Here is a 110937-nt window from a genome sequence, read left to right as displayed (position 1 = left end):
CACAACCTGGTAAATAACACAGAGAAGTTTACAGGGAGAAGAGAGGGGAACAACAACAACAACAACAAAATTACATTTATAGAGCGCCTTTCACGTCGGGAGGATGTCCCAAAGGGCTGAACAGTCAGGTATCGGGGCCCGAGCTTGGGGGAGGGGATATGGTGTAGGGGTGAGGGAAGGCAGAGAGGTGGGAGGGAAACCAAAGGCACAATCGAAGAGAAAGGTCTTGAGACCAGCCTTGAAATAGGCAAGAGAGGAAGCGAGGCGAAGCGACCGTGGGATGGAGTTCCAGAGTTTGGGGGCAGAGAGGCTGAAAGCCCGGCCACCGATGGTAGGGTGGGTCGGGCGGGAGACATGAAGCAGGCCAGAGCCTGATGAACGGAGGGAGCGGGCAGGCTCGTTGGGAGTCAGAGAGGTAGGAGGGGGCAAGGCCATGGATGGCCTTAAAGGTGAGGACGAGGATCTTGAACTCGATCCTCTGGGGGATGGGGAGCCAGTGGAGTCGGGCGAGGTGGGAGTGATGGGGTCATGGAGCCTGGTGTGTGAGAGTACACGAGCTGCAGAGTTTTGGATGATCTGCAGCTTGTGAAGGGAAGTGTTGGGAAGGCCGATGAGGAGGGAGTTCCCGTAATCAAGCCTTGAGGTGACGAATGTGTGGGTGAGGTTTTCAGCAGCCTGAGGGGTGAGGCAGTGGCGGAGTCTGGCAATATTGCGGAGGTGATGTAAGCAGTGCCAGTCATGGCGCGAAGGAGATAATAATAACAAAAATAAGACTGTACTAAAGAGAAAGGTGAAGCTCATGAAGAGGATAATCTGTCTGACCAGGAATAGCGTAGCCCAGTCTCCAAAGAGAAACGATCCAGAGTAATAACAGTTAGCAGTGTACCACATATTTTACTGTTCTACTATTTAGCTTAGACTGACTAAAGACTGACTTATAAAACATAATTATACAGACTTATGTTATGATAATCCTTACATTTAGTACAATGCCATTAATCCCAGGAGGACATCCCAAAGTGGGCAGTGACTGTGTGTTCTGTGGTCAAAAATAATACAGTTCTTCTGTTTGGAATAGGAAAGCTATCTCTTGTTCCAGGAAACAGTACAACCCAAAACTAATGCAGACCAAGGGATTAAGAAGATGGTTTGCTCCCTGTCAGTCTTGATTCTCTACAACATCAGAGATAGGTGACTGGGCTGCCACTGTTCTACAAAGTCAAGCATAGAGCAGCACCAGGAGGATTATGATGTAAGCCAAATCTCCTTGCTTATTTCAGAAAGATAGGGCTCCTCATGAGTGTCCAACATTCTCTTAGATAACGTTAGCTGTCACTTGAATGCAGTAATACCAGACTATTGGTAATGTTCATTTGTATCCCTGTGTATGGCTATTCCTAATTCACGACTATGTTTCCTCAGGAGCTATAGAGTTTAGATTTGTGAAACATGTGTCCTTCCTACAGTTGCATCTGGTTATACTGTTCAACACAAACATGTATTACAAAGTGTTCCAACAGGATATTTAAAGTAATAATGAAAAGAATGCCTATTGTTTTAATGTGAGTATTTATTTTAACATGTTCTTGTTTTTCTCTCTGAAATAAAAACTCCAGTAGCCAAACTATTTACAGCTAAATGTTTACATACATTATATACAGCCAAGAAATGTTGACTTCATGTGATACATTTTTTGCTCAGTACATTACCTTAAAACGCACAGAAAATTGTATATTCAACCGGATTGCGGGATGGGGTTGAATTTAGGATTCAATCCTTCCCAGTGAAGCATTACACAAGAATATCCCATATGGATGCAAAAGTGGTAGATGATACCATTCTTATAACAGAAATAAATACATTTCTTTTATTTTCATAAATGTACATATATTTTATAGACATCTGGTTTTAAAAAACGAAATTCAACAGTTAGAATAGCTTGTGCATATTTGATCACTTCTAAAGCACTTCTGAATTTATTTTATCTTTTCCGTCTCTGACTGGCTCTTGTAGGAGACATTGATTTTGATCCACAAATTAAAGTCTTTTTGGAGTATGCTTACACAGTGCTTTAAAACTAATTTCCGTACACATTGTAAAAAAAAGGTTTTACTATAACTGTTGCTAAACTACTTAAACTTAACTTTGGAAAAAGTGCAGTTCTCTTTTCTAAAGATACAGCTCTCAACAAAATAAATCACATAAATTGTACATAATTTTGGTAAATGTAAGAATCATTACATTGTTTGTGATTTGGGGCCTTTTGGTCGTTCTTTTTTGCATGAAGTTGTGGAACTGGCAAAAAAAATCAAGCAGTGAAGTTACAGAGAAACATGTAAAATCAAATAACACACTGTCACTCAGTAGTTGACTGGTGGGTGTACCATTCAGAACCATATAGATCTGGATGATCCCATGCTTCATCATTTGTGTTGCTAAATTTAACCATTGTGGTGATCAAACAGAATTGACTTGCATGGAGTTGGGACACAGATTGGGATTCCGAGCTAACCTGTTGCTCCTCCTGGATACACATGTGTATGTGGTGTAGCATAGGTCAGGGCCAGTTGTATTGACCCTTAGTCAAATAACCTGCTAGCATTCACTACCACACTCAAACATAAAGAACACCCAACATGGACAAGAGAGTGGAGGAGTGCTGTTGTGAGTCACTTCCTTAAGGAAATAAAATTGGAAAAGAAAATCACATTACACTTTGTCATCCAGAAATGCGGCTCAAATTTATCATAGATATTGACTCATTTAAATCACAAATGTAAAATTCATGTATGCCCACATAAATTGTGAGTAACTCCGGTACATTATCAATTTTCTGTGAAAGTGAACACCCCATAGACATATCCTGAGGATATTCTCGCTGCTACCTGCATTTCACCCAGTGGTACAGGTGATGTATAAACACACACTGAGGGAGGGAGTGGAGGTGCTTTTTGAACACACTCCACACAAGAAACTGTGGGCAAAGAGGCTCTCTCAAACACACAAACATTTAACTGGCATATAAAGTTCTAAGGAGTATGAAGGCAGTCATTCTTCATGTCTCATACATGCAGAGGTGTAAATATGTCAATAAGCTTAGGAAATCATTTCTTGTAACATATCAATAGAATGCCATTGTGGGGGTTTATCATGGAATCCCCTTGATTAAAAAACAAAGTTGCTAATTTTAGCAATTATTGCATGACACACTCTATAAAGACAAAGTCTTGTTGCAAATTAAGTAGTAGATACATGCATCATATCAACTGACGCATTGCAGTTGAATTGTAGCCACAAGGCTTCTAAATGCAATTTATTGAAAGTAGTCCTTATACTTCAAGACCAAATACAAGTATGAGCTCAGAAAGATTGTGCTACTTTTGTATTGAGTTCATGAGCAGTGATGTACCACATGAAGCAGTCCGGGCAGTGCTATCAGACATAATCAGAATAAATTTGCATTTTCTTTGAAATAAGATTAAATGAATTTACTCTATTGAATTGCACAGTTTGGGCTATAATGAACAGTACGTCAGTCCAGTTAAGGTAACTGCCACGAATGAGAAATAAATGTATTACATTTTACTTTGAAGTCTGTAAACACTTTGCGGGCAGTTTATTTAACTGATGATGTTCTGTCTGCCACATCCACTGAGTCTTACATGTTTTGGGCGAGAAGTGGGGCAGGTGTAGATGTGCGTTTGTATTTGAAAAGTAAATCATTTTGTTCGCTTAAAACTGCCTGAAGCAGACCAGTTTTGTTGCTCCTTGACCTTTGCAATTTAATGACAGTGCACAAATGTCACTGATGAATGTTGACAGGTCTCCATCATTTGGTAATTGGACGGCACTGAGATATTGTCCATTGAGCCACAGGATGTGCTAGGAGCAGTGTCGGTGCCTGGATTTGCTACTAGTGCTTGAGTGGAATCGCATGACTGTTTTTCCGCATCTTCTGAATTGAGAGAAGCTAAGCTCCTCGGTTTTGATCTCTTCCACAATTTGGCATGTTTCCTGAGAAGTCCAAGATCATCTTTGAAGTGTGGATTGAAAAGCATGTAGAGCAATGGGTTTAGGCATGCTGGCAATGGCAGAATCACTAGGAGAATCAATTTGATCACCTCAGGACTAATAACCGTGAGGTTGAGCAAGGAAGAAAATGACAAGAAGGCCACTGGGCAGTATAGAATACAATTAGTAAAGAGCAACCAGGCCACATGTTTCACCATAGAACAGTCCCAGAGATGGTCCAAATCTCCCTTTTCTAAAGTACAGAAAAGCTTTGTGTAGGTTATAGTCATTACAAGAAAGCAGAAAGAGTTCAGCAAGACTAAAGCTACCAGAAAGCCCAGGGTGGACGATTCCCCGAAGGGTAATGGAAAACAAAGGGGAGAAATCCCATACTCTCCCACATGAAAGAGTGGAAGCATTGCTATTACGAAGGCCAAAATTGCACAGACAACAGCTGCTATCTTGATGCTGCTCAGTGCTTTTCCTTGCTTTGTAGCACATTTTGTGGAGAGACTGCGTTCAACTGCTGCAATGGTCAGCAAGAAAATGGACATTTCTGAAGCAAACACTGCAAAGAAACCTCCAACTTGACAACCTGTTCCATTCTCCCACCGTGCTCCGTATTTTGCAAAACTGCCCAAAGTCAACATATCCACAACTGCCAAAATACCGCTGTAGCAACCCATCAGAGAGTTCACCATTGACATGAGGCCCACTAAAAGCTTTGGTGGGGATAGAAAGGCTGGAGACCCAAAGACAGTTGTGGTGACCAAGCCATTGCAAATAAGAGAAAGCAATACAATGGTCCACACACCAAGACGAATCATCCAGCTGCCAAACAGGTAATCACAGGGTTTGAAGGGACCTGAAATTGAGAGGAATTGGATTAACTTTTGTTAACATGTTGCCAATTTAATTTCTTACCAAAGAAAAGCCATAGTGAAATTTAGCTTTGAGTATAATTTACGCTCTCAGTAAATGCAAAACATTTTGAACCATCATGAAACATCATAATTAAGAAACATTCAAATTAGTTATTTCTATTACGATAAAAGTCATGTTGCAATTAAATTCTTTTGCTAATAATAATAATCCTTGCATTTGATATAGCGCCTTATCGCTTCTTTGAGAACTCTCAAAGCACTTCACAGAATATACTGTCAAGTGAATTTACTGTATATTTTGCGGACAAAACGCAGCAGTGCCCTACAAACGCTGGATTGAGTGATCAATTTTTTTTAATGAAATTATTATCTGTGGAAAAACGATCCACCAATCGACCAATGACCGGGTTCCTACTCACTGCTAGTTGAACAAATGCTAGTGGAGCAAGAAAACTTGCCCAACATTTTGCCCTGCTGGGAATCGACCCCAGGTCTCTCATTTGCGAGGTGAGTGCTCTAACCACTGAGCTACTGGACTTTTTATGAAAAGTCAAATGTATAGTTATTAAATTTTTGCTTAAAGGAATTGGATTTTAATCAACAACAGTGACTTGAATTTGTATGAAATTTAGAAGCGCCCTTCACTCAGAGTGGTGTGTTTGAGCGCTGAACAATGGCGGAGTCTGGCACTGAGCTGCGAGAAAGGGGAGGTGACATTAGGCACGGTCGAAGAGGAAAGTCTTCAGGTGCAATTTGAAGATGGGTAAAGAGGACGCAGGGAGAATGTAAGCTTTGGAGCAGATTGATTCGTACAATGGAAGCTCTTGCTCTTTTTGGCTGCACAGCCCCCAGTCAAAGCCCTGCTGCTTAACGTTTATTTTAAGTCTAACTAAGCACTTGTACATTTTCAAAACAAAATGATTACTTTTTCACCTGGCATTGGAGTGCACTGGACAGAGAGTTGAACTTTAGGATCTTCTTCAAAATCAACTGAGAAATCATCTAGGTCATGGTCATCTGAAAAGAATAGTACAATACAATTTACATCTATATTGCAGCTTTCATGTCAGGGGAATGTCTCAAAGCACTTGACAATACTGGATGGGAACCTGAGTTAGAAATGGCGAGGAGAAATGTGATGGAAAGTGCATCCAAAGAAGTATGTTTTGAGACATGTCTTGAACAAGGGGACGAAAGGAGTAAGAATGAGGGGAGAAAGTGAACAGTACACGTATTCAATATGCGTTAGTTGGTAGGTTAATCTTTTTAATGTGCCGAATCGTATACACTGAATGATAGATTAAACTACGTTTGGTAAGCATTTAATGTTTTAAAGTGTTTTTATAATGGGATTTCTGGTTATAAGCGCAAATTCTGGTTTTAAGTGCAAATTTCTTACACTTAATGGACAGAGCAACTGTGGCTATGGATAAAATGTAAAGTGGCTAGGTTATACTGGCACTAAATCTTTTTAAGAAATTCCCAATGTACAGATAACTTTAATGACAGTTTTCACCTCCTCCCAAACATGTTTAATCCATAATTCAGCTCCCTTTGCATATTTTAAAATGCTCAAATACCCTATTACAAAGCTGGAGCAATTGTCTTCCTCTTTAATATTAATGGGGACAAATTTTCAGGCTCATGAAGGAATCCTCTTGAGAAATACTGGAAATGAGATGCAATATGTAGTAAAGTTTAAGAGAAATATATAAACATGAAAACTGTCTTCATTTATTATTTAAGAAAAAAATAATAACTTTGTACCTTATATGTTTGATGCAAACTGGTAGGTAATCCAGGAAGAGGTAAAATGGTCTAGAGCTAAAATGTTGAAGTGTTTGTTTAATTGATAAGAACCAAACCCTATTTGCATTTTTGAAATCTTCTACACAGAGAGCTGATAGTACATGAACACCAGACTAGTTGAGCGAGAGTTGTCTATTTTTGTTCTGTAATCAATCTATGAAATTCTACACATCATGGTAGAGGCAAAATCCACAATTGTTTTTAAAAGGGAAATTGGACAAATAAAATAATAAAATCGATTCATGGAAAGGTAAAATGAGTAGGACTAAATGGATAGCCTCTCAAATTGTACAATTCTATGAGACCCAGTGAGACACAGAAATAATAGCACTTCACTCTCACCTTGAGCGCTCAGCATTCCAGTATCCCGTTTGTGAGCTTCTTCAGCACTGCTGTTCTCAGCTCTACCCCACTGCCTGTCACGTTTATAGGAGTTTTTACAAGATCCACATGCACAGCACTGGTAGGCGTACGGCATTTCTAGAGCCCTGCAAATGTAAACAATGAAGCATTTCTACCCAATTTGCTATCAGTGAGTTAAAGGCACTACCCACTGAGTTGCAGGTGAATTCAAGGTAACTTGTCAGAGATCTGGTTGGATTCATGCTGAATTCAAAGGCAAATTCTAATAATACAGTAATTACTCTTGCATTTGTTATAACACCTATAACATCAAAATATCTCAAAGTACTGCACTTTGAGAAATACTGCCAGGTATTGTGACTTTTTTATGTAGGCAAACTCTTAAGTGGGATGCATGTAAACACTTACAAAATGGTGTAGACACAACTAAATTACTGGCTAAGTTTTCACATTTCACTTAAAGTTCCTTTGCATCACTATTGCTCTGAGGTACATTCTACATCGTATTGTGAGCAAAGCAATTTTCATGATCTCATGGTTGAAAACCCTCAGTTTTATATCTCAACAAGGCTGCATGTTGGTTTCCAAAAGATGGAGAAATTGTGGGATCTAAAATGATTCATTAATACAGATTCAGATTGGGAACTCTTTTCACTAACTGTTGTACGTCACACAATTAACACTGACGCAAGGTGTGGATTGTGCTGGAGTAGAGTTTTTGCGAGTCTCCATAACTTCTGATTTTCTTGTTAAGAAATCTTGTTAGAAATAGTCGCATATTATGTCCCACAATAGGTTAATATTCTACTTTTTTATTGAAAAAAATCTGTTTTAAATAAGTTGCTATCACAGCTGGGCAGTGTTAGAGGAATGCACTTGCTTACTGCATGTACATAACACATTGTCAAAAATATACAAGAAGAAATCATGCACAACAGAGTCAGACTTTCACAATCAATCATTGCAGTTTTGCACCACAATTTAAGCATTTGTGGCTTGTTAAGTTGGCAAAACTCCCCAAGATGTGTTTGTATGGAGTACTGTGATCTTACCCCAAAACCCAGTACTTTGGTCATCCCTCCATGATCAGGTCACACCATGCAACTGAGAATGTAATGAAAATAATGCACATAAAGTATGCTTCTGTACCTCAGGTTAGGAAGATTTTCCACTGGTACTAAATCCTGTAGAGCTTGATTGCCTGTTATTTTTAGATGTCTCAATCCATTTAGACCAGCCACAGGAAGAGATGACAGCAGATTGAAGGTGAGATCGCTGCATGAAATGAATACTGGTAAGCAAATCTGCTACAAGTCGTATACTCTACTTCAGGAACGATATTTGTTTTTCTAAACACTTGTTACACAGGATATAACTCAGAACATGTTAAAGAATACAAATGTAAAAAGAATTGATACAACAACAACAACAAGATTCCATTTATAAAGCGCCTTTCATGTCAGGAGGACGTCCCAAGGCGCTGCACAGTTGGGTCATGACCCGAGCAGGGGGGAAATGGTCAGGGTGAGGGGAGGGGAGGGAGCGAGGAGGGGGGAAATGGTCAGGGTGAGGGGAGGGATGGGAGGGAGCGAGAAGGGGGAAGAGAGTCGAGAGGGGAGCTGAAGGCTCGGTCAAAGAGAAAGGTTTTGATAGGCTCAAGATGTGGTGTTTGGTAATAATCCTTGTATTTTATACAGCGCCTTATCACGTCATTGAGACATCTCAAAGCACTTCACAGCATATACTGTAAAGTGTAGTGACTGTGTATTTTGTGGGTGAAATGCCCACAGAATACACAGTTGAATTAGTTAATAATATCCTAGGCATCACTAGGATAGTTTATGATGCCTACAATTGGTCTAAGTTCCCAGTGGTAGGGAGTGGGGAATATCAGCTTGGGTGTCTGGTCCTATTAGGGGCCCTCATCCCTTTTACACCTGTTGGAAGCAGCGTGTGTGTGTGCGCGCAATGGAAGGACGTGATTGGAATTAGCTGTGATGTCCTCTACATGAATAATCTGCCAACGTTCACTAGTGAACCTCACTCATGAATAAAGTGTCAAGTGGGTGAGGCACAGGATGGTGCACGGGACCCGTGGAATCATACTCCAACAGAAGGAAACTAGGATTCAAATGCCTTCAGGAGATAAGAGGAGATAATTGAAGGAGAAAAATGGCAAGGATAAAAAAAAGGTCATGGGAAAAATATAAATGGAAAAATGACAACTCTTTGTTACACGCCTTAATATTGTTCAAAAAATCATTTACAGATAATAGAGCAAATAAAACAAAACAACTTACAGTTTGATTAAGGATGGCAAAGAAGTAAATGAATCTTGATGGATAAATGCAATCTTGTTCCAGCCAAGATCTCTGTAAGTAAACATATAAAAAATATTGATAATAAATAATAATCCTTCCACTCGATAAAATGCTTTTCATGTTGGGAGGATGTCTCAAAGTGCTTCACAGGATTTATGTAAAGTGTAGTGATTGTGTATTTTGTAGGCAAACACGGCAGCCAAATTGTGCACAGCGATGCCTTAGAAACAGCCATGAAGTGAATGATCAGTTTTACTCGTAAGAAATCCCTGCCTAAGTAAGCATTCCTAAACAGTGTGCGGACACAGGGAAACTCTCTTATACAACAGGTGCTGTGAAATATCTGAATTAGATTGGACGCAGATTAGATTAAGATAAAGATGAATGCCCCATTTATACTGTGCTTTTCACATCAATTGGATGCAAAAAAAACACGTCTTAAATCATGTTTACAATCTTCAGACAAGAACGATTATCTGATGAAGCTACCTTGAACGTTCAGTTTCGACTGGACATTGAGCCACATCATTGTAGTAGAAATGAGGGCAGTGATAATCGAATTAGTCTCCACTCAAAATAGTCCCTTCATATTTCTCGAGTTTTCGTCTATTAAAAGCGTTTTTTAAAATACCATTAAAGAACTTATTGCATAACCAGCTCTTTAACAGACCTAAATAATAGTGACCTATATTTGTTGTCGGTTAGCAGAGTTCTGTTGTTTAATTCTTCCGAAGCAGAACCCTCTTCAGCGTTTGGTAAAGCCTATTGTCTAGTGGGAGATATAAATGTTGTTCTCTGAATTGCTTTATAAACTGAGTGCAATTCCATGAAATGGTAGTTGGATGTTGCCAAACTTGGGTTTTAATTCTTAAGGGTGTTTCCAGTTCCATAGATGTGAACCCCAGTCAACCTTAGAGACCATGGGCTGCCTGATTCTGTACATTTCAGCTCAGGTACCGAGACTGATCATTATTATTACCATAATAGAGCTACTCAAACAACAGCAAGGCTCTAGGCCTGTAGTATTAACCCTAACCACTAAATTAAACACACAGTTTTAAATAAGAATAACATCTTAAAAGTTGTTGTCTCACTTTCTTTATATTTTCTCAACTTTCCTATTCTCTCACTTGTTCTTTGAACCACTATTGACAGATTAATCCATGGGGTTACCTGACCCTATGAGGGGGGCAATTGTGGTGCTCTCACTGCTGTCCCAGCTGAGATCAGCTAACTCACTGCTAACTCACTGCAGACCTTGAATCTTTTTGGCTTGTAAGGTTCAGTAACTTTTTCATATTTTCATATTTTCAACATCATATGTTTCTTGGCCCAGCTACACTCTAAGCTCCTTCTCAGGGGAAACATAGCTCTGGCCCTACCTAGTTGTTTTCCTTTTAAGTCTAAAAAGCAGAAAGCAAAGTGGGACATGTGCTCCAGTTACCCACTTAGCCTTGGGGGGAATGTATGTGTCTAACTGTATGTTGCACATGATGTAGTTTGATCTGGATACTCTCAAGCATGGTGATGGGTTTCCGCATGTGTCAGATACCTGGCTGACGCCCCCCAAAAATGTACATCAATGAAGACAAGTGCTAAGAGTCCATCTACTAAATCTTCTGCCCTCAGCTATTCTGCCATTTACATATTCACATTTGATTTGATGTCATATGGTTGGATTTATGTCACGCATGCTTCTCTCTATTGCTGTTAATCCCAACAATACCAGGGATTACAGAATTGTATGGCTTGCACATAAAATCTTGTGGAAACGTATATGGCACACATGTGGAACAATTCTTGTTTAAATACAAAATAACCTCACAATTGCTAACCACTGCCAAATTTACAAATTATGTTATTAAAGCTAAGATAAACATAAATTAAGGTAAAGTTAATAAAAAAAAGCTTGATCCATTATTAGATTAACTTCATGTCTTTATTTTTAAACAAATTTAAACGAATTTCACAAATTGAATTTGTCTTATTTGTCACTGCTACATGGAGTAGAACTGTTTACTTTGTTTGAGGTCTGAAAGAAAGCATCAAGCAGCTACAAGAGCTGATGCCGAGGTACTCACAGTGATCGCAGGGCAGTGAGCTGCTGAAATGTGTCATCTTGAATTTCACAGATTTTGTTGTGATGCAGGTCTCTGAAAATGCAAACAGATGGAAAACTGCAGTTTAAAGAGCAGCCACTCAACTGATGGATGGTGTTTACATTGCTTACGGGAGAAGAATTCTAATGGGAAAAAGTTCAGCTCTTTAAACACGGAGTCGTTTTTTTGACAGGTGTCATCAGTTAACAGATGAACTCTTAGGTCATTTTCACCTCTGAAGAGTACAAAGCAGTTTGCTACCACCGCTGGCTTTTGGCTTACATTTTCTGAAGCTTCTGGCAGCCGAAGAAACTTGGTAATTCCTCAATCAAGTTATAAGACAGATCCCTGTTAACAGTAAAAGGAGGCAATGAATTAAAGTAATTATTAAACAAAAATAGTGATTAAAGGAGTCCAATCTTAACTTTCATTTCATTGCATCACAGCTACCACAGAATTATCCATTTATTTTTCCATCATTGAAAGAAAAGCACTCCAGAAATTGTTGTTTGTTATGAAGTGGGAGATGGTTAAACAAAAGCACTAGTTTTTAAATGACCAACATTCCTCCCTCATGCAAACTCAACAAACAGAAAATGTTTTGCCATTCATCTAGTTGCTCTTCGTGACATGTTGCCGGTGCAGGCTTGCTGCTTTTGTTTGCCATAACAATCGTCACTACACTTTTAGGCGACTAATTGTCTGAAGATGCTTTGAGGCGCTTTGATGTAATAATACACTGTACCAAATGTGTTTTTCTTTATTAAAGGAATGAACATTTCTGGATTCCTTCCACTTGCATTTCCTCACTTAAAAATAAATAAAAACAAATAATAATAAATTAGTCACTTCAATCCATGACCGTTTGTGGGACACTGCTGTGCACAATTGGCTGCTGCGTTTAGCCCACAAAATATACAGTCAAGTCACTTTACAGTATATGCTGTGAAGAGCTTTGAGACGTCTCGAAGAGGTGATAAGGCACAATATCAAATGCAGGATTATTATTATTAATATATGCACAAACATTGTTTACTTGTGAGGCAGATTGCAATAGGTTTTTATACAGATTGACCCCAGTAGAACACACCCCAATTTAGCAAGGAAGTCTTCTGCCAGCTCACTACTGATGCATTTCCTGCACATTGTTTGCATGCGCAGTAATGCACAGGGAGCGCTGCTCATGTCACTAACTGTACATTACTCATATGCATTACTTCGACCCGGAAATCGTCCAATTTTTCACACCTCATTTTAATGCGGAGGTCTGAGCTTATGGATCCAGACCTCTGATTTGTAATGGAGTTTTTCCTGCGTGAATATTATAACAAGATCAAGCAGCAGGATGGTACTTTCCACATGAGCTTAATTCACGTCGTTTTATCAGTTGCAAACCCCTGTGCTAAAATGTTTTAAGATTTTGTGCCAAAAGAAATAATTAGAGTAACACCAAAAGGGTGTATTAATAGCTTCAGATGTGCAATTTAACAGTTTCTGAAAGCAATTGATGGATGCATGTATAAACCTGTGGGAACCTTGCAGAAATTGAGAATACATTTTGAAACTTTAGCTCAGCTTCTATGCAGTAAAGAAACATATTTAAGTGGAAATGAGAATTTGTTTGTTTGTAGCTTGAAATAATGAGAATATTTCATTTTTTAAAAAATTGATCAACTAGTTAAGAAATATCCATTCTGTGATCAATCAGTTTGAACTAATACCTGTAATTGATCTTTGTATCAGAGCAGTTCAAAGCATTCTCTGCAGAGGCTGTTGATTTTGGAGTGGGGGAAGGAGAAATATAATCCTACCCTTCCCTCTCCAGAAGACCTGATTGATGCTGAGGGGGGTGGGGTTGCGGTTCTATATAATACTAGGAGCTCTCTCGGTGACTATTTGAAGTGTGAGATGGTTATTCCCCATTAAACTCACCCAGGTGATATTTTAGTTATCAAGCATCAATATATTGTATTATTCAGTCATGGAAGGAATCAAAAGCCAACCTCAATTCTGTTCTCACTCAATGTCCACACATGTCCATGATTCCAACAGGGATCACTGCACTGTCATCAGAAACATGAACTCTGATTGATTTGTTTCTTCCCCACAAACCCCTCTTTTCCTTAGCCCGAAAGCACTAAGCCTGAATGTAGAATCCTAACGAAGCCCTAGTTTGAGAACAGCTAACTCAGCCCAGACTGGAAATTGAACCCGTGACCTTCTGATCTGTATTGGCTTAATGTGATACCGGTGGTGCTTTACTCACTAAGCCATTGCAAATTTGCAAAGGCTATTTAATGAATTACACTGTGTCACATATTAACTCTTATATAAATCTGATGTCAGATTTGCCCATGCAAACCCAATTCCTTTCTTCTCTAGTCCCCACCCCTCTCTCCCACACAAACAAGCAATTGGGATGACAAATTGAATATATTCTCCATGTTTGTGGGATGAATATCAGATCAGTTCCTGGTTCGGGTTGAGTTAGCTACGATAGGAACAGAAGATTGAATGGCAATGGTTGGAACCAAGCGATTTTATGCCTGCAAATTACAACAATCAAAGGAGTGAAATGTGCCCTGTTGTAGTGACTTTAACCTCGTAATAAAAATAATGCTTGCATCTATTATAGCACTTCATCAAGTTGTCAACACATTTCAAAGCACTTCAAAGGATTTATAGTGTAGTGACTGTGTATTTGTAGATATTCATGTGCTTATAGTGGGACAGTATGATAAAGTGTATTACAAGTGCAATGACTGTGTATTTTGTAGGCAAACCATTTGCATGGTTTCTGCCACTTTTTCAACTTGTGATGTTTTGGCATTGAAGATCTGCATCAGTTTTAGTTACAGGATGTATTAAAAGTGGATTCAGCAGTTGAGTTTTTTTATTACTTACAAGAATTGCAAGTTAGGCAACTGCTTGCAAACAGCTCTTGGAAGCGAAGTTATTTGCGCTCCTGTCAGTGTCCTGTCCAGAACAAAAGACATTTTTAAGCATAAGTATCTTGTGTGATAAAGATTTACAACGTTTCCCATTAATATCTTTCAAAGGCGCAGCTGAAATTGTGCCAGTTGACATAGAGGAAGTAGGGACTTACAGACTTTCTAGACTTGTGGTTCCAGTAAGATCCGGAAATTCAGTTATTTCTGTAGCTCCATTAAGCGAGCTAGAGTCAGAAAAAGAAATGAGCGAAACAGTTAGGATCCTAATATAAGTTTATTGGCTTAATAAATCCTGCAGAAGGTTTCACTTGGATAAGGCTAAAGTTTAAAAATTTACTTACAGAGTACGCAATTCGGGTAGATGTTGAAAAGCAGACTTTCCAACAAACTGAATGGGGTTGTCGTAGAAATGGCTGCAAAGGGAAAATAACACTAAGATTGTCATTTTTTTTCCAATCGTAAGTCCCTCGGGTGCTCGTTAGCTCAAAAGCTTAATGTCACTACCTTTTAAATTCACCTCTGCCTTTCTGCTGCTCAATTTAGATCAGGTGGCAAGATAGGCAACTGGATAAAGATGGCAAGTGCTTGAAGCAACTTTAAAACTTTCAAGAATTCTCAAAGGAACTGTGTAGCCAAATGTATGGCTTAAATCAGGCTCGTTCTTAGCAATAATATTTGAAACTACTCTCATTTGTCTTCTTAGCCCCTGCACTAGCTTCACTTATTTAACAAAACAGCTCACGTACTATGTCAGGTTGGCTCAGTTGAAAGCATTCTTGTCTCTTTGTCAGAAGGTTGTGGGTTCAAGCTGCATGTCGGAATTTGAGCTCATATAGTCCAAGCTAACATTCCAGTGTGTCCTTCAGATGAGACATTAAACCAAGGCCCCATCTGCCTGTTCAGGTGGACATTAAAGTTCCTATGGTATTGTTCTATAAAAGAAGGGAGTTTCTCCCAGTGTCCTTGTTATCAATTCCCCAGATATAATTAGTCATTCATTTCATGGTTGCTTGTGGGACATTGTTGTGTGCAAATTGACTGCTACGCTTGCCTCTTAATACGCAGTCACTGCACTTTATAGGAAATCCTGTAAAATCCTGTAAATCCTTTGAAACTCTCGATGGCTGATTTGATGCTATATCAAATACTAAGATTATTATTATTTTTTAAAAATCATCAATATTCTCCCATTTTCCCGATTCTCTCTGTGCATTTATTTTAATTATATTAGTTGAATTCGCTTTCTATATATTTTCAAATTAAACACCCGTTGTTTATCTCACACCTAATTCTTTCTGCCAACACTCCTCTGTTTGGAAAGAGAGAATAGCTGTTTTTACAAACCATTAAATGAAAACCTAACGATGGAAGATTGGCAGGGCCACATTGCAGTTGTGTCCAGAGCAATTTCGAATAAGATTTGTTTTGCCTCTGAACGAGGAAGAATGCTTTGTGGAGTCCTGTAGCTCAGTGGTTAGAGCACTCGCCTTACAAGCGAGACACCGGGGTTCAATTCCTGGCAGGGCGAAACCTTGGGCAAGTTTCCTTAATCCACACGCCTAATAATAATCCCTCCAAAAAAACCAAAACAATAATAAATTGGTCATTTTCAATGCACGACTGTCTGTGGGACACTGCTGTGCGCAATTGGCTGCCACGTTTCGCCCACAAATATATGGTCAATTCACTTTACAGTATATTCTGTGAAGCGCTTTGAGAGGTCGAGAAGACGTGAAAAAGCGCTATAAATAATAATAATAATAATCCTTGCATTTGATATAGCGCTTTTCACGTCGGGAGGACGTGATCAAATGCAAGGATTATAATGTAACATCCTTGTCAGCTGCTGTCAAGCAAAGGGCGAACCCAACGTAGCAGCACTTGAAGAACTGATGCTGCACTACAATTTCGTAAATCCCAGCCCAATGTGGGCTGGTACCATAATCTTGCCATCCCAATTCACAATAAATGTTGATGTTATTGTACTGTTTGTAACTTTTTACAGTCTAAAGCAGGGATGGCCAATTTCCGACCCGTTGCAGCCTCCTTGACTATGTTATGTATACGTAATGTGGAATGGGCCACAAGTTTGCCATCCCTGGTCTAAAAGATGTGAGGGCTAAAAATCCACCTAGTTTAGTCCTACAAGACTATTTTGTCTTAAAATTCAAGATTGTGGAAACGGGTTTTCTGTGGTTCTTAAAAAGAACCGGCTTCCAAATTTGACCTGAATTTAGGAATTCTCTACAATTCTTGGCAATTGTAAATTTTACTCCAGCAATCCTACAGGCTAAGATTAAATGGAAATTCAGGCCACAGGTTTGACTATATGTCACACAGGAAGGAAATGTGAGACAAGGTAGCAGAAAAACGTTGCCAGTGAAATAATTTTTCCCCTTTTAACATTTGCTCCTTAAGGCAATGACTCAGTTTTGGCTAGTCTATAGTACCTCATACAAGTTGTCATTTTTTATGTGTAAGCCTGGGACTATTCTACCATAAAGGCTGTTACAGCCATGTTCAATTCTGTTCTCACCTGGCCTCTACACCACTTTACGTCCACACTTATGCACTTTCAACAGGAGCGAAAGTATAATAATCAGGAGAAGGAACCTTATCAATTGTAAGTTTCAACCTGGCAATACTGCAGCATATTCCAAAAAACTTTTGGTTATAAGTGTTAAAAGAGACAGTTGCACTCCTGTCTCTTTACTAACATTTTTAGTTCAGTGCTTGTGATTAATGTTTGGAAGCAATGTTTTATCTTCCCCAGTTTTACAAAGTTTTGTTTCAGATGATTCCATTGTTGAGTAAACAGAACGTTTGCCTACAGAACCCCCTTTGGTACGTTAAGGAGGAGTTTGTTGCAGCTGGGGACCCACCCTTACCCCAGCCATGAAACTAAAATAATAGTTGGACAGAGTATACTTTGCGTTATTGCTTTCAATTTTAATAAAAGATTAATGAGATCGTAAGGTTTCTCTTGGAAATGGCACTTTCGATATTTTTCCAAAGTGCATTTATCCCAGCGTACCAGCCTTAAGGAATTAATTATACTTTTACCAACCAAAGGTGCAATTCATTTTATTTGCCACCCTGCTGGAAAACAATTTAACTTGGCTAGTTAAGAAAGGATTTTAAATATAGAATTCACTGAATGGAAGACAGAAACATTGAATTTACAGAAAACTGCATGCCGGTTCATAGTGCATTATACAGAAGCAAAGTATGAAAAAAAACTTACATTGTTAGCAGCGATGGATTACCAACAAATGCTTGCTTAGGAATCAACTGGATGTTGTTGCTGTGAAAGCCCCTAGAATAATTTACATTAAATAAGTAACAAAATTAAATAAGCCAGTCCTACACAATCTTAAATTTGAATCTTTGTTGTTTTCCTTCACAGTAATTCTGAGCCCTGGCAAGCAAACATAGGAAGAAAACCCTTAGTTGAGTTCTTAGCCCTTTAAGGATGCATTGCGTCATCCAGTGCATATCCAGCTCCAACCAGTACCTTATACAGTATCCCAAGGTTAATCACAGCAATTTTCCCCCCACGATTTGTTATGGCAATTCCCACATTACCTACGAGGATGCCAAACCAAGATTCTGGGGACTGATATGCAGCAACTTCTGCTTAATTAAGGAAGCCGTCAATTCACAGCAACCATTCCTCACAATCCACTTTCCAAGCAGCAATCCATGTTATCTACATTCAGTGTGATCTGTGGTGAGTTACTGGAAAGAGTCCCTCTTGAGTTTCTTAATGTATTAATCCCATTAAAATTGCTGCAAATTAGATCCCACTATTTGAGGTTGAAAGCATTGAGGTTCCCTCCATATTCTCTTTAGTTGCCCTGATCTCCCCCAGATCATGTCCAACCTATGCACACAGAACCACAGATGAGTCCCCATCTGCCTTTCTTACTAACCTACCTCAGCATCCATCCCTATGCTGGAGCAATGCCACTGCATCACAAATGAACTCTCAATTCTCAGACCTTTCCTTTTTTCCCTTTCTGTAACAAGCCATCTGATTTGTACAAGTGCTTGCTTAATATTCATGGAAGTGGCAGGAAATCCTTTTCTATTATCCCTGGTGCGAGCGATTACCTGTGGGGCTTTTCCTTTGACTAGGATTCCAAAGTCTGCAAACACACTGTAATCCTTTTGAGGGGAATATCAAAGAAAATTAAGTCTCAAGAAATTAAGGGAACTGATAAAGGGACAAATGGCTGAAACATTGAATTGACCCTAATTCAGGCACTTTCATTACATTGCTGCACTTTCACATGGATAATTATAAATAAATTCAGGGTCAGTCTTCTTGGAGCCTGTGCAATGATCCAAATATTTCAGCGTGCTTGATGTGACAAAACAAAATCAACTATGCCCCTTCCTTTCTTGATCCAATCAGAGTTATTCCATTGATCAAACTGACAAATGTAGGGTCAGGGGTTGAATTCCATGTCAATTGCTGTGCAATTGCATTCCTGCAAACTGATAGTTTCACAGCTAGAATCTACATTATATTATCAATATGCACCAAGTTTGTTGGAGCCAGAATATTCACTTCAGTACGCCTCGTGTCTGCTTTGGGAAAGCAGAGGATTGACAAATTTGAGTCTCTTATTGACGAGGTCAGCGGATGTATTAGATCCTTTGGATGCTATGACATTTAATTGGATTCTTTTACTTTTTTTTACGTTGACCCCATCACCCAAGGTGTATCAGATAACAAGACCCGCGAGGCCAAATATACTCAAGGCTCAATGAATCTTGGCTTTGAAAGGTGCCAACATTGGAATTTCATGCATTAAGGCAAGTTCCCTGGAAATGCCTTTTTCATGTCATTAAACTCCAATATGATTTCTCAAAATACTGTAGAATAAAATTCCTGCAATTAATGCCAGCAGTGAGAGGCCCTGATTCCCAAACAATCTTACTTCAGTTTGTTCCAAGGCCCTCTGGCTTCACACAATTGGATATAGTTGCAGAGTAAGATTTATTTCTCTTTCTCTNCCCCCCACCCCACCCCAATATTCTCACAACCTTCCAGAACCTCAAACAAATAGCTGCATGTATCTAGATTATGAGCAGTTAAGGAGGTTGGGGAATGTCCTTGATAGCTGAATGGGTAAAGGGCTGGCGGAGCACTAAGCTACAGAGACCAGAGGTCACAGGTTCAATTCTTGGTTTGTGCTGAGTTTGCTGATCTCAGCCAGGGCAGCAATATAGCTTCAGCATCCCTTATCTAGGGAGGAAAAACTGAGCTGGGCTTTCTGATCCAGTGACCCTTACTAGAAGGTTTGCTGTGTGCACATCAAAGAGAGATGGAATCAAGCGAAGCTGTGATGACTCCCAAGCAGCAGAACAGCCTACGGCTGATGACACGTGCAACAGCCATGAGGCAAGATACTGTACAATAGGTAATGTCTATGGAACTGCTGCCCAAGACGAGTCAGCATATTTAAGAGATAAAAGAGAAAAAATAGAGATAAAAAAGAGAGAAGAATTATATTGGAATGGATATTGGAATGGTACAGTCTCACTGAGTATGTCAACTGCTCTTAAAAGAACAAGCACCCCTTGAAAAAAATCTTTCTACATTGAGTAGAATAAATAAATGTATTAAATTAGCATACAGAGAACAATTTCTAAGTTTGCTCATATAAAACAAAATTCACTGCACTTCAAAAATAAAACTGTTACACACGATGGGCGTTTGGTACGCTTTGATATGATAAGATGCTATGTTAAATGCATTATTGATTGGTTATTTCTTGCAGGTGTCTGTATTTATTGAATTTTTCAATGAGTCCTCAAACCTTGTGATTTGAGTGGATGTTAAATTATGCGCTTAACGTTTCTTCCTCCTTCATCTGAATTAATTGCAAGGAATTTGGATCCAATTGGCTACTTGTCTCATTGATGTCTGTGGAATATTGCTTGCACAAATTAGCTACTGCAGTTTGCCTAGATGACAACATTTCTAATCATTTTCACTTTGTGAATCGCTTTGGTATATTCTTTTATTTGAAACCTATATAATTTAAGATGCGTATTATTTTATTATAGCTGTATTTCTTACTGATTTGCAATCTTTCATACAGGAACGTACAGGAGCGGAAAATACCATTGTAGCCTATCTGTTTAGTCCTACATTGGTGACATTGGGTACTTACAGCTCTTTGAGGTTTGTCAGTGCCCTTATAGCGATAGGAAACTCATCCAGATTGTTGTAGTTCAAATCTCTAAATAAAAAGGTTAACAAGTATGAAAAATCTAAACACACGACTTGCGTTCGACATCAGAGTAAACCTCTGTTACATTACAAATCCATGTGAACAAGTTCCAAGTGGTTCACCTTCTGAAATGCTACAATTTTAACACAATTAACATTATAGCAAATTTGTTGCCATTTTTAAAAACTTTTTTAATGTTTTAATACACTTTTAAAAACTTTTAAAAATGTATTAAAATTGTTTTTTAAGCTTTGGTGCATTAAACCATTGCCACCTTTAACAGATCACATGATCATTTTATGGAGAGGAGACAAACTGCATTTGCCTACTGTATTTGTAAATAACATGCAAGTCTTCAACTAAAATGAATTAGCAGTGTTTCATTGCACCTACAAACTCACTTTCAGTTTGCCTTTTAAATCCAAACAGATGATATTGGTCAGAAAATGTGCCAGTGAGGATTAATATGGGATTGGCAGTCGATGAAATAGCAAGTAATTTAAAGAAGAATTTTCCTATCTGCCTTTTTATTAAAAAAATTGGCATTAACATTTCAAAAACAAGACAAAAACTAGTCAGTTGGTGTTAAATATTGGTAATAGGTTAACATCCCAGTATTCTTTGTTGAATTACAGCCCATTCACTTTATTGATGTTACCCTCATACAGTAAAGTGGTCCTGATGCCTCTGGAAGTTCTAGAGCCCACCAGTATAGATGGCTTCAGTGACCATCCCTGGACATTAATACCTTCCTTCCAACAAGGAGACCCTCATGTTTTCTGGCTGCTGCTCAGCCTGCTCTTACAAGCCAACAAGTCTGACTTGTACAGACTTCTGTTTATTGAGAGGAGGTATAAGAGACAGAAAGAGTTTTTCTAATGATTTAAAGAGAGATTTGCCAGTTTACAGCCACAGATGTCAATATTTTACAAATCTTTCATATTTCTACTTTAATATTCACGGGCAAAAATCTATCAACTATCACATAAGGCTTTTTTTGTTAGTGGGGAGGATGGGTGGGGAATGCGCGATGAGGTTGTTTGCTTAATGGGTGTTCTCAGAGGTTTCCAGTTGTTTTTAATTATGGTTGTAGAAAGGTCTTTGGAACACATTCTGAACTCAAACTATGAGAAGATGTGCAGTTTTTGGCACATTCAGATATTGCAAAAATAGGCTAAGCCCCTGGTCATAAAATATTCAGCACCAAATTACAACCAGGGGACCTTGAAAGTGATGAGATTTAGGCTTTGAACACTGAATTATTAGCAACTGTTTACCTGTAGTAATCTGCCAGGAGGAACCAACTAAATATCATAAAATGTAATGAATCGTATGGTATACGTATGATATCATTATATATTCATTCTAAATTTATAGATAAATACTTGTTTTACAATTATTTAGATTTTTTTTCTTGTTTTGTCTGCTTCGCCAATCATTTCCCAAATATATATATGTGTGTGTGTGTGTGTGGTTTTTGTGGATTGGATTGTGATAAAGGTTGGAAACCTTGTCTGGATTCCCTCTCTATATTCTGGGGCACTGAGCTAATTGTAGTGCATCAACTATTAGCCCAGCTGAGATAAGCATAACTTGGAGCTCTAAGTTTTAAGAATGTTTGGAAAACAGAATTTTGTTCTTGTAAGAAAAAAAAGCATTTTGAATTGGGATGTGATCCGGCACTTCAAAATTATGTTAGCTATAGAAAATACAGATGCAGCTAGACTATTTAACTTTCACCGTGAGAGCAGAGGAGTGGACATGGAATAGAGTCCAAAAAAAATAGTGTTTTTGTCAATTAAGAACTAGATGGGAAGCTGCTTGAGAACATCAATGGAAGATGTGTGCTTGACAAAGATTCTGTAGGATTTCTTATTGCTATTTCTGTATTTCTGGCACTGGGAAAAGGGGAGATGGGAAATTATGTATGGAAAAGGAGACTCGTCCTCAATAATGGGATGGATGAATATATTGGAATATATGTGTCATTACCTTGGGGTTCATGGAGTATTTATATTATATATTTCCCTTAATAATAATAATAATAATAATAATATATTATTGGTGATAGAGTGGACTGGGTTGTCTAGTACATGGTAGTTGAGATTTGGGTTGTCTAGTACATGGTAGTTGAGATTTGACAATGCATATACAGTCACTATATGTGACAGAGATTATCTGTGATGTGCTTTGGAATGTTTCCAAATTATAGGTCTAATATGAAATACAAATTATGTATTTTTATCATTTGGTATTGAATATGGAAGAAGCTAACTTGATGGATGGTTTTCTGATTCCATACATTCTTAATTCAACATACACTGAGGATCAAACTTGGGGATCAAACCTGCAACCTTCCTGGTCTGTACGGTTCAGCTACTCACTCGATAAAACTGCTGTTAGTATGTTGTGCATTTTGAAATGTAAAACCAAGGTTTTTTTTAGAAAAAGAGTTAGTGCCTTTGTTTCACTATTTGAAAAAAAGATATTTTGATCCTTCTGTGTTCTTTAAGTCTTTTATCTGCATTTCAACTTATTTTTATGCTTTGAAAACATTCAAAAGGGAAACAAATCAGAGGTCAACTTACAAGGTTTCCAGGCTGTGGAGTCCATCAAAGCATTTCTTTCCCAGGGAGTGAATTCTATTGTTATGGAGATGTCTGCGGGGTAACATTAACAGCGCAGTCAGGAAAGCACAATGCACACAGCAGGGTTAAGCAAACGTTTTCATTGGTTGACTCACAAGGACCTTGGGCCTCGGTCATTGGAAATACTCATTTTATACAGGTCACGCAAAGGCTAGGTAAAACAACAATCACAACATAACTGCATCTGTGCATCTTCAAGATTGGCTTTAAAATGGTTGAAAATTATGTTGGGTGATACACCACCTCCCTCAATCTCTCTAGAGACTTCAAATTGTATTTGACTTATGAAGGCTTTCACTCCCAGCAGAAAATGCCAGGAGATCCAATACATATTTTACATTGCTGCCTAGAACAGTAATTCACCATATTTTTAGTTTTGATTTTTTCCCCAATGGTGTTAGATTCTGAGTCGTAAGATTGAACAAATTGCCTAGGAATTTCTGCACCAAGCAGTAGGATCGAGCTGAAACCTTCATTCTGTGATAGCAGTTAAGTGGTAATGCAGAAGATTTGCAATGTTCCAATGTATGCAGGGCATTTGTAACTGCAAAAGTATTTCCAGTTATTGATTTTTCGCAATGTATGACTTTAATTCCTCGCAGGGATGCTTCTGTGACTCAAGGAATGGTACGTATCCAATAAAAGCTATACAATATAGGTCTTGGAACTCCACTAACAGTTTAGCACAAGTGGAGTTATGTAGAATAGTTTTGAATCACTCTCTGATGGGAAGATGGATACACAGAAAACAGAGGCATTGAAAACAGAGTAAAATGGCACTATTTACAAATTAGTATTCTCATGAAACTGCAATTAAACAATTACAGAAAATGTATATGGTGTATTTACTGTATTGGTGAACAGTATGGATATCACTCTGTGTTTCTATTGGTTTCATTTCTTATGCTGTAATATGTTTCTACCTTACTGCTATATAGTTCTGAACCTCAATCTGAAACAGAGTGTTCCATCAATGATCCCAGGGAACAAATGTGTAACCAAATCACAGGAACAATGGGATTGGCAAGAAAACAGCACACAATGTATTGGGAATATGAAATCCTGCTCTCCCACAGGCAGCACTGTGTTTGTCCATCAAAATCTCCCACTAGTATTGGCTGAGTGTTGTGTCTCATCTTTTTCAGATGCCAGAAGAGAATAGAACTGGCATCCACCTCATGTTACATCTCAGGTGATAGATCCTGTTATCAAGTGAGTATATCCTGCCTTTGGGTTTTTGGTTCACTGGAGCAAGGCAAACATACCTTTCACCAAGAAGCCACCTTTCCAAATAGTCGGTATGCAAAAGCATTAATCAAATTATTTATGCGATTATATATTATATTAGAACACTCTACCACACGAGCACCTCCAAAATACAACCCAGTGGCTTTAAAGTCACACAGACCAAAAAAGGTTTGTGACTCAATCCCTGATCGGTGTTACATTAGCTGATCTCAGTCAGAATGGAAGTAGTAGGACATTATAATTAATTCTCAGTACCCGAGGCAAGGGAAGGAACTAATTGATAGGGTTTCTGCTCCTGACTGAGATTCAGTAATTCCTGCAGAAAAATGCATGTGTATGAATATTAGGTCAGGGGATGACTTGCGCTTGGTGTGAAGCCTTCTTCATCAGATATCCTATTGGTACTGGCATTCAATGACCTCCGACTTGCAATATTCCTCAATAAGAATTTGAGTCATATAAATAAGGTAATCTTTTAATAGCTGTAACTATTTGACGCTGACCCATGGCAACTAGTTTCAACTTCCAAAGAGGAGTTGCAAACGTGAATTCTGATGGAATTTGGAATTAAGGAATTCTGGTAAGGAATACCAGAAATTAGTCCATTGTCTGATCAAGTCAATCAGCACAAGTTCTGTCATGGAACCGTATCTCAGCATCAGTAAAAGAAGAGTAAGCGGTGGAGGAAACAAACAGAAATGCAGACCCATATTGTGGAGATGACATAAAATCACTTCTAATTTGGTGTTATGCTGCAAAAGTATAGCCACTTTCCCTTCCAGCTGGTCACATGAAATTGGTCCTTCTCTCCTGCACAACAATTCAGTTCAATGTGTCTTCGATATCTATAATACACCTCTTTGCTTGGTAGTGTTCATGGCCTTTTGGATAATCTTCCAGCACTCACTCTCAAGAACATGGTACAGTGGCCATGCCCTAAAAAATGGTAGTGCTGACTGGCAGCCATAGAAAAGACATTTAATTCTCTATTGGAACAATTGATGCCTCCTTTCTGTGCATCCAAGAAAGCATGTGCACCACATGGCATACAGTACTTGCATTACCACATTGAGACATTCCCAAACTGCGCTAACTGTGTATTTGAAGGAAATGCAGCAGCCAATTTATGTACAACAATCCCCCGCAAAAAACATAGAGTGCATAAACAACATTTTAATTGTCCTGATCCTCTGTAAACAGTGGGTAGAGATCTTTAACATCCATAGAACAGGCTACCAAAGCCTTGGTTTAACCTTTCAACCAAAGGTCGCCATCTCTGACACTGCAGCGCACCCCTTAAAACTGCCCTGGAGTTTCAGCCAAGACTATGATCTTAAAGTCCTGATGTGGGACCCACACCCTTCTGATCCAGAAATAAGAGTCCTATCAACTGAGCCAAGCTAACACCAAATGGTACCTGCAGAAATAGCAGATATTCCTGGCAAAACACCACAGCTTGAAATATTAGTGTTCCACGTTGAGTGCAACATTTGCTGTTTCTACTCAACTCTTGATATGACATGAAGTACTTGTGAACTAATATCAGTAGTACCTGGTGTCCTGTGATTAATTCAGCTATGCCAGTAATTGTTTGTTTTTGTTGAAGAACATCATTACTCATTAAAAAACCCAACAATTGTTTCACACGACTCCATGGTATTGTGACATTATTCCATGAACCAATATAGAGGTATCTCCCCCTCACTGTTTTGATGCTCCAGCTCCATAGAGATTCTGGCTAGTTGATCTCATTCTTCCAGAAATACCAACCCTACAGTGTTTCCAATACAGCATCAAACTAGCTTTTAAATGAAAACAAGTTGTTTCCTGGCTTCAGTTACCTTTCCCAATAACCCACTTGAGCTGTTGATTTCCCTCTGTATAAAGAAATGCTTTCTGACATTAGTCCTCAACTTGCCCTTCACAACCATGAACATGTGATTCCTTTGCCAAGTGGTGTTTCAGGTTTGTTCCATTTGCTATCCTACTTTAAAGATGCTTCTCAAATGACATTGCCAATATGCATACTTTTTAGACCACCAAGATTTATTCCTCAATCTGATCAGCATTTTTCACAAAGACCTTTTTCAGCCACTTGCACCAAACAGGCGTATCTAAAATTATGTTCACTTGGAACAAAGCTGCAATAGAATACATCCCCCNAAAAACACAACACAAAATTACTTACAGAACTACCAAGCTGGAAAGGTTTGCAAATGCGTAGTCAGGGATGTAAGGAATTTTATTCAAGGCCAACGTCATAGCCTGTAGGCAAAGTAAACTACAGAGAGCCTCCACTGGAATTTCTGTCAGGGCATTGTCATCCAGCCAGAGGTGTCGAAGGGAGCCAAGTCCTTTGAAACTGGTTGGTGGCACAACGGAAATATGGTTGGCATCCAGTCGCCTGGAGAAAAAAAAAAATACTCGCATTTAGCATAGCATCTTACCACAACAAAACATCTTAAAGAGCTTCACATGACAAACTCGTAGTGTAGTGGCTGATATGTAGCCAAAAGCAGCAGCTAATCTAGATGCTGGATTCAATCTCTAGTCTATGCTTGGTTAGCAGATACTAATCATCCTTGCATTTGATCTTTGCACCTTTCATGTCAGGAGGACATCTCAAAGGGCTTCAAAGGATTTGCTGTGAAGTGTAGTGAACATTTGACGTTTATCAAAATGCCAATGTTCAGAATTGCACACAGAACTGCATACAGAATGTTCCACAAATAGCTATGAAGTGAATGACAAATTTTACCTTGAGGATTTTTGGTCAGGACACTGGGAGAAACTCCCTTCTCTTTTCGAATAGTGCCATGGGAGCTTTAACATCCGCTTGAACAGGTTGATTTAAACGTGGTGCTTGGGACCACAACATTCTGACACAGAGGCGAGAGTGCTACCACTGCACCAGGCTAGACCTTAGGTATCAGCGAGACAGCAGTAGGAATGCTACAATTGCCTTAAGTGCCTCAGGATAGTGAGGCTAAAACTCCCACTATTGAACACCCCACTAAAACATCACGATCAAGGCCCCCTTGGGCAAGGAAGAGGAGCTAGTGCTTGGGGAACTGAATCCAAGTAGAAGGAAAACTGAATTAAACTACTTCAGCAGGGGATAGGAAAAATTGGTGGAGAAAATTGGCAAAGAGGAAGAGAAGCATAGAACATCTGCAGTTAATCCACTGGAATTAGGATAATCATCCTCAACTCGAGCACATTCTGTTTCAATTGAATTACACTGGATTATGTATGGATTGCTTTTATATTCTTCAAGTATTTATTAGTCTATTTAACGCCTCCACATAAACATAGACAAACTACAGTACATACTGTCCTTCATACAAAGGTTGGTGAAATCAGTTGCTGAATTGTCTAAAATTTCAGGTGTTCAGAACCTGAGCTGTCCTGTAAAGGTCCTCTCACCACACTGAAGGCAGATGAACGTCAAATAGTTGATGAGGAAACTCTGACACTTGAGGCGACAGCTTCTGGAAGGCTTTACCTGAAGTCTGAGTTTGTGAACACACATTTGTACACCCAGCACCAGGAATTCACCTTGATTGGCTTGTAGAGGGGTAAGCAGCTGCTGCTTAAATTCCACCCCTCCAATTGGTGGAACCTCTAGGAGTCCTGTAGCTCTGTGGTTATTGCACTCGCCTCGGAAGCGAGAGACTTGGGTTTGATTCCCGGCAGGGAAGTTTCCTTACTCCACATGCCTCTGTTTACCTCGCAGTAAATGGGAACCTGGTTGTTAGTCGATTGGTGGATCGTTTTCCCGGGGGTAATAATTCCTTCCAAATAAAATAATGATAATAAATTGGTGATTATCCTCCTTGGGGCAGAGGTAAGCAGGTTTCTTTGGACCTGAACTTGCTCCAAGGTGACATATTTGGCAATTGAATGTTGGAATTGAGCCAGTCCTCTGCAGTGGTTTTGGTGGTGCTGATGACAGCAGAGCCAGTCTGGCTCATCAGCAGGACTCGGGAGGGCCAGACCAGTCACTGTTGACTCTTCCCAATCAACTTGTGTTAACCCTGCAGGCCAAAGCCTTAAAGAGTAGGGTGGTCCTAGCTGGATAAACAGACAGTGCGACAAATGGCAAGCTATGCAGTTTTAGCTGGTTAGACTCCAGCAGTACTCCAACACACACTCTGGGGTTCCCAAGCCTTGCCTCTTGCTAACTTGCGCCTAATAATTTCTGGAATTAGATAAGCAGGAGAGAATGCGCATTCCATTCCAACAATCTATAATAATAATAATCCTTGCATTTGATATAGCGCTTTTAACAGTTTCTAGACGTTTCAAAGCGCTTCACAGATTATACTGTAAAATGAATTGACTGTATATTTGTGGGAGAAACGTGGCAGCGAATTGCAGACAGCAGTGTCCCACAAACACTCGTGGATTGAGTGACCAAATTATTATTGTTTTTTTTTGAGGGATTATTATCCCCGGAAAAGACGAACAATTGTGTTCCAACTACTGCTAGGTAAACATAGGCGTTCCATCTCTGTGATTTCCATGTGTAGCTGGGATGCATGGAATTCTGTTTGATTTGGATACTCTTATGCTGGTGATGACATGTCTGACACCCAGCTGACCAAAAAAAAACTCATGCCTTTCAAAGGATTGAAAGTACCATTTTGATATAATTTTTTTAAAAAAATCAAAGCAATGTTTTTGGCAAATTTTGCAGGGCAAATAATCCCTACCTTTTTTAAAAAAGCAAAAGAAACTTAATACACACAGGTTGATCATGCCAGATATACTTCATAGCTGTCAGGAAACTAGGTAGAACAAAACAATCCTGTTAAATGTTTTATATTTGTTTGGTTTCTAACAGACCGCCTCATGGAATCAATTAGACTCCACACGACAAAAGAAACCAGGTAAGGAAAAAAGGTTTGGACCCCACTGGCAAATCTCTAACTTTTATCTTAATGTGTTATTCCAAAAGTCAACAGCAAAGGAATTATATATTAAAGAGAATGAAGTCAAGAAGAAAAAAAAATCAGAATTAAAAGGAACCAACGAGCAAAACACATGGCAATATCATATTTAAAGATTTGTTTATACTGCTGGGAGTTATTATGTTATTATTTCCAGGGAAGGGAATTATTTCGGAGTTAACTGCATGCACAAACTCTGAAGTTATTCGTTAGTTGTTTAATGTATTAAAAGACTGATTGCAATGACCAACTTTTTAATAACATTAGAAAGATGTCCCTTAGAGACATTGAAAAGATATCCCTCTGCACTGCACTGCACTGGATTTGCAACCAGTGGATTTATACAAAGAACCGCATGTGATCCAGGCTTCAGGAATCAGGGCTGCTCAAGCTTGATTTATACTGCACTATGTTCACCATATTTACAGCATCAGTTACTAGGAAAAAGACCAAAGAACCCACTGGAGCAAAAGATGTAACATTAACACAGAGAGAAACCGGAGAGGAGGCAACAATAACACTGATTACAGAGTGCAGTTACAGTCGGTCTGCCATGCAGCACGGCTGCTGTCCAGCACAAGAATGTGTTTACATGCACATCACCATGAGTCAATGTCTTCAAGAGAGGAAGGGAGAGAATTGAAGGGAGGGGAACATTTTTTTTTCTCCCTGAAACCTATACTTTAGACAAAACAATGACATTTTCTTTCAGATCCAATTCATTTTATTACCAACTGCTGTACGTGTCGTGTCATCGAGAAGTTAATACCCGATGTTGGAGTCACTTCTATTATTTTCCCCTAAAAACATCCAATGGCTTAGTTGGTAAAGGCATCGTCCAAATGAAACTGAACCATTCAGATTTGGATGGTCCCAGGAATAATCCCTTGTCTGCAATCAGTTAGCTGATCTGAGTCTGGACAACAGTAGGTCTCTACAATTGGCCTCAGTCTCTCTGGGATAGGGAAGTAAAATAATTTCCTGTGCTCCTGGTCCTGGTTGCTATCTGGCTACATTATGGAGCTTGGTTGGATATCTTACTGTGCTATGCAGACTCACATGTCAATGGTTATTTGGAAACTGAAGAGTAGCTGGAACCATCTTGTATGAATCATTATCTTCTGAAGAAGGTGAGAGGCAGATGGAGGGTGGAGGTAGGGATTTACAAATTATGGTTTACATCTGTGAACAAATTATACCATTGACATGCTTACCAATAATTTTATGAGTTAACATTTTCCTGTTACTGTAGATCACCCTCTATACTGTGTCAGATGTCATCATGACCTGCCCCAAGGATCTCGGTACAAATTGTCTTTATGGCTCAACAAAAAAATAAACTGAGGACTTGTGAGGAAAAAAGCTAAACATAACCAGCTTGCTTACTTCTCCGCTCTAAATCAAAAGAGTATGGGGCACTTCTGGTTTCTATCAGTTTGTTCTATCGACTGCATACATCCTAGCTTTGCTGAGGATATTTGTAATGTGCACTCTGCCATCACTGCAAACTAATTTTCAGATTGTTGTTTAATTCACCATCCAATGGAGCATCATGTGTACTGGCTCACCAAAGTCGGAATTCAGGATGCTCATATTTTATAACCAGAATATCGCGCAGTGCAATTGGAGAAGGTCATTGCAGTCTGGAGAAAATGCCACAGACGAGTGCTGGAGTCTTTTTATTTTTATTCCTGGGTCCATTAACAGTTTACTCAATAATCTTGAAAAATAAGTGCTAAATATTTTCGGAGAACTTAGGACCTCAGACGTCAACATCAAGCATGAATCAGTAACCCTGAGTCATAGAAAAACACATTCGAATACAATGGTTATTTTCTGCTCAATTCCCAGAATTATTGCAAGCTTAATTGTTGAACCTTGAACCAGACTTGCTCAATAGGAAATAATTATAGGGAAAGGACTAGACATTGTTGTTCTTTTTGACCAAATTTAATTTATCTGTCTGTGGTTTTAAAATGAATGTTGCTTTCTACCATCAAAGTTTAGATTTGCCACCAAAGGGAGGTTGAGTTTTTGGGGCGTAATTTTTTAATCATATATGGTTAAGTAATAATTATACTACATAATAATCCTTGCATTTAATTTAGTGCTTTATCCTGTAGTTGAGACACCACAAAGCATTTCATTGGATTTACTGGAAAGTGTCGTGACTGTATTATGCAGGTGAACGTGACAGCCAATTTACGCACAGCAATGTCTTACAAACAACAACAACAAAATTGCATTTGTAAAGTGCCTTTCACATTGGGAGGATGTTCCAACAGTCAGGGATCAGGACCCGAGCATGGGGGACAGGGTTGGGATGAGGAAGGGCAGAGGGAGGCAAGGCAAAGGGATCGTGGGTTGGAGTTCCAAAGAGTGGGGGCAGAGAGGCTGAAAGCCCAGCCGCCAAAGGTAATAATAATAATAATAATAATAATCCTTGCATTTGATATAGCGCTTTTCACGTCGGGAGGATGTCCCAAAGCGCTTCACAGAACACACTGTAAAGTGAATTGACTGTACATTTGTGGGCGAACGCAGCAGCCAATTGCGCACAGAAATGTCCCACAAACAGTCGTAGATTGAAAATGACCAATTTATTATTGTTTTTGGTTTTGGAGGGATTATTACTAGGCGTGTGGAGTAAGGAAACTTGCCCAAGGTTTCGCCCTGCCTGGAATTGAACTCAGGTCTCTCGCTTGCAAAGCGAGTGCTCTAATCACTGAGCTACAGGACTCCACGGTGGGTGGGTTGGGTGGGAGACCTGAAGCAGGCCGGAGCCTGCTGAGTGGAGGGAGTGGACAGGTTGATTGAGGGTCAGCAGGTCAGAGATGTAGGAGGGGGCAAGGCCAAGGAGGGCCTTGAAAGTGAGGACAAGGAGTTTGAATTCTATCCTCTGAGGAATGGGGAGGCAGTGGGTGAGGGCAGGGGTGATGGGGTCATGGAGCCTGGAACTATTAATGCCATTTTATCTGGAGGACCGTTGGGCAGGACAGCGGGAGAAACTCCCTTCTCTTTTCGAATAGTGCCATGGGATCTTTAACATGCATCTGAACAGGCAAACAGGATCTCAGTTTAAGAACACCATCTACCATAATGTTGTACTTCTCAAGCACTGAATTGGAGTGACAGCCTATGTAGTCCCTCTGTGGGGCTTGAATGGGAAATTTGGTGAAGAAACATTCAATGCCCTGTCATTACAAGCTAATGTAAACGCCTCTTACAGAAACGTAGAGATGGTGTACAAATATTGCAAAGCAATGTGAAAAATAATAAAACATTGATGTCCGATCCATACGTACAATATCATATTTAGTATGCACGGTACAGCACTCATGTTGAAACGCAGGCACATCATGTGGCTACAGTGAAAGTACAATGTACTAATTAAGATTGTGTGCTTATCAGTTTTGTTTGCAGTCTCTGTCTGCTTTACTATCAAAACACCCTCCCTCCTTATTGTGAATAAATCTGCAGTTAATGGCCATGTGCCACGGTTTGGTAGGCTCAAGAAACAAGGTCAAACAGAATGGATTTTGAAGCTCATTGTCAAAGAATATGATCAAAGCTTATTTATATTAAGTGGCTTGCCACAATAGGCAAGTGCAAGTTTCATATCAATGCAACTCAAATTTCTGTCAGTGATCTGTTGGGAATAACCACAGTTTGCTGTATAATGTACACGCTCTCGTAACCTACAGGTTCCACTTTCAATTAATATTGGATGTACTGCTGCTCCATACTTTTGCTGTTCACACCACCCTCTCATTTTAAAGAGAGAATGAAAAGCAAAGAGAAGACAGAAAAACAAAACATTAGGCTACACTGATAAATGTACAACCCATTTGATTTAAAGACCAAGAGGAACCCTGGTTCAAATCCCGTGGACCATTTGGTCTCAAATTTACAAATTGGGCTAAATTGTGAAAACCTCTTGAATTCCGTTTTAATTTGGAAGTCAGATTTCTGCCGTTGTTGGCTTCCAAATTATGACTGAATTTAGGAATTTTACACAATTCTATGTGACCTCAAATTTTAAGATGAAGTGGTCATGAAGCCAATGATTTGGTGAAATTTCAGGCTGCTGGCCTGTGCTGAGATAGCCGATCTCTTTCCCAGGGGCAGGAGTTGGGGCACTGCAAATGATCCTTGTGTTCCTGGGCTAGAGAGGTGAAAAATGACCAGGGTTCCTTTCTCATCGCTATCTGGAGCCCCCGTACCAGTGGTGCGGATGTCAAGAGATTACAGGAGAACTCAACTCGATTCCCACGGTCAAATAAACTGACATTCACTGGCTACAGTCAATTGTGAAGAATGGGTACTTGGTTGAGGCCAGGGGAGGGGAGGGAGCATTTGGCACCCACAAAACTGCATTCCAACATGAATCACTGCCTACAGAAAAGGAGTGGGAAGAAACAAAAGACTATAGAGTCAAGATTTGAAAAATTCCTACTTGAAGCTTGCAAAGTCATACAATCCCATAAAACCTTAACACGTCATGAAAGCTTTTTCTGTGAGGTTAGTCAGGTGAAGAATGCAATTGCTGTAAATCTTCAAATAACACACTTCAGCTAAGAAACAGATTTGAAACCTTTCCTTGTTTACTGTATTGTCGAGTTGAGCTGTATCCTGTAGGTCCTGTATGTTCCTTCACACCACTGTGGTATTACATATTCCCTTGAGAGTACAATCATACATCATTTAATTTCAAAAAGGTAAATAGTTTAAGCTGTCCCAGAAGAGAGAGAGAGAGAGAGAGAGAGACTGAGAGAAGATAAATTAGGAACAAAAATATAACTGTTGAAGAATTATTTAATAATTATTTGAACCAAAACGGATGAGGTATGACTGAACTCCCACTGAGCTCCTATTGGACTTAGTGTTCCATGACATTTGCTACCACCGTTTAAAACTTGGAACTGATGTGGCAGGAAATTAAGCTGCACAGACTCAATAATTTTCTTCATACTTAAACTGCACAATTAAAATGTTTTATAAGGACATTCAAAAGATGACTGAATAGGTACACTTTCATCTCATACAGGCCATTATGTAAGGATATATTACAATGAAAAAATTTATAGGCCTCGCTTGGCCAATGCGGTTAATAGTGCATAAATGATGAAGTATATCTACAGAAATCAACTCTCCTCTTTTGCTGCATTACGTATTAAAATAATAAACCTCATAATTATAGTGCAGGGTTAGTTTGCAGCCTTTAAAACCTTGCCTTTGAACTTTTGTAACATTTTGTTCTATTGGAATATCAAGTCTTCTTACCAGAACTGTTGGCAAACAAACAAAATTATTTCTATCCTTCTTCTGCTATTAAATTCAACTGATACAGTGTCCTTCCATGATTTAGAATCACCTGAGCCCAGCAACTAAAATGGCTATAAAAGTATACTGCTTTATGTTTCATGTTTATCTCTATGCCGGTCAAATGTATTTCTGGCAAAATGTCAGTGCTGGAGAATGGAGCACTTTTCTTGCTTTGGCAATGTCCAATGCAATGCATTGTTGGAGAGACATTAAACCGAGTCCAGTCCGCCTGTTCAGGTGGACATTAAAGATCCCATGGCACTATTCAAAAACAGAAGGGAGTTTCTCCGAAGGTTCCACCCAACAATTTCATAAATAACAAAAACTGGCTTCACAGCTGTTTATGGGACATTGCTCGATGGAAATTGGCTGCGGTGTTCACCTACAGATGTTTTATAGAAGAACCCTCTGAGGCACTAACATTTTCAGGGGATAAGGCATGATACCAAATGCAAGAAATATTTTTTCATTTCAGTGACAGTATTAAGCTTTTGTATGTCAGGCATAAGTTTTGTTTTTTCTCTGCATTTACTCCAACTTCAGAACAACAAACAAACATGTGCAGCCTTCTTACTGCTCCTAAATTCACATTAAACTGTTTCCCAACATGATTTCCCATATCAACAATCTTTGAGACTCCTCAGGGAAAAATTACTAGATTACTGCTAGTTACTAACCAATTAGAGAGAGTATTGGGCTATGACTCGTCTCATAGATGAACAATAGCCATTTAGATCAGATAGAGGGTGCACCCCAACAAACACAGTAGCCATTACCTACAGGGGAGTAGAGGAGAAAATGACAAAAACGAATGCAGTAAACTGCAATTATTTGACTCCAAATACTAGTAAGTACAAGATAGGTACATGCCGATATGGTTGATTTGCAAACTTAGGAGTATGATTTATGTGCTGATATGGTTTAAGGGGTTTAAGTGCTTGGCATAAATCTCAGACCGGGTGTGCTGTTTACACTGGTATAAGTAGCACCCCAGAGTTTATGGTAGCAATAAGGAATGCAACACCTATTGAATGCAATATTACTACACAGTGGTAAGCATGAAACTAAATCTTAGCACATCTTTACCTGATCAGAGTACAACCCAATTTCAAGTGAACAAAAGAAGTCTAGTTTCCTTTCTCTAAGGACTTATTTGAGTCAATGGCCTTCTGTCAGCAGATACTACACATACTGTGCTGGTCCATTATCATTCTATCTTGGTCTGCTGCCCAGCTGCTGTAAAGCTCCTATTGACCAATGCGTTTTAACTCTCTGGTCATTGGATATTATTCTCCAGACTTGACAGCTTTATTTGCCTTGGTTCAATAGAGGAGAGACTTCAGGTTACAAAAGAATTATAAGTGAAGCTGTCATGTCATTTAGAACCGAGTTCTGTTTAACACATATCAGAGTCTGAAACTCCAACAACGTGGCTTTTGTTTGACTGGAGCTACCTGAGGACGGAAGATATTTGAATAATTTGACCTTGGTGTGAATTTTTTTCCCCTCACTTAAAAATGAACAACCACAGATATGGAAGATGTCTGCCCTCCTCCGTGCAACCTGATCCATAAATGCAACCTACGTCAGAGAATTCCTACTTGGGAGTTTGTGCTTATTTATTTCAATCTATACTTGTGCAGAACCCAGAAATATTAGGTCACTCTACCTGAAAAATTAAATAGTTGCTTGAGTGTTAACTGTTCCGAATGCTGGAGGTCCTTTTCTTCTACCCTAACACTAATAATAAAGAAGGATTATTTGAATTAGCAGCTCATGTGCACAAAATGTGCAGGGTAGAGGAGTGGGGTGTAAGTAGGTCAGAGAAGTAAGAGGGTGCCAGGGCATGAAGTGATTAGTACATGAGTGTGGGGATCTTGAAATCGATCCATTCTGCAATCAAATGGTTTGACTTTTAGCCTCTTCTCTGGACTCTCCCATTTTGCTCCATCTCATTTTTGCGGTTTGCAACTACAGCCTTTCACATGCTGTGGTTCTGATCTGTTCTGGGCTGTTGCGGTAAGATAAACAAGCAGAAGGAGAGTCACCTTGAGGCAGATCTCAGGCTGAATCGTGATGTTGGCCTGGAAACAGCTCAGTCTCTCAGACACAGATGACATGAAGTACAACAAAACCAATTAAAAGTAGAACAAAAGCACTTTAGTACTGAAATAACAGTAGAGGAATTGAAGAAAAAATCCCAGGATCAGTTGCTTGATAATACGGTACCTCTCCCATCCTCCACTGCTGTTAATTCCCAAGTGGCAATAGCAGTAATACCATGACTTTACAATGGAAAGTCATTTTGCTGTAAGCACCCACCTCCCTTCTGAAGTGCAGGGCAAAGTCCATGAATGTAAAAACAGTGAGAGTGCAAAAAGGGTCACCAGATTTTCATTGCCTTCACTTCTGAGTTCTGTCCTAAAAATAGCTATACTGTCGTATAAAAGTGACATTAGTGGTCAATCTGGTATAACAGTACATATTTGTTCTCTGAACAGCACTTATCCTACTGTATCTTTGCTTATAGGTAGTCATTACTTACAGCGACTGTAGAGCATGCAAGCTCTGCAATGCCTTGTCAGGGACCTGTCTCAGCCGGTTGTTCTGCAACATACTATTGAAATGGAAAAGGAGAAGGGTTAAAACATAAATCAAAATATCTCAAAATTCTGTGCTCTTTCCTAAATAATGCCACAATATTTTTACCATTACTATTTAAATTACAGAATCTATTTATTCCAAAAAAATTAAAAACTTATGTAAAAAAAAATGTTTTTGGAAGACATTGGACTGCTATAAACACCATTAACAAAGTTTTATGAGAACAACAAGTTGCATTTATATAGCGCCCTTCACGCCAGGTAGCGTCCTGGAGTGCTTGACAGTGGCGGAGTCTGACCCTGGACTATAGTTCAATTGTAAACAAATGTATTGTTATCCATAAAGTTTCGGAAGGTGAATGCAGCAGCAAGTTTGACTCTACATTTACTGTTAAGAGGCTGTGGGGTGAAATTTACAGTGTTTGTTAACATACTCCTTGTGATAGTTGACACCTTCTTTGCAAATGTATACAAAATTGATGCAATTTTTTTATGTTCAACCAGGTGTCTGAGATATTTTAGAGTTCCATGCATCCCACCGATGCATCAAAATTCCAGAGATAGTTATATAAATATCTCTGGAATTTCCATGTATAGGTGGGAGGTCATGGAACTCAGAATTTGGTTTGGATACTCTTAAACATGCTAATGGGTTTCGCCTGCCCAAAAAAATGAAAATGATAGGGCCTACATTTTCAAATGAATATTTAATTTTTGTTTAACTCTTCCCTGGCATAAACGATATCCAGCTGCTAAGCTTTCCCTGAGAAACCATCCTCTACTTTGGATCTTTGACATTCACTTGGGAAATATCAAATTGATTTCCCTCATTAATGCTATCTTATGATGGCATCTTTGGTGTCAATGTCAACCTCAGACTCCTGGTACTGTACAAGCACTGACAGCAAAAGGATGGTATAAATTTCCCGGTGGGGGCTGATATTGGAGTAAGTAGTAGGCATCGTCAAGTGCTTTAATTTTTACACTGGACACTTCTTAACTTTTTTTTATTTAAAAAAACATTTTTTCAAACTCTTGATAATCAGGGATCGTTACATGCTTGAGTTGTTCACTGTGAAGCTAAACCAGATTAGCCAAGGTCCCAGAATTGATCTCCAGCTTGTGCTTCCCCATGTTCAATACTTGATCTATTGTCAGATCTTTGTTGGGCTAGAAGTTGTGGTTCTACAATTGTCCCCAGCACCTCAGAGCTAGGGTTCCTGGTCCCACACCTTTCCAATAAGTCCTGCTGAGTAGTTTGCTTGTGCAGATATTGGGTGAGGACGGGATCAGGCTCAGCTACGTGTGCATGGCATGCGAATGTGGAACTCTCAGTTTGGATTGGATTCTCGTAAGCGCAGTGATGGGTTTTCGCGTGTCAGACATCCGGCTGACCAGAAAAAAATATGAAGGGATAAAAGAGCACAGACTGACAAAGAACGAGAGCGCAAAAAAACACGACTAAAAAGTAATAAAATGTAACAAACGGGAACAAAAAGTAACCTAGTCACCAGAACATCGTGGGGCGCCCTTCCGATATGAAAGGTGCTATACAAATGTATTGTAGAGGCAATGAGAAATGAATCTGTTGCAACTAGTATGTTCAGTAAAACATTGTGATTACTGCAGTGTTATATCAAACATATTCTCTAATGCTTCATGTTTTTCATACAAAATTTGAACAGCCCCAAAGTGCATTTGCCGGACAGCACACCCCACCTTACCCTGCTTTTAGACCATCTTCTTCACACCTTTCTGCATTTCCTCTGCAGAAACTGAATACATTTTCTGTCGACAACAATTTACTTGACAAAGGCCTTTTTTGTCTCTCCTGGGAATATCAGTTAAACTTCTCTGTCCCCAGGCAATATGGATAAGCTTTCATTCAGGCGAGACAAATGCTTTCTTAATAGGCAAAACAAAGGTGATTAATGAACATGGCTCAAATGATTGCATTTTCTCTCAGCCTCAAACAGCTTCTATGGGAGGAACTACAGAGCAATACATAGCAATATATATTGAAATTCTGGGGCAATACAGGAAATTGCTGCTTTATCCAAGGTGAATTATCATCTCCAAAAGCCCATAAACATCATTATAAATGAAATTGAAGTTCTACCATATCTGAATGGTCATAATAATAGAAGCAGCTGAGTTTAAAGTTAAAAAATAGACTAAAAAAGTCCCTAATACCATACATTATAGTTTTATTGAATATTTTCAATCCATGGTGGTGCTCATGCTTTTTGGCAGTGAAAATAATAATAATCATAATAATCCTTATGTTTCGGTACTCTATAGTGCTTTTCGCGTCAGGTGAAGTCCCAAAGCACTTTACAGAATATATTGGAAAGTGCAGTGACTGTGTGCTTTGTGGGTGAAATGAATGGAGTTAGTGATTATATAAACCAGGTGGTGCAGTTAGCCAGGATTACAAGGTATAAGTGAATAAAAATAAAGCATGGGCCTTCTAATTCCATCACTTTACTGAACATCAACCGGAAAGCTTCATTCAATAAAATACGATTTTGGTTACTTCCTTGGTATACTTCTACAGTGTCCTGTGTAAAGGTAAAACATTATAGGGTTGGTGGGGGTAGATGACATTTTCGCAAAATACTGTAGTTCACATTTTTTTAGAACCGACTCGAATGTATGGGGAATCAATATTAGATGTATTATTGAATATTTAATATGAAATATTATATCAAATCCTTGGGACTTCCTCTCAAGTTGAAAGGCACTACTGTACATAAATGTAAATTTGTATTGTATTTTGTTTCACTGAACAGTATAATCTAGCTTGGTGTTCAAAAAGTACAAGGATTATTAATACAATAGTTTTATGATTCTTATTACAATTTGTTTTAGAAAACTGGAATAGTTTTCAAAGCTGACTACTTCTTTTTACAAAGTAATTTTACATGTATTTTCTGCAATGCTTGATGTATTTACTAGACGTCCTCCTGATGTGAAAAGCACTATTATAAATGCAATTTGTTGTAGTTGCTGCTCCTATTCAAAAAATACATGTTAAGAATCATACTTCCTAAGTACAAACAAACATAATTCAAATGAAGGAAGAATTTACTTACAGAACTTTTAGGTTGTAAAGACCAGCAAAAGCTCCCATAGGGATGTATGTCAAGTCATTTCCTGCAAGACGCCTGCAGGGTGAAAGAAGAAGTGAACACATTTTTATCATGTGGGATTCATTTGGAGGCTTTAGAAACGGAATGAAATTTATACGAAAACATGAGTTTCCCATAAAAAAAATGACAATAACAGGCAAGGTACATACATACATATACTGGGAAAATATTCACTTTTAGGCTGTTTGGTTGTGTAAACAATTTTTAGTAACTAAAGCCAAATGTATTAAAATAACCATGTTTCATGCATTCACTAAAGCTTAGTCTGATAGCTCTATTGGTCTCATTGAGGCGATTATACTCATAAAGCTTGCAAGTAAAAATATTGTTTTACACTCTGGTGAAAGAATTGGCAACTTTCATTTAATTGTGATTAAATCCATTGGCCACCCAACAGGTTAATTTACCTCTAATGCACAACCCAAACATGTGCAGAACTCACCAAGTACCATACAATGTGACAGGTACACCAATGTATTTTTGCTTACAGTTGTGGACAGAAAGAACCAAGTTCTATTCATCAGGATCCCGAAGATTGACACCATATATATAAGAACTTTAGCTTGCTTTGCAATAAGGTGTGTGGTAGAGCTTGGGGCTTAAATCACCTGGTCATTATACTGTAGCCAAATAAAACACTCAACAATGCATAGGAAAAGTTAAATAGATTAGCTCTTTAGTAGGAAGCAATATACATGCCAACCTGCATCTAATATATTCCGGAATTAGGTGAGGATGATGCATCCCTCCAGGGAGAGAGTGTGCTTTCCATTCCAACAATCTGCCTCAGGAAGTTCCACATGTAGGTGGGATACATGGAATTCTCAGTTTGGTTTGGATACTCGTAAGCACAGTGATGGGTTTCCGCATGTGTCAGACACCGAGCTGACAAAAAAAAATCTCCCTTTTCTAACAGTAAAAGTACTGCATGAAATGAGTTTGAGAGATTCTCAACCACACTCATAGCAGCTTTGGATGCCCAGCTCAAAACTACCATTAGTTTAATTTTTTTTTATTGTCATTTGATAAGAGGCATGCTTCTGAAGCTGGGGTTTAATGTACATTGTTGGAGATAACTGAAAGAGTCTGTGGCTGGCCCATATCGTACCTGAACATGCCTGATGCTTATACTGCGATCCAAATGGCAACATGACCAATTACCTAGCACTGATATCCCTTTATCTTAATGAAAAGGGGAAAAAAATGACCACAAAGTACTCAGGGGAACAAAAGGGAATGGGGTAAAAGCCAAATTGATGGAAATAAGCTTTCAAAACANTTTTTTATTTCTTACAGCATGACAAACACTAGTAATTCAGTCCGCAGTAATAAATAGAACAGATGCCACAGCAATGAGAGCTTGGGTACTACTAAGAAAGTTTGTACTGATGTAGTTCTGTGATATAAATGCAGCATTGTAGCTGTATACAATGACTACCCTATTGGTGTGGTGTCGATACCTTCTCTGCAAGATGGGAAACAGCCATAGAGGCCAACCATAGCAAAACACTTTTTAGTTCTGGATGAAAGTGGGCAGAAACATTTGGCTGCTTAGCTTGCCAGCAGCCCTTTACTTTCTGGCTCCAATCACTAGAAAAATCAGGCTGGTTGGCATTTACAGTGTTGTCAAACCAAGGGTCAAAATGCCCTACAGTGGGGTCGACACTGTCTCCTCTTCAGGAATGTTGCTTTCATTACATTCACAGCCTGCTGCCAAGTTTGGAGTTGGTGCCAACAGCACACAACGAATATTTAATGTGTTATAAAATACTAATGTGCTAAATATACATAAGATTTGTAATGTTCAGCATTAGTCCCTGCAGCTCCAGTGGATTGGCTTCCCACCTTATTGTGATTTTCAAGGCTGTGTGGAAATCCCCACGGCCCAGCATACCTCAGTGAAATGAAAATCTAACTCATGGTTTCTAGCCCTATCCTATCCTTTGTGAAGTTCCTTATGTAAACTGCACGAAGCTTCATTTCAGAACTATTCCCAAGCTTTATTTATGCTTTTGAACTTTGGCTTCTTCCATACCCTGTGATCTTTCGCTCACAAATATACGGTCAATTCACTTTAGAGTCTATTCTGTGAAGCGCTTTAAAACGTCAAGAAGATGTGAAAAGCGCTATATCAAAGGCAAGGATTATTATTATTATTATTATCTGCTGATTGGGGAATATTATCAGGTGATGATCCAGGGGGCAGTAGGTTTAGTGTGCTTTAACAGTAGGTGCTTATTATGGCCTTACCCCATTACCTGAGCACATCGGCAAACTATATTATACTGACTGCCCTGGGACTATCACCTCATGTGTTTCCATTTGAGGATTGCATTCCTGTGGCCTGATGTGAAACTCAACAAATGGCCGTGAGGCGGAGGTGCTGAAAGGTCTGTTGTCGTCTTGACTTTGTGTTGGGGTTTATGGCTTGTTGGTGAACTTGTTAATGTCTAAATTTCCTGTGCGTTTATAGGTTCACACTTTGGAGAGGATTTCACTTGATTTTATTGTATTGCAGCATGGTAATTAATTTTAATCTCCTGTTATATCTTTTTCTGTCGCTTAACTATTTACAGCATTCAGCTGAAAGACCTCTCTGCTGCATTTAGACTGTGGATGGGGGGAGTTGGGAAAGGAGGGGTAAAGCAAGCGCTGGTGCTGGGTTTACCCTGTGCAGTGATGGCAAAAAGAATTGAAAAATAAACGCAGCATTAATGTTTGCTGAGCGGTTCCACTTAAAAAATAATGTGTTAATTGTAGCTGGACAAAATTTTGAATTAAATAATAATGCTTGCGTTTGATATAGCACCTTATCATGTCATTAGGATGTCTAAAAGTGCTTCACTGAATATTTTTAAAAGTGGAATGACTGTATTTGTGCGCAAAATGCGGCAACCAATCGCTCACAGCTGTGTTCCACAAACAATCATGGATTGAGTGACCAAATTGTTTTGTTTTTGGAAGGACTATTACCCTGGAAAGTAATCCACCAATCGATTAACAAACGGATTCCTACTTATTGCTAGGTAAACAGAGGCGTGTGAAGTAAGGAAACTTGCCAAAGGATTCGCCCCGCCCGGGAATCAAACCTGAGTCCTTTCTCTTGTGAGGTGAGCATGCTAACCATTACGCTACGGAACTCCAACTTCTCCAATTTACAAATAGACTTCTCATGAGTTCATATCTGAAGTTAATAACCAGAAAGTAACAATACCAGTACAAACAGACCCAAACAGGAAGACGCCTTGCCACCAGTGCAGAGCATGATCATTGTACCTGAGTCATTCACTCCATGACAGTTGGTGAGGTATTGCTGTGTGCAAATTCACCTCAATATCACCTACAAAATACTGTCACTGCACTTCACATAAAAAAAATCCTGTGAAGTGTTTTGAGATGTCTTGACAACGTGATAAGGCTCTATATCAAACGCAAGGTTACTCTTTTTACGATCAGTTGCCAGATGTTTAATATTTCAGTATCAGATTTCATTCTCAAACACATGCCAAGATATCATTCGAGGCATAACAAAGAAATGTAGCAACCAGTAGAAACCTTAAGTTTAAACTTGATATATTACATTTGAACAAATCACCTTTGGATCATCTTGGAGCCTAAGTCAGTTATAGCCACACATGAGGTTTTCATAAAGAAACCATATTCATTTTCTCTATCAAGGGACTTTATTAAGGTGCAAGTAATTCTAACAAAGGGAATTTGCCACATTTTTTCCATAGTGATGGGAAGAATGCAAATCCACTCCAGTATAGTTCCCCGGAGAGGTACAGAAAAAAGAAAAATGTTACAACAGTTATTAGACTTGGAGGCAAAATATTCTTTAATCGTATCGCAAAAATTTGAATTGAAGCCAGCAGGAGTGATTTGTTTTAGGACAGGATCTGAAATCAGGCATCAATTTAAACTGCATGAGGTCAGTCCTTAAGTGTACAAGTAATGGTGTGCAATATTCTACATGGGAAACTTGATAGGAAACACTCCTTTCTGGCGAGTTTGAAGTAAAACAATAGTGTATTTCACATGAACTGGCGTAATAAATTCATGTGAAATAATTCAACATGCACTCAAGGTAACCAAATATTCAACATTTGTTCCATACCAAATTTGGATTCTTTCTTTATTCTCATGCAGCTACTGAAACAAAATCTGTCCAGAGCCTTTGATGTTCAAAAATACAGTCATTGCACATTCAAGTACAAAATATACAAGTCACTGCACTTTATAGTAAATCTTATGAAGCATTTTGAGACATCTTCCCAACATGAAAGGTGCTATATCAAGTACAATGATTATTAACTTGAACATTGTTAAAATAGGAAGAGAAAGATTATAAGAGAGATTCAAATGAAAATATCCCTTTGGCCCATTAGAACTTTTCCTTCCAGAATACCAACCCTAGAGACCTCCCATTACAGCATCAAGCTTTTTTTAAAAAAAATGAGTCCAGCATTCTGACCTCAACTACCCTTCCTAGTAACCTATTCCAGTTGTTAATTATCTTCTGGGTGAATAAATACTAACAATCCTTCAATTTGATATAGTATCTTTCATTTCAGGAGGATATCTCAAAACGCATCCAATGGTGTCTGTCGTGAAATTCCCTTTGCAGCCCTAAACCTGTGTCCTTTTCTGTTGTCTTGGTGCAAGTGAAATTATTGTTCTGCATTTACTTTCTCAATCCCACTTAACTTCATATATATATATATATTATATATCTTTAAAATCCCCTAAAAATGTCTCCTTTCAAAACTGGAGATCTGATGAAACGAAAACAGAAATTCTTGCATTCAACTTTCCAATTCAAATAGACAAGATTTAGATTTTAGCACAGCATAATAATAAATAAAAAACAGGAAACAACTTCTCTACTGGGTGAGTTGGCTGAGAAAGTGCTCCCTGCTTGGCATGGACCAGCACCTCCAGATATGGTTAAACCCGAGGCTACCTCCAATAATCCAGATAGTTTTATCTGATACCTGAAAGGACGAATGCATTACAACATCTTGTAAACTGCACGGAGGAAGATGGAGGAGGACAACAGTCAGCCAATGTTACACCAGTTTGATTAGTTACCTACAGTAGCTTGAATATTACAATGGAAGAAAGGTTTGGATTCAAAGTTATCATGGCTTAGAATAATCCTGGTTTGGCTACAAAATACAGTTATTAAACTTAACAGCGTGTCCTGTGAAGCGCTGAGATGTCTTCCCAACGTCAAAGGTGCTATATTAAATGTAAGGATTATTATTTATTACACTTCCTGTCCTTTGAAGGCTCAAGATGTGAGAGTCTCCTAAAGCAACTCGCAACAATCCTTGTTGATAATGCGCCTCACCAAGATTCAGATGAAAGCCTAGAGAACCTATTTTTTTTAAGTAAGTCCTGTGGACATTCCTGATATTGGGCCTCTTGAGCATTTAATAGCTGTAATGATTTCCTCCCCATCCTCCTCGTATGTGATGATTGATGGTACTGATGTTGAAAGCCTCTGAAATGGAAGAATTATCTGGGTGGCTGAGAAAGGATGAATGATGAATACATGACTTGAACACAACAGCATTTATAGAATTCTTTTTCTTTAAATCTCTACACTTGCTCAAATATAAGGCACAGTTTGTTTTCATTAAAAACGTACTACGCAAATCAGGGTGTACCTTAGAATTGATGGTATCTTAAAATTTCCAGTAAAGTTCATCCACCCCCTTCCATCGCAATGCGCACTGACTGCTACCTAGATTCAAGTCACTTTAGGTTCAAATAAATATGGTAACTCAGGATTCTGGTAATTAAAGATCTATGGCTCATTTGGATATAAAGATTCTGAGCAGAGCTGTCGGCATCTACGACTTGGTTTCCAAATGAGAACAGGTCATCAATTCCGTGTTGTACCTGCAGAAAGTTGATTGTGCCAAAAGTCCACAATAATTAATTAAATATAGCTACTCAATTCACAAGGCTTTTCTTTCCTCTGCATTCAATTTATTTAGTGTCATGACTTCTGCTCCACATTCAGACTCTATAAATTAGATCAATGTTGTGCTCAGACTTCACTTGAGCAGCCTATTTCCAATTCATGGGAATTCTTTCTGTTATTCCTGATATTCACCATATCTTCATGTGATACACCAATTAACCCATTAGATACTTTACGCCACGGCTCCACCAGGTTTGAACATGTGACTTTGGTGCATTTTTCTTGATAAACATTTATGACCATATCAAGTTAACTTCTTGATGTGTTAATTTTAATACAAAAAATCTAAAGCTATTTGTTGTAAGCTATAAAAAAGGCAGAATTCCACCCTCAATTTATCTGTATCTATATATAGTGAAGTTTACTGTTGTTGCAGTGAAACAAGTAGGCTGCAAACTTGGAAGTTAGTTTTCATGAATTTGGGAATTTAACCAGAAATGTTTACCTGGGGGTTTCATAACACAATGCAGAATGGAAACATTTTCTCACATCGAAAATGGGGTTGCATTTGAATTGATGATAAACTAGATGGAAACTACATAGGTTTGATGGTTTTCAGCATTGTTAACGTCTGCAATGTATAATGTGGCCCTCGAAGCTTGCCTGCTTATTCAGGGCAAAAAAAATCCCTCTCTGCAAAGTAATCAAGATTATTAAGTTTACGAAGGGCTGCTAACATCTCTTCAGAATCCCCATAAGATTAACCGATTTTTATTATTTAATGTATAATGCAGTTGTAAAATCCACCGGAACAGGTAATTTGCTTGCTGGCCACATATTGCAACAGTGCACTGGTTGAACCATGTTGGAGTGAATAGTGATTTTTTTCTTGGCTTATTTAAATACACAGAAAAGGAGACATGTTCTTGTTGAATTAGCTGCATTAAACAGTTTGAAGGAAAATACTCATAAGTTGACTCACAAGCAACATCTCCCCAACATCTCCCTATTGATAACAACAACAACAAATTACACTTGTATAGCACCCTTCATGTTGGAAAGACATCCCAGAGCGCTGGACAATCAGGAGTCTTCAACCCGAGTTGGAGTCAGAAGGGGAGGAGGACAGGGCCGGTGGGGGTGGGAGGGTGGCCAAAGGCACGATTGAAGAGGAAGGTCTTCCAAATGGACTTGAAGGAGGCAAGAGAAGGGGTAAGGTGGAGGGATTGCGGCATAGAGCTCCAGAGTGTGGGGGCAGAGATGCTGAACGCCTAGATAATCACTTAGGCAGAGATTTGTGGGGAGGACTCCATATCAAAGCACTCCACAGTAATGCACCCAATTTTATAATGCACTCGGAATATCTTTTATAATCAGAGTCGAGAACACAAGTAAAGCTTAGGTGGATTGAATTATAACTTTACTGCAAAAAGCATTTTATACAAGTATTTGCAAATGTAAATAGCTTTAGGAATCGGTAGGTGTTTGCAGGTACAGCTTCTTGTTGCAGTCAGATTGCCTTTGAAGGAATGAAAAGCGCTTCACTAGCAGGTCTCCAAAGTTTAAGGAAATCTATGTGAACATTCAGAAGAAATTGTTTTATTCAAAGTAATTCAAGTCTATTGTGCATAGTTCTTTGCTGGCTCAGCGTGTATAAATGTCGCTCTTAATGTACCTGCTCACCATGTCCAATGCGATTTGAGTTTAATTCTAACTCTGTCTACAGTGCATTTTGTAGAACAGGTGTTATTTGAAGCCTGTAAGCAATTCAGTCTGAAATTTTATTGTTCAGCAGAGCAAAACTGTTAACTAATCTGAATGAATGCTTGTTGGTATCTATTTCAATTTCTGAAAACACCTGCCTTTATGCGGTAAACAATAATTGTGGTTAAAACAAAATATACCATTGGATTAGCTTCCACAATACACTAAGACATTCTTTGTTAAAATACCCACTTTCTGTTTTTTGTTTAACGGAAATTGGGCATGGAATATAAAGCAATCCTAAGTCCATCTTTTTTGTTTGGCAAGATTTTCTACTTCAGCTGCCAATCTCTACCGCTGCCAGTCTTCTGCCAATAAAACAGAACTAACAGTTTCAGGCTGTTATTTCAACCAACATTGTTTAAATGGTGTCCTCTGCTCGGGCTTTCTTGTTTGTGATATGTGAGCCATACAGCAGCAAAACAGCCAACTCCCTACTTTTTATATTTTTGTCTTGGTTTCTAATGTTTTTTTTTAGATTGACCCAACAATTTAACAACACTTTTAGAAGCGCATCTGCCTATTAATTTAATGGTGTGTGTGTGTGTGCTAGTTTTGCAATACAGACCATTCTATAGGTAGATGTTCACTAAATTCCATTAAAAATCATAGTGTTCAATGACCAGCTGGCTGGAATGATGAAGTTGGTTAAGTAGCTGATCACTCTCCAGTGACCATTAATAGAGTATGTTTGTGTAGCTATAATGTAAATTGTGATTGTATGTAGCAATCGTTTGGTTGAGTGATTAGCTAACACTTACAGATTAGGTTTACACGTGAGGAATGACCACTTGGATAAAACACTAGAATGCTGCTGGTGCCACAGAACCATATCCACAGCACAGTATTTTAAGGGTAATAAAAGTATTGAAACAAAATGGCATTTTGCAATAAACGCAAGGATTTAGTGTGCAATATTCTCAAAATAGTTAACAGTGATTTGCAAAAGCTGCCAAAGCCCAGCAATACTAATCAAAGGAGAGAAAAGCAGAGAACCATGAGGAGATAATAGGTTGTTCTTCTGGCTTATGTTTTACATTCTGGTGTTTTGTGGAAACTGCAATTAGCCATTTTACAATATCATAAATTAAATCTGAAGCATTTAATTAGGTGTAGATTGGGCCAGGTTCTATCCATTTTGTTTAGAGAATTGGATTTTCATTAATTTTATAAGAGGCAGAATTCTGAAACTTAACACTGTATTCTGCTCTGTCTCGAACACTCTCAATAAGGGAAAAAATGTGGTTATTAAAAGACCAGTCCTTTAAAGAAGCTTCAACATGTTGAGAACAACTTGATCTACTAGTCACAGTTCATTCTGGCATATTTTAGGTCCAAGCAATGCTTCCTCATTTACTTTAACCACAGACATAAATAGTTATTTCCAATCACATTTCACAGCCAGTTTACTGAAGGACACAAATTTCATTCATGTTCTGTGCAGCAATGACACGATAATACTTACAACTCCTCGAGAAAGTGGAGGTTGTAAAGAGCACTCGGAGGCAGCACAGTGATGTTGTTCATGCTGAGATCCCTATGGGAGAGGATGAAATCAAGATAATTTTAAATATATGAATGATACAGCATGCCTTCACAGCCATTTAATCTGAAATTGTTAACTTGCTCTCACGGTAACACTAGGCTTGATCGCAGTCTCGAGATCTCAATATTTCTGATATTAGATTATTAATACAGTTAATAATTGTAACTGTGTTGAATAAAAGTTAAACACTGTTGCACTGACTCTTGCACAATTCCGTATTATTTTGAGAATTTCTGCAAAGAAGCTTTGCTGCATAATTTGGTTATGAAATCTGAATCACACATGGATAATTTGTGATAACACCAATGCATTTGTGTATATTTAATAAACCCAGTTCTTTTTTTAGCCTGCCAATTTGGGAAATGCGGCATATGGTAACATTATGTAATCCATCCAAAAACAAAAAATAATAATAAATTGGTCATTTTCAATCCACGACTGTTTGTGGGACATTGCTGTGCACAATTGGCTGTTGCGTTTCGCCCACAAATATACGGTCAATTCACTTTACAGTCTATTCTGTGAAGCGCTTTGAGACGTCGAGCAGATGTGAAAAGCACTGTATCAAATGCAAGGATTATTATTATTATTATAATGTGATCTTGCTCTGCACTACATACCCTGATAGGCTCAATTCTTGGTACAGGAAACCAACTAATAATAAATTATCCTTGCATTTGATACAGTGTCTTATCATCTTGTCAAAACTTCTCAAAATACTTCATGGGAGACACAAATTCCTGCTAGAATTATTGCTCCACAAAGTTGCGTGTCTTCCAGAACTCTGCCTAAATTTCCACAGTAACAATTTGACTCCTGCTGAAATTACAGCTCCAAAGCTACGGCTTTTCTCCAGTATTTACCCCAACTCCACCTGACTCCTGCTGGGATGGATTTTCTAACAGATACAGGTTTTCCTCTGGTACCTTGCCCAAGTTAACCATGAGTTCAGAAAGTGGAGTGTTGTCTGCCTGCATGGCTGGTTTTACCTCTCCTCAACTTGAGAGTGTTGGACCAGTTACATCACCTTAGACTGAAATCAACTCAGCAACCCAATCAGTCTGTACAGATAATAATAATCCTTGCATTTGATATAGCGCCTTATCACACCATTGAGATGTCTCAAAGTGCTTCACAGAATATACTGTAGAGTGGATTGATTGTATTTTGTGCACGACTAGATTCAGTGAGTTTACAATTTTTAAGAGGGACTTGATACATTACCAAAAACACTTACATTTCTAAAGGGGAACAAAGAATTACTTATAATAATGGATCCTAAAAATATGGTTACTAAAATATATCACATGACTTTCTGAATTCCTTAGCAGTTGGATGTGCTAATGACTTCCAGGGCAGTCTGCAAAAGACAAGCAGCCCAAGCACAATTACTGGCTTATAAACATAGTTCCTTCAATCCCCATTAGGCAGGTGCAAACAACAATCTAAAACATTCCAGTGGTCTAGGATCAATGAAACGAAATACCTTCATGGAGGAGGAAGGCGACAGTAGGAAGCAGACTAATAACAGTTGTCAAAAAAAACACGGAGCTTTATGTAACACAGCAACTTTACATTTTTTTTATCACACAGACTGCAGACATTTTGACTGCAGAATGCAGATCTATGCTAAAGTTGAACTGGTTAAGTAAAATCCTTGACAATATTATCAAAACAAAATAAAGGCAAAACTTCATGCTGAATGGAAAAGGAACTTTATTATTAGCACTGCTGATCACTGGCAATACCCAGTTTCACAAAGCACACTGTGTTCATCTATTAAAGATGCTGGAATTTAAGGATAAAGACTAGACCTTGAAATACAGAATTCTGTGTTGTACACATGCCAATATTATCTGGCGCCAGATATTTTCTTCAACAACATACAAATTGCTATTATCCACCCAAATAAACAGACAAAATATTGCAGTACTGAACAGTGAAAATACATTTTGGTTAAAAAATATGCAACGCTTCAAGCAGTGAACACATCAATTTTGCACATTGATATTACTAGATAGATATCTAAAAAAAACATTTTGATGAGGTATATTTGCTGAAATTTAAATCATTTTAACCACTGTGAGAAAATAATGGGCAATTTCAGTGTAAGTTCAGAAGATGTTAATTCCCAAGATTAATTTCTTATACTCACTCCTGATACCAGCTCCTTTATATTCTGTACACTGCAGAGTTTGCAGGCAGTTTTTGGTTACTTTGGTTCTTTTTTGGCAGCAGCATATTATGAAAGAGCACACGAACAACCAGAAGCAACCAGGAATTTATATAAAAAGACATCCTCACAAAGAGAGTTAGCAATCGTAACACAAAGCTTGATCCATTTCTCACATGCTGAATTATCACTAAATAAAAAATGCATGTGGTGTACTACTAGATAGATATCTAAAAAAAATCAGTAAACCACAGGGATAGTGGAGAAAGAGCAGATAAATGGGACTAAAAGATTTGTTTTTTAAAAAAGCCAATACAGACAATACAATACAAAATCATATTTGTATAGAGCATTTCACGTCGCAAGCACATCCCAAGACACTGAGCAGAGGGAGCGTACAGGTTGGTATGGTGTTAACAGGTCACAGAGGTAGGGGGGGCAAGGCCGTTGAGGGCCTGGAAGGCGAGGATTTTGAACTCTATCCATTGAGGGATGGGGAGCCAGTGGAGGCGAGTGAGGCTGGGGTGATGGAGTCACAGAACCTGGTGCGGGAAAGGACACTAGCTGCAGAGTTCTGGAAGATCTGCAGCTTGTGGAGGGAAGAATTGGGAAGGCTGACAAGCAAGGACTTGGCGTAGACGACCCTAGATATGATGAACGAGAGGGAGTGGGACTTGTTGGTTGTTCTTTCAAAGAGCTAGCACAGGCATGATGGGCCAAATGGCCTCCTTTTGTGATGTAGGTTTCTATGATTCTACAAGAAAGGGGGAAATCAGCCAGGTTCCTGGACCAGGTCGCTCTCCAGCGATCTCTTGCTGAAAGTGTGTACTTTGTGTGAGGACAGGTTTGGGCGGGGACATTATGTGCCCTCCCCAATCTAATTAATGGGCTGCCAGTTATCCGCCAATTTGGCAGAAACATCATAGTGCCTGCGCTCTTGTGAGAATGCAGGCACTGTGATGTTTCTGCCCCTCCCCTCTCCTAAAAACACTTGCCTCAATGGTTGTGTTTACGGGTTTGAGCACTAGACTGTGGCTGACACCCAAATCCAAGATGAGGAAACTAAACATTTACAAGATATCACAGTCCTTGGCAAACCATTGAGAACACTGACATTCTTGTATTTTCAACCTTTTCTCCAATTACTACACTAAATATAATAACAATCCTTGCATTTGAAATAGCGCCTTATCATGTCTTCAAGATGTTTCAAAGCGCTTCACAGAATATACTTTAACGTGAATTGACTGTATATTTAGTGAGCGAACCGCAGAAACCAATTGCACACAACAGTGTCCCACAAACAGTCTTGGATTGAGTGACCAATTTATTGCTATTTTTTTTTGAACGAATATGACCATTTTCACTTTTCCGGTCTAATTTATGGTATTACTTAATTGAATATTAATAATATGGATTCAGAGCCTTGCAAATGGGATTCCTTTCCAGACCATTTCCTTGAAGAACCCCATTAAGAGTTGCCATACATGAGGCTCCATCATTACTTAGTGAATGCAGACTGTCCTGTGTGGTTGAAAGAATCTCGATTGGAGACATTCCGCCAAGAATGAACACTATGGGGTAAAGTTTCCAACATTCCTTACTTACTTAAGGAATACTTTGAGGAATACTGCCTTGTATTTCATAAGTTTGAAAACATGGTAGACGGGCATGCAACCAATTACAGTTTTACAAATTAATATTCACCTTGTTGCAATGGCAGTTTCAGCTGCACTCATAAGTACTACTGCTTGCATTTATATAGCTCCCTTCAGGTGGGGTAGTGTCCCGGAATGCTTGATAAATCTTAGAATGGATGTTACAGTGAGCAATAAGTATAGAGCAAGTTTAGGGTTGGAAGTTCATGCAGTTGGTCCCAGAGATAAATAAACACCTCAAACCATTTTGGCACTGAGTCATGGCTGGCTCCTTTTTTGGACGAATTGTTGACTGTAGAACACAACCAGTTTGATCCAGGTTTTTTTTTGTTGCAGTTAGGAAGCCAACTTTCCATTCCCCTCTCCCATCCTACTGTTGTAAGGTTTAAAATCATTGTTGTGGCTTTCAGCTACTTTGTGCATTCCAAAACCAAGTCCACCAATTTGTAACTCTACATTGCTCAATTGAATGCAGGTTTATGTTGTGTGCGCGTGTCCCGAATAGAGCATTTGACTGACAAATACAGATAGGTCTTTAAACATTTTGTGCCAATGTACTCACAATACACTAACATGAATGAAATGCACCATATCATTGATGCATTTAAAACGCACAAATGCTTGTGGCCATCACATATACTCTGGTCCAAATTGATCCAAATTGAAAGAATAGGATTTATTTATTTCCAATCAGAAGCACAACTTCACAACTTCTCATGTTACTGCAATTGTTAAAGGGTTAGCCAATGAGTTAGTGAATTACACACCCTATGTCTCAAGATAATACTGCAATGTACTTCACAGCTGCACACATCTATTCCAGGTGCATTATGTTTGATGGTCTTAAGTAAATGTTAACCGTGTGAGAAGCATTTCAACAGTTGTCAGCTGTTTCATGTGAATAAAAACTGGAGAACAATTCATCCTTTGTGCGTCTCAATTTGTGTCATCAAATAACACACGACTCCATAAACCTGCTATATATTTATCACTTATTGGACAATAGTTCCTTACTTACCTTGGCACTTAACAAATACAGTGCCACTCAATAGAGTTAAGAAGCCAAAAAATGCTGATCACAATATTAACAGGGTTTGTACATGGTTTCCAATATTACTCATAAAACTCCTTAAAGATGAGGGATGTAGAGCAATCAAAATGGGAGTGAGGTGAGTGAATCTGCAAGCATTGCAGGGTTGGAGGTTTTCAGAAATTTTTTTTTGCATTCAGTGTGGCCAAGGCTCCAGTAGAGGGAGCAGGACAAACTATCTGAAAAGATCAAAGGACCAGATGAAAAACGCAGTGTAGGCACCTTGCCCACAGAGCTGACAAACAAGGGTTCTGCTTGATTGGAGATGGTATTGTGAACAAGGCCAGTGTACAGGAGACAGGAAAAGTGCATTTTTTTTAACCTAAATTACTTTTCTTAGAATCTGAATTCGAACCACTCCACAAATAATCTAGGTAAAGAAATGTGGCACTCACATGGGAGATATTGTCTTCATTGTAAAATTAACACATGAGAACTGTAGCCCAATCTGTAATAATGTACCCACTGTGCTTTACAAAACCATTTCTACAAAATACACAATCACTACACTTTACAGTATATTCTGTGAAGTGCTTTGAGACGTCTCAAAGACTTGATAAGGCGCTGTATCAAATAATAATAATCCTTGCACTTGATATAGCGCCTTATCACGTCTTCGAGACATCTCAAAGCGCTTCACAGGATATACTATAAAGTGAATTGACTATATTTTGTGGGCGAAATGCGGCAGCCAATTGCGCTCATTTGGATTGAAATGACCAATTCATTATTTTTTTGGGGGAAGGAATTATTATCCCCGGAAAAGCGATCCGCCAATTGACTAACAACTGGGTTCCTACTTACTGCTAGGTAAACAGGGGCATTTGGATTAAGGAAACTTTCCTAACATTTCACCCTGCCGGGAATCAAACCTATGTCTCTCGCTTGTGACACGTCACAAGCTCTAACCACTAAGCTACAGAAGTCCAAATGCAAGGATTATTATTCTTATTATTATTATTATACGTAATTGATATTGTTGGAAACTATTCATTAAAAATTAATAATCACAACTATATTAATACTGTATTACATTTCTCTAGTATCTTGGTCAAGGGAAGATATAATGGAAGCTCTAGTAAAGTGCTGAAGCACACATCCTAAGCAAGGTTGATCAGAAAGAAGCGTTCAACATGGCCCTCCCCACGTGAAAGGTGCTACATAAATGTAAATGCGTATTGTATTGTTTTTCACAGGTCCTGAAAAGATGAAACAGCAGACTTTCCTACACCATTTAACTCTCACCCTGTCACGATGTGCACCTAGTCAAAAATATCCTGATCCATCTTCCACTTCCCTTGAATATCACCCTGCCAACTCAAACAATTTGAGTGTGTATAAGAATCAGGTAGTGGATGCTTACATCTGGGACAGCAATAACAATTTATGTAACACAACAACAATTAATACAGGACCACTCTCCCTATGATTTACTAATGAAACACAGTACTCAAAAATAAGATAACTTTGGACTGTACCTGGTTCCCTAGGATCATCTTGAATAGTCAATGCAGATAATACAAATTATCTGTTTATCTGTGAGCTTATCTAAAGGAATGTCTCAAAATGACAAAGTCTTGATTTTAAACTAAACAAGGTTACCTCACTGTAGTGATGAGGAAGGTCCACAGTCATTAAAGCATGGTGCCCAGTAGATGAATGGATTACCAGATGCCAATAGGTCTACTAGGCAAAAGAATAGGAGCGCCAAAAATGAAACAGCTCTCCTGAATAACTACATACAAGTCATCAGGGACAGCATCCTATTCTGTTCAATAAAACCCTCGGAGGCAACAATTTTCCATGAAAACTTGAATCATAGTGTTGTCTACAGTCCACATTATCAAAATTGCTTACCCCGGGCTCCTAACGAGCCATAATTCTTGTTCTACATCCGTAATAAAGATAATATGAACTGAAAAATGTTACATTTTCAATCAAAGGTTGAAAATTATAAAATCAAGGTTGCCCTGAACCTTTTTAAATAGACATAAATGTATGAATAAATGCATGAAATAAGGCTGATTGGTACAGAGGATATTACTTCCCTGAAACTACATTTCCGAAAACATTGAAGTACAACAGAATAATATGTCAGTGAGCTGAGTAGAAGACATGATACACTCATTGCAGTTAAAGAATCAATGAATGAAATATAAAATTTATGAATACTGGCTGATTTCATGTGTTCTACATCAGACTTCAACATAGTATAAAAAGATGACTAGAGGTATTGTAAAATTCCTGTGGAGTAATATAAATATAGTGTATTAGCACAAACTATAAAAGCAAGAACCATCTATCATTGAGGACACCAAAAAGAAAAGTTATTGAATAATCTTTGGAATGAAAGCTAATCAGTTTAAATTAGAAAAAGAGGGCATTCCATATTGGTTCTTAAGACAGATTTTTCTGGGGGACTTTAAACAGTGAAAGCAACATTAAACAAAGCTATTCCCTGTGTCCCATTCTGTCAGACTAAATGAGTCCAGAGTCCTTTAAAGGCCTACCTACAAGTGCAGAGGCAATTCTTTTGGAAACTGTTGTATTTCGTTCTCATGGTTACTAACAAAAGTAGATTGGCACATTCTATTTCATTCAAATGTTTTAAAAGAGGTTCCTACTCTCCCTCCTCTCTTCCCCAGCCACACGCCTCGAGTCCTGTCTGAGCGGAGGCAATGAAAGATGTGAGCAAAAGGAGCTACTACACAGATCTTTCCAATTGCTCCTCTTATTTAGTGGGAGGATTTTCCTTAAATTCCTTTTCAATGGGACATTGAAGACTTTCAAAGAATAAATGGCATTTGTCAACCACCGGTAAATCCTTAAAATAGTTTCAACAAATAGCTCCAACTCAGAGTCCCAGCCATTCCCACTAATCTGTACATAAGGCAACCGAAGACTTTTTCAAAGCAAAGATAATGCCTAGATTAAAAGATCTATTCAGAAGGAAAGGCTTCAGCATTCACCTTGTGTACACAGCCATTTCACAAGCAGTATTCATGGGTTGTTATTTCAGCTCTGCATTAGTGCAGTGAACAAACTGGGATGCCATATAAAAGCTAGGCGGAGGCATTTGTAGGGTGAATTGCTGTAAAACCTGGTCTGAATGTTTGTTATGGTTAATTTTTTCCTCTTCAAATGTATTAAAATGCTTTATATAAAAGAACCAAGAGGTCAGTTGCCAAAACAAACAAGTTTTGCTTTTAGAAACTTTACGCTTCCCCCTTCTGGTCTATGAAAATAATGGTAAAAGTAGAACCAGTTTTACAAGGTCCCAGTAAAAACAGAGTGACATGCAACACGTAATAAAATTCTAATATTGCAATGGTTTTGCCTTGAAATGAAGAATCAGACAAAAACGATTAATGTACTTATAAAAATCTTACTTGAGTTTAAAATATACTTGAGAATTTACAACCGAATATGTAAACAGTTGGAACGTTTTACATTCAAAAAGCTAAAAGTTAGTTTTATTTTTTCAATGTTTAAACTTGGAGAGTAGTGAGGTTGATCCATGGTGTTAGCGGGATAAGGTATGAGGAAAGACTAAAATAAGCTAGGGATCTTCAGCCTTGAAGCGGTATCTTCGTGGATATCTCCTTTTAGAGGCATTCAAGATGTATTACTGGCAAAGAGAGTCAACCCAGAACAATATTTTAGGTTCACCGTGGCAGCCTTGGCACCCTTGAATAGCTTCAGTTTATAAAATTGCCATAATATGGTTAAAGGATATCCTCAATATCATTCTTGGATCTTTTGCAAGATCAACCGGTTATATAATATGCACATGAGCAATTATCAATTATAACACCACACCATCGGAACAAAACCAGTATAAAACAAATATGCCAGGAATTGATTTAAAAGCTGCAAGGTAATCTGATTCTGATCAGCACTGTAATGAGTGATTGAGCTTTGCTCTTGTAGATTAGGATACCATTATCTTAACTATTCAGTTAGATTACAGTCCTACAAATACTTTACGGTATGCACATATAATACATTCTCCACCTCTCACACCCACATAATACATTCTAACACATGGCTAGCCCTAGAACTTGTGAACTTCATAACATGTGTTGAATGAGAAGTTGTTAAAGTTAGTGCCCAGTATGTATTAAGACATTCATGTCCTGCTACCAAATATCAAAAGGTTTGGCTAGGTCGAACTGCATGAATGTATTTGGTCCAAAGTATTCTGATAATCCTAATCTCATGGATTTCCAGCAATATTCTTCTGATTAACAAATAGCCTAATGTTAACAGTAACAATCTAATTTAATAAAAATATTTTAATAACAAATCTCACCTACTGTATAGCTACATTTTTAGAATGTCTGAAACTCTTCTTACTTCAGTGATTCTCTGTGACATTTCTCAATTTATAGTCTATTCGGGTTTTAATATCCCAAGCTTAGTATCATGTAACCATTATTTCTTGAATGTTCTTATGGTTTTCAACCTCCGTGGTATCTACACTAAAGGCCTGGGACATTTCATTCAGGATTTTCAATAAAATATCCCAAAGAAATACCTTAGATATTTGGTATTACTCATTAATTGCCCCAGTGTATGATTACAATAGTAAGAATGGAACTGGACCATTTACACGTTGTCCTCAAATAACTTCCAGCAGTATACCACAATATACTCCTTGCAATTCATATACAATACAAACCTGTGAGGTGTAATGGTCACTGTATCCATGATGACTTGTGACAATCTGTGTAAATATGCCTAGTGCAATAATTATTCCAGGTGAACTGATGAAATAAGCAGAAGCCATGACAAATAAAAGGAGGATAATCACACAATTTGGAGAGAGACTGAATGGTGACAATTAAATAGATTCTAGTTTTGTCCATTTTTTGCTGACCGAGGAGAGCTGACAGGAGAGTTAAGAGATTCTTTTTAAAAATAAAGTCGCTTGCCTCCTATCCTGCCAAGCTTTTAAGAAACTAAATTGAAGATAGGTTTAATACACAAGGCAATAAATTGGATTGACACGGCAGTAAATAACAGAGTATTCCCCTCATGTAAATCGTATTTGCATCACAATTGAGCAAATGGCATGAAACTGAAACTTATTCTAACTGTTAATATAAAACAATCTGAATGCTGATGAACAACAATAGAAATTTCAAGTTTTCACAAACAAATGTAAAATTGTTTATCAAAACATCTCCTTACAGAAATGGTTATTTTTGAATCAAACGTGCACCATGATTTAATAATCTTTACATTTAATATATTGCTTCCAATGTCAAAAGATCTTAAAATGCCTTGTAGTTAATTGCTGTCAATTGTCGTGACTCTATATGTGTAGGCAAATGTGGCAGCCAACTTGTACAGGAACATCTCACGTGCAGCCATGAAGTGAATGATCAATGTATTTGGAATTGTTGGCTAAGGAAATACCACCTGTCTCTTTTAGCCCAGTGCCACAGCACCTTTAATGTCTATTTAAAACTCAATTTAACATCCCAATCCAAAGCACGGTGCCCACAACAACACTCCAGCATTACTCATAAGTATCAGCCTAGACTGTGAGCTCAAAGTCCCAATGTGGAGCTTAAACCCACAATTTTATTGGCTGCATTTGCCTTATGAAGCATCTTAAAATTTCTGTTGATTTCGAAGAAAGTCATCAACAACAACTTGTTTCCATATAGCACCCTTCACGCCGGGCGGTTAACAATGGTGGAGCCTTAGGCCGAGCCGGGGGGGGTGGGAAGGTGACCGTAGGTGCGGTCGAAGTGGAGGCTGAATCCAGTAGAGCGGAGGGAGTGGATACTGCTGTGGTGAGAGAGGAGGTTAGAGAGATAGGGGGTGCCAAGGAATGGAGGGATTTAAAAACTAGAGTGAGGATCTTGACGTTGATCCGCTCTGTGACAGGGAGCCAGTGGAGTTTGGCAGGGAAAATGTATAATATGAAACAGAAAAGCATCCCGGACGACATAAGTTGGTAGTTTGAGTACAAAGCTGTGAACGTGGCATTATTCTATTCTATTAGTTAAGGTACAGAATTTTTTTCCAAATGAAATTAAACTTTACATTATAGATCAGTATTTTCACACAATTATTTTAATTTAAACTATTATTGTCATGTTTGTGAACTGTGGTCTACATAGACACATGACTAGGGTCAAATTTACAGTAAATTTAATAGGATTCCTTAATAAGGAACCTGAGTCACACAAATTTGGATTATTTCCAATAACCAGAAGTATTTCACGCCACTCCACAGCTCCCCAACACAATCCACAGAGCAGTGTTCCCGTGGCTCAATGGGAATTGTAATGTGATTCCTTATTGAGGAATACTGTGGAATAAATTAGACCCTAGCATATGATGGGAAGCAAATTATTAAAATTGAAATCAACTTGTGCTTTGTCAGCCTTATTCATACAGGAAAGTGCCTTCATTCATTCTTCATTGATTCACTCTTTGTAATATGCAACTGAACTCTGTTTCTGTGGACTTCATTTTCACATCCAGCCACAAAATCCAGCAGTTTTATTTCAATGACTAATGCTGCATGAACATTTGACAGCTGGCCTATCAATCCATTCCAGGAGAAGAACCTCACATCTAAAAGGTATATAGAAATCGTAAAGAGATCATAAAATGTACTCCCTATAAAAAAGTCGGATAATATCAATGTTGATCTGGAGTCAATAATAACGCAGCAGTGTCATATTAACATGCGCATGCACAACAACAAAAACCATAACACTGGGAACTCCACTGGAATAGAATTGAATGTTTTAGGTAAGTCTGAAAAACGAAGATCAATCCAGTAAAGTACAGATACAACATGCAACTTGACTTCAACACCCGATTAGTTTCTGTAATGTGTAGGATTTCATTTCGCAACCTTCTATCAAGGCATCTTGAAACCTTTCCTGGGATTTCGCCCAAGTCATCACGTCAGCCTTTGCCTTTATCCCCTTTCTGACAGAAAACCAAGCGGCTTAGGATAGAGCTGAACTCTTCATTTTTTTCCTGAAACAAAACCCTGTGGCTTCACTTTTGTTTGCTCTCTGCTGAGTGTGTTTTGTTTTCTTATTTTTGGGGGGAAAAAAAGAAGCAGGTACATTTTACCAGATTATCTCGAAAAGTGGTTTTGCAAGCCATGCAAATAAATAAAAGCATCTTTTTTTTTCCAGCATAAACGAGGAAGGTCAGAACGTTGCAAGAAACATTATAAAAAAGTTCCTCTGACTGCGTTCTGCAACACGACGTGTAGAAATTCAATGTGGATTGACAAGTGTTTGCACACATGTAATCTAATTATCTCAGTCGGTTATTGATGTAACCGAAAACATTTGACCAAATAGACGTGTATTTCAGCCGCTCTAATATAATCGCTCTTTATTTTGAAAGTCACCAATCAGACAGACAGCACAGAGCACAGCATTCCTGTAGCCTTTGGTTTGGGCTCGGATTTCAAAGCAACAGCTACTGTGGATGAATTCGAGAGAAAGGTTGTGCTCCCACCATTACTATTCCTGCCCTCTCTCTATACTCCATTCAGGCAACATAAAAGCATTACATAGCTAACTACTTTTGTCCAACCTATAGGAAAATTAGTTTATCTTTCAGATCAAAGAAAATTAGGCAGACCATGGCTGATTAGAATGCAACAGTAAAATTACCCCACTTTCTATTCCACCCCTTTTCTGAAAGAAATGAGTCTAGTGTCAGATATGTAGGTATTTCCCACGACCAGGCTGGACTCTGCTTCCAACAGACACAGTAACCAGGACAATGGTTCTTATACAGTGACCAAAGTTCCTTAGTTCAGCCATTGTGCAGTGAGAAATGCTAACTTTGCTAACATTTGATGAGATATCAAGATTTACATTTTTTTCTCCAATTGCATTTTTTTTCACATGTTTTAGCTGACTAAAGTTAAATGACTTCTTTATTCCAACGAGAGAGACAGGCAGACAGATATAAAATGCACACACACATAGAAACAGAGAGAGAAAGAAAACCAGAGAAACAGAGAGAAAAGAGTCACACACACACACACACACACACAGAAACACAGAGAGAAAGAAAACAGAGAAAGAGAGAAACAGAAAAAAAACAGAAAAAGAGAGAGACGACACACACACACACAAAAACATGGAAACATGGAAAGAAGGGGATATTTCAAACAAATTTTATTATTTAAATGTTTGAATCGAATGTTATTCTCAACCGAACTCTAAAAAGCAAACTTTGAAGCACAATTTGAAACGTTTTACATCCCTTAAGCCTTAATAATGGTCAAATAGTCAATCACCATATATTAAGCAGCTCTACACCCTATACATCTAGCCTGGCAATATTGTTGGAAACTTAAATTAATAAAATCATGCTATGGTGAATTACTTGGGAAAAAACAAAATCAGTTACAAATACAACATGCAGCATTTGCATTTTTACAACAGTTTTAAAACGCTCTCACACATACATAAACACTGTTGCTGTTTTTATTTATATTTAATTACTATGATTTAACTGTAAATCTCATATTTAGCTCTATTTAACTAGCAGATTGCAGCTGCCCATTTGAAAGTTTAATGGTTGCCTTCTTTCACTTCAGTTGGCACAATACAAAACATCTATTGAATTTTCCTTTAACACCATTGCCAATACCCAGCCGACTTTTTAGCAAACCAGTCAAGCGGAATAACAATGCAGCTGAACATTGCATGGCATAGTCATAGGGTCTCTCTTTCAAACCAAAGCTGTTAATTGGGAACCAGAGAATGCGACTCTGCCAGATTTCTCTTTGACCAATTACACTTTGGCAATTGCACTTTCAGTCGAAAAATAAATCCGAATAAACAGACAGGATTGTCATTTGCCACACCAGTATTTAAGGTACAATCCTTTGTGCATGTATAGTTTTCCTCGGATCAGCAGTTGGCTGGTAGTTTTGTCAAACAGGAAATCATACAGATAATTCAGTATAGCAGTTCTCTTGCAGTGATTTTTTTTTGAGTTTCACGAGTTTGCACAATCTATGAAATAAAACTTTGGAATCAAGAGGGATCTACTTGATCTTTTTTCAACAATTTAATTATTATATTAATTGCTACGGTCGTCTTGCAGCTGAAGTAATGCTTCTCAAAATGTGAAGCTGTCCCTTACATGACTGGGATTAAATAAGAATTTAATGTCAACTTTTCATTTTTCTTAACATCCTTCCCAATCTCACAAATCGTAATTGTACGAAACTGTCCCATTTTCAAAAGCAACAGCATGAAGTCATTACCTTTAAACCCCTCAGTCAAACTTAAAAGCACAGAATAAAGTCATGAAGTTAGTGCCGCTGGGAATTAGTCAAGCTTGCTAGCTTTCCCAGCAAGAGGTTGTGCTGGTGTATGTACTAACCTTGCCAATATCCATTAATCCCACTAAAGAAAGTCAGAAAGCTCTAATTGTTGATTCAATGTTAATGAATTGAATACACATCCAAGACTACCAGCAGAGGCTATTAAGCTGTAAAACAAATACAGTCAGGTGAACTACACATCACTGCGTCTCTGTAATGCCCAATAAAATTCATGAATGCACAAGTAATGTGCCCAGTGAAATCCGATGCCCCAAATCTGACACAGGGAGTAAGATTTTACCTCGATTCCTTCAGTTTTTACTTTGTGCTCCCCTTCTCCTCTCCCCCAAATGAATCTATTCACTTGGAGGCTGTTTGAATAAGATCAGCCCTCTTAACCCTGTCACGTTTGAAGCAACATGTACGATTGATGACATGAATATCTTTTATTTCCACAATTAAATAGTTCTCCTGTGTATTTCCCAAGATTGCGTTGCAGAATAAAAGAACACCTTTTAAAGGAGTTGAAAATTACATTGCTTAAATAACAGAGGCAAAAAGTAAACAACTTTAGAACAGAGGTTAGTGCCACAAGATGTTTATGGGAATGTGGTAAACGGAGTTAGATTTAAATCATACATTGAAGTTTGTGCAAATTATAGGTTTGAATGGAAAAAGCAGAAAAAGAAGGTACAGTTGCATCTCATTTGAAAACAAAGAATGCTACTTAGACTTGGAGTGGGAATCATGATCTGGAACATTTTTAGTTATATCCAATCTCAAACACTTTCACGGTTACCAGCCATATTTCAACATTTTTATTCCTAGCTTCCATTTAGGTGTTGGCAGCAGTACAAAAATACGTTAGTGTTGTGATATCGCACCAAAACAATACAATTGATGGAAAATGTGGGAACTGGCCACCTACCAAAAGGTCTGAATCTGCCAGAATCTGAAACAGCCTATCCCCAATCACATCATCAGTATTCTTACTTGAAAGTAAAAAACCGACCACACGAATGAAACAACAATTTGTACCTTTACATCGGGAAAATGTCTCAAACATTTGTGTGTGGGTCCCAGACACACCTTTCTTCTCTCTAGTTTGCCTGTTTTGTTGCAATTCCCCCTCTTTGTTTTGCATCATTAACACCTCTTTAACCCATCATCCCCTGTCCTCTACCCCCATTTTCTCCTTTGTCTTCCTTGTCCTGCCTTCCCCCTCCTTGTTAGTCCTCAAAAGCCTCTCCCTCCCAAATGCCCCAGTTCTGACGAAGGGTCATCGACCAGAAACGTTGACTCACTTTCCTTTCTCCATAGATGCTGCCTGACCTGCGGAGCAGTTCTCAGAGACTTATGTTTTTGTTTCAAATGTCTCAACAGTGCCTTACTAAGTGGCATCCTGAGCTGAAGGCTGAATGCAGAGTTAAAGGGATAGGTAGGTTTTTAGCTAGGTTTTGAAAGCAGAAAGGAAGAGGCTAGACAGAGGGAATTAAGAAGAACAATCCAGAGGGCAAGAACAAAGTGGCTGAATATTGTAAAGGAATGGTGGAGTTTAGTGAGTAGCTGGAATAGTAGGGTTGGGTGCAGCAAAGCAAAGAGTAATTTTAAGGTAAGAACAACATGAGTGTTAAGACTGATCAGTTATGATATAGGGAGCCAGTGGAGCAAGGCGAGGATGGGGGAGATGGCCTTGTGGAGCCTAGGGTAGGAGAGGATATGACTTACAGAGTTGTGGAGGGTAGAGTTGAGAAGGCCGGTGAACAGGATGTTGGAAAAGTTGAGTTTGGAGATAACAAAGGTGTGGATCGACAACAAGAACTTGCATTTATATAGTGCCCTTCATGCCAGACAGCGTCTCAGAAAGGAAAGGACACTGCATTATAACCGGGGTTGATTTAGTGAGTAGCTTAGGCCAACAGATCTCAAAGTGGGGACCCGTAAGATCATTTTGAGGCTCCGCACATCTTATGCTTTAGACCAGCCCTTAATTATCCAACCCACTTCAATTCACAATGAATACTCGATGTGTTTTTGTTGAAATGTAAATGATGTACGTACAGCACTGGTAATGCGGTAAATCCTCTTAGGACAACAAAGAAAATCATATCCTTGAGGCCTCAAGAAATGAAAATCTTTGGCAAGCATTGCAGAGATTAAAGGTTTTAAAATGTTCTGATTTACAGTGATGGATTATTTAAGGTGCCTTAAGGAGCTTAACTGAAGTAGTATTCTTTTTATATCAATCAGGGCTCTGCTATCTAGTGACCCCTGTTGGAATGTTTGTGTGTGCGCACTTTAGGTTGAGAAGCGAATAGGGTTGGACAATTTTATCAATGTTACTACACTTCCACCTTTAAGGGTTTCTCTTTCCACTGGTGTGAATTTAATTTTGCTAAATAATTGACCCATTCAGACAATGCACCATTTAACGCAACAGTGAACATGGCAAATCACAACTAATTTCCAGCCATTATGGTGAAACAGCCCTGGTCAAAGTCACCAATGACATTCTGAACATCTGTGATTAGGGCTCCCTCTGCCTTCTTGTCCTCCTCGACCTCTCTGTGGCCTTCGACACTGTCGACCACTCCATCCTCATACACCGCCTCTCCGCTTTACTCAATCTTCACGGACCTGCCCTTGCCTGGTTCGATTCCTATCTCTCCCACCGTCTCCACTTTGTTGCTTCTAACGGTTTCTCCTCCAGCCCCTGACTGTCACATCTGGCGTCCCCCAGGGCTTTGTCCTTGGCCCTCTCCTCTTTAATATCTACATGCTCCCCCTTGGTAACATCATCCGCAGACATGGGGTCAACTTCCACGTGTATGCGGATGACACCCAACTCTATCTTTCCACCTGCACCCTCAACTCCAGACCACTGCTGTCCTAACAGACTGCCTGTCGGACACCAAGTCCTGGATGAGGGCAAATTTCCGACAGTTGAATGTGAACAAGACTGAGGCCCTCCTGATTGGCTCGCACCAGCGCCTCAGCACCTCAGTCTCTGGCAGCATCAATCTCCATGGTTGCACACTACACTCATAAGCCAGTCAGGAACCTAGGTGTCTTGTTCAACCCTCAACTGTCTTTTCTGCCCCACATTCAAGCCATGATCCACTCTGCCTTCCCTCACCTCCGTAATATTGCCCGATCCGCCACAACCTCACCCCTCAGGCCGCTGAAACTCTTGTTCATGCCTTCATCGCCTCCAGGCTCGACTATACAAATGTCCTGCTTGTTGGCCTTCCAAATTCCTCCCTCCACAGGCTGCAGATAATCCAGAACTTTGTAGCCCGTGTCCTCTCCCTCACTGAACTCCATTACCCCATCTCCCCCACTCGCCTGACTCCATTGGCTTTCCCTAACCTTCAGAGGATCCAGTTCAAGATCCTGGTCCTCACCTACAAAGCCCTCCATGGCCTCGCCCCACCCTACCTCTGCGACCTCCTAACCCCCTACCAACCCACCCATTCCCTCCACTCAGCCAGCTCCAGCCTGCTCCACGTCCCCTGACCCACCTGCCCCACCATTGGCGGGAGAGCCTTCAGCCACTCTGCCCCCAACCTCTGGAATTCTATCCCCCAATCATTCCGCCTCACCCCCTCCTTAGCCTCCTTCAAGTCCCGCCTCAAGACCCTTCTCTTCGACCATGCCATTGGCCAGTCCCCATCCCCTCCCTTCCCCCCCACCCCCGACCCCAGCTCGGGTATGAAATGCTGTACTCTGTCCAACGCCTTGGGACATCCTCCCGACATGAAAGGTGCTATACAAATGTAATCTTGTTGTTGAAAGAACTAGCTGCTGAGTCTGGGAAACATTCCCATGGATTTTTCAATGTCAGCTCAACGACTTTGTCTCACTAGGGCCAAAATAGTTCTGAGCTCCAAGGCGCGTTCTTTAAAACAAAATAGTCATGCAGCCCAACAAAATTCGCTTAAATACAAGCAAAATTTCCACAGTCAAAAGAACAATATAAATATACTAGCTGGAATGTAGATTGACACACACACGTAGACAGACATTTCATCTTTATCAATACTCAGTTGGGAGGACTCCTGTGGGATGGTGTCTCGGAGCGCTTAAACAGTGGCAGAGCTTGATGCGGAGCTAGGGACAGAGCGATGGTGACCATAGGCAATACAAAGAGGAAGGTCTTCGGGCATGATCTGTAGATGGGCAAGGGGAAGGAATTGTTACAGTGGAGGAGCTGGTACGAGCACACCACTTACAATGGGCCTTTTGTGCTGTAAACATTCCAGGATTTTATGCTTGAAAATATTGAAGGTATATTAATGTTTCTAATGATAATTTTAGCTTCCAGATTTATTGAGTTATCTTTGTCACAGTATCAGGGAAATGCTTGTAGTGTAGAATTTATGTAGCTGTAAACGGTACAATAACATTTAGTGGCATTTGACCTGAAGAATAAAAAGCACCAGGTAATGAGTTGTAGTAATAACAATAATGTGTTTTAGATTACTGAGCAATATATTAGAATTTAATGGTGGATGACAGTTTTGTGGACATCTTTGAAATAAGATTTAAAAACCCTAGAGTCAGATGTCATGTCTTGATTGTCATATTATTCCATCAATCTCAAAGATAGTGAAAAATATACAATCCAACTAGGTTTTATTTTTAACGCATGTGGCAAGTTTGCATAGAGATACTTATTCATCTAAAAATAGTTAAGGCACAGAAAGAAAAGACATGATTTCAGCATTCTCAAGATAAGCCTGTTAAAGCCAGGCTAGCTTAATTTCCCCATTAATTTCATTTCAAGCGAACATAGGAAAACAGATTTAGGAGTAGGCCATTTAGACTATTGAGCTTGTTCCACCAATTTATTAAATCTTGACAAATCTTTTCACAACAACTTGCATTTATATAGCACCCTTCATGCAGAATAGTATCTCAGAGTGCTTAATAGTAATGGAGCATTTGTTTTAATTCCAAAGCCCCACCTTATCACTATATTCCTTAATACTACTACTGTGAACCAAAAATCTGTATCTCTTTTTCAAACATCCTTATCAATTCAGCCTCTAAGGTTTTCTGGGCTGAGCATTACACATCTTCACAATCCTCTGCATGAATAAATACTTCCTGACCTCAGTTCTAAACTATCTGGATTCTGATTTTAATGCTATGTCCCCTTATGATGCAACTAAATCCACTGGTTAAACAAATGGATAGACTATTGTTCTCTTCATATATATGCTTGCATTAGTTTGCTAACATGGATCTAAAACAGCTAGAAATGGTATTGTACTCTCAAGCACTCTGAATATTGTTCAGTGAAATTAAATATTTAAGCAGAAAATTGTCTGCATTATCTTTGATACCACTAAACTTTTGGAAATACAGTATAAACAAGTCCAGTTTGTACCTGAAGGGCATACATTCCAATTTGCATTGTGTAGCATTACAAATATTTTACCAGTATGTTTCACATAACCAGGAAGTCAATTTGCCAAGCCAAGCAGTTGTAAAATAAATTGAATTTCTCTAGAATTATCATCAGTTTGCTACAGATTCAATTCCACAAAATACACTTGATGAAATATCAAATATCACTTTATACAATCATGAAATTGAAACAAAGGAATCCTGTTCATCTGTTTGAATTAAAAGTCCAACAAATGCACCAACTGGAATTCTGGGTGAAACAGTAAGCCTAGTTACAGCAGCATAGGTGAAATTCAGTATAAAACAGCTATTTTTAGCTATTTTATTTTTATCATTCTTCTGCACAGAATCATTGCAATCAGTGCTGCACCTAACACTGGAATACTCTTCAAAGTTATACTGCATTTGGGAGTGGTTTTACACAACTATCAAAAGGTTTACAACAATGCAGATATCAACCTGAAGCTATGAGATATTTCGAACATAGTAAAATCAGAATGCGTTGGCTGCAATTTAACTGCAGAGCAGCATCTAAATGTTCCTATAACACATGCAGAACTGAAGCATTTTATCACCTGAAACAGAACCTCACCCTCCCCATTCCTAGGATTGTTGGGTTTTGAAAAATAAAATACTGTACACATTGGTCTTCTCACGTATTATGTGAGCAGATACCATTGATGTATTTTGTGCCAGGAACTGGCCTGTATCATAAAGTAGGCATGAGATTTAATCTGGCTTGTGGACAAAGGGGTTTTGAATTTATGTTAAGATTGAGTAAATTGCACTGATATTGCCAGTGGGTTTTCATTATAGAAAAGAATGTTTATTTTATAGGAATTGAATGATAATAATCGTTGCATTTGATATATTGCCTTATCATGTTTAACAAACACTCCGGGATGCTATCCTGTGTGAAGGGGACTATATTGTTGTTGACTATAGACAAGTTGTTGTCTTCAAAATGTCTCTAAGCACTTCACAGAATGTAAAAAAACAAGAAAACAAATCTAACTACCTAAAACATTGGTTACATTTGATTTCTTGTAGAATAAACTTGACATCCATAAACAGACGCTGGAAATCTGAAACAAAAACTGAAGTCGCTGGGAACACTCAGCAGGTCAGGCAGCATCTATGGAGAAAGGAAAGTGACTCGATGTTTTGGGTCCATGACCTTTCATCAGAACAGAACAGGGTTCTGACATCTACAAATAGAGTCAATAAAAGTCCTCCAACAAATATTGACACTCATTGGGATCAGGAACGATTAATATGAGGGATAATTAAGCCAAGTTTTCCCACTCTTGGACACCATTCAAAGACCTTGCTGGAAAGTGTTTGCATGGATAATGATTGAAGACATGTTATTGATGGCAAGTATGGATTCAGTTTCAAAATGTGTTGTTGAACTTTTATTGACTGTATATTTATAGAAACTTTGTTGACCAAACCCAGTCCCATGTAAGAGTCAGCACCTTCATGATAGAAAACAAAATAATTGTCAATAACAGGAATACTTTTTGTCCACATTATGTTTCTGTTCAGATGTAGTTATCTTAGTTAGCAGTTGCCATAGTTGGGTGACAAGCGTTTCAGGTTATCACAAATGTGTTATTTTGCCACCTCTTTATGTGGGATCTGGTCACATTTTTGCACAATATTGTCAACGCCATGGTAAATGGGTCTGTGTGACAAGGATAGTGATGCCCACACTTAAGGATATCTCACCTTGCTTCTCTCTTTTCACTGCTGCTTCTATGGTATGAATGGGGCATAGTCCTTTAACATCTGCACATGGTGCACTGAATGGTAAATGGGCTGCAATTTACCAAAGTCAAATTACTTCCCTGAAACAGCTGGGAATTTGCAGTATCTGGAATGGTGGTGGAAGGTCGAATGCTATTTAAGAATAAGCACAAGTCTGATTCATCTAAACTTTTGAGTGGTTTAGCAAAACAAAATCAATTTTATGGTTGGTATAAAACAATAACATCAAGCCCCCTCCCCGCTAAAAATTAAGATTGGAGAAACTGCAAAAAAGCAGTGAAAAAAATCAACGTGGGAATATTAATTTGTACATATTTGTTTAGATTTAATTCAGTGGATTGGTAATGGTAGGCCTGCTAAAGCCAGCTCTTCTGCCTCCACATGCTAGCGGCATGTTGATCCTGGTTTCCGACTGAAGCCACATTGAAAGGATGTGTGTGTACAAGGCTGTGGAGAATGCTTCTGCTGTCTCACAGCAGGTTAAAAGTTGGGAAGGATAATCTCACCAGGCTTCCAGGGCAGTCTGTTCAATGTGACCCACACCTTCCCTGCTGGAACCAGACTGCCTTCATCACTCCGATTGTCCCCAATGTTTCAAATAACCAACCATAATGTCATCGTCCTGAACTTGCAATCTCTTATTGTTTGATCCAAGTAGAGAGCCTTATGTTTTCTCTGTCAGCCTGTCCGTCAAACAGACGCGCCAGAGAATGCCCAACATAATTCACCATATGAATTGAATTATATTCCAAGGACACTTTTTTTTCTTCTTCTTTCTTTCTCCTGTGGGAATTCCTGACGGTTTTGGTCATTTGAATTTGAAGAAAGATGAAAGCAAAACGTTGAAGCCATCAGACTTCAAATACAGTATTGAGCAACAGAATTCAAGCCAAGGCTTTAGCATGATGGTGGTTAATCAGCAGTGTTAATTCATCCATCGATCGTTCTGTCTCAAGAAACAAAAACCCCTTTGGCATTTTGTAACAAACCGATAGCGTTTTAAAAGACTGTAGAGGGACTTAAATCTGCTTTGCCTTGATTTGTTATGGTTGGAACAGAAGTTATTCTTCTGAGCGTGTACCTATCCTCGCGAAGCTATTTGATTTAAAACAAAGCACAACTTGATCCATTTTACTGTAGAAACGTGTGGTTTGAAGCCTATAAATTGGTCCAGTGTAAGAAATCCGAGATGATGTAAAGCGCTACGTGAGTTCCACGGATAACAATACACTGTTTGATTCGGAATGAACTTCAAAGCACCGCAGTACTTTAGACGAACTGTCTGATATCGGGGGGGGGAAAAAAATACATTGTATTTCATTCTCAATTGAAGTCAGCCAGGCGTCCATCAATAAAACTCCGAAATGGAAAGAACAGTTTTGCTTAATTAATTTCTCCCCCATCAAACTCCTGCCTTGCCCCACTGACAAGGAGAATATTGCCTCCCAGATTCCTGCAGTTGTACCATTTGGCAGAGAGAGAGAGAGAGAGGGGACAGCGACATTCATGTTGGTAATGTTAATCTTGTGGTACAGAATATTGTAAAAAAAAACGGTGGCTTTTTGTCTCTTGTCAGTGGCACTCCCCTATCCATTTATAAATAACTTCATCCCGGACACTGTATTTATTACAAGTATCCCTGGACTTTTATTCGGTTCACTGGGATGGTGCAAGTGATTATAAGATGCAAACATCACTGCTGATGCCTCCATCCTCTTAACCTCCCTTGTACTGGACACTGCCAGTGGTCTCCATGGTCTCTCCCCCCCCCACCCCAACCACACAAAATAAAACACAGGCAACAAAGTTTACTGGAATGACAAATAAATATAACATTAAGTCATCCGAATTCACCCCCAAAAAGATGCACTGCTTCACCCCAGCCCGCAACAAACACTCGTGAGATGTATGCAGTTTTCTGTTCTTCAGCTAAAATCCCTCCCCAAGTCTTTTTTTTTAATGAAGTGTGACTGCCTTTGGTTTGATTTAGTAATCAAAGGAGTTTTTTTTTCTGTATTTCAGGCAGGTTCGCCCATGAGCAGTGATGTAGGTTTCTATTGGGAGTCCTGGTGCTACATTCTAAGAGAGCCGTTTGAATTTCTCCATTGAGGTGTAAAAGATGATTATTTGGAGCCGCTGTTTGCTCGGGTGATCTCTTTCTCAGTGTGTCTCAGTGAAAGTGATATGTAAAGATCTGGGGCAACCCAACCGTCTGTCCCCATCAGTGCAACTCTGCGCACTCACCGGTGCTCCTTCCCGATCGCTGTTGCGTTCAGGTTATTTTTGAAAAGGGAGATTTGTGGGAACTTTATCTGGAAATCTGTACACTGCGTTTAAAAAAGAGGGATTTATTTCGCGTGCCAAGACCTCGACGAAAAGGATGCAGTGGGGAAAAAAAACGTGCACCGCGCACCATCCTTCACTGTAGAAAGTGTTTTATGAATAGGTTTTACATTGCCTTTAAATTACGTTGGGTTTAAAGAGAAAATGAAGTCGTATTTCGCATGTCACACAAACACACACACACACACACACAACCGATCTCGATAACATCAGATGATACCAGTGTTATATATATCTATATATATATATTTCAAACATATTTATTAAAATCTACAAAACTATTTTTACACGGGTTACCTATTGTACATTAGCCACCGACACCACAATCTTCAGATTGTCTCTCAATCCCTCACTTGGAAAGACATCAAAACGTTTAATTTTTTTTCAGGGTCTTTCCACGTTAAAGCTGAGGGATGCTGATCCCGCTTAACAACTGCTCGGGTTCACCCCTCGGGCTACAGAGGTCCACAGTCGTTTTTTTCCCACTGTTTGGCGAGAAAAACACGAAACTGACCTCTCCCGAGTGAGTACTTGTGAAATCTGACAAATGAAACAATCTGCGAGTCCTGTAAATTCTCCCCATTTACTGACATATTTCACGTCGTGTCTCTCAGACAAGTTACACCAGTGTATTTTTGCTCACTGCTGCTTCAATGTAAGTGTGTTTTTTTTAAAAAAAAACAAGGTAACTATTTCAAGGTGATTTTTGAGACAGTGGGCAGAGTGTTCGTGTCTGTTACCTCTCCTCTAACTGTAACGTAGCGGTCAAGAAGTGCTTGAATACAGATTCATCCTTCCCATACTCTGTGAGGGGTTTTAATGTGACAGCACAAACATCTCTAAACGCTGGGGTTGTTTTATAATATAAATACACCACCATACAGCTTACATCTTGTATCTGTTTCGTGTAAATGCATCTTTCTCACAGCATTTCAGGTTGTGGCTTTAATAAGCTGTGTGTGTGTGTGTGTGTGTGTGTGTAAAGAAAAAAACCCCACAAAGAATTGGAACAAAAGCTCGAAAGACATAAATGGACCTTTTTCTATGCAAAGGGCCAGTTCCAGCGATTTAAAATTGCCATCAAACTCTCGGATTACAGGCACAGCGAGTCTTACAGGAGCAAAGGCAGGAGCCGGACCCACCATCATCACCACATCACGTTCAGCACTTGGCTTGTGAGGATTGTGCACATTACGGTCTGTGCTGCGAGTGTCTCGTCGCAGTTGCAGTGAGTCCTGTACCTCTTTGCCACCACACAAGACTCACCCACCACAACCTTCCCGTAATGGTACATGGGGTTGTTTCTCGCGAATATATATATGTACAATATATATATACACACGTGCATCATTCCGCCATAAGGATTACAAAGGCACCACATCAAAGTGCTGCCCCCTGAACCCGTGCCACGGGATTTGTTTACAGGTGTAATTATGCTTCAGAAAACTCGCCCCGACTGTCGTGGTTTAGCTCAGAAAGTCACACACGAGGGGCACAGACAGACACAAGGAGAGGGAGGGAGAGAGAGAGAGAGGGGGATGGGGCTGGGGGGGGGGGGGGTGTAGGGGGAGAGAGAGAGAAAATACTCCGACCTTTGATATAAAGCTCTTTAACAGCGCTTTTAAAGCTGACGATCTAAAAGATTTCCAGGAACCATTCGCACCGTGTTACAGGATCATAAATATCCCCAACTACACGATCGGTAATTCCAGCCCCGCTTTCTTTCTTTATATATATATATATATACATATCAAACAAAATCGTTCGGCGCAGCGTTACTGTGTGATCCGCAGCACTGTCTCCCTGTGCTCCATTCATCACGAAACGTTGCCAAAACACACATTGCTCTCGACCCCACCGGCTGCCCCCCCCCCCACCCCAGCACCCACCCACACCCCACCCACCCACCCACACCCCCACTCACCCACCCACACCCACATCCCCACCCACACCCACCCACACATCCCCACCCCCACCCACCCATACCTACCCACCCACACCCCACCCACACACCCACCCACACATCCCCACCCACACCCCCACCCACACACCCACCCACACCCCCACCCACCACCCCCACCCACACCCCCACCCCACCCACACATCCCCACCCACACCCCCACCCACGCACCCCCCCACCCACCCACCCCCCACCCCCACCCACCCACACCCACCCACACATCCCCACCCACCCACACCCCCACCCACCCACAACCCCCGGGGGGGGGGGGGGGGGGGTGGTGGGGTGACTTACAGGTATGAAGTGAAGAGGCTGACGTTGTCCGGGATGGCTGTGAGCCCCAGATCGGAGCAATCCACCCGCAGCAGCACGCCGTCCTCTTCGCACCGGCAGGGCGCCGGGCACCCTCCTTGCCTGGGCTGAGCGGCATCAGCCGACACCTGGCAGCGGTGGAGGGATGGGGACAGGGAGAGCCCGAGCAGCAGCAGCAGCAGCAGCAGCAGTGGCGGCAGCAGCAACAGCCTCATGTCTGGGTGCAATCGGAACAGGCGAACTGGTGACTGACACTTTTCTGATCGGTGTTCTCCCGGGTGCCAGAAGCCCACATGCCTCTCTGCCAACGGCGGCTCGCACTCCCGATCCGCAACCACTGCCTCCTCTTTTAAATAGCCCTTCCCACCCCCAACCCCCCCCCACTCCCACCCCACCCCACTCCCACCCCTTCCCATCCTTCGCAAGCGCAGCCCCGATCGCCTTTTGGCGTCTCCGCAAGTGCGCGCACACACACACACGCACACACATACACTCACTCTCACTCTCCACTCCACCCCCCACCGCCCCCTCCACCCCACCCCCGGCTAAGGGAGGCGCGTTACACACATGCACTGGACACCAGGGTCAGCCGACTCACTGACTCAAGGGCATAGAGAAGCCATGGCAGCACATCGCTGACTGCTACTACCCCTCCTCAAACCACCCCCACCCCACACCCCCCGCCCCCCCCAACACACACACACACACACAAATAACACATACTCCAAACGCAACCCGATTTCCGAAGCAGATTACAAAGGGGGCAAAGAGCCACCACCCCCCCCCCGCCACCAACCCCCCCACCCATCACCCAACCCCCCCCCCCCCAATCAAATGCACCCCCCACCCTCCCCCTTCTTCCACTCACCCAACGCACTGAAAACCTCAATCAGCGTCAGCTCTCTTTAAAATATGCAGTTGCACCCGGCATTTAACCCTTCAAAGGCATGCCAGACCTCGAGAACGCCCTCAAGGTGACAATTCCCGAAATAGATGCAGATTTTTACTACACCTGGTAACACCCAGACCCCCCCACCCCCCAACACCACCCAAACAAAAAACATATGAAACGCGACAGGGACCCAAACATTACAGACTTCACAAGCGCATCGCGCAACCAAACGGATAACGACAGTCTGTAAAATGCACCCAACGCCCTCCTCCCCAACATTCAAACCAAAGCACCCAACAAAATACATGAAAGTTTATTCAACTACACCCCCTGTATCCCCCTCCCCACCACCACCACCACCACCACCAACACACAATCTCTTTGCTTATATAATAGTCAGAAAAGTTTGAAAAACGATAACACAGCATTGGATTCGAGTTAATACCTTCGTGATGTGCAGCTGATTTTGAAATGTTGTTTTATTTTCAATAACCCGCCTGCCATTGCTGTGCTATTAAAATAAATGTACATGTTGGTCAACGAAAGGAAGGCACACAGTTAGAAATCCCACCTGCGTCTTCGTGTAATCTGTTAACGTAGCAATTCAGAGAATATGTCTTAGTTATTTTAAATTCATCGTTTTAATAAAACGAGGTCTCAAAAGAACTTAAAAGAAAACGGGGTCAACATTCAGAACTGTATTTGACAAATTCTGGATGCTCTGATGTGCTACTTTTAACAGAGTCAGTCAGGACTCGTGTGGAATTTTACCCCTCAATAGTGTGTGGGGAAACGATTCAGAACAGCACAAAAACAGAGGTGATGAAAGGTGGCAACGCATATTCCCACATGCAATTTGAGCCCGTTTTCTTTTAAGTTCTTTTGAAACCTCGTTTTATTAAAACAATGAATTTAATAATTAACCCATATTCTCTGAATTTTACCGATTTTCATAGATTTTGAAATTCAGATACTGCATTTTGGTTCCACTAACCTTTCCTAACACTGCAGTGGAAATAACGAGATGTACATATATATATATAACTCATATATTGTTTTTTTTTACAGTTCAAACTAATTGAAAGCTTTTTATGATTCATGTCTTTGGGAGAAATGGGTTGAATTTATCAGGGCTCTGTTCCATTTTGGAATAAATATATTCCAACCACTTAAGAATCTAGACTGGCACTCCAACATTGTGGTTAGGGGAGTACTGCATTGGCAGAGAATTCTCTCAGTACCTTGACCAGCAATCCCCAGATAAAATTGGTCAAAATTGGTTATTTATTTTATAGCTGTCCATGGGAAATTGCTGTGCCAAATTGACTGCCATGTTAGCCTAAAAAACACGATCTCTACACTTTGCTGTAAATCCTTGATATTTTCTGAAGATGTGATGAGGCATGATATGCAAGGTAAGGATTACTATCATGAAGTATAATATCACTATATTAACTAACAATTAGTGGGGTAACTTTATTACAAAGATTGGCTTCATTAAGTGCAATCTGAGCTCAAATCCAGAGAATGAACTAAACACTAAACTGTGAACTTGATTACTAATGCTTTCTGCCTCACAATGAGAGCAATGATAAATAGAGAAGATGTATTAGTCACGAAGTAGGGAATTACAAGACCACACCTGTAGCTGGTTATTGTCAGAAGTGTACACATTGGAAAATAGCTATAGAAGACATGGGCTCTAAGACAGAATATATTTTGGAGATATGAATGATATGAATTGCCGGGGGCAACTGCCAACATACAGAGGGTCTTAGATTTTGTTTTAACTCCGAGACATGGAGAGAATAAGGAATCGAATTGGTGGAGTGACAGGGAAAGCATAAGATTGGGAGAGGCATCTGTCAGAGACATGTGGAGTCCTGTAGCTCAGTGGTTAGAGCACTCGCCTTGCAAGCGATACACCTGGGTTCAATTCCTGGCAGGGCGAAACCTTGGGCAAGTTTCCTTACTCCACACAGAGCCTAATAATAATCCCTCCAAAACAAAAACAATAATAAATTGGTCATTTTCAATCCACGACTGTTTGTGGGACACTGCTGTGCGCAATTGGCTGCCACGTTTCACCCACAAATATACGATCAATTCACTTTACAGTCTATTCTGTGAAGCGCTTTAAGACATCGAGAAGATGTGAAAAGCGCTATATCAAATGCAAGGATTATTATTATGAGATTAGGCCTAATGGGGAATTGGAGACATGGATGATAGAAATTGTTCCATCACTTCCGATGATTTTCATAATTGCGAAGAACCTTCCAGCAACACTTTATAATAGTCCTTGGGTTTGATATCGTGATTTATCTCATTGAAACATGTAAGAGTTTTGCGTGTAAAGTGCAATGACTGTACTTATAATAAAAATAATAATAATAGGCAAACACTGCAAGCCAATTTGCACACAACACAGTCTTCCAAACAGCCAGGGGTGAACAACAAAATTACAACAATTTAACTGGAGGATTGATGGCCAGGATGCAGGGAAACTCCCTTCTCTTTTCAAATAGTGTTTTTTTAAGAAAACATCCACCTGAAGATGTTACCTTGTTTAAACATCTCATCCAAAGGACAGCAACTCTGATAAAGCAACCTCCAACATTCCACTGAAGTATATAACTTGAAATAATCCCTCCAAAAAACAAAACAGTAATAAATTGGTCATTTTCAATCCACGACTGTTTGTGGGACACTGCTGTGCGCAATTGGCTGCCGCGTTTCACCCACAAATATACAGTCAATTCACTTTACAACACATTCTGTGAAGCGCTTTGAGCCGTCGAGAAGACATGAAAAGCGTGATATCAAATGCGAGGATTATTATTATTATTATTATCATTACAATCCACAAACCTCTGACTCAGAAAGGAGAGTGCTAACAACCAAGCCAGGCTCCCATCTTTAGGAATTATTTATTTCTGAACACAAAGGAATTTATTCTCCAGAAAGCTTTGAAAGTTCCACATATGTATGCCATCTACACATGGAAATTTCCTCGTGGAAAGGAGGGAGGGAGGGAGGGAGGGAGGCGAGCAGCTTATGTTCCAGAGAGTGCAGGTTGATGAAAGTCAAGACTTGGGGACATCAGAGCGCCCCGTTACAGTAATGCCAGAGTTGAACCAACTTAAAACAGAAAGCTTGCCATTGAGAGACAGTTGCCATTGCCTGGCAAACTTCCCACTGCCTGTCCAGCTCGGACCAGTCTACTAACCGTTAGGGCTTTGGTTTGCAGGGTTGATAGGATTTTTGTTCTAACAGATTTTTTTTTAAAAATGGGTTAACATCAGTTCCTCTGTTGCCTCCACAGTGATAATCTGCTGCACAGCCATGTTAACTGATGCAAAACCTCCAAATGCATAACAAGTCCTGTTTCACGATGTTGTTATTCTGCGTGTACGAATGACTTCATAACGTTTATGACCGAATGTATGTGTGTGTGTGTGTGTAATAAATATGGTACCCAGATTTAAATGTCTTTCCGCACCCAAAGATCAAGCCACTAAAGAGATGGCCCATGAATCCACTTCACAGGTCCTCGCTTTGCAAATCGATATTTGTAACTGATGTTACACGTTGCTCAAGATAACCTTTTCACACGTGTACAATATCAGAGGCATTCCATTCTTAACGCTGTAGGACACGCACCTCGTTATGGTTAGCGATTGCTGAAAACAGTAAATCAAAGTATTAGCGGGTTTTAATGTTTTATCCCGAAAATAAGGTGGCACATCCATCTCCAGCGCACGGTCTGGTCTGCCCGTCCCCACTCCTTAACCGGGTCAAAATCTGGACATTGCTAACAATAAAAATAGGATGGTCGAACCTTTCTTTCCCTTTCCCGACCGTTTCAAACCTTAATGCACACGTTTAAGGCGACAGATCTCGGAAATACAAGCACCGACTACGGGCAAACGAACGTCATTTGTTTTTTCCCACCTCAAAGCTCAGGAATGTGGTAATAAGCAGTCTGTTTTGGTGTTAGGCGGACGCTCTCTGCATTTGCTGAGCTCAGCTCTGCACTTTCACAGTCTATAAAGGTACAAAGCCAGAAAGAAAGGCTGTTTTTTTTTCTTTCACCCGATGGTTAGTGTCCTTTGCTTTCATCGATTTCGTTCCCTAATTACAAGGCTGCCGGAGAAAGATTTCACACCTGTTGCAACCTTTCCCGACGTTAGTCATTATTTTCTTGGCGTTTCAAAAGGTGTAATTTGTGGTTGGTCACCGGAGCTGACACACTGTGATTTGAGGCATGAGAGCCTGTCAGTTCAGGAAGTGGGCAGAGTGCGAATAGGTGGGAGCTACAGCTCATCCTCATTTGAAACTCCACAGGAATGCATTACTTCAACCTGGAGAATGCCCACTTTGGGATGGTGTTGGGCAGATTGTTGAGGCAGAGTGCGGCTCAGTTGAGGCTTTCACCTTCAGCTTGTGAAAGAACCCCATCTCCCTCCCATACAGTCCCTCCTCTCTGGGGAGACCTATTCAACTTACCCTCGGAAATTAAACGTTGCTTAAAATATCTTTACTTGAGAACTGGAAACAAGGTGCCCCTTTAATGAATGTGTAACTATGACTTCAGACAACAATATTTGGGGAAAAGGAATAGATTTTGAAATGAACATTTATGAAATATATGTATATATGTGTGTGTGTATTTTTAAAACTTCACCTCAAATGTATGCCATATGTGGCATGGACAGGGTTTGTGAATAGGATCTTGAAGTCACTAATCTCGCCGACTAAAATGTATCCTGACCAAGTGAAACCTTTCACAAACCTGCCCTTCCAACACTTTTGGGGGCCAGAACCGTGTTAATGTGCAGCTGTCAGACAAGAGAGAGAAGCGCTCTACACACACACACACCACACACACACCACACCGCACACTCCACTTACACCACTCCAGGTGCATCACTTACTGCCCCACCATCCCCCCAAATGAATACCCTTTGGGAAACAACTAAGGGGGAAAAAACATATGTCAAGCAACAAACGCTATCTTTAGTGGGCAATAAAAGAAAAGCACTTTCACGAAGGGCGTCTCTCTCTCTCTGACTTGCCACAGTTTGGACTTCACTTTGCTCGTTCTCGGTTCTTTCGCTGAATATCCCTCTCTCGACACGAACCAGACAATGTTGGAATTTTGAAGCCTTTTGGAGACTGAACAACAGGCTGTGGTTTCTCTATTTACGACATTGTACAAAGGAAGTGCAATTGCGCAAAGATCTGAGCATAGCCAGAAACACGCCTTGGTTCAATCGCAGTCACTGAATTATCTCTTCAGTGGCTTTCATACCGAAACCCAACAGATCCCAACAGATCGTTACAGTAGAGGCTGCAGCCTCCCTTTAATCGGAATTCTTACAAACACCGGGAATTTTGTACAATAGACAATTATTTCAAAATAATTTCCGTCCCTGTTTTGCTGCTGAAGTGTGCAATGTCTGTCCTATACGATTTACTTGATTGTTATTATATTTGAGTCATCTCCTTACTTGCATTGAGTATACTCAGCTACGTGGAGATCAACACGGGCTAATTTAGTTTTCGATAGGGAATGACAAATTGATAATGACAACCTTATACCAAAAGCCGAAACTCACCAGAGAACCTAAGAAAACATCAATGCTTTGTAAACCCTTCTCCTCTGCTTAGCAAATGTGAGTCAAAATGTGACTCAGAAATAATAATAGTTCCACTGCTCGCATCCAGAGCAGAAAACATGCAAGTGCTTCAGTCAGATTTCTTGCGTTTAAATTCTGCAGATTACTAACTCTTCACGTGTTACTTCTGGCTGTGAAAGCGCTTCCCAGCCAAAGTTATCACCTCGGACTCAATCCCTTGTGCACAATAGATCGAAGTCAGAGTTAATCATCACTCTCTGGACCACAGTTTGGGGACCATGGACCAGGTACGCCTTCACTAGTACCATTGCACTCAGCCACAACCGGAGTGAAATAGCTATCCTTTTATTACCAGCTGCATCCTATCACATCACCCAAGGCATAAATAAAAGTAAATAGTAAATGGCACGAAATATAAATAAAGATAATCCTTGCAAGTGATATAGTGCCTTATCATGCCAGTGATAACGCTTCACAGAATATACTGTAAAGTGAATTGACTGCATATTTTGTGGGCAAAATGTGGCAGTAGAAATATAAATCTTCCAGTAAGGCGGTTAAAATATGGGCATTATTTACTAAACTGATTCCTTGTTTGAAACAATCAATATTTGCTCCTTTAACAACCTTGGTAGAGAGGGCTCCTTTTGTTCCATTTGTGGCATTAATGACAAGGTTGCACCACCTTCACCTTCCTTTTTTATGTTTCTCTGAGGACACTGTCAATTTAATGCCGATTAGTATTGAGTATTGAACTGTACACTCATAGTCAATATTGAACTGTGGTCTAAAATCATTTTACTTAGAGCTTTTCAAACCTGATAAAACAGGGAGAGAGACTTTCATCCAGTCAGTCTGGGCTGGAATCAGATCCAGATCTCAAGATGAAAAGGACAATGTGATGATTTACTGTACCAATGTTCCCTTGGATCAGTTTACTTTCAATGCATGAAAAACCTAGGAAACAAATATTTTCACAACTCAAGCATGGAAAAAACATTGATACACTGGAAGAGGCAGTCAGTGAGAAAGATATTTCACATAGATGTAATGGAGTTAAAGTGCAACCAGGAGATTTTGGCCATATAGCTCTCAAAGCATCTGTCTGCAGTTCAGAAAGACACGAAAGAAGCATTGAACCAAAATTGAAGCAGTTGGCTGTGTGCAATGCCAATCTTAGCGAAAGAGTTGGACCACCAACAGCATTGGATATAGAAGAGCTAAACACTTGGAAACATAACATACCATAGATGGCAAAGGAATCTTTGGGCTGTTGTTCATCTGTATTACAGTAAAAATCAAATGATCAGCGAATGAGGTGACAATAATAATAATAATAATAATAATAATCCTTGCATTTGATATAGTGCTTTTCACGTCTTCTTGACGTCTCAAAGTGCTTATAAATTAAATTGCTACAGAAATATCAATAAGTGAACAAATTCTGGTACCACAAAGCAATTGTATTCAACCAACCATTAGGTGGCAAGATTGCTGAGTTTGCAATCAGTTTCAATCCTTAATCCTGTGGCTTGATATATTTCACATTACCTGTTTTCAATCATTGGCAAACACTTGCAAGATACGGGGATGGGAGATCTGTGCCCAGAGTGATAAAAAGTTCTGTCAGATTTCACAAGTTGTATGTAACTTTGTTCGGACTGGTTTGAGCAAGATTTCAGTCTTGGGATGATTCCAACTACATTGATAATGCAATACACCTCATAGGAGAGATCTGTAAAAGTTTATTATTTTAAAACAAAATCAAGATCCTTCCTGCAATTGGTAAATTATTGGGATGGTGCCTTGACCAATGTGGAGAAACAATGATATCTGTATGTTTAACCAATGGCACAATAACTAACACTCATTATTCGCCAGTCTATTCTGCACAGATTATCATCCTGAGTTGTAAAATAATTTGAATCAGGAGATTTCCTTCCATGGTCAGCTAGGATCAAAAAATGTTTCGTGAAAAAATCTTGTTGATGCAGCATTGGCACAGGCTTCAGGTGGCCCAAATTATCCAGGAGCAGTCAACAGATACTACCTGATTACAATATACCAAAGACCTTGACTAAAATGCTTACAAATTTGATGGTGAATTTGAATCAGTCGAACTTTCATTACAAAGGTCGCAGAACAAGGCTCTCCAAAGATGAAGCTGCTGTCAGAGTTCTGCTCGGAATCCTTGAAAGCAATTGGATGAAGCCATTCAAGCGATGGCAGACAAGACTTAACTTGTTTCTCAACTGATAAAGTTGCACCATCCTACAGATGTAGCTGCAGATCTTATGGATTCACGTAATGGTGTAGAGAAGACATTCAGGGAGAAGCAACTTGAAAAAAACCTCCACCTCAAAACATTCAATGAAAGCTGAGAATCTTTAATATCCTCACCAAGAATCCAGCAATTCGACTTTGACTTCCAGAGAAGACAGCAAAGAGGTAATTTTAAGGCAGATTGGAATTTCTGAACAGACAATTATTATAGGCCAAAACAAAGCTAATTACTGAGAAATGTACTGGTAAATGCACTGGGTACTGTAAAATTGGTTTAGATGCATCTCTGAAGAAAAGGGCAGATATCTCTAGTCCATTGTATGCAATAATAATAATAATCCTTGCATTTGATATAGCGCCTTATCACATCTTGGAGACGTCTCAAAGCGCCTCACAAAACATACTGTAAAGTAAATTGACTGCATATTGTGTGGGCAAAATGCATCAGCCAATTGTGCACAGCAGTGTCCCACAAACAGTCGTGGATTGAGTTACCAATTTTTTTTTGAAAGACTTATTACCCCCGGAAAAGCGATCCACTAAACAACTAACAACTGGGTTCCTACTCATTACTAGGTAAACGGAGGGGTATGGCATAAGGAAACTTGCCCAACGTTTCACCCTGCCGAGAATTGAACCAGGTCTCTCGCTTGTGAGCTGAGTACTCTAACCACTGAGCTACGGGACTCCACTGGTTAGCATACAGCGATTGCCTCTGCTGGACATGACAAACCTACTATTTTGAACCTCATAGGAGAGATTTGAATAAAGAGGACCTTCATTTAATTTGATCTCATCCTTCCAGAATATCTTTCCTACATTTTTCCCATTATGCCCTCAAGCCATTTCTTAAATGTTTTTGACAAGACATGGGTGCAGTTTTACTTCCTCAAGTGTATGAGTTGCTCCTAGTCATACTGCCTGATGTACAGCTCCAAAGCTGGTCCTGATCATATTGAAGCGTTCTGATACTGGTCTTTCTGTGTCATAAAGGATAACATTGATTCCAATCGCTCTCTCTTGTGCCTCATGCCTATACTAGTATGAGCAAATTCTGTAACAGACTGGAACCTATATACAATGTCTTGTCTACAGTTGATCACAACTAATGTAGAGAAATAACCTACGATGGAGAAAGGCTCTCAAATTGATGAAAGAGATCAGAGATCACTAGAGTGTGCTCAAGTTCCATGGACATGTTGTGTGAGGAGTGGGGTGAGAAGACACACAATCTGTTTTCTTATTGAATACTTATCTGCTTTTGGTTACAATTTAGAAGAAATACAAGAAACAATAACAAAATAGTTTAAGAGGCATATTAGAGGCACAGTGACACCCAGCAGGACACAAGCATATTTGAGTTAGGAATTTGCTTGTAATCTCAGAAGTGGCCCTAGATTTAATAAGTATTAACTTTAATTAGACAGGAATTAACTTAAGTACTTATTAAACTTAGGACCACTTCAGGGCAAACACTACTGTCAATCTTGTTCAACAGGGGCTTCAGACCCAAACACAACTGGATTCCTATGCAGTACTTGGACACTAACAATGTTTGCTTGTGAACTTAGGTATGTGAGCGGCTAAGTGAATGGACCTGGTGGAGAAAAATACATGCCACTCAATCGAATAGAAGGCGTCATATATACTTCTTGCTTTGTTCAAATATTTTTCTTTCAACTTTCCTCCTTTTCATTCTATTCCATGTTGTGTTTTACTGGCTTACAAAACAGGGTGCGGTTGTCAGGAAAGTGAATTGTGTTCCTGTGTTTTGTTATTCATTTGCAGGATCCTTTTGATTACTGATTAAAAAGCTGTAAAACATGCATCAAAAATATACACTGTCTGTTTATTGGCATTTAGCACAAAGCAAGTACTGTCCTCCAAGTTTCCATTTCCTGGGAGAGACAACATTTTTTGTTTGTTGGGAATAACTTTATTAAGGCTTAATTCTTTCAAAGGAAGAGTCACATCAAATGTACACAACACACTGAATATACATGGCTTAAAATATCATGGCTGGAGTATTTATAGAGAATTAAAATAACAGATATTAAAAATTAAAAGTACAAGCAGTATGTAAGAATATGAAGACACAAAATAATAATCTAATAATTCTTGAATTTGATATTACGCCTTTCATGTCTTGAGAATGTCTCAAAGCGCTTCACAGAATTTACCGTAATATGCTGTGACTGTGTATTTTGTAGGTGAACCCCTAATAATATTGGAACAACACAATCTTTTTCAAAGTAGCATTAGCGAAGTCCTGTACCATTTGATTATTAATTAAAATTACTCAGATTTTATAGCTGTGCAAGTTTTTCTTAACTTCTTTTCATAGATATAGTAGTCACAATGGTAACATCATCAGTTTTAAAGTTTTGCCCCTTTTCCAAAAATTCAAACAAAATGAGGAGGGGGATTACACAATAAAATAAAGAATCCCTTAGGGACCAAACACATTGTATCTTTTGAATAGCACACTGCATTTATCTCGATAAAATATATAGTGGATGCAATTCATCAAAGCAACCACAGTGCTTGATCTGACTGCTGGATCAGTCCTGCCACCTACTGGGGACGAGACAAATTACCCAGAAACTGAGGTGACTCATTCAAGTTAAAGATAGCATTAATGGCTTTATCTTCGAATAGTTAAATCTGCCTCCGCAGAGACTTTCCCCTAGTGGATTTATTTTGTGAGAATGTATTCCACGACAGGTCTGTTCTCTCGTTAGATCTCCGCGGTATTGGTTTGGTGTCTCTTTAGTGTGAAAGAACTTGCAATTTTCTAGCATTTCATGACGTCAAAACGTGTCATTTGCTTCCCAAGTAATTACGATCAAGTATAGATACTGTTAATGTACGCAAGTGTTGTAGCCATTTGCATCATTGGGAATCCTAAAATAGTCATGATGCTAATTACGACAACAACAACAACTTGCACTTATATAGCACCCTCCACGCAAGGTAGCTTCTCAGAGTAATTACCAATTAGTCTGGGAGCTTGTTGGTCAAGAACTCCCTTCTTTTCAAATGGTGTCATGATATCTTTAAAGTACATCTGAAATGGACCTCAGTTGGATCCTCAGTTTAACATCTCACCAAAAGGACAGCATCTCTGGCAATGCACCCTCAGCCAGTCCTGCACTGGAGTATGAACCTAGACCATGAGCTGAAGTGCTGACATGGCACTTGAACATACAACCTTCTGGCACTGAAAGAAAAGAGCTATTAACCAAGACAATCTGACTTGCAATAGAAATTCCTTACCATTCTCCCATGGATTTATTATAGAATGTATGTCTACCAATTGGGATTAGTTAGGGTTAAAGATAGGATTTTGAAGGGAGGTTATTTCATGGATGGGACAGAGTTAATTTCTCAAGGAAAAATCTCCACTGGAATAGAACCAGCAGGCAGGCAGGCAGATCTGTTATGGAACCGATTTGTTTTGTGGCACTAGTTTTAGGATTTTAGGATTTAGGTTAGTCACCGTGTCCTTTATCCAGATTGACCCTTTACACTTGTACCTCTGACATCATGCGCCACACTATTATTTGAGTTATCAGTGAATTGTATTTTGATTTGATCAGTATTTTTCTTGGTACTTTTTCCCAGGTGAATATCTTGAAAAATGTATCAACCTGCCTGCATTCAATAAAAATCTCAGACACTTTAAAATGTCTCTCCTGACTCTTTGCGTACTTGAAGTAAATCTTAGTGTTACTGTTGTGTGTACTTAAAGGCTCCATTTACTCAAATATATCAATCACCTTCAGAAGCAAGTAATAGGGAAAAGCCCAAAGTATAGATGAACACACCTGGGGTTCCACAATGGTTCCTCACTTCATGGCCTTACTTTTACAGATGCCAAAAACTGTTTCTGATCACAACAGAAGCAATTTATATCTGCTCTCACTGTCTGTTCTCATGCATGCAATTTCCAGCAGGGGTCACTCGATAGTTTTTTTGAAGTGGAAAACATGTTTAACTGAACTATGGAAGTATCACATCCAAGTCCTGTATCCTGTGTGCACATGACGTCCATATATGTGCAGCATTTGGAGTGGGGGGGAAGGGGAGGGTGGAAATCATCAAGTGATAACCATGTCTAATTCTTTTCTCTGCTCTGTGTGAGTATATGTGTGTGTGTATGTGTGTGTGTGGAGCAGGGAGGGGGTGGCGGTGGAAAGAGCACTAAGACAAATGGTAGCGTCGTTAGTGCATCTATGGCTGTAATAATATAATTCAGCATACGCTAGGGATTTGAGACCTTTCCAGCCTGCATAGTCAGTTTATCAGCTCCATCTGGATATTATCTAAGCTTGAAAGTGACATTAAACTCCAATCTTTTCCTATATCCTCCAGCAATACAAAACAAGTGAATTATTCCATTTGTTGCAGCAACTGTCCAATTCAGTCCAGGTTAGACATTTGCTGCATCCTTCTTATTTTCCACAAATAGTGTCTTTATCCAGTAACCATCAATGCGTGAACTTTCAGCTATCCTGACTCCGCGTGAAAGGATCTAATATAAATGTAAGTTGTTATTGTTTATAATAATAATCCTTGTATTTGATTATTGGATTGATTGTTAGTGTATTGATTATTTTCTTGCAGATAAACTTGCCAGCCAATTTGTGCTCAGCATTATATAATAATATAATAATAATGGTTGCATTTGGTATACCGCCTTATAACGTCTTCGAGAATCTCAAAGCGCTTCACAGAATATACTGTAAAGTGAATTGACTGCATAGGCCAAAACGGGGCAACCAATTGCGCACAGCAGTGACCTAGAAACAGTCATGGATTGATGTGAACAATTTATTATTTTTGTTTGGTTGAAGGAATTATTACAACAACAAACAACAAAATTACATTTGTAGCGCGCCTTTCACGTCGGGAAGACGTCCCAAGGCGCTACCCCCAGAAAGGGGATCGGCCAATCGACTAAGAACTAGGTTCCTACTTACTAATAGATAAACAATCAATTGCATTTATATGGTTTGGGTTAACTGAAGTAACGTAGGTCAAGAAACCTTGATGAAAAGCAATAAATTGTCCTTTAACTGATTAAAATTGCAAACTCTGCTGACTTTGCAGAAAATTGAGTGTATGAAAGAGGAACTAAAGGTGAGTGAACAATGGGGAAGAAAATGAAGGAATATAAATGGGAGAAAAGTCTTTTGAATTCCACATAAAGAACCACTGGTATCAGTTACAGACATTAATGAATTTCCTGGAGTGGATATAATCACTTTCAATATATAATTCCTCATTAATCCTGTCTGTGGCAAATCACATTGCTCCCAGTCAAACAAATACAATTATACCTTTGTACATTTGGCTAATAATTGGGAAAGCTGTTTGTTTACCGGATAGTTTTTATAAAATAAAATTCTTATGATATTTCCTTGTCTGAGTGAAATCTAATAATCTAATGCTGGAGCTCCCTCCCAGAGACAGTATGTTCCGGAGGGACTTGGTAATAAAATATTGTCTAAAGGCATATGAAGGCGCTATTGTAATGCAATAACAACAACAAATTACGTTTGTATAGTGCCTTTCATGTCAGGAAGATGTTCCAAGGAGCTGGACAGTCAGAGATCCACACCCGAACTGGTGGTTGGGATCAGGAGGGGTCGAGGGCGAGGAGCGTAGGTGGTAGGAGGGTGATTTATATTTATAAGTACTTATAAATCACAATTTATATCATTTGACGCAACTTATATCTGATTAAATCTGACACAATTTATATCATTGAATTGCGGACTTAAACAAACAAGCAGCTTGTCAAGCTCTTTTCCAAAGTCAGTATCCTGCAGTGCCTTCTTTAATCTGCTTTTTGCTTGTTAAAGCCAAATTANTTTTTTAACCCTGTTTTTTTCAGGGAATGTCAGATGGTGTGCGCCATTAAATGAAGTTTCTTTATTGTTCCAGATCGTAACATTTTAAATCAGTCAAGTAAAATTGTTTGCATTGCCATAGATCCTGCTTGTTGGGTAGTTTTGCAGCCAATTAAAACCAAAAGATGTTGCTGGGGATAAGGGGCTCTGGAGGTAGGAGCAGGATGAGGGTAAAGCACTGTGTGCAATATGGAGTGGGGCAGTAACATGAAATCAGTGCAAGTGAACCATTCTACATGCATGATATTCATCATCGCATTTTAAGCTTGTAACCAAATAGGAAGACATAAAAGTTTATAAACACTTTCATGACCAAGTGATAAGTTTGTAAACAAAGGTGGGGTTTGCAACCAGCGTACTTTATTGCACTCTCTTGATGTGTTTAAAATTATGAAAGGGATTGATAAGGTGAACATAAATCCTCTTGTTTCCTCTTTTGTTGGTGAGATCACAACAATGGAGCATCTTTTCCACTGACAGATGAAAAGGAGAGTTTGGGAGCCTGGTGAGAGAATGTGGAACTACTTACTGGGAAAAGCCATGCTTGAAGCAAAGGATGATGTTCCAGGAAACTACATAGGAGAGGAGAGAATATAGTGAGTGTGGAGAGAGAGAGAGAGAGAGAGAAGGGGGAGTGTAAGGAATGGGTAGAGGTTCTGGTGGAATACAGTCACTAACATAAACCAACTGGAGGGAATGGCCCCTGTTATCAGTGCTGTGAGCAGAAACCCTGTCGTGATGCTTCTGTTGAGGCGTGTCCTGGTTGGAAAGATTTCACCCTGACCATCCTTTGCAGATGCAGCACTTGGCCAAACAGACCAGGAGAGGCAGACAGACAGACAGACTCTGGGCGGTGGCTGAGTGGGTCCCAGTGCAACTCCTAACACTCGGTCTCTGACCACTCTCCCCTTTCACACCAGAGCAGGTGAGCACATTTGAAATAATTCTAATAATAGTAATAATAATAACAATGCGAACCGATTAAATTACTGGGTGAGGAATGCACGTCTTAAATGTAACTAAGTGGGTGGGAGAGAGGGAGCACTTACAGTGGGAGGGGAACAGCGAACAAAGGCTGGAAGGACAGAGACGTGTGTTGTTGCAGGTGGTGGGGAGGGGAGTGGGTGGGGAGTGGGTGGGGAGGGGAGAGGGGGCTCTGACTCACTCACTCACTCACTGACTCTCAGGTGAACCCTTCATTAACGCCCACATTTTGCTTCCTGAAAAAAACACATTCACAACCCGGATCCGGTGAGAGGAAGAACATCACAGAGTTTTATTTGAGTTGTGTGTATTTGAGCTTCTTGAGGGCGATCAACAAAGACAGACCAGAACCCCCCACCAACAACACCAACAACAACACCACCACCCACACCACCAACAACACCACCACCCACACCAGGACGATGGCTGGGGTCAACACATGCATCAAATATTCCATGTTTCTCTTCAACTTGGTATTTTGGGTAAGTTTCCTTTTGGAAGTAACTCTCTACATTTTTTTTTCTCTCCCAACTTGCACAGCCGAAGGGTATTTTTTTGTTGTTGTTTTGCTTTCAGTATATATATATATATATATATATGTATATATTTTTTGGTTTTTGCTTTTTTTCAGTCCGGGCTAATTTTTTTTTCTTTTCTTTTCCCAAGTTAAGATTTAATCGTATTTTTTTTAGAACAAAAACACTGGGTCGGGAAGCGAATCGACACCATGGCAGTGATTTAAATGTTTTTTTTAACAAGAAAGTGGCTCTACTGTAGCCCATCTGTTTCGAAACCAGTTCACTTTAGAGCCAATAACCAATAAAATAATAAATTAATAAAATAATAAATAAATAAACAATCAACAATAAAATAAAACAACCCAGATCCGGCGCGAGGAAGAACATCAAAAGTTTTATTTTAGTTGTGTGTATTTGCGCTTCTTGAGGGCGATCAACAAAGACAGACCCCCCGCACCACCACCAACACCACCAACCACACCCACCAACCATACCAGGACGATGGCTAAATAAATAAATAAAAATAAGGCGATCGACCCTTCGCCTGTCACCTCTTCCAAATAGCTCTGAACAGATAACCTCCCACATTGAGTCTTAAAACGTGGCTACATGTCTCTCGAACTTCATTCTTCCCCTTCAATTTTACTTTTTTTTTGGTTTATGTTCTCTGCTCTTTCCTGTTGTGTTTTTTGTTTAAAAAAAGAAGGAAAGTTCTCAACCTGATCCTCATTTGAACAGGACAATTTATTTCTTTACAATGAGCCCAAATTCAAGCTCGAGATTCTGACCAGAGATATGGATGCAGTTGTCTAGTTCAGTTCAAAGGTTCAAGTCATCATAGTCAACTATTGCTTGGGGGGTTGGGGGGGTGATTGCAAAGTATCATGTGTTGCTTTTGATAGAGGTTGATAAATGCTCTTTTGCTGGGGAATGTTTCTTTCTGTGTACAATTTAGACATCACAACTTCCTATTTCATCCCCTGTGAAGCAGTGAAATCTGAACTGTTCACCATCCCCTTTTATTTCTCTTAATGAACACGCCACGATTCCCGTCCTCCCCTTCTCAAAACTCGGGTGACTCAATTCAGATATCCGATTAGTTTCCCTCAGCAATATGTCCTATCTGAAAATATCTTTAAGAGGTCATACACACAATTATCTGCTGATGCATGTTCTTCCACATTTATTTTGTTTTTTTTATTGTTTCTGAAAATGTATCACAATATTTGAGTTTGATATTTGAGAATTAAAAGATACAGTGAGTTGTTTTGATTGTGTAGCTAAATCTGCCATTTGCAAAGCACTTTAACTGATGTTGAGCCTTTGTTTTCTTTCAGTTGTGTGGTTCTGTGATACTTGGAGTTTCAATATGGCTTCGTGTTAGTGATACTATGCCAGAGGTAACCATGGTTTTACAATGTCTTAGAGCAAAAAAAAACATACTGTATTTTCTTTCAATTAATGCTGTCCTGCACAACAACCTCCCCCCACAATGACATGTGGAGTCCTGTAGCTCAGTGGTTAGAGCACTCGCTTTGCAAGCAAGAGACCTGAGTTCAATTCCCGGCAGGGCGAAACCTTGGGCAATTTGTTTCATGGTTGTTTTTTGGGACTTTGTTGTGTGCAAATTGGCTGCTGTGTTCACCCACAAAATGCATAGGCACTTCAATTTACTGTATATTATGATTAGTTATTATTATAATCCTTGAAGTGCTTGTGAAAAATACTGTATCAAAAGTAAGGATTTTTAAAATTAAATTGGAATTTTCTAATCATACGTTTTGATTTTTTTCCGGTTGCCCCCTGCCTCTATAAGCCATTAGAATTGTACTGTGTTAATTGTATATTTGCAGTGATCCCCTTTTAACTAGATTCTTCATAATCATAGTAAAATGGGCTATATCAAATGCAAGGATTATTATCATTAATATTGTACAAATTCATAAGTGTTTGATGTTTATGAGCCATAATAAAGTCATAATAAAGTCCATCCTTGGACTTTAACATATTGCGAAATTTGCAAAATATCATAAACTTTGAGAAACATTCGTGGTTTGTATCTTTATCCCAGCGAGAACCTGCAATCTTGATACCTAAACCACATGTTGTTTTGATCAGTTACAGTAAATATCACAAGAGAAGTTCAGATGAAGTAAGTGCTTTGGCCTGTTATCAGGATGGTCCAACTGGTGGCTCACGTCCGCACTCCTCACAACAACCCCCCCCGCCCCCCCACCAGCCCACTTTAATTTCATCTGGGCCACCCGCGCACTCTATAACCAGTAAATGTTATGCTTATGCAGCCTGTGGACGTTTCTCAAATAGGCACCTGGCCCTCAGCAGCCAAGAGGTTGGACCACCCTGGCCTGTTGGATCTCATCCTTCCAGAATATACACCCTCCCATCACAGTGCTATGTTTTTTTTAAAAAAATGGGTTCAACATTCTGACCTCATCCACTCTTCCTAATAATTTGTTCCAGTCATTAATTACTCTCTGGGTAACGAAATAGTTCCTGATCTCTGTCCTGAAATTACCTTTTGCAACCTTTAAGTGTGACCTCGGTTCCCTAATAATGAATGATGCTGAGTTACATTTTTCTTTTCAAGAACTCCCAAAATGATACTCTCGTGAAGGGCGCTATATAAATGGAACTTGTAGTTGTTGTTCTTATTTGGCTGAGAATATGTTTTTCAAATAAAAGTAAATTTTTTAACATTAAAAGTACATTCAATTATTTTTTTTTAAAATATGATTTTTAGCTTTTTTAAATTGCATTCTTTATTGTTTCAATTTCATTACTTGTCCTTCTCATTGCAGAACTCCAGCTTGGATCTGCCAAGTCTTTATCCTGCTGTTAATCTTATGATTGGTATTGGGGCCATCATTATGGTGCTTGGGTTCTTAGGTTGTTGCGGAGCGATTAAAGAAAGCAAATGCATGTTGCTCCTGGTATGTATTTATTCACAAAGCTTTCCTGTCTTTGATCTTTACTTGATAAGAATTTTGGTTTCCATTGTTGATGGAGGGTAACTACATTTTTGGTTAGGTTATAATCTTCATAACTTTTTTTAAAAAAGCAAATCTTCCTTCAATGGCTTAGTGAATCAAGGTAAGTTTTACAAAGCGAGCTTGATAAGGTATGAATATGGGCTGATGAACAGCAAATGGAAATCAATACAGATAAAATGCAAGGTACTGAACATAGAAAGTAAAATTATTAGTAAAAATAGGGAATACTGCATAGATGGTCTAGAACTTGTCAAGGGAAAGTTGAAAAACCACAGAGGTGTGAATAGACTCATTAATCGCTCTCAAAATAGCATCAGGCAGCAGTAAATGAAACAAACAGGACGCTGGGCTATATTGCGAAATGGGTTGGATTCAGATCTCCAGAAGTCATGTTCAAGTTGTATGTGTTCTGATCAGACCACACCTAGAGTGCAACATACAGTTCTTGTTATTGTGGTTTAATGTCTGGTTGTTCTACACTGGGCACTAAAGGCAGCACAGAGAAGAGCAACAAGGGTCATCCCCAAGGCTGAAGGAATGAACTATGAGCAACAACTAGATAAACTAGGGTTCTTCAGTCTAGAAAGAAGCCATCCCAGAGGGGAGCTTATAAAGGTATATAAGACTTTAAATGGAATTGAGAAAATAAACGTTGAATACTTTCAGATCTGCCAGGGAAGCTGAACAAGAGGGCCTAGAATTATGATAGTGGGGACAGTTTCAGGTCACAACTCTACTCGCAGGGTAATTCCTGACTGGTGCAAGTTACCAAGAAAAGGGTTTGAGATCAGGATGCAGCACTAATTAGCTTGAAACCATGTTGGGAGGACTGTAGGGAGTATATTCTGGAAGGATGAGATCAAATGAGCTGAAGGACCTTCTTCACCTGAACTTTCCTGTTTAAGTCCTATGCTGAGTTATCTCACTGCAGGTAGGACATAGGAATTAGGAGCAGGAGTTGGCCATTCGGCCCCTCGAGCCTGCCCCGCCATTCAGTAAGGTCATGGCTGATCTTCTAACCTAACTCCATCTGCCTGCCTTATCCCCATATCCCTTAATTCTGCTATCCCTTAGGAATCTATCAAACTCAGTGTTGAATATGTTTAAGGATGGCAGTAAGGGCGGACACTACAATTGGATTCTGCATACCTGAATTAGTGAGGGTAAATTAGGTTGGTATCGAGTTCTCCCCATCGGTAGGTGCGTCTGTGTGGATGTCACATGAGGATAGGATCAGGTTCTGTATGGAGCAAAGGAAAACTCGGAGTCCAAGAATAGCATCAGTATGGAGGCTAGTTCAGAGCAGAGTGTAGAAGCAGTCACCGATTTCGCCTTTGGAATGGTTAATATTGCAGGAAGATCTTGAGGGAAGTTATTATCTTACTGGTTTGGGATCCAACCTGATTCATAATGAATCTGCGATGGCCAGTTTCACAATCCTTTACGTAATTAATCATTCACCTCCTGTCTGTTTGTGGGATATTGTGGAGACCTGGAGCTTAGTCGCCTCTCAAGCAAGAGACCTTGGTTCAATTCCCAGCAGGGCAAAATGTTTCCTTGCTCCACACGCCTCTGTTTATGTAGCAATAAGTAGGAACCCGGTTATTAGTCAATTGGCAGATCACTTTTCTGCGAGTAATAATTCCTTCAAAAAAATAATAATAATAAATTGGTCACTTCAATCCACGACTGTTTCTGGGACACTGCTGTGTGCAATTGGGTGCCCACAAAATATACAGTCAATTCACTTTACAATATATTCTGTAAACCGCTTTGAGACTCTCAAAGATGTGATAAGATGTGATATCCGCTTTTTGGAGTCTTGTAGCTCAGTGGTTAGAGAGACCTGGGTTTGATTCCCGGCAGGGCGAAACCTTGGGCAAGCTTATCTGCAAGAAAATAATCAATACACTTAATAGTAATTACTTTAAAGACCTTTGGTGTTTGACATTATAGGCACAAAATCAAATGCAAGGATTATTATAAGAACAACACAAGATTACATTTGTATAGCACCTTTCACATCGGGAGGACGTCCCAAGGCACTGGACAGAGTACAGCATTTCAGACCCGGGCTAGGGTTGGCAGGGGGAAGGGAGGGGAAGGAGGTTGGCCGATGACATGGTCGAAGAGGAGGGTTTTGAATCAGGACTCGAAAAGAAGAACATTTAGTTAGGGCAAAACAATATCATTTAGAATGGATAAAACGGAACCTTCAAGTCCAAAATTCAAGAATTGGAGCTAAGATCATATCCTGGATTAAAGTGATTTTTGTGCTGTATTTATTCTGGATGTGTATAGCCTGTGTTTAGTCCAAATTCTGATTTATTGGAATTCTCGTTTATTTCCAATGTAATGGCCAAATAACTGGGAAGAGAATTGAACTTTCAGAGAAATGTGTCACCTGCATTTGATAAAATAAATGAATAATTCACTCTCAAAGCTTTACCCTCATGGGCTAAGAGAATAGGAAAGAATTGAAGATAGATCCAAATAAATGAGAGTGCGGGTGCATGAAGCTTGCAAAAAACTAATGAACATTTCTGTAATGGATGAATGTCAGAGTTGTTATTACCATGTTTTCTTGGAATATAATTTCACACTAGTTAGATATTTTATTTATCTGCCAAGTGTATTTATAAAATACAAAACCTTATTAATGGAATGTTCTTCTTTCAGTTTTTTATTGGCCTGTTTCTTATTCTGGCACTTCAAATAACTGCTGGCGTTTTAGGTGCAGTTTATAAATCAGAGGTAATGTTTTTCATAATATTTCTCATTTTGCTTTTTTAAAAAAAATGAACTTAAATGTATTCCAATTAAGATTATACTTCCAGATTGTTTTTAAAGGTGAACCAGATGCTCTTTTTTTCCCCCCAGACTGAATCAAAGTTAAATGATAGTCTTCATGCTTTAGTGCCATTAAATACACAATCAGAAGAGATTAAAACTGAGATAGAGTTGATGCAGGAGAAGGTAAGTCGACACTAATTTTGGATGACAATTTTGTACGATGCCCATCATGAAAGAAAATAAGCACTTGTAGTCAGGTTACTTCCTTAGTTAGCACTAGTGTTATTCATGTTATTCACTATTCATGTTAACTATGATTTTGGTATTAAGAAGCATCTCCATTGGTACGATTATATGTTACAGAATCTATAAATTTTTAGACATTTGTGTATCTAAGTCAAATATAAATTGAGTAACAACATTTCTTCAAGGTTTTTAGCATTGACTGCACTTGTCAAATCTAACATCCATCAAAAAAATTCCATCCAAGGTAGAAATTGAAGAAAGAGAAAAATAGCAGAGAAGGGGAAACAAACAGAAATGCAATGTTTCTTATTTTGGGTACCAGAGTCAGTATTGAGAACTCCAGGGTTGGGTGTATAACATGGGTTAGATACATAGTAAAGCTTCCTACAATCTGCCCAACATTGAGTTTGACAACCCTCCCTCCCCCTCCACCCATCTCAGAAGTGCACCACAGGGATTGCAACATTTGTGTAAAAAAAAGCATAAGCTAGAAAAATGCACAAGAAATCTGGTGAGCAAACAAGCATTGCCCTTCAAAACTAATCATTCCAGGTAATTGGTTCATCCCTTCATAATGACGTACATGGATGTAGGATTTGTATTCCTTTAAATTAAACGTACTTTAAAAAATGTATTTGTATGTTGTATAAAAAGAACAGAACTGTTATCCTGGTATGACTGTGGGGGAGCGGAGATGGTAGGATGGACATTCTGGAAGGATGGGCAGAAGGGGCTTCCTAATCAAAACCATTCTTGTAATCTTGCGATGTGATTCCCAACTAGATGCAGCTCACTCATCTCATTTGTTTACATATGCTATTAAACTGGGGCTTGTATGTCTGCTTGTGTAGTGGTGAAAGAAAATATTCTTCATCTTTAGGATTATTTTGCTCCTCATACACTAAGACCTTTTACATTAATACACTTTTATGTTTTCCTTTGTTTTGCATTTAAGTTTAAATGCTGTGGTCTGCTCAATGGCTACAAAGACTGGGGAAGTAAACTTGTTCCAGAATCCTGCAAATGTGATATTCAATCATCGTCGGAATGCATAAAAACACCTGATGGTTCATACTGGAGCAAGGTACCTCAACTGCTGTTAACTTACAAAAATAAACCATGATTAGGTTTTGATATCAAACGGAAATGATTAGGAGTACTTTTTTTAAATTGCCGATTGTTTGAAACTTTAGGTTTATTCAGTCATTTATAGCTTTTCTATCGATGTGCCATCACTGCACCTTAAAGTAAATCCTGTGAAGCACTTTGAGACATTTTGATGATGTGCTGAAGCACTACGTGAAGTGCAAGGATTATTATAATTTTAAATAACTCTGATTATGGGTGAAATTGCATTGATTTCTGCTTATGTTGGCAATCCCATTGGAGATTGAGCAAAACCATAACATTTTAAATGAGGTCAATGTTTTTCAATTATTAAAGTAACTATGTTCACAAGATTTTGAATTCACTCAGGGTGAATTTCCAAGCTTTGTAAACTGATGTCAATCAGTTATGAATCTATCCTACAATTACATATATGGAGACTCTTTGAATTATTTTTCCCCATATGCCTTAAAATCTTTGCTTGGTAGAGACCCAAAGTTCCATCCAGTCTTTGCCTGTAAGGCTATTTTGTCTTAAAACCTAAGAGGGCGTAGAACTGTCAAAACTTCTTAAATTCAAGCTCAATTTGGAGGCTGATTTTATTAACAGAAAGGTTCCAAAGTAGTCTGAATTTAAGAATTTTCCACAATGTGGCACTATGTTTAAGACTAAAGCTGGGTATCTATTTCTCTTTGGAATGTCTCAATCAACTGTATCTGGTACAGTGTGTTTAATATACTTACAAACACTGGATTTTTTGTTAAATTTCCCAGTCACTATTAGTGCATTATAATTTTATGCTTCCTTAAAAAAAACTCACCTTTGCACTTTCTTACAGTGCATCTATTTCACCTTTGCTTCAAGCCATCATATTTTGTAACAAAGTAGGTTTAAGTATGTCTAAATTCAAATAAGTCTGAAAAAAAATTGACATGAAGGATGAAAGTAAACTTCTGGCCAGATGAACATTTCTATCTATGGTGTATGCTATTTATTCCCTAGATGAATATATTTCTGGATTTTTCTTAGACTGAGTCATTCAAACTTTTAATTTTGGGGGGTTTAATTGCTGTTTCATATATTTCATTTGACTGAAGATTACACCATGACTTGTTAAACTATGGTCTTCTTTGTTGTTTCAAGTACTATTTGGTATTTGACAACTGTTTTCTTTCTCCTTTCAGACATGTTCTGTCAAGATAGCTGAGGTTTTAGAGGCAAACCAAATGATAATTATTGGTGTTGCCTTTGGCCTGTTAGCAGTTGAGGTAAACTATTATTCTGACTTCTTTACAACATCAAGTACTTTGGTTTACGAGAACGTGCACGCATGTGTATGTAATGTACACACAGTGGAAGCTGCTTTGGCCAGACGCTGGGTAAATCAGACAAAACGCCCAGCCCCGATTCATTTGTATTCTTGCCTGTTTTAAATATGCCGGTTATTTGGACAAAATTCTGCTTACTCTGGACAAAACGCGACTACTCACTCGCCACGAGTGGCTCCGGGATGGAAACGAGAGGCGTCAAATTGCGATTGATTGACAGCGCACTCCAGCCATTCACAAGCGACTCTGGGCTGTCAATCAGTGAGGGGATGGTGGGGGGCAGAGGAACAGGGAAGAAACAAGGGAGGGAATGGGAGGAGTCAAATCACATGGATTGACAGCTGGAGCCGCTTGTGAATGAGCGGCGGAGTTGCTCATTCAATCACAAGCAACTTCAGGCTGTCAGTCACCTCGGAGCCGCTGCTGATTGGTCCCTTTCATTGAATGGGAACAGCATTGCGAGGGAGGAGACAGTAAGAGCTTCGGTTAGCCTCAGACCCTCCTTAAGACGGACAAAATTGCCCAATGTATCTGGCTTAAGCAGCTTCCGCTGTGTGTGTATGTGTGTATATATATATATATATATATGTGTATATCCAAAAAATATATTTATATATACATAACATTTCTGCAGTAACACAGTTGTACTGTTTTTTTAACCCCACAGCTTTTTGGACTGATCTTTTCCATGATCCTCTACTGTCAAATCAAGAACAAGTGAGCAGGAAGATTCCCTTGACTCAGTGCCTTGGTTCTTCAGGAGTTCTTCATTTTGTATTTTTTTTAACAAATATTTCTAATCCTTCGACTGCAGTCTGCTTGACTCAGTGCTTTGGTTTTCCAGGAGTTCTTAATTTTGTATTTTTGTTTGAATATTTTTAACCCTTCTGTTGCAGTCTTGACCTCCTGAGTTTTTAAGTAAGATGGCTCATGTTGAATGTGGAGTTTCCATTGTGTAACAATACATAGTTGTGATTATTTGTAGGTAATTCAGGTTATTTTGGAATGCACTATTAAATCAATAGCTGAAACTTGTGTTATTCAGATTTGCTCTACCCCCACGACCATCACCCCCACGGCCCCCCAATTAGACGCTCCGTTCATTCAGTGAACACAGACCTGCTTGATGTCCCCCACACTCCCCATCGATGGGCGAGATATCAGACATTTTGCTCACTCCCCCACCCCGCGCTTTCTAGAATTCCATCCTGGAATCCCTCCAACTCATTCTCTTCCTCCCCATTGTTGAAGACTGCTTCAAGACTTGCTTTGCCAGGCTTTCAGTCATTTACTTCATGGTTGTTTGTGCGATATTGCTCTATCCAAATGGGTTGCCTCAACCACCTACAAATACGTATTCACTACACATCACAGAAACAATTCTGTGGAGCGCTTTGAAATGTTTTTGATGTTGTAGGGCGCTCTATCAAATGGAAAGAATAGTATTATCCTGTGCTAATCTCTAAAAATAGTAGTATGTTTAATAACGCATAGGTGAGGCCTGCTTAACTTGTGCTATCCCATCTAGACTCCCATTTGTTGACAAAATCCCGAGCATTGGCAAATAAATGTGAAGTATGAATTCACCATTATCGTTGGTAATTAGCTAGTAACTGGGTTTATGTGGGGAGGAGTGCAAGAAGAAGGAGGAGTGTGATACATGACCCAAAGTTTAAATAATGCTGTAAAAGTATCCAACAAATTGGATATTATGGCCATGATTAGGGCCAAATTGTATTGGGATTTTGAGCAAATGATCCAGAATGAAGTTATAATGTTTAATCAAAGTGGATATTGCATGATTTTAATCTAGAAATATTCTTGGTGGCTTGAAGATGTAAATACTTGTATATGGGTTCGTAATCACTATGATTAAAAATGAATACTTGTCAATGCTCTCTTTTGTGTGCAAGATGGCCAGTTCTGATTTGGAAACATTACTTCCTTAATTGGCTTGCAGAGAGGTAAGCAACTGCTTCTTAAGCTTAACAACTCCAACTGGTGGAGTCTTCGCTCAATGGCAAGGGATTTGTGTTCAAGCTGCGGATGGTGGCACTACGCAGATGGTGGCAGTGCTTTTATGCATTCATGCTGAGCTGCGTTGCCCACCGACAAGCTTGCAGGGAGTTCCTCAAATCTGCACTTGTTGGATTGCCAATTAACAACTTAGTGACTTTTCTTTTTTTTGGGGGGGAAGGGGTGGGGGTGGTAAGCAAGGTTTCCAAGGTGGCATGTTTAGGGATGGAATGTCACAATCGAGCCCACCATCTGTGGCAGTCTCAGCAGTCCAGTTCCTGAGCCAGCTGGGTCCGCACTACTCCAGAGCACTGCTGATGACAGCCCAGCCAGCCTGGCCCATCAGCAGAACCTGAAGGGGCAGACCAGTCCCTGGGGGCAGGGGCTCTTCTCACTCAGCTCCTGTAAACTCTGCAAAGGCCTACTGGGTTTAGCTGGACAAGCAGTGGGAAAGCTTGCCAGGCAGTGCTCTCAATGGCAAGCTATGCGGATTAGCTGGTTAGCTTCCAGCAGTACCTTAATGCACACTCTGGGGTCCCTAAAACTTGACTTTTGCCAACCTGACCTAATACTTCGCGGAATTAGGGAATCAGGGTTCATCCCTCCAGAGAGAGAATGTGCATTGCATCCTAATAAATATCTCTGGAATTTCCATGTATAGGTGGGATGCATGGAACTCTGGTTTGGATAATCTTAAGCATGGTGAAGCTCTTCCGCATGTGTCAGACAACTGGCTGACCAAAAAAATAGGAATAATCGTTGTGCATCAAATTAATTTAAATAGTAATTTTTTTCAGTTTTATTCAAAATGTTCCTTATGAAGAATGTTGGGTTTAACCTAATTTTGACAGGAGTGGTTTAATTGGTTTAATTCATTATAGACCACCCAAGTAGTGTCTTCTTTGCTCCTTAATAATAATAATAATTTCTTAAAAATGTTAAGAGTTTAACTTAACGTTGCCTTATTGCATTTTCCTCATATTTTGGGGCTGCTTTGCGTGACATCACGAATAGAGTATACATTGGAAGCCTGTGGCTTGTAGTAAACAAAACACCTGCGTCAAATCTAATGCAACTTCCACCCAGTAGTGAGACTCAACATTTACACAGTAGACACCGCTGTTCTCTATCTAGTCTAGTATCTATCCATTAAATAATTTCCCTTGGTATTCTGTGATTATTCATCTGATGCTATACACAGAATTAACAAAACCAGAGATACAATAATCTAATTTCAAACAACTTGGAGAAAAGTCCATAGTGCAGCTAACTTGAGATTTACGTGTCAATTTTTCAACTTTTTATAGCCTCGTAGGATTTTTTTTTAGCACAGTGAAGGCTTTTCAAGCCATCGCCCCTCTCCCTTTACCTTTACCCCATTCCTATTCCTATCTTTTTCTTTTCAAATATGTTTAATTCCTTTTTGAAAGCTATTACAAATTCTCATTGCGTCACCATTTTTTTGGAAGGACACTGCATATCCTAATAATGACCTCAGAATTATATTTATTTAGTGCGTTTCACATCAGAAGGACATTCCAAGGTGCTGGAAGCCCTCTGTGACAGGATGGACATATCCCAGGGCTGAAAGGCAGAGAATGAGGAGTGCCCTTTAAGAAATAGGTTGGTGAGGGCTGACATGGCTACAGGCAGGTGCTTGTAATGATTAATGAAATAACTTGAGTAATAATCTGGGACAGGCACAGGATATTTAAAGAGTGCTTGTGTTTGAGGAAGGCGGAACAGTCAATAACTGATTTTATTGTTTTGAAAAACGGTTGCTAATTTGTTGAACAGACTTCATTCAGATTAAATGACCCTCTTTGGATTCCAAAACCCTAATGTGGGTTTTGACTGTATATTGTGAAGGGCGCTATATAAATGCAAGTTGCAGTTGAATAGAGAATAGCAGAGTCCCCGCTCCTGTAAACAACAGCGTAGTAACATTATTAAAAACATAACTTTCCAAAATAAAAACCTTCAGCCACAATTAAAAAAACCTCCATGATTGGTCATAGGAGCAGGAATGTCACATGTGAAATAGGGAAATGTTATTGTGCATGTGAATCATCATTGCTCTAAAATAAATGAATAAGGAAATAAATTGATCCTGGGATTTGAATCCATATGAGACTGATGTTGACTGGATTCAGCTAGACAGTTTTGACTTTGTGGATCTTATGTGAAATCAGTTTGGACATCAGTCTTACTCTAGATCCTAGTGTACCTTGCATTATTAAAAATACTCTTCTTCCTGCCTCATCAGCTCCCTGTATTTTGTCCTGTCTTCCGGCCTTCTTTGCCTTGAAGTTAAAGAAAACATTGGGAGAAAATATTCTGGGTCCATTTAGGCGTACATGACATTTATCTAAGCTTGGACACAGCAAAACAAACTAATTCAGCAGCAGCCCTCCCATGCAGAGGATTTTGTAAACTGGGCAGTTGAACTGGCCCATCAGTGTGCGCTCCATGCATTGAGCACAGATTATGTGAGTAAAATGTTGTCTCATACTTTGCATTTGATAAAGGCCCTCCACCTCGCGTGCTTTATAATACTAATTGTTGAATTTAGTGTCTGTGTGAATGCGATAATTAATTTGCACACAGGAAACAAACAGCCAAAATGGAGGATTCTTTGCCAGGAATTCCCTGAGAAAATTCCCATTTCCCTATTGCACCTTTAGGAGTTGTGTCACATTGAAAGATTCAGTGCACCTATGAAGAGTGCCCATTAGCTTTGCCAGTGCTGGTCACCAAAGGACAGTCTCACATCACTGCCATTTTGTATCAGTGACTGCATAAATGTAGCCAGTGTAAAATCTGCCTTATATGTACTTTTAAAAAAATTACTGTGTGCTATTGTAAAATACATATTGTAAAGTACATTTGTATTATAAAGTCAACATGAACGAGAGTGAGAAAGTTGATATTTAGTGCAAAAAGGCAGCTGGTATACCAGCTGTGAGGCTGGATTTGGGCCATGTGCACTCTGACGACAACAACAAATTACATTTGTACAGCATCTTTCACATTGGGAGGACATCCCAAGGTGCTGGAGTGTAATGAGCACAGTTGACTGTTGTAATAGGAGGACTTGCAGTGATAAGAAGCAGTTCAGGATTTGACAGGGGACAGGATGTTAAGGATTGAGGCGAAAAAGTTGTTAGGCAGCTCAATGGATGCGTAAAGGTCACTATGAGAAGAGCAGAATTGGAGGAGTTCAGAGGACTCGAGCATTTGAAAAAGAGTGGGAGGGTAGTTTTTCCTCAAGGGTGAAACAATATGGTGGCGAGCTTGGCATCAGGGAGAGGGATATGGTGGGTGAGGAAGATGACAAAATAGGCCAAGATAACCTTGTCAGGGATGGAGATACCGGTTGCAGAGAAGCATTGGGTATAGTGAAAGCTATATAGTTATAACAAACACACCAAAATTGTCCTAATCTTGTGAAGTGAGTGTGGTCGTGAAAGACCTAAGTTAATCTTTGTTTCAGTACAGTACTTGGAAATGGAGCATGAAGAAGGGAGATCTCCTTAACGCTTAACTCCTTAGCGCTTAACAGTGGTGGAGCCTGACTCCAAGCTGGGTGGTATGGGAGGTAGCCGTAAGCATGGTCGAACAGGTAAGTTTTCAGGCGGGACTTGAGAGAGGGGGCGAGGCGGAAGGATTGAGGGAGAGTGTTTCAGAGTTCTGGGGCATAGTGGCTGAAAGCATGACGTCCGATAGTGGGGTGAATGGTCCGAGGGACGAGCAAGAAGCTGATGCCAGTCGAGCGGAGGCACCAGGTGGTGGATTGGGGGTGAGGAGGACGGAGAGGTATGGAGCTGCCAGGGAGTGAATGGATTTGAACGTGAGAGTGAAGATCTTGAAGTCAATCCGTTTGGTGATGGGGAGCCAGTGGAGGCTGGCAAGAACTGGTGAGATGTGGGTACGAAATTCGGTCTGCGTCAGTATGCGGGCGGCAGAGCTTTGAATGGGCTGGATCACATTTGACGTGAGGATCGAGGGAGCTTGAAGGGGGTGCACGGAGAAGGTGATGGACAGTGGAAAACAGAGTCTTTGGATTGTTGTTTGCCTCCAGGATAAAAATGTGTCTTGCTAAGAGAATTCAAAGACTGGTTTAAAAAATGAATAGACATTTGTTATTTTATTTGCAAGTACAAGGCAAGGGTCCTTTTGAACAAGCTATCTAGTTACATTCCGTTCTTTGCCATTATCAAGAATTGTTTGAATGTCATCAAAAGCAATGTTCTTTTTGCTGGCAACAGAATGTTTAATTCTCTGTGAAACAAGCAATGATTGAACTAATGTTGTCAGAGTGTAGGGTACACTGGGTTGTCAAATTGCACGGTCCACTACTGAGAAGTAAACCCATTTTTTTCTGGTGCGTATGATTGATTGTTATATTGCCCACCTATTTTTTCCCTGTAAAGCTACAAAACATTCACTGCTGCTGGGTAACAGCATCACTTATGTGTCAGTGTTACCATGTGAGAAAGAAGGTTGAAAAAACTGCAGCAAGGCAAGAAAATCCTCAGGAAACCTCAATCCTTGTTTGTATGCATTGGATCTACTTATAATTCCTATTTCCATTTGAAGCGGTTATTCTATGATCCAACAGCTTTCAATGTTGGCAAATATTACAAGAGCCAAAATTCTCCTGAATTTAAAAAATATAATATTTTCTTCCTTTTGGACGCACTGAATTCAGGACCATTATCTGTTACTTTACATTTCTCAAAATTAAATTGTTTTTAATCTATTTGATCAGTTGGATTTTATCCTTCCATGTGTTGCTTCATATCATTAGTAGCATTCAAACCTAGATGTTAGCCTAGCTCAGTAGTAGCACTCTTACCTCTGAATCAGAACGTTGTGCATTCAAGTTCGATGTCAGGTCTTTGAATTTATAATCTAGACAATGCCCCAGGGCAGTGTTGGAGATGCCACCCTTCGGGTAAGATGTCACACCAAGGTCCCATCTGGCTGTTTAGGTGAACATTAAAATTACCAAGGCATAATTCAAAAAGAGAGTTTCTCCCAGGATCCAAACTAAAAATTCTCCAGATAAAATAAGTCATTCACTTCACAGATGCTTGTGGGATAATTTTGCTACTATGTACACTTACAAATATGCCACCACAATTCACAGAAACTTCATGGAGTGCTTTGATACATTGTTGAATTAATAAGTGCTATATGAAATGCAATGATTATTATTATTAACAGACATTAAATATATTATTTTATACATTCATATCTTTAATAGTAATTTGGTCACATAATCTACGACTGCTTGTGGGACACTGCTGTGCACAATTAGTTGCCTTCTTTCGCCCAGAAAATGTACAGTCAATTCACTTTACAGTATATTCTATGAAGGGCTTTGAGACCGCTTGAAGATGTGCTGTATCAAATGCAAGGATTATCATTATTATTTATCAGTTTTTAAATAAATATTGGGAACTGCATATGTAATTTTGGTATCCTACTCAATTAAACACAGATCCAATGCAAATTTACTGTACTTTTTGCTTTCTTTCATCCAACCAATTTATCAGCAGCATTAAGCACTGAGATGCCCTTCCGATTTGAAAGGCCTTCCGATTTGAAAGGCACTATGTAAATGGTATTGTGAATAGTATTTATCACCCAACTAACTTAGTTATCCCCATAATGTTGACTTTAATCATGATCAATGCAAGTACCACTGCAAATTAAATAAAAACTTCCATCTACAGCAGTCTATTAATATCTGGTTGTACATCACTGTGGTTATTGATCAATCATAACTTGTAATTCTGTAACTTGATCTGCAAATACAATATTGGCTAGCCAAAACAGACGAAATTTTCTGGAGCATGGATTACGCTATGAGAAGGCTCTTACTTCGTTTGATGGTTACACATTAACCACAATTCTATAAGCCTTTTGTGCTCTCAAGAACCACCAGATCAATATTCTGTCGCTGATGAAAGGAACTACCTTACGTATACTGATACATTTTAGCATTGCAGCTCAAGCGCACAATTTGTATCCATGCTGGCTGTGAATGTCAATAACTATCACTCTCTGTGTCCTCATGAACAAGCACAAAAGTACATTCCTTTAATTTTCTTTCTCCTTGTCAAACAAAATGAATGCTGGTCAGATTGGAGGGAATGTTACTGGAAAAAAGAATGGGTGAAATGAAGCAGATGCTGATGGCAAGTCCATTAACAATTTGTGCCACAAAGTCTCCTAACACCAAACTGATTCCAGAGCATAATGTATGTCAGAATGTGAGTAACTGAACTCTTAACTTCGAGTGCAAACTGTCCTGTGCCTTGGGATGTCCTTCCAACATGAAAAACGCTATATAAATGTCATTTGTTGCTTTGTTGGCAGATTTTGAATCTGATTTCTTCACCAGTAAAAATAGGGCTATATGTTATCAGAAGATTTTTTTTTAGATGAGTAGTGGACCGCTTGGATCTGGATTTGAATCCAACTGGGTTTGAATCTAGCCTGGGATTATGTGTGAGAGTCTCCTCTGTCAATAAAGGTTTCAAGTGAAAGGATTTGGGGATCTTACCCTGTTTCCTAGTAGTGTTGACAATAATCCCCAAATTTATCTACGCTGGGAATCTACATGAAAGAGACCATAAGTATATGTTGTGTGTTCAGTCAGGCCACAAATGGAGTATCTGTAGAGAGATTTCACTGGGTCTAGATTTACTCTATTTATGTAGCATTTTCGAGCAATCAGCAACAACAAAATTACATTTATAGAGGACTCTATAAATGTAATTTTGTTGTTGTTGAATATTTCTTTGTTTCAGATACTTATCTAATCCTTTTCTTAAATGTTAACATGGATTCTGCCTCAACCTCTTTTCTAGCTAGGGCATTCCACATTTCTAGCACTCCTTTGTGTAAAACAAAGTTGTTCTAACCTTTCCCTTTGCTCTTCTGGTAGTTGCTTTGAATTTGTGCCTTCTAGTTACTGACTCACTGACCAGCGAAAATAATTTCTCCCTCTTTACAATATTCCAATGTTGGGAGGACATCCCAAAGCGCTGAACAGTCAGGTGTCGGGGCCTGAGCATGGGGGAAGGGAGGTGCAGGGGTGAGGGAAGGCAGAGAGGTGGGAGGGAGATCAAAGGCACGGTCGAAGAAAAGGGTCTTGAGATCGGCCTTGAAGGAGGCAAGGGAGGAAGCGAGGCGAAGGCACAGTGGGATGGAGTTCCAGAGTGTGGGGGCAGAGAGGCTGAAAACCCAGCCACCGATGGTAGGGCCGGGCGGGAGACATGGAGCAGACCGGAGCCCAATGAACGGAGGGAGCGGGCAGGTTGGTAGGGAGTCAGCAGTCAGACCCACACTATTAAAGGGTGTGGGTCAAAGGTAGGAGAAAGGGATTGAATGAATAGCTCTTTCAGAAAGCCCTCAATCTCCTTCTGTGCTGTAATTTTTTATGGTTCTAAACTAAAAATGGAAATATAACATTCACACTGGTGCTCTTTTTTAATATTTTTAAAAATAGGGTGCTCCTCTGAAGCTGATGTCAAAGCATATTCTGCATCTAACCAATGACCCATATCTGACCTTGGCATGCTTGATGCTGACATGAGATGGCAAAACAGGAAAGAAACTTTGCTTCTCAAAGTAAAAATTCATCACCTTAACAATCACAAACATTTAGCTTCTGCCTTTAAAATATTTGTTTCTTGTGCAAAGGAAATAAGACTCACCAGTTAAAAGTTAACTACTTTAGGTTGTTAAACTGCACTTCCTGCCTATCCTGTAAACTTCTTTTCATAAATCATTAATCCATTCGGGTGAGGAGGATTGCTTCAAAGTCCAATATTTCTATGATGTTTGATGTGAATGTTTAATCTGTTGGCCCAGGTAATACAGTCGTTTTTGCCGAAAACAATCTCCGAGACCTGCTCACCTTTGCTGAATTAATGTTGTGAATGCTGGATCAGATTATCAACTAGAATGTGGAGGGGATTGCTAACGTGATATCATCAGCATAAAATGTATCAAGCTTTTTGCAAAGAAATGTTATGCGAGGAATTTATCTAGGTAACTTGAAGTTAGACTGACTGGAGTTTATTGAAAGCATGAAAGAGAATAACCAACACTATTTGACTCATGACACTCAACTCCTCCCTTCCATTGGGTAATAATGAACGGAAACCCACATAACACTCCCTCCCTGGAGAGTGATCTTTCAGGAGAGATACAGGGTCAACAGAAAGAAAAATGCTCTGGCAAATCATGAGGCAATGGTTACATTTTTTAAAACAACCCTT

The 110937-nt window shown here is 39.4% G+C and overlaps 2 protein-coding genes across 3 annotated transcripts; one reads left to right on the top strand and one right to left on the bottom strand.

Moving 5' to 3' along the window:
• Positions 1-1565: 1565 nt before the first annotated feature.
• Positions 1566-76248, bottom strand: LOC103185324 (leucine-rich repeat-containing G-protein coupled receptor 5). The gene is made up of 18 exons (XM_042335730.1): positions 75888-76248; positions 49773-49844; positions 40555-40626; positions 37402-37473; positions 26768-26983; positions 23272-23343; positions 20624-20692; positions 17683-17754; positions 14780-14851; positions 14594-14662; positions 14392-14463; positions 11770-11835; positions 11470-11541; positions 9368-9439; positions 8217-8342; positions 7047-7192; positions 5829-5912; positions 1566-4876 (listed from the first exon to the last, which is right to left on the bottom strand). The coding sequence occupies exons 1-18, from the start codon at positions 76118-76120 to the stop codon at positions 3783-3785; spliced, it is 2751 nt and encodes a 916-aa protein (XP_042191664.1). The 5' UTR covers positions 76121-76248; the 3' UTR covers positions 1566-3782.
• A 14875-nt stretch (positions 76249-91123) lies between these two features.
• On the top strand, positions 91124-102517 carry LOC103185323 (tetraspanin-8). Of its 2 annotated transcripts, none has more exons than XM_007903757.2 (10): positions 91124-91233; positions 91434-91562; positions 91896-92103; positions 93477-93539; positions 94959-95090; positions 97830-97904; positions 98031-98126; positions 99145-99273; positions 100481-100564; positions 101292-102517. In XM_007903757.2, the coding sequence occupies exons 3-10, from the start codon at positions 92044-92046 to the stop codon at positions 101343-101345; spliced, it is 693 nt and encodes a 230-aa protein (XP_007901948.2). In that variant the 5' UTR covers positions 91124-91233; positions 91434-91562; positions 91896-92043; the 3' UTR covers positions 101346-102517. The 2 variants fall into 2 exon arrangements, with proteins under 2 accessions (XP_007901948.2, XP_007901947.2); XM_007903756.2 differs by having other exon boundaries at positions 91825-92103.
• The last annotated feature ends 8420 nt before the right edge of the window (positions 102518-110937 follow it).

This window comes from Callorhinchus milii, unplaced genomic scaffold (assembly GCF_018977255.1).
Source record: "Callorhinchus milii isolate IMCB2004 unplaced genomic scaffold, IMCB_Cmil_1.0 Scaffold5, whole genome shotgun sequence".
In the NCBI taxonomy this organism is placed as follows: Eukaryota; Metazoa; Chordata; class Chondrichthyes; order Chimaeriformes; family Callorhinchidae; genus Callorhinchus; species Callorhinchus milii.
This window is presented reverse-complemented; position numbering and strand designations above follow the sequence as displayed.

Coding starts and splice junctions, on each gene's coding strand:
- LOC103185324 (XM_042335730.1), bottom strand. CDS start 76,120: ATGAGGCTGTTGCTGCTGCCGCCACTGCTGCTGCTGCTGCTGCTGCTG. Junction 20,693..23,271: donor CTCCACAGCCTGGAAACCTT/GTAAGTTGACCT, acceptor CTTTTTATTTAG/AGATTTGAACTACAACAATC. Junction 17,755..20,623: donor CTGACAAACCTCAAAGAGCT/GTAAGTACCCAA, acceptor AAATTATTCTAG/GGGCTTTCACAGCAACAACA.
- LOC103185323 (XM_007903757.2), top strand. CDS start 92,044: ATGGCTGGGGTCAACACATGCATCAAATATTCCATGTTTCTCTTCAAC. Junction 93,540..94,958: donor TTAGTGATACTATGCCAGAG/GTAACCATGGTT, acceptor TTCTCATTGCAG/AACTCCAGCTTGGATCTGCC. Junction 97,905..98,030: donor GTGCAGTTTATAAATCAGAG/GTAATGTTTTTC, acceptor TTTTCCCCCCAG/ACTGAATCAAAGTTAAATGA.